Source organism: Cupressus sempervirens, chromosome 10, assembly GCF_028749045.1.
Source record: "Cupressus sempervirens isolate cs-2001-9-10 chromosome 10, ASM2874904v1, whole genome shotgun sequence".
Lineage (NCBI taxonomy): Eukaryota > Viridiplantae > Streptophyta > Pinopsida > Cupressales > Cupressaceae > Cupressus > Cupressus sempervirens.
Genome location: NC_143127.1, coordinates 699,279,755 through 699,423,933, shown reverse-complemented (window position 1 = coordinate 699,423,933; position 144,179 = coordinate 699,279,755). Strand labels below are relative to the sequence as shown.

Here is a 144,179-nt window from a genome sequence, read left to right as displayed (position 1 = left end):
CAGTGATATCGAGATTGCCATTCATCTTGCAAAGAATTATTTTTTTATTCAAGGACAAAGCACATATAGATTAGGTACCATTTTATAAGGTTTGCTTTGGAGGATAAAAAATTATGACATAAAAAGATTCATATAAGTAAAAATCCTATAGACATGTTCACGAAGGAAATCGCCAAGGAGAAGCTAGTTTCTTTCTTAGCTTCTATTGTATTTCTTGATTGATGATCATGGAGGTGATACACAAAAAAGTCTTTTATCTAGTGGGAGTTACACACACTATATTGTCATCTAGTTTAAGTCTCCAAGTGGGAGATTGTTTGGTGTAGAGCCTGATTAGTTTCTAAGTGGGAGATTGTTGATATTATCATGACTGATCATGTAGGGGTTGTTGATGTTGTAGTCAAAACATTATAAAACCTGCTTTAAAATGTTGTTATAAGCGGCTGAGATGCATGATGCATTGTAATGTTGGTGTACATTTTTGCTGGATAATATAGAGGTTGGAGGCTATGTAGGTGGATGTGGCCTAGGTTTAGGGTAAACCACATTAAATCTATCTTCATTGTGTTTTCATCTTTATTTTTTTGCATATAACTATTTATTCTTTTCATCTTCATTCTTTGCATATAACTGTTTATTCTTTTTCATCTTCATTTTTTGCATATATTTATTTATTCTTATATTGTTCTGGATTTGTCAAACCCTAACACTAGCAAACATGTAGTTTTAGTGAAGTTTAGGTAAAAAAATTACTACTTGTCTGAATGTCATTTCCAACTAGGTTTCCTTTACCATTTAGAAGCCTAGCCTTCCTATTCATGAATTCTACCTTGAATTCAATGTTTCTCAGTTGTACCACACATAGAAGATTGAGTGTCACTCCTTCAACACAGTAGGCATTATCACATTTGATTACATTAGTTAATACAATGCAACCTTTTCCCTTCGCATAACATGATTCAATATTTCCAAATTTAACACTTCCACCATCATAGTGCTCCAAGTGTTCACATTTAGTTTCATCACCAGTTATGTGATGAGAAAAAACACTATCTATTATCCATGTGTCATTCTTGCTAACATGAGAAATAAGTTCCATCTTTTCATTATCCCCGTCATCTAATTCATCTTTAATAGCAATATATACCATTTCATTATCACTATAAGAATCTTTAGAAATATAAAAAGATTTGTTACTTGTTGGACTTTCTGTCATCTTTACTTTCCTTGTCTTGACACCTTGCAAAAATGTGAACAACTTCTTCACAAGAAAAATAAATCAATGAAATTTTTCCTTTATATTTACTTTTCCTTTTTGTAACCTCTTTGCAAGTAGGGCTTCAATGGCTTCAAGATCATCATCATATATTTCTTCTTCACTGTCAAACTATTTTCCTTTCGAGTTTCCTCCCATTTTACAAAGGGTTAACTTTTCTTTCAATGTTAATTGTACATTGCAAGATCTAGAAAGATAGTTATCCAACTTATCAAACTCAAAAGTTGTTAACCTTTCCACTAGTGCATCCAAATTTATATCACTTTTGGGATCGCATCTCATTTCTCAAATAGATAAAACTCTAATTGCATAAATAGAAAGAAGAGTTCTTAATAGCTTGCTAACTATCATTTCATCTTCTATTTTTCCTTTTGAGGCTCTAATTGCACCCACATTTTCTTTGATTCTCTTACTATATTTTGCAGTGTTTACATCTTCTCTCATCTTCATGTGATGAAATTGACCTCTTCAACTTTTTGCTTTGGCTCTCCTCAAATTTTCATCTCCTCCATAGTTTTTTTTACAACTTATTCCACATTTCATGAGTAGTAGAAAAATATTTGACTTCATCAAATTCAACATAATTGATAATAAAAGAAATGTCAATCATCATTGTGTTGTGATTATTTTTATCTACCATATGATCCATAGTCAAAGGATTGAAAGGTGACACATATTGGTTCTCTATGAATTTTAGGCATGTAACTCCAATGGTTCCCAAATGTAGCCTCGTGAGTTCCTCCCATGCTTTAAGGTTTTCTCTGTTCAACTTGGGAATGGTTTTTTCCACAAGACATCTTGATATTTAGTATACATACTTGAAACCTTTTCTACAAGCACCAACAACTCTGATACTAATTTTTAGAAATATAAGAGGAGTAACTGAGAAGGGAGGGGTGAATCAGTTAAAACTAAAACAATTCCAAATCCCTTAAATGTTCATATAAACTTCCTTTAAACTCACAGCTTGGTTAGAACTAGATATTCACTATAACTTAGTTAACAAAGAAATATAATATATATTAATGTGCATTAACCTTTAGTAACTTAGTTGCAAAAAGATAAAGAAGTATGAAAATAATATGAACACATGAGACACCATGACTTAACATGGAAACCCAATTTGGGAAAACCAAACCACCAATGCAACTTGTTACAAAATTTTCACTATTTTGAAGTGAGCCATGTTAGGAGAAAACCTTGTTAAAGGTTACAAAACACACTATTAGGTGTGACCCTATTAAATGATTAACATCACCCTATTAAGAGTGACCTTGTTAGAGGTCTTAAGAAACTTTAGTCTAGAACTACCACCTTCTTAGAGGATTTACAAAATGACTATTAACTGAACTCTATTAAGATATTTATTCACTACTATAATTGTTAGAGTGACAATGATTGACCTAGTTAATGAAGAAATTAGATTGCATGTTTAAATCACTATTATGGCCTATCCTCTAAATCCTCCCTAATTAGAAAAATCTTTGTAGCTCCTTGGATACTCTTCTCTAAATTAGATATCCTTCTCCATTCACATCTTAGATTCTTCACCACCTTCTCATTATTCAATCTACAACTTGACCTTTTATATATATGAAACATAATGTCATGTTGGCTTGAATCCCCTTTCAAATAAACAAGTAGCATCCACTAAGTTAGCTTTCACAAACTAACTAATAGATAAAACTAATATGGTAAAGGTTGACTAAAATTGGGTCACTCTATTACCACTGAGTTCCTTGGTAACCAACCTAACTTATTTTACATAGGAATTCAAAAACTTGCTTGGCATATATTGGAGTCTTTTGAACTCAGTTTCAACTAGCAATGCTCAGTTAGAGTATAAAATTTGTGTGACATCAATGACAAAATACATTTGAATAATTTTTATCAACAAATTTGACATCCATTTGATAAACTATAAAAAAGTTATTAGCTTCCTATGCCAAAAATATTTCCAATGCTACTACTTTAGCAATAGATGTAAAGGTTTCATGAAAATGAATTCGTTCCTATTGTGAGTAACCTTCACATACAAATCTTTGTTTTTTTCTTACAACTTCAACTTGATCATTCATTGTGTTTCTGAATACCCATTTAGTTCCAATAAAATTTGTATCCATAGGTCTAGGAACCGTCCCATGTATTTTGTTTTTCAATATGATCTAGTTCTTATTTCATAGCATCAATCCAAAAATCATCTTTACTAGCTTCATCAACATTTTTAGGTTAAAATTGAAAAATTAAACATAGTTCTTCCTGTACCTTGTTTCTTTTCATCACTCATTTCCTTACTTCAAATGATTTATTCACTATAGTGATTCTTTATCAATTTTTTGTTAGGTGTCACAATTTCAACTCTAATTTTAGTTCTAGATTCAAATTTTGGTTATTCTCTTATTTCTTCTATATGTAATTCTCTCTGTATTTCATTCTACAAATCAGTGTTGGTCCCATAAAATATTTCCGATCAAACATTTTCTCTATTGGGATTTAGATTAGTCTCTTCATCATAATTATAATTGAGTATCCTTTCCTAAATTATAAATTTCTCACCAACTCTCACATTTACACTCTCAACAATAGTCTTAGGTCTCTAATTAAAAAATCTATATGCCTTACTTTTCAATGAATATCCAAGAAACATACCTTCATCACTTCTTGAATCAAGCTTTCCAATATCACCTTCTCTCTTAATGTAAAAAATACTTCAAGAGATTCTAAAATATTATAATGAGGGTGTATGTCCAAACCAAAGTTCATAAGGTGTCTTACCATTACCTTGCCTAATTTGTACTCTCTTCATAGTGTACACTATTTTATGCACCACTTTTCTCCAAAATATCTTGGATACATTGTTCTGAAACATCATTTTTCTTGTTTCTTATGTCACTATTATGTTTCTTCTTTCAACTATCCCATTTTGTTCAGATGTCTTAGGGGCTGAAAAATATCTCTTTATACCATTAACTTCAAAAGAAAAAGCATTTGAGGTGAACTCTCCTTTTCTATTAGATCTCATACATCTAATCTTAAAACCATATTCATTCTCCACTCTACTCTTAAATATCTTGAGTTTCTAAAAAGCTTTAGATTTATCTCTAAGAAATTATACCCACATCTATTGAAATATGATTGAAAAGATCACTATTAAAGAGGAAGATTGTCAAAAAAGAATATTTTTAATCATTGTTTTTTCATTGATGTCAAACTTGTTATTTGCTAGAATGACAATTGCTTATAAGATCCAAGTACTATCACTTAGTTGATTGATGAAGAGGATTTAATCAATAAGATGTAACAAAAGCACCTAAGGGAAAGGTTGAGTTATGGTTTTGTAATGAAGTACAAGTATTAGTTAAGACAATGGTAAAATGATGTATTGATAATACACTTGAAGATACAGAGGTTGGCTTCACTTAGAAACTTTAGAAGAATAAGTTGTAACAAAGCTGTTGAGTGAATCCATAGTAGGTGCCAAGCATTAGAAAAACACAGTTAATGCCAACTAACATAGTATGTGCCAAGCATCAGAAATTTAATAGTGTTGAGCTACCACATTATTTGAAAAGTCAAAGATTCTTTGGATCTGAGTCAACAAGTTTGTTACCTTGAATTTAGTGAACCAGATGGAAGATAAGAATGTTGACCTAGTGGCACAAAATTTTAGGTAAACCATTTTTGGGTGAATATAGGTGGATTCTATATGATGTTTCTAGAAGAAAAAAGATAAGGGTAGATTCAATTAATCTTACCTAATCCATTCAAAGTGAAAATAAGAGTGGGAGACTTGAGCAAGAAAAGTATTCCAAACTTCTATTTAAGGAGTTATAGGTCAAGAAGCAAGTGTGGTTAGAGAGAGTGTGTGGTGTGAGAGAGAAGGCATTGAGAGGGAGGAACAAAGCGCATAGACTTTACTTTGATAGGTGACCACAAAGGTGATTGCATTGGCACAATGAGAAAGGAGACTCAAGGAGATGAAGCTTGAAAGGAGGACAAGTTGTAAGAGCTACAAAGATTGAAAGCAAAGAAAATTTTGTGAGCTGAATTGAGATCTAAAATCTATAAGTTAAGTTGTGAGTTGGATCAGGTCAAAATCCCTTATGTTTACTCTCTAACAATTGTATTAGTTTAGGGTAAAATCCTATGGACTTAGGTTGGTTTAAAAACCCTTTGTAAATCCTTTAACAGGGTCACATTTAACAGTGTGTTTTGTAGCCTTTAAAAGGGTAGGCCTTTCACAGGGCATCACTTCTGAAGAGTGAGAATTGAGTATCATGTCACTGGTGGTTTTTCCCAAATTGTGTTTCCACGTAAATCACTATGTTATGTGTTGGTTCTTCATGTGTTTTTCTTGCATGTTAATTTGTCAGTAACCTACTAAGATGAATGTTTATCTTGGATGTATGATTAGTTTAAAGGGCTCACTATTATTAGTGAAAAAGTTTTATTAGGACATTTGGACCTTGAATAACTGATTCACCTCCACTCTCAGTTATTCTAAAGAATTTTTAACAAAATAATTCTAGTGAAATCATCAACAAGAATCATAAAATATCTTTCACCATAGGATGTTCTTTTCTTTGTAGGACCACTCAAGTCTGTGTGCATAATCTCTAGGTTTTCTAATTTAGTAAATTTCTTACTTGGAAATGATCTTTTCTCTATTTTTCCATTACAACTTCCTTACACATCATGTTAGTAGGTTTCATGACCTTAGTAAAATCTCTAATTAAAAATGTAGTGTTGATATTCACAATATTATAAAAGTTGATGTGAAAAAATCTCTTAGGCCACAACCAACTATCATCCACATTTACAAATAAGCATGTCATCTTAGTAGAACTCAACTAAAATACATTATCTCTTGTCCTTGCACTAGTACCAATTAGTGAACCATCTTTTTCATTGATAATACAAGTCTTCTCTATAAATTACAACTGATATCCATTCTCTACTAGCTATCAAACATTCAAAAGATTATGTTTCAAACCATACACAAAGTAAACATCATCATTGTTAGTCTTTCCATCAAGTGTAATATATCCTTTTAATTTTATATAAAAGGTTATATTATTTCCAACTCTAAAAATTTCTTCATCATAGCTATTGAAATCAACAAACTTATTCATATCTCCATTCATGTGATGGGAACAAGAACTATTAATAATCCAATTAGATTTCTTCTTTTAAAATTTTGACACTAATGCTTTTACTTCTCTAACTTCTTCCCTTTTTGGGGCTTTCTTCCTTAGTAAAAAAAATCCTATCTCATCATTCTCATCATCACTTTAACTCAATATTTCCTCTAGTCTAGCATTAGATTCCTCAATTTTTGAAAAGACAACCCTAAGGAATTCTTGATTTATATGGATTGTTATACTTCATTACTTTGTTAGGATATTTAGGACAATATTGACTTAGTTCATTACAAGTAAAACATTTAGAATATTTGATACCTTTAGTATTTCTCTTCATAAGATGGGCAAGGCCTTCATAAATCTTCTCATCTTATTCATCTTTTTTTCTAGTGCTAATGGAATAATGATGTAGGAGCATCTTGGGTCTTAGAGAAATCTTGCATCAACCAAAAACATATCTCTGTTTGTAAAGTAGCATTTCCGCTAGAACTATATTTTTCTATATTCTATGTGCTTATTGTGGGAGTTGTAGCTAATTTTGTACAATTATTCAAAAGCTTAAAATTGTATGGATTGAATAGGGCCTAGATTAATATCCATGGTTAAATGTACAAGTCCTAAATCATCATTTTTTGGGAGATATGGCCATTTTTCTAACACAACAATTTTATGCTACTTTCATGACAGGTTTATATACTTGACTTTCAGGATGGATGTGCAATTCTCCTTAATGAATCAAAATTTATGCACTTAAGGGATTGTAGTGTACCTAAATTGATACTTTTCTTTTTAAGAACAATTTCTAATTCAATTGGAGCTAGGATATATCACCATTTTCCTCAGACATCTATTTTCAAATAGTTTTCATGGAAACATGTGGAATTTTTGTCTTGTGCAGTTTCATATGAGGAAATGGGATACTTTTAAGATTGTGCCATGTTCTTGGATCATGTGTGGACCAAAATATGGCTTGGTGTTAATTCTCATTCATATTTTCTATAATTTTGGTTTACTCTTCCAAGGAGGGCCTATAATGTAATTAAATGTCTGACTAGCTAACTTGTGGCTTAGCTGGCTATATAAAGACCTTAGATTGATGTAAAATAGTATTAGGATGACACGAGGTATAAGATAGGTCATGAGAAGATCCTAGAGAAGAAGACTAGATGTAATTTTGGATTTTATTTCATAACTCTTTGTATATGATCATAACCCAAAAGGTCTCATAGCTAGGCATGTTGGGATTTATTCTCTAATTATATCATATATTTGCACAGAATATGGTCTCTATTTATTTTTTGATTATTTAATTTTTATGTTGCTTCCATGTGTAACTCTAAGTAGGGGATTTTTTTTGGTTTGAGTTGTATTAATTCCTCTAGAATCTTCTTGTCCCTGTGCTAGGTGCTATTAGCATAGTGTTCTTTCTTATCGATTGGATCATGGAGAACCTTATTTAATTGGTTATAGGGTGGCATATCTAAAATATGACCTATAACTTGTAGAAGGTTAGAAGGAAAGAAAAATGTAGTTAGAGTACAAATCAATAAACCCTATATTCTTCCTATTAAATTTGTAAGCCTCACCATCTCTAAGCTTGACCTAGATCTAGAAAAGGCTAAGAAGGAAATGAAAGATCTGGCAAAGGAACTTGAAAAATTATGAAATGAAGCTCATGTGGATGAAACTAAGAGAAAGATATAAATTATCAAAGCTAACTCCTCTTTAGCATCTTCTCTTGGCCCATCTTCACAATTTATCCCATCTATTCCCATTTTTGAAACTGCTATAACTAACCAAAATTTATCTCAGTCAGCCCCTACAATTTTTGCTACCACTAGCCAAATCCTAGTCATTCAACAAGCCCAAGAACCATAGATCTCTATATAAAGTTAGGCTACTAGAGAAAGCATGTCTAATTCTGCCATTTCTTAGAGAAGGCCCAACTATTTAAAACAATATAAGAAAATTTCCTTGGTGGGTATTCCCAACTTTCCTCATCCTATCTCTAATGATTTGAAGATAAGGTTCTCAAATTCTGAGGAAACAATACTATAACTGGTGAAGAGCACTTGAGAAAATTAATTGATATGCTCAATGACTATGAGGTGGAGCATGAAGATGTAGTAATGAAGTTGTTTGTTCATTCACTAATAGAGAATGTAAGAGATTGGTTTAGAAGGCTACCTGATAACAATATTAGCTCATGGAATGACTTGGAAATACCATTCAAGGAATAATATAGTGACAAGACCAATACCAATTTCATGTTGAATGAATTCAACAATATCAAGAAAAACCCTAATGACTCCACATTTGACTTTAATGTGAGATTTTAGAAAAGGATGTATAAATTTTTCCATGTCATGAGACTGGGTGAGGACTTATGTCTCACAAATTATCTCAATGCCTTTTACAGTAAGATCGCATATAACCTAATGGATAAAGATCCTAGAACTTTGAGGAAGACTTATACAATCATTATCAATATTGAGAATAATAGAAGGGCTTCTAGTAAGTTGGGAATAAGGGATGACCCAAAACTATTCAAAGAAAAAGCAAACAAGAAGGATGGTGAAAAACTTGTAATAGCTAAGAAGCCTAAAGAAGATATAATGGGGCAAGTTATAAGTTTATCAAAGAAAATGAATTAACCAACCTACCAAGAAAACAAGCCAAATACTACTGAGAAGGCACCTAGGATGTAAAACTCCCCTTATACTACATAGTGGAAGGATGATAAGCCCATCCCATACCCTGCTCAAAATAGAAAGGACAAAGGAACACTAGATCCATTACAAAGAAACACTATGAACATGTCTAATAATATGCCATCGTGTACTATATGTCAATCCTCTCACTCCTCTAAATATTGTGTAGTTGCTCAATCATTTGTAGCAAATCAGTAGGCCAAAAATGGAGAGGAAGAGGAAGAACGAAATCATGAGGATGTGACATGTAATATGGTGAACCTTTGTGACAACATGGAGGAATTTGAGATTAATGTTGTAAACTAGAGAACTGTATATCGGGTGCATCATCAGTAGGTATTTTTAGATGATGAAGATCATGATGAAAACACTATTTGTAGTGTCTTGCTAGTGGTGGACTACATAAATTTGAGAAACCCATCTAAGGAGGAGGTTTATAAAATTACTATAGAGATGGTGGCTCAAATTGATTGTAGTTACAACCTAAGGAATCAGACTATTAACAATGCTCTAGCTAAGCCAACTAGTATTTTAATTAAAGACACTACTGTTAGATAGTAAATGAAAATTAGAAGGACACTCTTGAGACTTCCAAGCACAAGGATAAAAAAAGAAAGAAGTCAGAACCAAAGAAAAAGGTCTAGTTTCAGTGAGTTAAAACTATCAAGACAAGTGCTCAAGAAAAGAAACTAGACTCTGACACCATCAAGAAAAAGGAGGTTCTTGTTGTTCAAATTCCTATATCCACATGTATTTATATAAATCCTACAAGTTATGATCATGTTGACATGATTTGAATGCTATCACAAATTAATATGAAAGTTCCTTTATAAAAAATGTTTAGGATAGAGGAGCATAAAAATAAAGCTTTATCTTGATTGGAAGGAATAGGAAAAAATAGGGTTGTCACACAAGAACCACTAGTCTTATCATTTGACACATTAGTTATAGTGGAGGATAGAGAGGTGATGTCTCTAGTACCCCAAATGTATTTGGATAACTCCTCTATAGAATATTTGCAAGACATTGACCCCTTTTTCCTCAGTTCAATTATAAGTGGTAGAACCTTTAGGAACTATATGATTGACTATAGTGCATCTGATAAGATTATTCCTTTGAAGGTCATCAAAGCCCTTAGTTTAAAGGTAGATACCAAATAGGGTAGATCTAGAGCAATGAATGCTAGAGAAGTACCGATCATACATACTATCAATGTGTTACCTTTTAAACTTTCTACTTACCTTGATGTAGAGTTGTTTATGGCTATTCTTATGGTTGATATTCCCCCCCACAATGGAATGTTGCTCTCTAAGAAGTGGAGTTTTGTGATGGGAGGTAACTTGTAGTGTGACTTATCATATACTACTTTCCATATAGGGGAAAAGGCTATCATGGTTGACACAAAACCCAGGCTCACTTATATCTTTGAAGATAGTATTGATAAGGATGCTACATGTTTTCTTGACATCAAGTTCAATGCATTCAGGTCTGAACTTATCATCCAAAAAATTGAAGAACCACCCACATGATTACACAAGAGGTGGCTAAATTTTTGGACTCATAGAAGATATGGACCATGTATTTTGACAAGAAAAGTTCTAGAGAAGACTTAGGAGCTAGGATAGTATTTATATCCCTAGGGAAAAACACTTTTAGATACTCATTTACCTTGGACTTTGCATGTACCAATAATGTTGTAGAATATGGGGCACTACTACTACAATTAAAAGTTGTAGCTAGTCATGGAATTAAGAAGTTGCATGTTATTGGGGATTCTAAATTAGTGGAATCTCAAATTGAGGAAATATATGCCTCCAAGAACAAAATATTGAAATAGTACAAGAATGTTTTTTGGGACCAAATATAATTATTTGATGCCTTTGGCATTTCTTGGAAGGATAGGAGTAATAATAAGATGGCTAATCTTCTAGCTAATGTGGCAATCAAGCCTGATGATATTTCATTTGCTGGTGTGTCCACAATTGAAATATAAAGTAGGCCATCTATTTCTAATAATGTTGAATTGCAAGACGATAAGGACATATTTAAGTTTCTCCTAAATGAAAATAAATATCATGGCTAGGAAATATATTCCAATGCTTGGATAAAAACAATAGATGGAAAGCAGAAAATATTTGGTCAAGAGATCTTATAGTTAAAATCCAACAAGGTATCTAAGGGACTAGTTTTCTTGGAGAATGTCTTTGATAATCAAGATAGAGTGTAGTCAGAGGTCAAAAACTTGAAACCACTAGAACTTGAAGAAATCAACCTAGGAAGTGTTGAAACTTCAAAGAAGGTATACATTGGAAAAAAACTTATCCCCTAAAATTAGAAAGAATTTGATAAAAATTTTAAGGAGGTTTAGACATGTTTATGCATGGTCATATGATGACCTTAAAGCTTATAGGAAAGATTTGTTTTAGCAAGTGATAACTCTCAAGGATGATGTTAAACCTTTCAGAGAAAAGAAGAGACTCGTGAATCCTACTTTAGCCCCTAAGATGTAAGAAGAACTTATGAAACTTAGGGATGGTGGGATAATAGGACCAATTAGGCATTCCTTATGGGTATCTAATTTGGTACTAATCAGGAAGAAGAATGGTGACATCAAGCTTTGTGTTGACTTCATAAATCTCAACATTGCCTCATTAAAAGATAATTATGGGTTGCTTAACATGGAAGCCATGTTGCAGCAAATCATTGGCTCAGAGCTAATGTCAATGATGGATGGTTTCTTAGGGTACAATCAAGTCCTTGTTGATGAGAAGAAATAGTTCAAGATAGTCTTTACTACTCCTTAGGAGATCTATGTGCATGTAAGAATGCCCATTGGTCTAATCAATGCAGGGGCAACATTTCAAAGGGCCATGGATGTAGACTTTAATGAATATATTGAAAATTTTATGGTTATCTATTAGGATGATCTAACTACATATTCAATAAAAGCTGAAGATCATTGCAAACATTTGGATCTATTTTTTTTATCAAAGCTTTAGAATATGGTGTTTCTTTAAACCCAAAGAAGTGTAACTTTGGAGTTACAAAAGGGAAATTGTTGGGTCATATAGTGTCCAAAGATGGGTAAAGATTGACCCTAAGAGAGTAACAACAATTGAAAAGGTACCAAAGCCTAACAATTTCAAGCATATACAATCTTTCTTTGGACAAGTTAACTTCTTAAGGAGATTTATGACAAACTTTTTATGAAATCAATAGACCAATTTTGAAGATGCTTAAAAACGGAGCAACTATCGATTGGGAAGGTGAGTCTACTATTGCCTTCCAAGAAATAAAATTTTCTATCAAGAATGCACTAGTCCTTAGAACCCCTGACTGTAGAAATCCCATGCATATTTTCTCCTTTGCATCATTCCATACTATTGTTGCCATCCTATTATAGAAAAGTAAAGATGGAGATGAACAACCTATACCTTTTTTAGCAAGTCTCTTCAGCCAGTAGAACTAAAGTATGAAATCAATGAGAAACAATCATATCCTCTTGTTAAATCTATCAAGGCTTTTAAGTGTTACCTTGTGGGTGTTGTTGTTGTTGCCTTTGTACCCAGTACAGTAGTAAAGGATTTTTTTTCTCAACAAGAGGTGTTTGGTAGAAGGTGTAGATGGATCAATAGAATCCAATAATTCAATAGAGACATCTAGATTACCAAATTGGTAAGAGGTCAAGGATTAGCTAAATTAATGGCCCAATCAAATCTAGATGCTAATCAAATAAATACTTTAGATGAGGATTTCATTTCTAATACATGTAACATGGATCAATGTTTGTGGTATAAGGAACACATGCAGGCTCCACCTCACTTGATAGATAATAAAGAAAGGATTGTAAAGTTCCATTCAATTTGATATGTTATTGTAAATGGTAATCTATGGTGAAGAAACTTTCAAGGTATAATTTTGAAGTGCATTGATAAAATAGAACCTAAAATATTACTAAATGAGATGCATCTAGAGTATGTGAGGGCCATTATATGGCAAAGACTATTTCCCACAAGATTATGAAAGCAAGCTTTTGGTGGCCTATCTTGTTTAAAGATGTCCAGATCCTAGTTAGAAAATGTGACCCCTACCAAAGATTTGTAGGAAAATTAAAGTTTTCTTGGAACACTCCAGTGAAATCAGTTTAAGTCCAACCACCCTTTGAATAATAGGGGATGGATTTTATAGTTGAAATCTCAACCAAGTCCATTACAAGCTACTTTTGGATCCTAGTGGTAATTGATTATTTTACAAAGTGGGTAGAGGTCATTCCCACAAGAAATTCCACTAGTAAAGTGGTAAATAGTTTCATACTAAATAACATTATTACAAGGTTTGGATCTCCTAAAAGGATTGTAACTAACAATGCCATGTGCTTTAGATTTGAAGAATTTATTAAATTTTGTGCTAAATATGTCATTACTAGGTCAACTTCATCACCTTAACATGCATAAGTTAATAGGCAAGCTAAGTACATAAACAAGAGCTTATTAAAGGCCATAAAGAGGACTTTGGAAGAAAACAAGAAAGAATGGGATTCAAAATTGTATAACAGTCTAGGTTGATAGAGTGACAGTGAAGAACGCAATAGGTGTTTCATCTTTTGACCTTGTGTATAGAATCCTAGAAAAAAGGCATCAAAAAACTTTATAGCTCTATATAATTACATTCAAATGTATGATGAAGATATCATTGATGATATGCAATAAAGGATTGATGAATTGGTTGGGCTGACTAAAACAAGAAAGGAAGCCTCTGCAAGAAATAAAAAATTGCAATTATAGATAAAGAATCTTTATGACAAAAAGGTAATGAAAATAAATTTTGGGCCATATGATCTTGTCCTAATGTGGAATGCAAGGATGGAGGACAAAGGAAAACATGGACACTTTGATCATATATGGCTTGGTCCATATCTTGTTGATTCTACTTGGGGTGATGACTCATACTTCATTAATGAATTATCAAGGAACTTTCTTAAATTGGCAGTTCATGGACAGTTCTTGGAGAAATACTTTTTCTAAAGGTATTATTTTTCCATGAAAAATAGTTATGCTTTAATATCCTTGTACAATTTTGAATTTTCCTATGCATATGTCGATAGCCTTTATATATACGTTCATTTTTTTATAGTCTTGAAAGTTTTATTTTAGGTTGTTGTGTGTGTGTGGTCTACTTTTGCTAGAAATTTTGGATCCTTGCATGGATACAAGTTATCCATCATACCCAGACAAAGACATTATTGGTCTAATTTTCCACTTGCCAAAGATTTTGAAAATTATAAGTGAAAATCATGAAAGAATTGTAGTTACCTTTCTTAAGGTTTCTAAATTTTTGTTTATCCTTATAAAACCCTAGGTCAAAGTATTCCATCGTTGTGATCAATAGAAACCCCTTTTCTCAAAATTGATTTTAAAAGGTCCAAAATAAGGATATACCAAAATTCTTGATATATCTTATATTCTTATGTTTTACGACAAGCTTTCAAATCATTAGTTCATGCCTTAAAATATGCTTAAGTTGCAATGTTGTGAAGTTTTTAGTTTTTGCAATATTGCACATCCTTGCTCACTAACCATTCCTAAGGTAGTGAGAAAGTGAAATGACTTGTGTTGGGTACTACGTAATTTTGCAGCAGTCAATGGAAACTTTTGTTTTCAAGTTGAAAATGAGTGAAAAGAGTATAAGCACAAGGTCATAGATCTTCCTGAAATCACATGATCACATGTGAAATCCAACTAGATTTTTCTAAGGTTTTGAAGTAGCAAAGGGAAGACATGTGAAAGCCAAATCATAGACAAGTGCATTGGTTTATGACACATGGTAGAGAAATTTGACATAGGTGCATGATCGCACAATTAAGTGGCCAAGATAATCTTCAAACTGGAAGGTCATGAAGGATGTATGGAAGTCAAAATAAATGTTCATTGTTGGTTCACAAAGGTTTAACTATAGTTGAAGTTCTAAAGTTGGGATGAAGCAATCAAGGTGATCATGTAGTCAAAATTTATACCTTCATATCAAATTTTGTTAGATTTAGTGTTTAACTCATGAAGAAGGTAGAAAAGTAGTGAATGTAGTACATTGCACTATTACAAGTTCTAACCCCAGCTAGTAAGTTGATGTTGTGAATGGGTGAAAGAAAGATCAAATGGTTAAGGTTGCAAGGCATCACATGTTCGCAAGGATTATTATAGTAGATAAAATTTAAGTCATGATGCTGCAATGAAGGAATAATGGCTAGATAAAACAATGAGCACAACATTGCATGGTTATAATAGATATCTTGCTAAACCATTGGGAAGTACCAGAAGGTGAAGCCCTAGTTGCACAGTCATGGGTGTAAATATTAAGGCATAAAATAGATTATTCAATGAAAAAGGAGCCTTCCTTTATAGATGTACTAGGGTGGGAGATTTTGAGATTGGCAAGAATGACATTCAGGGAACAAATGATTTTTTGAGAAAATATAAATTGCCAACTAGGCTAACTAGGACTTATGATCCTTTCAATGTGATTAGAAATGCCCTAAAGAATATGAGAAGATATACCCTACCTCCTACAAAACCCATGTGGGAAGAGGATGGCATTGCTAACAAGTTGAATGAAGATGTGTGTAGAGAGAGAATGGTTAAGTATAGAGATATTTCTCGTTTTGATTATCTGATGAGAAAGGTAGATACAAGTTTCAAAGGTTTTTATCTTAATGAGGATCATTGGTCAAAATTGGAAAATGTGTGACAAATTTTGATGAATTAGTAGCCCAAGTTCTAGAGGCAATAAGAAAAAGGATTGACCCTGAGTACTCAAATGATGAGATTGTTGTTGAAGTCTCTAATGAGGAGGACCAAGGTAAAGATTAAGAGGCTAAGGAAGATATTCCTAAGAGTTTTGCATGGGTAGAACAAAGTCACTAGAATTTCTATATGGGTCAGAACATGACTAGGCATATTCCACTCGTTAAGAAGAATGTGGGAAACATTCCAAAGAAGAAGGATCTTGATGAACATATGCCTTTGGAATTCTTCCAAAGATATTTTCAAAACATTGTGTTTGGAATCAAGAAATCCCTAGGCTAAGATGGAACTATAGAAGTACTAGAAGGACATTATATTATGCCCTTGAATATCCAAGACCCAAATCATAATATTGGGTATGAATATGTGGATTACATCATTAAGAGTATTCATAAGGAGATCACTACTACTCAACAAGGAGACTTGAAAATTTTCAAATTCCTTCATTATACTCAACAAGGAGACTTGGCAAATTTTCAATACAAAGGTGGACAAGGGTATGGAAAATGCTTTACCCTTATTTCAATGTAATTTCTTTTTATAATGATTTTTTTTTTACAGTCTTAAGAAAGATAGAACTGATAATTGACAGAATCCCCAAGACTGTAAGAAAGGTTGTTAAAACTAGAATGTGCTTTGATGTTGGGAAGCAATTAACTCATGATTGGGGTAGTGTCTTTTCATTTGAAGAATATACTATAATTGGGGTTTATGGATGTCCTTAGCTACCCCATAGTTTACCTAAATATGTAACTAAAAGATTAGGGTTTATGGAGGTATTTTGGAAGCTAATTTCTTTAAACAAGGAATATGTAGCAAAAGATGTTAAGAAAGGAACCTTCCTTTGTAGATGTACTAGGGTGGGAGATTTTGAGATTGGAAAGAATACCATTGAGGGAAGAAATTAATTTTTGAGAAAATATAAGCTACCAACAAGACCATCTAGGACTTATGATCCTTTTAATGTGATTAGACATGCCCTAAAGAATATAAGAGGATACACTTTGCCTCCTACAATACCCATGTCAGAAGAGGATGTCATTGTTGACAAGATGAATGAATATCTGTGTAGAGAGAGAATGGTTAAGTATAGAGATATTGTTAGCTTTGAGTATAAGATGAAAAAGGTAGATAATTTTTTAAAAGGTTTTTATCCTGGTGAGGATTATTGGTCAAAATTGGGAAAATGTGTGAAATTTTTTAATGAATTAGTAGCCCAAGATCTAGAGGTAATCAAAAAAATGATTGACCTTGACTACTCAGATAATATCTAAGTCAATGGCATACAAAAGTTGTATCTAATTTATAGACAGTAGTTGAAAGAGAGTATTGGGAAAGAAGTTTGTGATGATTATTGACTATCTTACATCCTAGATGTAATGAACTAATGCATAGTTAGGTAGTGATAGAGGATAGTTAGATGATGATGTCAGGGAGTGTGTAGGCCTTAATATTTCATGTGTGATGTTTTTTATAGACTACAAGTTGAGAATGCTATTGTAATTATAATTTAATTAATTATCTTATTTTAATTAATTCAGAAGCCCTTAAGGCTGACTCAAGGAATTATTATGAAGATATAGTATAAAGGAAAGATGTTTTCCTTTATTGTAAAGTGTATGAAGTTTATGTTCAAGTATTGTGATCATTGTTCAAGTGCAAAGTGTGAAAAGGAGAAGAGTGCTTACTAAATTCATGTAAGCAATCCATGGAATTATTGGATGCAAGATTCAAGATCTAGTTACAAGATTTGAAGGAGCAAAATTTTGGTTGATAGGATAGACACAAAAGAAGAAAGTGCATTTTAGTTCTATTATTCTCCAAGGAATAATACAAAGATCATTTGGATAGTAGTTTCATTGGTTTTTCCCTTGAATTTTTTTGGGCAGTGGTCTAGCTATCTTCCAAAAATCCTAACAAGGTTGGCACAACTCCTAATAGGGTTGGAATCTCCTAATAGGGATACAAAGTCTCCTAATAGGGACTCATATGTACTGAATGTTATAATAGTCTCCTAATAGGGTCTATCCTCTAATAAGGAATATTTATCTCAGAACATCATATTGTGGGTACTATCCCCACTAGGGTTTTACCTCTGATCAAGGTTTCTTTTGTTAACATATCTAGTGTTATTGTGTACGAGTATCTTGTTGTGGTTTTAGTTTACATTACTCATAGGGTAAAGATTTTTTAAGATTTTTAATTGTGTTATTATTTGGATTATTTAATTCACCCACTAGCTATATTAGTGGACTACATATTCTAACATATATTTTAGCTATAATAAGCACATAATATGGGCAAACAATTGCATGACACAATTAGATAATTCAAGGATGTTTTATTGGTCGAATTACATGCATGTGAAAAATGGAGCTCACAATGGTGTTGGAGAACATGTTAAAATACAACTTACCAAAGAATAATTAAAGTATGAAGTGGCACCATGATAGAGATGCAAAATTAATAGTGCAATAGTGTAAATCTACTATGGGTCTAGGTAATGAATGTAATTCTTTGGTTGATATTTGAAGATAATAGTGAAAATTGGTATGATTGATTTACTCTTAAAGGATCTGTTAGTTTGTGGTGACTGATCATAGAAGTATTGTAAATACTTTATCTCCTATTCTATTCTGCCTTATTTAGATAGGCATACTATAACCCTAAAGTAGGAATATATTATATAAGATAGCTTAGGGTTAGGGATTGTAGTAATGTGATGTATAATGAGATAGGTTTTTCTTGTGATGGTATTGGGCTATAAGGGTTTGTACTGTAATTACTAGATAATAAGAAAGGTTGCACGACTGTGTAGGTGGACATAGCCAAGGTTTTGGGTGAACCACATTAAATCTATGTGTTATCTATATTCTCATGGTTTTCTTCTTTTGTTTATGCATTTAACTATTTATTTTTATATTGTTCTAGATCTATCAATTCCTAACAATTGGTATCAGATCAAGCTTTTTTGTTGTAGATTGACAGGACTTTTAGATTTCAGTGGAAGCAATGGAGGATTCCAAATTCAAGATTGAAAAATTTGTTGGCCAAAATTTTTAATTATGAAAAATGCAAATGGAAGATTATCTGTATCAGAAGGATCTATGGAAGCCATTAGAAGTGAAAGCTAGGAGACAAGGAATGATCATAGATGAAAATTGGGAAATCTTGGATAGGAAGGCACTAGGATCGATTCAATTGTGCCTTATGTCATCTATAACATTCAATATATCAAAGGAAAAAATGATTGTAGTGTTGATGGAGACATTGGGTAAGTTATACAAGAAACTCGTAGCTTTAAATAAGGTATTTCTTTTGAAGAATTTATTTAGTATCAAAATGGGTGAGGGGGGATCTATAGTGAATTATTTAAATGATTTTAACATAGCCACCAGTCAATTGTCATTCATACAAATTTTATTTGATGAAGAGGTTAGGGCTCTCTTAATTTTATGTTCTTTGCCAGAAAGATGGAATAGCTTGCTTATGGATGTAAGTAAGTCTATCTCTAGTTCAAATACTTTGAAATTTGATGAAGTCATTGGCATTATCCTAAGTGAGGAAATGTGATGGAAAAGCACAAGTAATACTTCAACCTCATCAGGTTCCACATTTGATGGGGACACAACCCAAGAACAAAATGGACATAACAGAAAAGGCAAATTGTATTAACTAAAAAATAAGCTAGTACATTCAGTACAGAGAAAATAAACTTCCAAACATGCCCTAAGGGCTTACAATAGCATAAATGTGGAGATAATTTCTCCTTTCAGTACCTCCTCTCAAACTCCACTCCGAACTACCTTTTACAATGCCAGAAATCTCCTCAAATAGACCTCGAAGGGTTGAGGACTAGGAGTACGTTCTAGAAAGTGCTAGTAGGCATCCACTGACCAAATAGAAGGTTCCAGAAGCTGCGTTAGAAGTCAACGCAAATCTAGAAGAATCCAAAAATGACAATCGAACTTCCAAGAGGCATAAGTTTTGAACCGTAGCTCTGATTGACAAACCGTTTACATTTTCGGAAAGCTCTCGAAGTGCTCTATAGCCCTCTAGACAAGGTTCGCTCATCCCCCATTTTTGACCCTTTTCAAGGTCATTTAATGCCCCTAACCTGACTTTGAAGCATTCTTAGGAGGTCTCCACAACCCAAAAAATTGTAATAACTTTCAAACTGTGGGGCCTTTTGACCTGATTCTTTTTTTGGAATGCTCTAAATTACAATTACATTCATCTAGCCAATTTACACCTCCTAGTTCACCAAAATGATGGCTCAATTACATACTCCTATTTTTTTCAAGATTTACACGAACACTGATAGTGGAACTATGAGAGTTGGAACCTTTATTTGACCCAAATGGGTATCCAAAAATGAAAACACATGAAATAGAAACTAAGTCTAAGTATATATTTTTTGGGTGACACAGGATTGCCCTTATACCTTAGGATGCTCCTACTACAACATTTAATGTCGAGAACAAAGGAAGAACAAGTCAAAGAGAAAAAGTCCCTTCACATGAAAAGTCATAAGGGAAGTCAAAGAAAGGACATTCTTAGTCTAAAGGAAAGAAATATTGTTGGTACTATAGAAAACTTGGTCACTGAAGAAAGATTGATGGTCTTGGAAAAATAAACAAAGAGAGAAAAATGAAGATGACAGTAAGGAAGCTAAAGTTGCAAGTAATGATTTACAAGATGCTTTAATATTATTTTTAGATAATGCTAATGATTCTTGGGTAATATATTATGAGGCCTCATTCCATGCTACACTTCATAGGAAATATTTTCAAAATTACGTTTAAGGTGATTTTGGACAGGCATATTTGGGTGATGACGAGCCTTGTCTTATTGTTGGAAAATGAAAAATAAAGATCAAGTCGCCAAGTGGAAATGATTGGATGCTATAGGAGGTAAGGCATGTCCCTCATTTAAGAATAAATTTAATTTTTGTAGGAAAACTAGGTAGTGAAGGTTGTGTAGTCATGTTTACAAATAAAGTTTGCAAGGTAACTAAAGGTTCATTAGTAGTAGCTGAAGGTACAAAGGTTGATACACTTTGACTTCATGAACTATTTTGTTGATAATATTTCATCTAATACTTTGTGTTTTTTATGCTTCTCTCTCTTTGCTTGTTCTTCCCCATTCTCTTTTTTCATTCTCATTCTCCCCCTTTTTTCTTATTCTCTCTAAAAAATATGTCTCTCCCTTTATCTTATTCTCCCCTTGGTTTTTTTTTTTTCTCTCCCCCTTTTTGACACTTATGTCAAATGGGCCATAGACTTATTGTGTGTTTCTCCAAAAAGGATTTATGGACATCCAATATCTTCTTAAGAGCTACATCCTAGTTCTCACAGGCTACATCCAATGAATTGATTTGGATTGCTAGCTCAGCAACAAGGTGAACTAGACCATATAAGGTAGAAAGATTGGGGTCTTTCTTCATTAAGGTTTCAGCATAGTCTAGTTCCTTAAGCAATATTTCTATATGGGGTGTGAGAGATGCTTGGATGCTAGAAAGTTTCACCCTTATGTCAGCCTCATCTACTATCAATACCACTAAATGACTCTGTGTTTGAAGTAATTTCCTAAAATTCTTCTCACTCTGAGCTAGATTAATTGGTAATGTTGCACCTGATGCAAAAATTTGGCTTTTGAGACTCATAATATGACTTTTGTTCTCTTGGGTGAAGAGTATTGGATTGCATAATTTAGTGTACAATGAGAACATGTTCTCAAGTACCTTCTTTTTCTTTATATACTCAACCTTAGTTTCCAATGCAACTTGTGTTAGTGCTATGTCACTAGATATCTTTTCATTTACCTTGTTTGGGAACTTCTTTTATGAGCATTCTAATAACTTAGCATTTGTATCTTGGTCTTCATTACTAACCTTCTCCACTATATCTATCAATTGGTCCATTAGTGGCTTGGTCTCAATAGGAGTTGGCAGGCTAAATACATCTTAAAAGATGTCTTTAATATCTTGCAGTGCCTAGTTCTTGCTCTACTCCCTTCTAAGCTTTTCATGATGCTTTTTCCTTACTAGGGCTTGTTGCAATATGCCCATCCATTCCATACTCATGGTATCATAATCCAACTTGGGTAGAAAAATTTCTTCATTGAGGCTCACATCTCCATATTGAATGACTTCCTTAGCCTTTGATGAACTTGAGCTCAACACTAAGATTTGCAATCGAGTGGCATCTTTGCCTAGCTTTTGAAGAGTATGACTTGATGGAGTACCAGATACTAGTAAGGTTACCAAGGCTTGGGTGGTATTTTTCTCCTTTAGTTGTGGTGTCATCTCACTCTTTAGGCTTTCCCTATTCTACCACAATAACTTGACTTACACCTTTTCCTTGTGCTATAGATATAGATAAGTCTATTAGACCTATTTCTATAATAACAACTTCTACTCCTACTATGCTCTTCTCTATAGTATCAATCTTGGTAGTTGTATCAACATCTTTAGATGCATCTTTTGAAATTTGAATCAAAGGTTGTACATTAGTGACTAGAGGGATGACAAAAGGTGGTTCTTGTGGATTTAGCTTATTCCTTGCAACATCAATCACTGAATTTTGTAGCTCATCCATACTAATCAAAACAACATTATCACAAAGTTTGGCCTATAGTGTAGACTGATCTAAGATCTTATTTAACTCATCTTTAGTAAGGGGATTGATGTTCTAATATGATGAATTAGAAACATCCTTGATATTTATTATATTAGTAGTCTCACTTGTGACATGTGGAGGACTAACATTCATCAATTGTGTGTCTTGTAGACTCTATTCTTCTGGCTGGCTTAGTTGTTGCCTTGTCCTCTACTTGCATCTTTGTTCCTCCTCCAACTCTATTATCTTTGTCATCATCTTCTTCATCATCCTCTACTTCAATGGGTTCTTTTTCTCCTTCCTTAACTATAGTCAACCCATAAGTAAGTTTCCACATCTGTGTGCACTTCTTGATAACATCGTCAATGTTATTTTGCAAAATATTGAAGGCCAAATATTTAGGTGTGAACCTAACTACATATTTCTTTACATCCTTAGAAATTTCTTCCTTTTTTAATTTAGGCATCACTTGGGCTAGAGATGTTTCTCTAATTTGTTTCTCCAAGTCTAGAAAATAGTGCCATTTCTGCTCAACTCTGTGATATAGACTCTTAGGCATAGAGTTGGCAATCTCTAGTGGAGTTGTCTTGAATTTTTCCATCATGGCATATATGGCCTCCTCCACTTGGTTTTTCTCTACTTTACCCAAATTATCAAAATCAACATGACCAAATCCTGATAGGTCTGCACTATTTCTAACATTTGCACATAAATTATCAAGATCTGAAATAGGACTGTGACTAACCACCTTAAATTGGTTTTTTTCATCTAGCTTTGTTTTCTCCTCATCAAAATTTTCTTGTGCAACATACTTCCTTCTTGGTATCTTCTACCCTTGAACTCCTAGTTCTATTTGTTTAGTCTTTTCCTTGGCCTTTTCTATAGTTGCACATGTGTTGGCTCTTGTGGTAGGTGCAGTGGGCTTATGCTAACTTGGCTTAACAATTTCTTAGTCCTTGCCACATGTTGTTGCTTGGTCTTATTCTTCTTTGGCTCAATAGGAGTTGGTGCTTCCTCAACCTCTTCTCCCATAGCACCTTTAGTCTCCTCCTCTTCTTGGCATTCTCCCATACCTTGTGTCAAAGCTAGAGGTGCTTGTGCTTTGGTTTCTTCTTCCTATTCATCCTCTTCTTCTTCTTCTTCTTCCTTCTTGACACCCTCTCCAAACTTAGCTTTCAACTTCTTTACTATCTTCTCCTTTTTATTCAAAGCTGATTCAGTCTTCAATTCCATGGTGATCTAGGACTTTACCATCTCATAATTTCCAAATACCTTTACATTTTTATCTACCTATTCTACGAGTAAAGTTTTTATAGCTGCAGAGGCTTCATCCACATTGATTTCATAACCTAAAGGTTTCAACCATGTCACCCTTGGTGTACCAATTTATACAAATGTATAATTAGCATCCACAAGAAAAAGTACATCATCATAGTGTTTCTCAACAAAGGATATAGGAATTCTCAATCTTTCCTTCATTAACTTCTTGAAATCTTCAAAGTAACTTGTTATCAAAGATTCAAAATTCTCTCCTGGCTGCTCAATGTACTCACCAGTCTATACTGCTATTGATCTGTTGGTTTTCCTTCCCACATTACCAAATGAGGGGAATGTGTTTTTTACATAAAAGAACATAAAAATTAATATTGAACCAAATTTACATTATGCACTCTTAGTTTTTCTAATTACTCCAAGGTTCTCCATCAATTTTTGTAATTGTAGCTCTGCCAGATCATATATATGATCTTACTTAACAATCTTGTATCTCACATCCATAGCTATATAGGGCACACTATTTAATCTACTAGATTGATAGAACTTGTGTGATATTACCCTTATAGCAAAGTCTATCAAAGAATCAATTATTGTATCTATTGTCATGCCTCTCTTGTTATAGACAGCTCCAGTATTCTTCTCAATCACTTCCTTAGAATCACTTCTCAGTGTCTTAGACCAATCTAGGGTTGGATAAGTAGTAACCCTATGGATTATTCTCTTAGTAATTTTGATAGGTCCATTTTCTAGCCATAATGAACCATAATGGATTTGACTAAGCACTATCCTAATCCACTTTGTCTTAAATACACTTGAAAAATCTAGGGCTCAAGTAAATCCCTTTCTCTCAATGATTTTGAATTATTCCTTCAAAACGCCATTATCAAATAACCTATTGTATGCATCCCTAATCTCCATGTCACCAATGCTACCAATTTTATAGTTATAGATTTTTCTTACATCTTGCACTATTATCACCTTCAATGGAATCATCAACAATGCACTAGAAGGGTCTTTCTTGCATCCAGTATTAGGAATAGCCTTGAAAATAGGTTTCTTGATCTCATTACTCACTAATTGAAAATTCAAAACTTCTTGTCCTTCTACATTCCTTGAACTAAACACCATAATGAGAAACTTGGGTTTACAAAATTTAAACTGTGTAGCTCAGCTCTTGATAAATACCTTGTGAGATCTGTCCAGATGGTGTATAATTGTTGCTAAAATATTTTGCAACTACTTGGAATGGCTTTCCAAATTTCCTTCTTCTCTGCTCGCTCTTTCTCAAATTTTAAATGATGTGAAATGAGCTCAAATTGATCAAATACCCTTTGAAAACCCTATAGTAAATGGTAATTTCTTACGTAGTTGTAAGCTTGACATTAACCAATTTTAGGCTCACCCGAAATCCATTGATATTTCCATCACTCAGCAACCACTATGAGCTTGACATCAACAAGCCAAAATATTAGCTCAACATCTTCTAGCATTCCACCTTGACACACATAGGAAATACTTCATGCTTGGCAAAAACATGAAAAAATCAAAGATTTATCTTTGATTCCTAACAACATCTTGCATCTTTATTCATGCTAATGTAGTATTTTTAATACTAGATTGCTTTGGAATTGATGTATGATATAGCCTTTAAATATGAGTCCCACATACCTTTTAATTGCTTAATTTGATGAGGTTTAATCACCTACCCCATTGGGTGAAGTGATTTCTTCTTCATTTGATGTGCTACAACCTACCTTCTTTTGCCATGTCTTATTCATCTCATCTTTGATGTGTTCAACATCTTCCTTACCTTTACCTTTATCAAATTTGAAACTTGATGTGTTTGACCTAGTTGGACAATATCTATTGATGTGACTAGTCTTCAAATAGCTATAATATGTGGTTTGACTTAACCACCTTTTGTAGTTACCACTGAAGTGTGTCCTAATACAATTCTCAAGAACATGTCCATATTCTTGAAAATAATGAAAGCTATATTTTGTCTTATAATCCCAGTTTAAAAATAAGACTTGGGTCTTAGTCCATTTACCTAAAGGAAAATGTCCTTTTTCTAACAAATGCGTTTATAGGCTAAAGGAGGAAGATGGAGGAAGGAAAAAGGTATAAGGCTAGACTTGTGGTAAAAGGTTTTGTATGGGAAAAGGGTATAGATTTTGATGAAATATTCTCCCCTATTATAAAAATGAATTCACTTTAAAATGTACTAAGTCTTGTTATTATAGATGACTTGCATCTTGAACAACTAGATGTGAAAATAGTCTTTCTCCATGGCGATTTGGAGGAGGAAATTTACATGCAACAACTAGAGGGATATGAGGTCAAGGTTAAGGAGATTTTGTTGTGTAGGTTAAGGAAGAGTTTGTATGGCCTAAAGAAAGTACCCCGAAAATGGTATTTAAAATTTTATAGTTTCATGGCTGAACAAGGTTACCATACATGTCATTTTGATCACTGTGTATATTTTAAGAGATTGGATAATGGGAAATTACATTATTTTGTTAATCTATATTCATGACATGCTTGTTTCTAGGTCTAATATGCAACAAATAAATGAAATTAAATAGAAATTAGCAAGGTCATTTTGTATGAAGGATTTAGAAAATCCTTGGTATGAGGATCACAAGGGATAGGAAAAATAGAACCTTGAATTTTTCCCAAAGTGAGTATATAAAGTGGGTGTTGAAAAGATTTAATATATAGGATGCAAAAGCAATTAGTACACCTTTGGCAAGTCATTTTAGATTAACTAAGGAAATGTGCCCAAAGGCATATGAAGAGGTAGATAAAATTTCTAACATCCCATATTCATCAGTAGTTGGTAGTCTAATGTATGCAATGGTATGCACATGGCCATATATTGTTCATGCAGTGGAAGTTGTCAATAGGTATATGAGTAATCAAAGTATGGAACATTGGAGTGCTGTCAAATGGATACTTTGATATTTTAGAGGTACTACTAGAAAGGCATTATGTTTCATAGGATCCGATTCTACTATGAGTGGATTTGTTGACTTTGATCTAGCAGGAGATGTTGATATAAGGAGGAGTACTATAAGGTATGTTTTAACTATAGGGGGTACTACAATTACTTGAATTTCTAGATTACAAAAGGTTAATGCACTTTCAACCACCAAAGTTGAGCATTTAGTTGCTATGGAAGCTACTAAGGAGATGATTTGGTTACAACATTTTCTAGAGGAATTGGGTCAAAAGTAGGAAGATCACCCATTGTATAGTAATAGCTAGAGTTCCATTCATCTTGTAAAGAATTCTTCTTTTCATTCAAGGAAAAAGCACATATAGCTTAGGTACCATTTTATATGGTTTGTTTTGAAGGATGACCAATTACCGCTTGAAAAGATTCACACAAGTGATAAACCTATAGACATGTTCATGAAAAAAAATCCCCAAGGATAAGTTGGTTTCTTGACCATCTTCTATTTAGCTACTTCACTAATGATCATGCAGTTAATACACAACAAATGCCTTTATCTAGTGGGAGCCCCATGTGGTAGTGGTATTGCTATAGGACCAGTCTCCAAGTGGGAGATTGTTGTCTAGGGTGGAGTTCAATCTGTCCCCAAGAGGGAGATTGTTAGTTTTTGGTGATTGATTAGAGAAGTATTGTAAATTCTACTCCTATTTTATCGTACCTTATTTAGATAGGCATATTGTAACCCTAAAGCAAGAATATATTATATAAGATAGCTTAGTGTTAGGGATTGGTGTAATGTGATGTATAATGAGATAGGTTGTTCTTGCAGCAATATTGAGCTATAAGTGTTTGTACTATAATCACTAGATAATAAGAAAGGTTGGACAACTGTGTAGGTGGACATAGCCCAAGTTTTTTGCAAACCACATTAAATCTGTGTGTTATATGTGTTCTTATAGTTTTCTTCTTTTGTTTCTACATTTAACTATTTATTCATATATTTTTCTAGATCTATTGAATCCTAATAGGATCAATTTAAATGCATTCTTTTAGAAGTTCAAATATGGTATCATTAGCAATTTATACTAGACACCTCATATACTTTTTCTCTGCATGAATGCATTTTTTATGGGATGAATGTGAATAAAGACAATGAGTTAAGAATTGGTCTTATAGACCTTGGAAACCTCTTGATTCATATGAAATCACTAGAGAACTACAATTGAGCTAGACTAAAGTATTAGCTTATTTTGACAACATATTTAACTTAGCTGATACTAGTAATCTTGCAATTTAATACTTCTTTAAAATTACACTCTCCACTATTTTTGATACTAATATATGGACATGTACATTAAAAATGGGTCATGTACATGTGAAATTATTATAGATGAGAATAATGAAGAAGGGAAAGATTTATTTTTATATTGTTATATTGAAGCCATAAAGAAATGATAACTACAACCACTAATGGTGAGTGTACTGATTAACCAATAGGATCCACTGTCATCCCAGACACTCAGCTTAGAAGGTTCTTAATAATTTTTCTAGTTTCATTAACACTAAGAAAAAAGTGATGTTATGATACTAGTTGTATTAATATTGGCATTAACTTATATGGTTTAATCAAATGTAGGTACCCTATTAGTAATTATAATGCTTGATTGTTTCACGATTTTAAGACACATAGACATATTCTTCATTTCTATAACCTTAATATTACATAAAATATTTAGTTGATAAAATACCATGGTAGACCTCTTAACAAGAATTTGTGGAAAGTTCTTATATCAGATCCTAAGGCAATACTTGACACACTAAGAGTTAGTGTTGATCCAGAAGGTTGTCATGATTGATTTTGCATCATCCAAAAGAATGATTCTACAATATCCAGTAGAATAATTATCTAAATTTTGTATATACATTATGTGAAATTTTGTAACTAATTTTCTATCATCTACATACTTACATGCGAAAATTTGTATATATAAACTAAGAAGAAATGTAACACGTGTAAATTAAGATGCCAAATTTTGTATAGAAAAGTTATAAATATGTAATTTGTTCATATTCATATGCCAAATTTTATATAGAAAAGTTGTAAAAATGTAACATGTTCATATTTAGATGCCAAATTTTTTGGAATTACAATAGGAATGGTAAACTTCTAAGAGGTTGGGGGTGTGAATCAATAGTTTACACTTGGACCCATAAAAATTTCACCACACATCCATCTCATACATTCAATGAGTAAACTAAAATAAAATGTAAATCATATACATCTAAATCATCTAAACATATAATCAATCATACACGTATGACACCAAATATTATTAGCCATAAACCTTGCAATGAGAAGGTAAAATTGGGGTGGGGATGATACCCACAAATTTTCACTACTATAGTAATAAAGTGTATCCAATGAGGGCTACAATGTTTTGATCATGAGTCATCATCTACCCTATGAGAGGTCTACCCTATTAAAGGCTTAAAAAGACTATTAGGTGTCACCTTGTTAGAGGATTTCAATACCCTATTAGAAGTGTGCCTTGATAAAGGACTTTAACTCACAACTAAGTAAGCACCCTATTAAAGGATTTCATACAGTCTATTAGGACTACTCTGTTAAGAGATTTTGATTGAAATCACCTATTAGAATGTCTTAGCTTTGATCCTATGGTGATAACTTGCTTCCTTGATAATAGATCACCTATAAATACTTGTCTTCTTGATGATTTTGTATTAGATGTCCCTTTGTTCTATCCTTTTTTCTATCCTGTACTTTGCATTAATTGATTTTGCAATGTAGTTTCACTTTATGACTTCTAAGCCACCATGAATACTCTATTTGTGCATGGAAACTTCTCTCTTCACTCCTTTAATTCCTTACATGCTCATTTATCTACTAAAAAGTTTAAGGTGTTTCCTCAAGAAGACTTAGTGATTGAGAGTTAGGTATGAATCTATGGCTAAGATTCATTCATTTTACTGATTAATCCTTCCCATTTTCTAATTGGCTACATGTAATTGCATAGGGAATCCAACTAGAGATTTGTTCTTATCTCCAAACTATTTTAATTCAATCTTAATTTGGCTCAAAAATGGTTTATATATTTGTTTGTGCCATTACAAACAAACATGTCAAAACTATTTCACTTAGCATCTAAAGTCTAAGATGCTCAACATACACTAATCCTTTTCCTATGACTTGGCACCTGTATTTCTTAGCATCCATTGTTTACTTGGCTCCTATGTCACTCGGTATATACTGTCTACTCAACACTTGAGTGACTTGGCACATGAGTGGATCGACACTCACTATGACTCGACATGGTTTAATATATACATGTTGTGCTTGGCATGTACTACTAGCTTGGTATGAACTAAGTGAATAAATTAAGTGTGTTGACACTCACTTGTCAAAACCAATTTGAGATCAATGATCTCCCCCTTTAAAATGAGTGTCAAAAACACGTGAGTATGCATTATCATCATTAATCTTAGGAGCATAACATATCTCAACTTGGCTTATATACAAAACTTCAAAATTTCAAAATTTTGTAATCATTTAGATACCTTAAAAATTGATAACTCCCCCTAAGATGATATGTTTGTTCTGTATCAATAATTTGGTACTCCTACTAAGTAAATGTGTCTTTGTTGATACACTTTGACTCCATACACTGTCTCCCTAATACTCTTCCATCTGGTACTTCATGTTTTTTATGCTTCTCTCTCTTTGATTATTCTTCCCCATTCTCTTATTTCATTCTCATTCTCCCCCTTTGTTCTTATTCTCTCTAAAAAATATGTCTCTCCCTTTATTTTATTCTCCCCTTGTTTTTTTGTTTTCTCTCCCCCTTTTTGACACTTATGTCAAATGGGCTATACACCTATTGTGTGTTTGTCTAGAAAGGATTTATCAACATCCAATATCATCTTAAGAGCTAAATCCTAGTTCTCACATGCTACATCCAATGAATTGATTTAGATTTCTAGCTTGGAAGCAAGGTGAACTAGACCATCTAAGGTAGAAAGATTGGGATCTTTCTTCATTAAGGTTTCAGCATAGTCTAGCTCCTTATGCAATATTTCTATATGGGGTGTGAGAGATTCTTGGAGGCTAGTTATTTTGGCCCTTATGTCAACCTCATCTACTATCAATACTACTTACTAACTCTATGTTTGAAGCAATGACTTAAAATTCTTCTCACTCTGAGCTGGATTCATTGGTAGTGTTGCACCTGATGCAAAAATTTGGCTTTCTAGACTCAGAATATGACTTCTATTCTCTTAGGTGAAGAGTGTTGGATTTCATAATTTAGTGTACAATGAGAACATGTTCTCAAGTACCTTCTTCATATCCTCAACCTTACTTTCTAATGCAACTTGTGTTAGTGCTATGTCACCAAATATCTTTTCATTTACCTTGTTTTGAAATTTCTTTTTTGACCATTCTAATAACTTAGCATTTGTATCTTGGTCTTCATTACTAACATTCTCCACTATATCTGTTAGTTGGTCCATTAGTGGCTTTGTCTCAATAGGAGTTTCTAGGCTAGGTACATCTTAAAATATGTCTTTAATATCTTTCATTGCCTCCTTCTACCTGTGCTCCCTTCTAAGAATTTATTGATGCTTTTTCCTTGCTAGGGGTTGTTGCAATATGTCCATATGTTCTATAGTCATGGTATCATAATCCAACTTGGGTAGAAAAAATTATTTATTGAGGCTCACATCTCCATATTTAATCACTTCCTTAGCCTTTGATGAACTTGAGCCTGGCATTGAGATCAGCAATGGAGTTGCATATGTGCTCAGCTTCTGAAGAGTATGACTTGATGGACTGCTAGATACTAGTAAGGTTACTAGGGCTTGGATGGTAGTTTTCTGCTTTATTTGTGGTGTCATTTCACTCTCTTTAGGCTTTTCCTATTCTACCACAATAACCTAACATACACCTTGTGCTATAGGTACAAATAAGTCTATCTAAGCTACTTCTATAATAGCAACTTGTGCTCCCATTGTGCTCTTCTCTATAGTATCAATCTTGGCAGTTGTATCAACCTTGTTAGATTCATCTTTTTGCATTTGAATAAAAGGTTTACATTAGTGACTAAAGGGATGATAAAAGGTGGTTCTTGTGGATTTAGCTTATTCCTTGCAACATCAGTCACTGAATTCTATAGCTCATCCATACTGACCAAAACATCATTGTCACAAAGTTTTCCCTATAGTGTAGACTAATCTAAGATCTTCTTTAAATCATCTTCAAAAAGGGGATTGATGTTTTGATATGATGAATTAGAAACATCCTTGATATTTATTATCTTAGTAGTCTGACTTGTGACATGTGGAGGACTAACATTCATCAATTGTGTGTCTTGCACACTCTATTCTTCTAGCTGGCTTAGTTGTTTCCTTGTCCTTTACTTGCATTTTTTTTCCTCCACCAACTTTGTTATCTTTTTCATCATCTTCTTCATCATCCTTCGTTAACTATAGTCAAACCATAAGTAAGTTTCCACATCTATGTGGACTTCTTGATAGCATCCTCAATGTTATTTTGCAAAATATTGAAGGCTCTATATTTAGGTGTGAACCTAATTTCATATTTCTTTATAGCCTTAACAATTTGTTCCTTTTTCAATTTAGGCATCACTTGCACTAGAGATTCTTTTCTAGTTTGTTTCTCCAAGTCTAGAAAATAATGCCATTTTTGCTCAACTCTTTCATATAGACTCTTAGGCATAGAGTTGGCAATCTCTAGTGGAGTTGTCTTGAATTTTTCTATCATGGCATATATGGCCTCCTTCACTTGGTTTTTCTCTACTTTACCCAAATTATCAAAATCAACATGACCAAATCTTGATAGATCTACACTATTTCTAACATTTTCACATTATTATCAAGATATGAAAGAGGGGTGTGACTCGCCACCTTAAATTGGTTGTTGTCATCTAGCTTTGTTTTCTCCTCTTCAAAATTTTCTTGTGCAACATACTTCCTTCTTGGTCTCCTCTACTCTTGAACTCCTTGTTCTATTTAATCTTTTCCCTAGCCTTTTGTGTAGTTGCATGTGTGTTGGATCTTGCGGTAGGTAAAGTGGGCTTAGGCTAACTTGGCTTAACAATTTTCGTAGCCCTTGCCACATGTTGTTTCTTGACCTTCCTCTTCTTTGTCTCAATAGGAGTTGGTACTTCCTTTGCTTCTTCTCCCTTAGCACCTTTAGTCTCCTCCTCTTCTTGGTCTTCTTCCACACCTTGTGTTTCTTCTTCCTCTTCATCCTCTTCTTCTTCTTCTTCTTCCTTATTGACACCCTCTCCAAACTTAGCTTTCAACTTCTTTAGTATCCTCTCATTTTTTTCAAAGATGAATTAATCTTCAATTCCATTTTAATCTTGGAATTTACCATCTCATAACTTCCAAAAACCCTTGAAATTTTATCTACCTCTTCTACCAGTAAAGATTTTATAGTTGTTGAGGCTTCGTCTACATTGATTTCATAACCTAAGGGTCTGAACCATCTCACCCTTGGAGTAAAAGCTTATACAAATGTATAATTAGCATCCACAAGAAAAAATACATCATCATAGTGTTTCTTAACTAAGGATACTAGAATTCTCAATATTTCCTTCATTGACTTCTTGAAGTCTTCAAAGTAACTTGTCATCAAAGATTCAAAATTCTCTCCTAGCTACTCAATGTACTGACCAATCTATACTACTACTGATTTGTTGGTTTTCCATCCCATATTTCCAAGTGAGGGTAATTTGTTTTGTACAAAAAAAAATATAAAAATTAATATGGAACCAAATTTACATTTTTCACTCTTAGTTTTTCTGATTGCTCCAAGGTTCTCCATGAATTGTTGTAATTGTAGCTTTGCTAGATCATATATATGATCTTACTTAACAATATTGTATCTCACATCCACAACTATATAGGGCACACTATTTAATCTACTACATTGATATAACTTGTGTGATATTACCCTTAAAACAAATTCTATTAGAGGATTATTGATTGTATCTATTGGCATGCCTTTCTTGTTCAAGATAGCTCTAGTATTCTTCTCAATCACTTCCTTAGAATCACTTCTAAGTGTCTTAGGCTAGTCTAGGGTTGGATAACCAGTAACCCTATGGATTATTCTCTTAGTAATTTTGATATTTCCATTATCAAACAACCTATTGTATGCATCCCTAATCCCCATGTCACCAATGCTACCAATTTTATAATTATGGCATTTTCTTACATCTTGCACTATTATCACCTTCGGTGGAATCATCAACAATGCACTAGAAGGGTCTTGCTCCTATGAAATATTAATAGCCTTGAAAATGGGTTGCTTGATCTAATTACTCACTAACTAAAGATTCAAAACTTCCTTTCCTTCTACATTCTTTGAGCTAGACACCATAATGAGAAACTTGGATTTACAAAATTTAAACTGTGTATCTCAGCTCTTGATAAATACCTTGCGAGATTTGTCAAGATGGTGTAGAATTGCTACTAAAATATTTTACAACTACTTGGAATGGATTTCCAAATCACCTTCTTCTTTTCTCACTATTTCTCAAATTTTAAATTATGTGAAATGAGCTAAAATTGATCAAATACCCTTTGAAAACCCTACAATAAATGGTAAGTGCTTACATAGTTGTAAGCTTGGCATCAACCAATTTCAAGCTCACTTGACATCTATTGACATTTCCATCACTCAAAAACCACTACGAGCTCAACATCAACAAACCAAACTACTAGCTTGACATCTTCTAGCATTCCACTTGACACACATAGGAAATACTTCATGTTCTACGAAAACATGGAAAACTCAAAAATTTATCTTGGATTCCTATCAACATCTTGGATCTTTATTCATGGTAATGTAGTCTTTTTAGTAGTAGATTCCTTTGGAACTGATGTATGATATAGCCTTTAAATATCAGTCCCACATACCTTTTAATTGCCTATTTTGATGAGGTTTGATCCCTTGACCCATTGGGTGAAGTGATCCTTTCTCCATTTAATGTGCTACAACCATTCTTCTTTTTCCATGTCTTATTCATCTCATCTCTGATGTGTTTAACATTTGCCTTACCTTTACCTTTATCAAATTCACAACTTGGTGGCTTTGACCTAGTTGGACAGTATCTACTAAAGTGACCAATCTTCAAATAGCTAAAACATGTGGTTTGACTTAATCACCTTTTGTAGTTACTGCTGAAGTGTGTCCAAATACAATTCTTAGGAACATGTCCATATTCTTGACAATAATGATATCTCTATTTTGTCTTATAATCCAAGTTGTAAGAGTTACCATTGTTCCTTGCCTTTTCTTGCCTATTTGATGATGACATGGGTTTTGATCTACATTAAAAAGCTCTATGTCCATAATTTTGATAGTTTTAGTAATAATATTCAAATCTTTGTGTGTGCATGGTCCTAGTTCTACATTCATGTGTCTGATGACCTTGCTTGTTACACTTATGGTAGTGAACCATGCTCTTAGGCTTGATATTCTAATTTGTAGTCTTGATCCTGTACATATTAATAGTACATCCTTTGTTACCACAATTATGACAAGTAGGTTTGGAGTTCTTACCTTTTCTTATTCCTTTCTTTTTCACTCTTGGATGACTCTTCTTCTTCAATACTTGTTTATCCCTATCCAAATGTATCATTATTAGATCCAAGGGATCTCAATAATTCTCAAAGTATTTGATGGCTTCATTTGGCTTGTTGAAACTTTAAAAAAATTCCTTTTCTTTCTTTAGGTCACTTTGTTGTTGTTCATTTTTCAACTTCAATGTAGTTATCTCAAAGTTATTGACATTCAACTAATAGTTGGCATTCATCATTTGACTTAAAGTATCCAATTGCATTTTAGAAATCTTGTTTAATTTTGATAATTTTTCTTTGAGTCTATTGGCCAAAATTATTTTGTCTTCTTCAATTATGGCTTTGTATTTTATGGATTTCTTCTTTTTTTCAACCACTTCACATAGTAGTATAGCTTGTGATTCTTTCTGTAACTTGAGATTTCTAATTTCCTTAGCTTGGGCTCCATTCTTTTCCATTAGATCTACAACTGCTACATCAAATTCATTAGAGTCTCCATGTACAAATAGCTTTGTAATGTCTATCTCTTTGTATTGTGTGTCATTATCTGCAATAGAAATTTCCTTCCTTCTCTTCAAGGAGTTCTTTGAATCTAGTCTTGGTTGATTTAGTTGATGTAGAATGGAATGTATTTCAATCTCCTAATTCTCAATACTCTTTCCCAACTTGTAGACTTCCATTCTAAGATCTTTCCTTAAAGCTACAAAGCTTCTCTTTCAGAGAACAAGGCTCCAATACCAATTGTTGGAATTATGATAGGGAAAGTAAACTTCTAGGGGAGAAGGTGGGGGGTGAATCAATAGTTTAAACTTGGATGCATAAAAATTTCACCACACATCCTTCTCATATATTCAATGATTAAACTAGAATAACATGTAAAGAATATACATCTAAATCATGTAAACACATAAGCCATCATAGAAATATGACACCAGATATGATTACCCAAAAACCCTCGAATGAGAAGGTAAAACTGGGGTGGGGATGACACCCACAAATCTTCAATACTATAGTAATAAAGTGTATCCAATGAAGGCTACAATGTTTTGATCATGAGTCATGATCTACCCTATGAGAGGTCTGCCCTGTTAAATTCGTACAAAGACTATTAGGTCTCACCTTGTTGGAGGATTTCAACACCCTATTAGAAGTGTGCCTTGGTAAAGGAATTTAACTCACAACTAATTAAGCACCCTATTAAAGGATTTCATATAGCCTGTTAGGACTACTATGTTAAGAGATTTTGACTAAAATCACCTGTTAGAATGTCTCAACTTTGATCCTATAGTTAGCACTTACTTTCCTGATAATAGATCACCTCTAAACACTTGTCTTCTTGATCCTTCTAAATCAAATGTCTCTTTCTTGGATCCTTTTCTATATCCTCTATTATTCTCTAACTAATTTTGCAATGTAGTTTCACTTCATAACTTCTAAGCCACCATGAATGCTTTGTTTGTGCATGCAAACTTCTCTCTTCACTCCTTCAATTCCTTACACACACTCATTTATCTAGTAGAGAGTTTAGGGATTTTCCTCCTTAAGAAGACTTAGTGACTTAGGGTTAGGTATGAATCTACAGCTAAGATTCATCCATTTTTCCACTTAATCCTTCCCATTTTCTGATTAGCTACATGTAATTGCATAGGGAATCCAACTAGAGATTCGTCATTATTTCCAAAATATTGTAATACAATCTTAAGTTGGCTCAAAAAAGGTTTACATAATTGTTTGTGCCATTACAAATAAATATTTCAAAATTGTGTCACTCAGCATCTGAAGTCTTTATGCTAATCTTTATGCTATGACTCGACACCTATATTGTTCGGCATCCACTATTTACTTGAATCATATGTCACTTGGCATTTACCATCTTCTCGACACTTGAGTGACTCGGTACATGAGTGGCTCAACAATCACTATGGCTTGGCATGTACTACTAGTTTGGTATGAACTAAGTAAATAACTTAAGTTTGTTGACACTCACTTGTCAAAACCAATATGAGATCAACAAAATTTTGTATAGAAAATTTGTAAAAATACATGTGCATATTCTTATGCCAAATTTTGTAGATAAATTTTGTCACTTGAATATGATCTTATTCCCATGGTAACAAATATATGTATAAGTATTTGGTTTTAAGTATGTAGTTATGTATGATTCCATTAAACTTTCTGTGACAACTGTTGGAAACTAAGTATTTGATGGGGTGTGTAGTTCTATCAGTAGTGTTTTTTTTTTTGTTAATATAGTTGTATGGTGTACCATTCTTTCATTGAAATCTCATATCCACATGTATGGTCTACCACTGTATGGTCTACCATTCACTAAGTAACTCTATAACTTTTGGCATCAAGTGAGAATGTTGTTCCAAATCAAATTCCTTTGGAATATCTTAGAAATGAGATAGGTTAAATTATAAGGTTTTTCAACATGTTCCTCTACCATCTAATAGTTTGTTGATATCCCTCATGAACTCCAAGTTATGAAACTTAGAAGATGGAAGCTAAAACATCATTTGTGCACCTTCAGAACACTTTGATGCATGGTGGTTGCAATTATTCTAAAGACCTTGTGGAAGAAAATATCATGTCACTAGGGTTCACCCATCCATCCAAAGCTAATAGAATATTTGAATTGATGACATGATGAATGGTTGAAAAGTGATGTAGTATTACACCAATTTGCTAAGTAAAGTTAAAATTTTTTGCATCAAGCGAGAATGGTATGCAAAATAAATTTCATTTGGAAAATCATAGAAACAAGATAGGTTATTTTTAGGTTTTTGAAGATGGACCTTTACCATTTGATAATTTGTCAATAGTCCTAATGAGCTCTAAGTTATGACCCTTAGAAGATGACAACTGAAACATTCTCAGTGGACCATTAGGAAAGTTTAGTGCATGGTGATCACAATTGTTCTAGAGATTCTATGACCAAGAAAAGGGTGTTACTAGGGTTCACCCACCCATATGGAGCTGATGAAATCGAAAATTGATGTCACACTTAATAGTTGGAAAGATATGCAATGTTACTCTAATTCACTCAGTGATACTGTAACTTTCAACATAAAGTGAGAATTTTGTGCCAAATCAAATCCATTTTGAATTTCTCACAATAGACATAGGTTACCATAGGGTTCATCAAGGAGGTCCTCAACCATATAATAGTTTTTTGATAGCCCTCACTAGATCTAAGTTATGACCTTTATAAGATAGAAGTTGAAATGTGCTTAGTGCACCTTGGGGATACTTTGGTGTACGGTGGTCATGATTATTCAAGAGACTTCATGGCTAAGACAAGGGTGTCACTAGGGGTTGACCCACAAATCAAGAGCTAATAGAAAAGTCAGCTTGAGTCCACAATGAATAATTAGAAATATATGCAATGTTACACCAATTCACTGTATAACATTACAAGTTTTGGCATCAAGAAATGTTGTGCCAAATCAAATCCATTTGGAATCTTTCAAAATTCAGATAAGATATTGTAAGTTTTGTTAGATTATGGTGACTGATCAAGAAAGTACTGTACATATTATTCATAGATTCACCATTTGTAGATTTGCCACTAAAGTTATGGCTAATTTATGGCCGACATGTTATAACCCCAAAGCAGTTTAATACTTGTATAAAAGGGTTTAGGGTTGGGTATTTTCATCATGTTGTGATGCAAAATTACTTCTTGTAGTAGCATTAAGCTGTAAGGGATTACAAACTATAATCAAGTTGTAATTACTGGATTGTAATAAGATCAAACTTTCTGTTTGGTGGACGTAGCCCAAGGATTGGGTGAACCATGTTAAATCTTGGTGCCTTTTGTTCATTTTTGTGTGATCTATTATTTTATGTTATTGGCTATATTTGCATGTAGTTTTTTAATTTCTATCCATGGTTTATCCTAACAAGTTTTTTCAACATGATCCTCTACCATATGAAATTTTTCCAATAGCCATCATGAGATCCAAGTTAAAACTCTTAGAAGATGCTAGGTATAATGTTCCTAGTGCATTTTGGGGACACTTCGGTGCATGGTGGTGCCAATTGATCTAGAGACTATATCATAAAAGCTATTGAAAAAAATAGAAAAATAGAGAAGGAAAGAACTTTTAGCTTAATTTTATTAAATAATTGATAAAACTTTTATATAATATATTGATTCATCAACATTACTAAATGACTTCTAATTAGATTGACAACAAATAAATTCATGATTGACAACACACACCTAAACTTGATAGCTAACTAAAACTTATGGACACCTAAATCGAACTCATCTACAATTAGATATTAATTCAAATTAAAACTCTTTGACTCACACCTAAAATAAAGTTATGTTTCCAATAACTCAAACAAGGTTTCCCACATGTAATATTTATTTATTTACTATTGATGGATCATTTTATTCCAAAACCCACCACTTAATGTGACAACTAAAGGAAATATTTTATAGAAATTATACTTTAAAAATAGGTCATAAAGGATCAAGACTTCCTCAAATTGTCTCCAACTATTGGTACAGTCATGTAGCTATCATCTAGCTTTGAAACACCATTGGACACATCATATCCACATGAAATGTCTCATAACCCTTGAAAAGGTATGATTCCAAGCTTCCAAATTTTAAGATCTTCCTAAACTATTCAACACCAATCCATACATGTGTATCTCATAACCCCAATGATGTATAATTTCTTTGATCAGTTAGCACCTCAAAGTATTGAGCATCTATCTAACCTCTACTAAATCCTTTCCTATTTTTAGAGTATAGGTGTCTTTGAAACAAATTAATTTCTTTATTTTCAATGATGTCATCATCACAAACAACATTAGATGATTCAATATGAACAAATATATTTGTTGATTCTTTAATTTTACCTTTGAGAAGGTCATTTGCATAAATTTTACAATTGATTTCCATATGTCAAACCTTTTACAATAGAAACATTCAATTTCATTCTTACCATACATTCTCTTTCCCATATTCTTATTTTAGTATAATGCATGAATAATTTGAGTATTTTCTCTTGAATCCCCTACCACTATTCTCTTTTCTTCAACCAAGAGTTTTGAAATCACATCTTCTAAATTTTGTGAAGACATGTGACTGAGAGAAAAAACAACATTGATATATTTTGAAGGAAAACTATTAATCAGGACAGATTTAGCATCATCTTTATATATTACAACACCAACTTTAGCTAGTTGTTTTTATACATAGTAATTTCATCTAACTTTTTAAAACTAAATAGATGGGTATGTGGAAGATCATGGTGTGCCAAAAAGTGGCAATCTGAAAAATATATAGTTGTGAAATATCTCATATCATTTCAAAATCTATTCCAACTTTTTTTCTACCCACCATGATACTAAATGAAAAAAATTAATATCTTTATAAGGTCTGTTATATCTTTTGATACCAAACCTATATGGTCAACTTTAAAAACATCCTAAAAATGTGCTTTTGGGCTATTTTTATGTGATTTTTACTTGAAACATGTAGCTGATGACCTTTTTTTCACCAAAATTTGATGAAATGAAAAGGGTTTCTTAAGAATATACTTATCTTTCCATAAATGTAAGGTTTTTCAAATTATGAGTTTAGCAAGTAATTATTACTTATTTTCTAATGGAGTTACATATGAAGTGCTAACTGACAACTACTTGAAAAACAACTATAACTTTCAAATGGTACAACATTTTTTAAATCCAAAAGATGCATCACATTCTATGTTTCTTCTACTATAAGGATAAAAAATGAAAATTTGAATTTTGTAGAGTTTTGAATTAGTTAAGGTGGTCAAACATAAGAGAATTTTTATTCCAAAAATACTAAAGTCAAAAATTAATTATTAATTTTTTATTTAGAATAAAAATACCCAAAAATATGTGTCACATCTAGGCATGAATCGACTACTTATAGCTAGAATATTATTAAAAAATGTTATAATTTTATTTTGACTAAGGTGGTCAAACATACATCGACTTCTTTTTTTTTTTTCTAAATTTTTTGTAATATTGCATTAAAATTCAAAATTTTGACCAATCAATTTTTATTTTTTAGAGATAAGTCCTAGTAGTTTAGAAACTAGATTCAATTCGGTAGAAATTCTTTTCTCTCAAATTTTTGATATGAATTTAATAACAAGTAGAAAATTGCATGGTCAAGTTGACATAACCTTGATTTTCTAATATTTTATTGCCACTTAAGAGCATAGTTTGGTTGACCATAATCCTGCACATACCCAAATCCAACTTTAAGGGAAATTTTGCATATGTTTCTTTGGCTCCAAAAAGCTTAGTTAGTCTATCCCAAATTTATTTAGATGATTTCTCTAAATCAACATGGTGTAATTCCAAATCTAAAAGTGCAAGATCAATAATACACTTATCTTTCTCATCTATTCTTTGCCAAATAATCCTTTTCTACCATTTTTAGGTATTATTTCATTGGGATTAACTATGCCCCAAAAACTGTTATTCATTAGTTACATTTTCATTTTTACTTTCCATGTATGAAAATTTTGACCATTATATTTTTTATAGAGGCATATCCATTTTCAAAATTACTAAAATAAAAATAGGAAGATATCTTTCAATGTTGCACAACAAAAAAAATTATAGTAGCACCATACTTACATCCTCACAACATCAACTTCTTTTGAGATGAAGATGGCTTCGATACCATATTGAAAACAATAGAACAATGAAAACAAAATAGAGAAAGAAAGAAGTTACACCTTAACTTTATTATATTAATAGATGCAATTTTGTACAATATCTTGACCCATGGTTCCAAAGTAGACTTATGGTTCCAACAACTCAAACAAGTTTCTCCACATGTACACTAATTATTTATTTACTACTAGTGGAACATGAATTCCAATAGAAACAAGGGTGTCACTAGGCTTCACACACCCATCCAAAGCTCATTTGCGATAGTAAAGCCTTCGTACATATCAAGGTCTATGACTTTGATAACCAAATGTATAACCATATGTCTTCAACATAGAGTATAACAATATATAACAATGAAATCAATGAAAAATGCAAAAATCTCATAGCATTTTGTCTTTGATTTTGATTTGTGTTATTAAGATAGTTGTAAGACTAAATGCATCTGCTATATCTTGACATTGGTTCATCAATTCAATATTATCAAGCTCATTTGTGATAGTAAAACCTTCTTATATATCAAGGTATATTTCTTCAATAACTAAATTTATAACCATATGTCTTCAACAGTGAGAAAAACAATAAATAACCATGAAATCAATGGAAAATGCAAAATTATTGCAATATTTGGTCTTTGATTTTGATTTGTGTCATCAAGATCAGTAGTAAGACTATTTGTATCTAGTATATCCTAGTATTGGTTCATCAATTCAACATTATCTAGATTATTTTTTATATAGAATCCTTCTTGAATATTGAGTTCTATGTGTTCAACAACCCAATTTATAACCATATATGTTCAACATTGAGCATAAAAATATATATCCATTAAATCAATAAAAAAGGGCAAATCTCTGACAATATTTATTTTCTTTGATTTTAATTTCTATAATCAAGATCATTTGTAAGACTAAATCCATCTAGCATATCCTGACATTGGTACATCTATTCAACATTATCAATCTTATCTTGTCATTTTTAAAGTTTTCCTTCTTTTTTATGCTTATAAACATTTAGTATTTTTTTTTTATTACAAACATATTACAAATCTAAAATTAAAAATACTACATGGCATCCATAAACTTGACCACTACTCTTGTTCCAAAAATGAATATTTAAAATACATATCATAATGAATAAATAGGATAAAATATCAAGTTTCATGTCCAACAAAACATAATCAAACATCGCTAGTACATGTCAAAATATAACATTTATGCCAAATCAAAAGTATAGTTAAAAAATGTGGCATCACCTATGTAAAGGTAAATATGCACACTACAAATATTGAAAATGTACAAAAATTGCCCATTAAATGACCACAATTATATATCTACATAATATGCATATATGAAAATCTGTGATGAAGCGGGATCATAAAAATGAATCTTCCTTGCACCATGACATGGCTCACTCTACAACTGCATAAGAATGATTCAAATGCAAAGTTAGATATCTTATCCAAAAATAATATGAAATTAACTTAAAATATGGTTTTAATTTACATTGATTATTTAGTTTTTCATCACTTCATCTCATTCTTCTATGCTAGGGTTGAATGATGAGGGTAATGGGTTCTAAATTGAACAAGTAGAACTCCTAAAAAAGGGGATAGGTAGAGAATCCACCAATCATAATGGGGTCTATTATGGGGGAGGATGACTCACAAATTAATAAAATTAATGCAAAATCAATTATAATTAACACATACTAAAAAAACACAAGAGGCATGGAATAAAGAACAAATGCATACCAAAGATGGAACTAGTACTCCTATTCCAGTAGGAGATACATCAGTTGATGAACCTATTGTGATGTTTATCTATATGAAAAAATATAATATATGTTGTATACTTGAACAAAATAGTAAAACACAATAAATTACTTTCATGTAAACAACAATCAGTTTGAAACTGCAAATGCATGTAAACATATTTAAATTCATGTGTTGAAATTGTGTATATAGAACTAATACATACCAATGATGGTCATCCCACTATATTAGAAGGAATCATTGATGATGTGAAACTTTGATTATTTCCTGTGTAAAAATCCATGATATGACATCCACTCAAAAAGGAACCTAGTTTCTAATATTTTTGGACAAACAAGAATGCAAATGAAATAAATTATGAGAATGCTACCTCTTCCCCTTCTTGAATATTAGCGACATCTAGTGCATTCATCGCTTCTTTGTTTCTACATAGATTTACAATAAATAGGTCAGGTGAACTCATTAATATAGACTAGAAATTTAATCATCTTCTTTCATAATCTATTTTAATAAATATAAAGGAATTGAACATATTTACCTTTCTTCATTTGGGTGTCCTCGATGATTTCATCCAAGTCCTTCCAAATGATCTTTTGGTAGGTGTAGCATCCCAAAAAAATCATAAGTAGCATAGGATTATTAATATGATACTATATAAGTTATATCTCAAAGGTATTTTTTCTAGATGCTTCATTTTCTCTAGATAGGTGAATATACATGTGTCAGGCCTATCCTATGTAGATCCCCTCCCTCTACCCTGGAGCTAGCAGAAGTCAAAGTAATTTGACTTGTTAGAAATGATAAACTCGTGATATAATTTTCTCAAAAAATATAAGGGCACCTCATTATCATTACAATGTGGTTGGTCAAATATCATATAACACCTATCCTAAAAATCTTATTTGATGCCCCTATCATCATACCAATTAATAAGAAATGAAGGGGACATTCCTCTAGGTTGAGGCTATCATTAGGATCAATGAGAATATCACACATGTCACCTTTTCTTATGTTTTTATCTTTAACTTTATCATAGGATAACCCATCTTCATAATATGTATGACATCCATCCATCTATTTACCCCATTTGTTCACCTCCTTAGTCACGTCATTAGCACTAGTGGCTATTTTTTTCTAATGTTTTGACTATGGTGGAGTGGTGGCCAAGATTAGAAGATCGCAACCTACCAACCAAATTAGTGATTCTAGCACTATTTTCTATGAGATCTTTAAAAAGGTCTTCTTGACTAGAGTTTAAAGGATATAATGGGATGTGAAGGCACTAGATATGGTGCTAGTTGTTGAGGGGAAACCATTTGAGGTTTTTTTGTGTTTTAGGCTACTCATTGAAGGTTTTATGATTCATTTTGAGGTCTTTCTTCTAGGTTAATGTTTGCATCTTCAAAAGGATGTGGCTGATGAGGCCAATTTAAGGCCTATTTGGTCCATGTTTTTATGGTTAAGGACCTGTAAACTTTATAAATTTTTGTTGGACTTGTTCAAACTACCTATGTTTATACTGCTATATGGGCGTGCACTTTAATATTTCTAAGATTGAATGAATATTTTGTAAACATATGTTATATAGTTATATGGAATGAAATATTATATATTTCTATCTTGCATTGATTGTGTAATTCTTCCTATGGCAGTGTGATAAGAGAAAAACTAACTTAATAAAAACTCATTATGAATTGTATCTTGGATATATATTACAATTTTTACATGTGTAGACTAATCTTTTACAGAGAAATAATGAGTCAATAAGGGAAGAACAAGCCAACATAAACAAAATGAGTGGTGATAAGAAGTTGGTTGACCATTTTGAGATCATTATGATTCCATTACTTCTAGTTATCAGTAGTTACGTTTGTGGGATAAGTCAAAGTGATTATCATCCATTATGGAGTAAATCTAGAAGTCATGAACTCCTAAATTCATGTCCAATTGAATGCAACTTACTCTTATATTAAATGATGTTATTTTGTATCTTCAATATTGTCATATCCTAGACATTAGAGGGTCCTAGATTTATGAAGTTTTGTTTTATGCTGATGTTATAAATAAGGTAGAGTTTAGATTCCTATGCTAGCTAGGTTTTGTGTGGAATTGTCTTGTAATCCAATAGTAGTGATAAATGCAATTTTTTTGCTATAGTATTTACTTTTGTTTCACTCATGAATAAAATTATATTTATAGTTCTTAATCTCTAAGTTTTTATTCATTCACTCTTTCATGCGGGGGCATGTAGGAGGTGAGCTTAGTTCATAGCTAATTAGGAATCAGTTTATAGTTTCATAGAAGTGTTTAGAACTCTGTTACTCCTATAGCCATATGGTAAGATAATCTCATCCAATCTTGGAGTCATTATCTTAGTTTAGTTTGTGTATTTTTCCATTTTGTATGCCTAGAAGAAGAAGAGATCATCTTGGGATATTCCTTCCTAAAAATATCCTAATTGAACTAGAAGATATCTTTAATCCTAATCCTGAGGAACCCCAAATTGAGATTGAAGAAGAAGAACTATTAGAAAAGCCATTCACTCATGCACAATAACAACTACCCTCACAATCTAAAGAATTACTACACTTGATTGATCTTTTCTCTAAACCTATGTATTAGGACAATCCATTAGCTCTTGTCATTTATCAACCACAACAACAACTAGTTCCACCATCAAGAATGGCTTAACCTACCTTTCCTTTTCCCATCCCTAATTTTCATCAAAACAATAATCTAAAAAACATACCCACTTCTCAACTTCCCAATTTTTATAGCATTATCACTAAAGATCATGAAACCTTCTTTTTTTAACTTGATATCCTTTGTGGGAATTATAATTATACATCTAAGTTCCATAAGTTAAAATTATTTCCATCTACTCTTAAAGAAGCTATGCTAAGATGCTTCATGGGATTAGGTGCCAATGTTGTAAGGGATTGGGATGCAATAGAGAATATATTTCTTGCTAAATATAAGGAGTAATATAGGGGTCATTATATGAAGGGAGATAACATCTTCAAAATGTCACAAAAAGAGGATGAGAACTTTGAAGATTATGTCTCAAGATTTATGTTTAACTTGTAGCACAATACCCAACATTAGTTGAATGAGGAGTCACAAAAAAATATTTTTCTAAAAGCTATAAATGATGCAATTATTGAGCCTTTAGACCTTATTGAAGGAGGATACATTACTAAGAGGAACTAGGATGATATAAAGAGTATATATCTAAATTACTCAAGACCCATTGTGAAGAAAGGTAGAGGACTTAGGACCATGCTTAGTAAATATAATGGTTCAAGAGTGTCTAAGTTGGATTTGTTCAATATTCTATCTAATTTCAATAAGGACATCATTAATGATGTTTCCACTTAGTTAGAGAACATGCAAGTAAGTAGGAAGATGGAGGAAGATGAAACTATGTTAGCTAAATATTGTCCACATTGTATAGCAAGGAAGAGGAACTGTAAATACAAGACTGTTGCAAGTTTGAAGCCCTAGTCAATGCCTACTAACTTCAAAGCTATTGATGAAAATGGAGAGGTGTTCTATGATTCTCAATGCAGGCCATGGGTCCAAAGACTAGGTATGCCAAATGACCCTCTACAAAATTATAGTAACAATAGTCAATGGAAACTTACCAAAATATAGGTCCCCAAGGTTTTATTGGGAATAGAAATTGGCTAAATCAACCTCAACAAGGTTGGTAGCAACCTAATTAGTGGTCTAACCAGCCCAATCAATAAGCCTCAATGACACCACCTTAGTAGCATGCTATGATGACCCATCCTGCAACTAATACCAATACACCTAAGAAAACCAAGTTTCCAACACATCCTAATCCTAAATCTAGTAATAGAAAATAGCCAACATAGCAAAAAAGTTATGCTATCTCTTTTAGTGATATCAACTTAGGTTAGGAACTACTCTTGCTCCACCTCAAGGATAGTAATCATAAAGGGTGAAGATCCTCCCACAGAAAAGGTAGATGTGCCCACCCCATAAGCTACTCTTACAAGAAAAGACTCCCCATTTCCTCAAAGACTAGTAGATCTAGTTGTGCCCATAGAAAACCAAGCTATAATATATTTGCTGAACTAGTTGAAGCATGTGACTATGAAAATATGGTTACTAGATACTATAAAAGAAGTTCATGTTTACACTAAGGCCATTAAGCAAGCTTGCATAAAAAAACTAGGGAGGAAATGGAAAGATTAGAAAAATATTCATGTCATAGGATAATTGTCTAACCTTGTGATAGTGAAGCTAATAGTACGTAATTATTCTAACCCTCTGAGTTCTTTAGTTATAGGCACCATTCATAGAATTAAAGTAAAAAATTCCTTAGTTGATTTAGGAGAATCTATTGTTGGAAGCATGAATTCTAATGATATTCCTATGGGGGAGTATTATATATTTGTTACTATGATGATATGTTACATTCATGACTAAGTTTGTCATTGATGTCAACATAACAGTTTTGTATCGTATATGACAAAAGAATAACTAAATGATCAAGTTGGTACACACAACTAGTTGAGTATTCTAACTATCCAAGGGTATGGGAGATACTTCTAAGTATCTAGTATATGTAGTTAATATCAGATGAAGAAATGATAAGTGTGGAAGAAGTTATGTAAGTTTTGGTGATGTCTATTCTGAGATAGATTTTATAGAGACATATTGTAGTAAATTTGTTATATCTCTTAGCAGAATTGTTATTCTAAGAATTAAGGTTGAGGATATGAAGAAGATATGTTGTGATTATGTGGCTAATTTTTCTTGGCATAGTATTACATATATGGAAAGATATTCAAGTTGTAAGGTGGAAGATTAATGTTATCGCTAAGTGTAATGTGTTCTTAATATAGTCCTATAATCATTAATTGAGAAGGTATAATAGCCAACTGAAGGAATTTTTTCATTAACCTAGTATAAAGGAAGTAAATTTTCCTTTATCATGAAAGGTGTGTGGATGGTATTAGTATGAAACACAAGAATGAAATGCGAAGTTGAGTAGAGCAGAGTAGAAGCAAAGGAAACTTCATTGCTAAGGTTTTGTTTAGTGATTTGAGGTTTGATATTTGGATCTGAGGTTTATGACCTAGCCTACAAGTTCTAGTAGTGTTTGGTTCAATTGATAGAACAAAGAAAAGAAGAACATAAGTATAAATTGCATGTTTGAGTAGTGAGCTCTTCATGTAGTTGAAATTGCATGTTTGGGCAATGGGCTCTTCTTGCATACAATAAACTAAAACTCCTAACAAGGTTGGCACAACTAGCAGAGATTCAAAGTCTCCTAACAGAGATTCAAAGTCTCCTAATAGGGATTCATATGTATTGAATGTTGTAATGGACTCCTAATAGGGTTCATCCTCTAAGAAGGAATATTTATATTAGTACATCATCTTGTGAGCATCATTCCCACTAGGGTTTTCCCTCAAATGAAGGGTTTCCCTAGTTAATATATATGGTGTAATTGTCTATGTTCATCTTATTATGGTTGCTACTTACTTTTCTTGAATGGTTAATTTTTTTCAAAGAAGATAAATGTTTTAATTATTGGATAATTGATTCATACCCCCACCCCCTGCCCCCCACACCCCTCTTAGTTATCTTGGTGGACTATTGTTTCTAACAATTGGTATCTGAGTGTGATGTCCATGAATATAAAGTTTAAAAACTTTGAGAGATCCATGGTGAGCATGTTAAGAAAAGATAATTTGAAGTTTAATGGAACAAATTATGTTAGTTGGAAAGAAAATATGAAGACACATCTATTGTGTATGGGTCTAGGATATTGGATCTTGAAAAAATTAATAAAGACAATCATTGATGAAAAGGATTTGGAAACTTGTATCAAGGAAAAAAGAGATACTTTTATGTATAACATGAGAGCTAGAGAAACCCTATTGACTACACTTCCTAAAATTGAATACAATTAGGTAAAGTCACTTGCTACTTCATGTTTCATTTGGAAAGCTTTGGAAACTAGTTTTGAAGGTGGAGAACATTCTCAGAAATTGAGATTACAAAGTTGTATTTGTGCATTTCAAGATGCTAAAATGATGGAAGATGAATCTGTAAGAACATTTTTAGGTAGTATATCAAATTTTTTTTCATGTATTAGATCTCAAGGAGGAACAAAAGAAGATGATGAGGTTATATGGATGACATTGAAGAGCTTTAAACTACCATTTAAGCTAGCAATTCAAATGATACAATTGTTGATATCTTGTACCAAAGATTTCACAAAGGAGACATTGCTTGGAAGATTTGAACCAGTTGAGAATGAGCTTAGATAGTCTAGAGAATTAACCAAAATAAAGATACCTTTTAGCACCTTGAATATTTGACCTAGTTTATCAAGGAGCACACAAGCTAGAGGATATTTTTCTAGTAGCAATAGATTCGAGGAAAACGAGGTAAGAGAATATTTAAATGTTGGAGTTGTGATGAATATGGTCATTATGTATCTAAGTGTCTTAAAAGAGAGAAAAATTGTAAAGGAAATTACAAACCTAGAAAAGATAGAGAGTGTTTGAAAGAAAATGAAGAAAATGGTTCTAATGAACAAGGAATAAGTACTAGTGATGACAAAATTGGATTTGTGGCAATTAAAGAAGAAATTCCAGAGAAAGTAGCTTTGGTGTCATAGGTTGAAAAGAAATCCGATTAGATAATTGACAATGGTTGTTCACATCATATGACTCTTGATATAAAGAAGTTTGTTGACTTCAAAAGTCAAGATGGAGGCATTGTTAGAGTTGGAAACAATGCAACATTCCAAGTTAAAGGTATTAGATCTATAACTCTTGATGGTAAAACTAATACTGAGGATGTATATTTTTTTGATGGTCTAAATCACAATATTTTCAGTGTTGGACAACTAGTGGAAAAAGCTTATCAGTTGTAGTTCACAAAGAAGACATGCATTGTTAGAGACAAAGATGGAGAGCTAATTGGAATAGGAAGCAGATCTAGAGGTAATGTATTTTAGTTGAATCCTACTAAAATGACATGTTTTTTTGCAAAGGTAGGTGACAGTTGGTTATGGCATAAGAGATTATGGTAGTTGGGGATTTGCCAAAGATTGTAAAACCTACTAACACAATGTGCAAGGAGTGCATTTTAGCAAAACATAATAGAACTTATTTTACCAGTAAGAAGTTTACTACTACAAAAAAATTGGAGATTGTACACATAGATCTCACCAGTCCTATGAAGACTAAAGGATTCTATGGTGAAAGGTACTTTATGATTGTAGTTGATGACTTTTCTAGAATGATGTGTCTGGCATTTCTTAAAGAGAAATTTGAAGCATTTGATAAGTTCAAGATATTCAAGAATAGAGTTGACAATGAATCTAGTATGATGATTAAATGTTTAAGATTAGATAGAGGAGGAGAATTTATTTCAAATGAGTTTAACATGTTTTGTGAAGAAAATGGAATCAAAAAATAGTTATTAGCTCCAAGAACCCCTGAACAGAATGGCATTGCAAAGAGAAGGAATAGGTTAGTTAAAAAACAAACAAGAGCTATGTTAGTAGAGAATGATGAATCCAAGATGTTTTGGAGAGAAGTTGTGAATAAAAAATTATACACTATGAGTAGAGTACAAGTCAAGAAAGACACAAACAAGACCCTTAATGAACTATGGTTTGGTCACTCACCTATAGTTAAGTATTTCAGAACTTTTGAGAGTAAGTGTTGTATCAAAAGAGATGTTGGTATTTGGTAAATTTGATGCTAGAAGTAATGAAGGAATGTTTCTTGGTTATTCATTGAAAGGAAAGGCTTATAGATGTTATAATCTAAGAACAAAGACTATTATGGAAAGTGTAAATGTGAGAATTGATGAGAAATTCAAGATACAAGAGAAAATAATTGATTACAATTTAGATGATGGTGTTGTTGCTAAACTAAGGAATGGTGAGGCATTTCTTGAGACTAACAATGATTTTCAAAATGGAGAGCTCAAGTAAGAACAAAGCTTAGATCCTTTAGTAGAGCCAAGAGTTAAGAAAGAATCAATCATCTAAGTAGATTATTAGAAGAAAGGATAAAGATGTGATGACAAGAAGCAAAGCCAATGAAGAACCATGTTCGATATCTTAAGTTGAAGATAAGAATGTAGGTGAAGCATGTAAAGATGATTATTCGAAATAAGTTATGAAAGAGGAATTGGATTAGATAGTAAAGAATGAGACATGTGAATTGTTCCCCAGATCACCAAACAAAAATGTGATAGGAACTAAATGGGTATTCAAGAACAAGATGAATGAGCAAGGTGAAGTTGTAAGGAACAATGTAAGGTTGATATGTAAAGGTTACTCATAGCAAGAAGGAATAGACTATGATGAGACCTATGCTCCTATGGCTAGAATAGAAGTAGTAAGATTATTCTTAGCCTATGTAGCACAATAGAAATTCAAAGTGTATTAGATGGATGTCAAGTCACTATTTATAAATGGAGAACGTGAAGAAGTGTACATTGAGTAGCCTAAAGATTGTCCTTTGATAAATGATAAGGATGTAGTATGAAAACTAAAGAAAGCATTGTATGGTAGATAGTAATCTCTATTGGAAAGAAATTGATGACAGTTTGATGATTTTGGCAATATTTCTTGAGGATATCATATTTGAAGGAAATGATGATGAAAGTGACAAGTTTGTAGAAGAGATGAATAAATAATTTGAGATGAGTATGATAGGAGAAATGATATATTTTATACGATTGTAGATTGTATAGAATAAAGAAGGAATCTTTATTTCTTAGACTAAGTATTTGAAGGATTTACTAAAAAAATTTGGTTTAGAAACATGTAAACCCATTGGAACATCTATTTTAATCAGACACAAGTTATCTACAAAGGATGAGACACCTACTATTGAGCAAAAGAAGTACAAATCTATGATTGGAGGATTGCAATATCTGACTCACACATGACTAGATATAGTAAATGCAGTTAGAATTATTGCAAGATTTCAAGCTGATCCTAGAGAAGCACATTATGTAGTAGTCAAAAGGATATTTAGATATTTGAAATGAACATCACAGTTTAGATTGTGGTATGACAAATTTAATGATTTCACTTTATGTGCCTATACTAATGATGATTGGGAAGACAATATCAATGATAGAAAGTGCACCAGTGGTGGAGCCTTCTTTCTTGGAGGAAGATTGGTTTCTTGGCTAAGAAAGAAACATGATTGTACATCACAAAGTACAATGGAAGCAAAATATATTACAAAAACAAATAATTGCAATCAAGTTATTTGGATGAAGTAGATGTTGAAGGATATACGGATAGAAATTAGTGAACCTATTGTCATAAATTGTGACAACACAAGCATGGTAAGTATATCTAAGAATCTAGTGTTTCATTCAAAGACCAAACATATTTCTATTAAGTATCAAATGTTGAGATAGAAAGTTAAAGAAAAGGAAATTATATTGGAGTATGTAAGCACTAAAGAGAAGATTGCAGATATATTTGCTAAGCCTCTTCCCAAAGAGACTTTTGAGTATTTACAAGGTATGCTAGGGTTATGCCTCTTCCTACATCAGAGTAGATGATGCAAGAGTGCATCAGTCCAATGTAATAGAAGGGACTATCTATGATGGATAGAGTCATCTAGGACTCTTATTGAATGTTGTTGTGAATAGTGTCTTTAGATGCTTGAGCTAGTAAGAATTAGTTGTTGCAGAGTTTGATGCTTGTTGAAGCCTTTGACATTAATATCAATGGGGGAGAAGTTTGGCATGAAAAATATCATGAGAAGAGCATGAGGAGAAGAAAAGAAATAATAAGTATAACATGTTTAGAAGTAGTACAACATGAAATGATAGTTTGACAGAAAACACATTGAGGTATATCAATGGGGAGAATGATTGATAAAGAGGATTTGAAAAGAAAGATGAACAATATTTTGTTGGCATTCTTGGAACTAGATGTTTTTCATCTACATTTTCATCAATGCCAAAGGGGGAGTTTATTGGAAGCATGAATGTTGATGATATTTCCTATGGGGGAGTATTATAGATATGTTACTATAATGTTATGTTACATTCATGACTGAGTTTGTCACTGATGTCAACATAGTAGTTTTCTATGGTATTTGACAAAAGAACAATGGAAAGATCAAGTTGGTACAAATAGCTAGTTGAGTATTCTCACTATCTAATGTAATGGGAGATACTTCTAAGTATCTAGTATATGTAGTTAACATTGGATGATGAAATGATAAGTTTGGAAGAAGTTATGAAAGTTTTGGTGATGTTTGTCTTGAGAAAGAGTTTATAGAGGCATGTTCTAGTAAACTTGTTATATCTCTTAGTAGAATTCTTATTTCTAGAATTGAGTTTGTAGATATGAAGAAGACACATTGATGATTATGTGGCTAAGTTTTCTCATCATGATATTACATGTACAAAATGATATTGAAGTTGCAAGGTGGGAGATTAGTATTATCACTAAGTTTAACATGTTCTTAATGTGCTCCTATAGTGATTAATTCAGAAGGTCTAATAGCCAACTCAGGGAATTGTTTTATGGACTTGTATAAAGGAAGGAGATTTTCCTTTATTATAAAAATGTCTATGGATGATACTTTTAAGTAACACAAGAACAAAATGTGAAGTTGAGAGCAAAATGGAAGTGAAGGAAACTTCATTGCCAAGGTTTTGCTATGTGATCCAAGGTTTGATATTTGGATCCAAGGTATGTGACCTACTCTAAAAGGTCTGAAAATGTTTGGTTAAGTTGACAAAACAAAGAAAAGAAGAACATAATAGTAAATTTCATGTTTGAGTAGTGAGTTCTTCATGTAGTTGACATTGTATGTTTGGGTAGTGGGATCTTCTTGCATACATTATACTACAACTCCTAACAGGGTTTAAATCTCCTAAAAGGGATTCAAGGTCTCCTAATAGGGACTTATATGTACTAAATGTTTTAATAGACTCCTAATAGGGTCCATCCTCTAAAAGGGAATATTTATATTAGTACATCATCTTGTAGGCATCATTCCCATTGGGGTTTTCCATTTGATTAAGGGTTTCCCTAATAACATGTTTGGTGTAATTTCCTATGTCCATCTTATTATAGTTGTGGTTTACTTTGGTTGAATGGTTAAGTTTGTTTAGAGAAGATAATGTTATAATTTTTGGATAACTGATTCACCCCCCTGCCTCTCACTTATCTTGGTGGAATATTTTTTCTAACATCTATAAATGTAATGAAAGGAAATCTTGGCTTACTTGCATATTATTAGCCTTGGAGAAATTCCTACTATTCTTCATCTTGTTGGTAGTTCTACTATTAAATCAGATGGGATGGTAGAGGATGTTATAGTTATGCTAAACTCTTGGGAATACCTTATAGACTTTGTTTTCCTTTCCCCAAAAGCCAAGATGGGTGGGTATCCACTTATCCTAGGGAAACCATGGTTAGGTACTATAGATTCTTACATAGCTTTTAGGTCTAGAAAGATGACAATATCTAATGGGATGCATACTAATAGCTTGACCCTATACTCTCCTGTTGAGTCTATATTACATGATAATCAAGTAGTTTGGCCTAATTTAGGAGATGATGAATTAGAACTAAAATCAATCCATCATCTTATGGTGATAAGTATAAATCCATATATAGTTCCTCAAGAAGATGATGATGGTATCTCATCCATTAATGAGTATGGAGTATATTCTTAGTTGTGTTCACAATAGGACTATACCTTGGAAACCATTTTTTCACCTCGAAATGAATCTCAATACTCAGCATCTTACCAATTACTTCATTCATTTCTACCTCATGAGATGAATTCTCCCCCACTTTCTCAAATATCCATGATGAAAAAAGTAATTATATTTGAGGTTAGCTTAGAGAAGGAACTGAATGTTAGTAGTGTTTTGTCACCACAACATCAGAAAGGTATATTGAAGCTACTACAAGAGAATCAATAGCCATTTTCTTGGGCTTATATAGATATGAAGGGATTGGACCCTAATATTTTTACTCATAGAATTTATATCAGCCTAGAATATAAGCTCGTGAGGTAGCCTTAAAGGAGATTTAATCATGTCTTAAGAGACATAGTTAAGACTAAATTGCAAAAATTGTTAAATGTTGGTTTTATCTACCCATTCTCTGATAGCCAATTGGTTTCACCTTTAGCTATAGTGTAAAAGAAAGGAGGAAAATGGAGAATTTGTGTAGATTATAGAGAACAAAATTTAGCCACTAAGAAAAACCATTTTTCATTATTATTCATAAATCAAGTTATTCATAATTTAGATAGCAAGAACTATTTCTCTTTTGTACATGCTCTTAGTGGTTATAATCAAATCCAAATAGCTCTAGAGGGCCAAGAGAAAACCACCTTTCCATGCCCATGGGGTGTTGAAATAATTGATTAATTGTGAATTGTCTTTGATGTTATAGAAAATGTCATATCATTACTAGTCAGTGTATGCCAAGTTCACTCAGGCATTGAAGACATTTTTCTATGGCTACTAAGCCTTCTAGAGTTTGCCTAGTTCAAAAGATAGTATCTATGGAGTTCACTCAGGTCCCAAAGGAAATTTTGAGGAAGATCAATATTAACTAATATAACTAGGTTAATGAAGGAAATGTTGGGTGGAGCTAGTGTTAACCAAGCTCACTCAGTTACCAAAGGAACTTTCCAAGTATATAGTGTTGACTGAGTTCACTCAGTTAAAAAGGGAAAATAATTTTTGAGTTAGTGTCTACTGAGTAGGGGTGGCTAATAAAGGATTTTCTTGTTTGGAATATTAAGTTCAATTGACTTATGTGTTGGTTCTAGCCAACTGTGGAAAGAAATATTAATTATTCTTAGATGTCTTTTAGCCAACTTGACTATAGGAAAGATATAAATATAAGGTCAAGTTGAGACTTAGAGTGTGTCTGAAATGCATGGAAGATAATTGAAAATTTGATGATGCTAAGAGAAAGAGAATCAAAAGGATAAGAAGAATATCCTAAAAGAGCTGAAAGGACATGTTCGATCAAGAAGAATAAAGTATACAAGCCAAAATTAGGTCATGTTATTGTTACTCTTTGTTAGAAGTTGTAATCTTTCCTTGGTGTGTTTATAAACCAAGGTTAGAACTCCTTTCTTTATTGTTGTAATATATTAGGATATAAGCCAAGGTATCCTAATATATTTCTTTTTTGTCCTTTTTCCACTACATCTTATTTTGTCATCTAGTGGAATATGTGAGGACAAATATTTATTGTAATTTCTAATTTAGATTATTCCTCCTTAAGAGGAATCTCACACTTGGCCTCACACACTTATGAATGGTGGCATTCATAGACATGGGAGTTACATTCTAACTCCTCTCTCTCATCTCTATTTAAGAGATGACCCTCTTCTCTCATTTCACAATGAGGTTTCTTCCTCTTCTCAATTATTGTATGAGCATTGCTCTCTATCTCTCTCTCTCTCTCTTCATTCTTAGGATTTTCATGCCTCATTCATAATGTCACAAGGGGTTTTCTTTGCTTTCCCCTTTCCAAATATCTTGTCTCATGGTGTTGGAGCTTGAAGCTTTCTCTCTCCTATTTTATGGTAATATCTTTTCATGCATTTACTCACTTAGATTCTTTCCTCGTATTGCTTATTTACAGATTTCTTTTTCCATTTCTAACATGGTATCAGTGTAGTTTAATCTTTGTTTTGAGTGTTTGCATGAAGGTATGATTCAAAGGAAACTCTTGAGAGAGATTTCACTAATTCCTTTTTAATCTTCTTAAGTTGGAAGAAATTGAATTTTTTTTTGGTTTGGCTGGTTTACTGCCAAACTAGATTAACTCCTATTTGCTCTAATTTGTGTAGGTTTGGGAGATTGCATGTTATTGTAGTGTTTTTCATTATAAATTTGTGTATTTTAGAGCACTAGGGCTTATAGTTGCTGTTGATTTAAATATATTTGATTTAAAGTGATACTTTGCTTATTCATCTTTCCTTCTTGGAATTCATGTGCTTTATCAGAAGTAGTTGTCTGCATGTTATGAACAATAGTGCACATTAGTTTTCTTTTTCTAGCCATTGTGCTTGCCAATATTTCAGATTTTTTCTCTCTAAAGTTTGCTTATCCTCCCCTGAAAGAGGTGAAGAGTTCTGTATTTCTCTCCAAAATCCATTGTATTTGTCCTCAAGAGTCGAACTCAAGATCAGTACTTGTAGCTCTGAGCTGAGATAAATACTTTGATCTGCAATATGGCACCCCATTTGAGCTCTGATGGAGAGCCGGTCCTGCAACTTTTCAGACCCGTAGAGCAGCCCATAACTCTGGTAGATTGAGAAGGCATGAAATCAAAATTGCTCTCATCTTGTCATTAATCTTCAAATGAGAAGGCATGTAATCTGGCAGACAGCTCATTCCCTCAATTTTATGATAGATCTTGTAGATATCCTCCACATATTCCACAACTGCTAACTGATTATCAAGATCACCAATATCAATATTGGGCAATAGGTCCTCTGCCTCAGCCATTTCAGCAGCAAACCGTCCACAGTAAGCTTCACTTCTGGCTGTAAGAGTCGCAGTTAGTGTTTGGGATTTCACTTTTCTTGTTGCAGCGTGAGTAGTGCGGTTACGAATCCCTTTTGCCTTGGGTACTGGTTCAACAATTGCAACGTCCTCCTCATCCGTATCATCCTTAACTTCCACAATTGCTGGAGGAATGTCCTTGGGCTTACTGTTCCTCCTTTGTTTGTTCGCAGCCCCTGCTTTCTTTTTCGTGCCAGACATCCCATTGCTTGCAGTAACCTTTTCATTGGCAAGTAATTGGGCTCCAAAACTTTTGGTTACAGGTCGAGTCACATGAATAGGTTTCCCACTAATTCCATCCTTGAAATTGCATTTTCCATTAATTTCAACCATAATATTACCAACATCTCCCATTGCGATTGACACTCCTCTGGCCAAATTTGGTCGAGATTGGAGAAAATATGTGCACTTCAAGATTTTGATAGAGATTTGGTAGCGATTCGAAGGATGTCATTAATAGATTCTTGGCCAAAGATTTTTTGATGGGCTTGGGAAGATCAAAGGTTCATTTCAGAGGGAAGTGGATGGTAAGTTGGCGTGTCCTCAGCTGGGATTGGACACAAAGCATTTGTTTGTGTTGTATGATCATGAAGACTGCAATGCACTTTTTACCGCCTCCGCTGACCTCAGTAACCAGTTTCAGCTTAAATTTCTCGGCAACGCTAAGGCTCAACACAGGGAATTCATATTCTTCGTCCCAATGCTACTTGCAATGCAATTCTCTACTTTTGCGGCATTGATTTAACTATTTTGGAGTCGACCATGTAGAAGGCGAGCTCTGCTGTTACAGCTTCATATATTTTTTTTTCCTCTATCTGCAGTTGCTGGTCTTTCATTTTCAGGTTTCTTTTTTTAGATGATTGCTTGTTCTGGTGAGAATTTTAAAAGCAAAATCAGACTGATTGTTGCTGTCTCACCCTTTGTTAGTCTGCTATAACATATCTCTACTATTCCTAGTAACATTTTCTTGTCTTTTCATGCAAGATTCTTTTTTCTTTTTTTAGCTCTTGACAGAAGCATCATTTTCTTTTATTATTGCCTGTTTTCAACCTATTTTTGGCATGTAATCATTCATTGCTTTTATCATTGCCTCTTGTCAACCTATTTTTGGCATGTAATCATTCATTGTCAAATAGCTCAACACAAGTGCAATATTTTACTTTAAATCTCTCTTACTATTATACATGGTTTTAAGTAAGAAAAGGAAGAAGTTTAAGGATAATTTTTTTTGAGAAATAAATATCCTCATTTATAATAATTTAGGAGGATTCTTGTCTTTATTGGTGGGCCCATCCTTTATATCTTCTCACTTGTGTTCACCTTGCATGGAGATTTTAACTAATACCTAATAATTTATGCTTATTGCTCTTCCAAATACTTCTTTTATTTCAATTTATTCAGGTTTATGAGTATCTTACACTATTGCCTTCATTATTTAATGATTTGAGTTAATTGATCTATCTGCACATGGTTGCAGTTTTATGCTTTTATATCATCGTTCCATGCCCATGTTGGCACTTTATGGTTTTATACCATTGATTTATATGATATTTTTTGTAAGTTCCATCGGGAGCCAATTTATCAAGGTTAACTATGGTGGACCCGACAGTTTTAAATTGACTCGTAGTTGCCTTATCTGGCCCATGGAGTATCCCTCCAACCTATAATTGGTGTGCACTTACTTCAATGGAGTTTCCCTCCATTTTTTCCACTTTGTTCCTCAATGCAAGGATGATATTTTATGGGGATTTCCCATTTCAATCTCTTTATCTCCTTAGTCTTTGCTCCTAGTTTTGATTTAATCATGGTATGACTTCCTACACTTTGCTCATTTTTGAGTGTATAGGTGACGAGGCTACCATATCTTGGAGCACTCCTATATTGGAGACTTTATTTGAGAAAGTTGTTTTGACCCATGTTGATCTTTTTCCTCATGGCAATGATGTTGCTTGTCCATGATGGATTTCTTATTTGAAGGCAATATGTTGTTACTCCTCATAAACCCTTCCTTTGGTCCACTTCAGCTATAATTCTCGGCAAAACTGTAACTTGAATTATTTAGTGCTTGAGGCACATGTTCTACTTATTTATTATTGTCTCTCTTATATTTCTTTGATAAATATACAATGTGATAATGTTCTGCATACTTTATTGCCTAGATCGTGGGTCATGTAGGTGATGGATTCATGACCCATTCACCTGTAGTGGGATGACTCATTAGTGGACTATCTATATCCATGGGATTGACGCAATATTGATGTAGGTTTCATTAGTTGCCCTTGTCTGTGGTCATTTGTGCATTAGTATATTTCTTTCATGAGAGATTTATTACATAAAGAATGGTCATTTTGACCCATATTATGATCATTTTGAGCTTATGACTTATTTTAGATATCATGTTTACTCCATTGCATGTTGGTGAACACATTCATTTATTCTCATCTCTCTTAGTTCCTCCTTGATTAAATTATTATAACTTAATTTTTTTTACTAACTAGACCATTCAATGTAATTCTACTTGTGGATAGTTGTCTTGTTTTTTGTTCTTTGTTTTTTTTTTCAGGTGATCCATCAAGGAACCTTCTTGATTTTTTCAAATATGAAGATCTGTCTATGCTTCCACTTGATCACATTCAAAGGACTCATGTACTTCTCTTGGATCTGCAACTGTACCATATGGCTTGAAGACAATCAAATTACTTCATATTGAAGATTAAGTTGTAGATTTTTGTAAATTATGGGTTTAATACCCTTTGATGTAATTACCCCAAGTAAAGATTAAAGAGGGGTGTTAGAATTTGTAATCTCTCCTTGGTGTGTTTATAAACCAAGGGTAGAACTCCTTTCTTTATTGTTGTAATATATTAGGATATAAGCCAAGGTATCCTAATATATTTCTTTTTTGTCCTTTTTCCACTACATCTTATTTTGTCATCTAGTGGAATATGTGAGCACAAATATTTATTGTAATTTCTAATTTAGATTATTCCTCCTTAAGAGGAATCTCACACTTGGCCTCACACACTTATGAATGGTGGCATTCATAGACATGGCAGTTACATTCTAACTCCTCTCTCTCATATCTATTTAAGAGATGACCCTCTTCTCTCATTTCACAATAAGGTTTCTTCCTCTTCTCAATTATTGTATGAGCATTTCTCTCTATCTCTCTCTCTCTTTTCCTTCTTAGGCTTTTCATGCCTCATTCATAATGTCACAAGGGGTTTTCTTTGCTTTCCCCTTTCCAAATATCTTGTCTCATGGTCTTGGAGCTTAAAGCTTTCTCTCTCCTATTTTATGGTAATATATTTTCATGCATTTACTCACTTAGATTCTTTCTTGGTATTACTTATTTACAGATTTCTTTTTCCATTTCTAACACTCTCTAACCATTGTAGCAGTGGTCTAATTCTCTTATCAGAGTTGGCTTAATAGCTATTTGTAAATCCTCTAACAAGGTTGCATTTCTATTAAAGTTTCTAAAGATGTCTAACAACACCACTACTAATAGGGTCACACCTATTTTTGTTTTTTGTAACCATTAACAAGGTTGGCTCCTAATAGGGCTCATTTCAGAAGAATGAAAGTTAGTAACTAGTTGAAATTGGTGGTTTTTACTAAATTGGGTTTCCACATTAAATTTTGGTGTCATATGTGTTCATGCTATTTATTTTATATGTTTTCAACTAAATTAAAGTAATGGTAATCATAGATAACATATTAAGATTTTTATGTTAAGTATATATCAAGCTATTTTCATGTTTTCTAAGTTACAACATTTTTGTGTGTTTGCCAAACATCAATAGAGTTTAGTTTTAAGAGTTTATTTTATATTGACATCTAAGGGATTTTGGATTTATTTTTGTGGTAATTGATTCACCCCTCCCCTCTTAGTTACTCCTCTTATATTTCCAAAAAATGGTATAAGAGATTTTGGTGCTTGCAGAGAAGGTTTCAAGGACCTAAGCTAAAAATCATGATGTCTTATAGAAGAGAGATTCCTAGGTTGAACCAAGACAATTTTGCATCATGACAAGTATTTATGAGATTACATTTGGCAACTATCAATGACTCAGGTTGTAAGTATCTTGATACTAAATACAAGACTCACATTGGAACATTATCAATTGAAGACATTGCTGAAAGGAAAACTCATAACATCATGATAAGTGATATTGCATCTACTCTTAGTTATGTTGAATTTGATGAAGTAAAAGACTGCACTACAAGTCATGAAATGTGGATCAAACTAAAAGACATTTATGGAGGAGATGACAATGTAAGAAGAGCTAAAATATAAAGTCTTAAAGGTCAATTTGATTAAATGAAAATGAGAGAAGATGAAAACATTGTAGAATATTTAGAAAGAATCAAAGCAAGTGTGAGGACAATCAAAGCATCTAGAGGAGACATTGTTGACAAGACAATTGTAAGCAAGGTACTTAGAACCATTATTCCTATTTATGAAATTAAAGTGTTTGTTATTCAAGCTATGAGATGTGATCCAAATAGAAAAATAAATTTGGATGCTCTAGTTGGAAGATTGACAGGTTTTGAGTTGGATAAATATGACAACTATGTTCCTAGTTCCAAAGGTATTGAGTCTACATTTGAAACCAAACTCTCGCTTAAGAAAAAGAGTAAGAAATCAAAGGCTAATCAATTGAGAAGTGAAGAAGAAGAAGAAGAAAGTTCTAACAGTGATCTTGAAGTTTTGAAAGCCCTACTTACAAGCAAATATTCTAAAGGTAGAGGAAAATACAAAGGCAAAATTCCTCTAATTTTCTTTTCTTATAAGGGAGTTGGTCACATTGTTGCAAGATGCCCAAATAGAGAAAAAAAGGATCAGAAGAAAAGAAATAAGTACAAAGAAAAGAAGGAATTCAAAAATTTAATAGACTACAAGGATAAAGGTAAGAAATCTTATTTTATAGCTAAAGATTCTAATAACGGTGGAGATGAAATGGTATATATTGTTGTGAAAGATGAATCTGATAATGAAGATGATAAGATGGCACTTATCTCTCATATTAGACAAAATAATACATGGATTATTGATAGTGGCTACTCACTTCATATCGGTAGAGACAAAACAAAATTTGAGCACATGGAATATTATGGTGGTGGTAGTGTGAGATTTGGAAACAATGAACATTGTTACATAAAATGAAAAAGATGTATCTATTTGACCAAAGAACTTATATGAGATAATGCTTATTGGGTTGAAGGACTAAATCATAATCTACTTAGTGTGGCATAGTTGAATAACATTGGATTCAAGGTAGAATTTATGGATGGAAAGGCCAAACTAGTAGATGGAAAAGGAAATCTAGTTAGATCTGGAAAATAAACAAAAGGTAACCTATTCTATCTAGATCTTAGTGAAAGTTCATATTTTATTGCTCGAGTAGATGATAGTTGGTTATGGCAAAAAAGATTATATCATGTAAAATTTGATAACCTAGTTTAGATAAGAAAATACAAAAGAGTAAGAGGTATTCCTAGCTTAAGCAAACCTAGTATGGGTCTATGCAGAAATTGTCAAATTGGTAAGATGGGAAAGACTAGTTTCAAAAGAAAGAACTATCATTTTGAAGAAGTCTTAGAGTTTGTGTATATGGACTTATATGGACCTATTCTAATAGGGAGTTACAATGGAGAAAAGTTTTTCATTCTTTTTTGTTGATGACTATTCTAGAATGATGATTGTAATGTATCTAAAAGAAAAATTAGAAGCTTTTCATAAATTCAATTGGTATCTAGCAAGAGTAGAAAAATAAACTAGAAAGAAGTTCAAATGTCTAATATTAGATAGAGGTAGTGAATTTATCTCCAATGAATTTAATGAATTATGCATAGAAAAGGAAATTAAAAGACAAGTATCAACCCCTGATACACCTCGGCAAAATGGTATAGCTAAAAGAAGGAATAGATCCATCATGGATTGTGAAAGAACATTGATGATAGAAAAGAATGTTGCAATCAAATACTAGAAGGAAGCAATTAGGACTGCAGTTCATACCCTAAATAGAGTATAGCTAAAGAAATACTCAAATCAAACTCCCCATGAACTATGGTATGACTATAAACCTTATGTAAGTTACTTGAAAGTATTTGGTAGAAAATGTTATATCTTGAAAGAATCTATGAAAGGTAAATTTGATGTCAAAGGTAATGAAGGCATATTCCTAGGACACTCCTACAAAAGTAAAGCATACAAGTGTTTGAATTTGTCTACTTATAAAATTATAGAAAGTGCACATGTGAGAATTGATGAGTTTTCAAAAAAGAGTGAAGAAGAAAGTAACAAAGAGCTTGAGAATTACAAAAGATTTGTTTACTATGAACCTGATACCATGCCAAATCTATTTGGTAGATAGGAGGCTTCACCTCCCAAGTCCCCAAAACCTAGGCTAGTACAAATTGAGTCTGAAGGACCTGAGCCATAGACAAAGGAACCTGAGATTGATACTAAAGTTCATGATAAAATCAATGAAACCCATTCCAAATCCAAACAACCTATGTTAGTAAGATATGGTAGATGGCATCATACACCTGATTAGATCATTGGAGATAAATCAAATGGAACAATGACAAGAACAAAGTTAAATGGTACATGTTTACTTGCTAAATTTGAACCTAGAAATGTTAAAGATGCATTGGAAAATAAAAGTTAGATTCAAGCAATGAATGAAGAAATTGAACAAATAGAGAAAAAAAAAAGTTGGACTCTTGTTGCTAGACCCAAGGATAAAAATGTAATTGGCACAAAGTGAGTATTCAAAAATAAGCTAGATGAAGATGGAAATGTTTTCAAAAACAAAGCAAGGTTAGTATGTAAAGGCTATTCTCAATAAGAAGGTATTGATTATGGTGAAACTTTTTCTCCTATTGCAAGATTAGAAGGTGTTAGAACTTTACTAGCATATACAAGAAATAGAGGATTTAAAGTTTATCAAATGGATGTAAAATTTGCATTCTTGAATGAAATTCTTGGTGAGGAAGTCTAAATTGAACAACCTAAAGTTTTTAGAGATCCTAGAAAAAAGGACATGGTTTGCAAATTACACAATAAATTATATGGTCTCAAGAAATCTCCCAAAGCTTGGTATGAAAGACTTCATAACTATCTAATATAGATTGGTTTTCAAAGAATAGATGATAATAGTAGTCTATATATCAAAGAAGGACTAGACAAGAAGATTGTGTTGATAGAAATATTTGTTGATGATACTTTATTCATAGGAAATGATGACTTGTTCATGGAATTTTCAAAAGAAATGAGTAAATAATTTGAGATGTCTATGTTTGGTGAGATAAAAATCTTTGTTGGGTTGCATCTTGAATAGAAGAAAGATGGTATCTACATTACTCAATCTAAAAATATCAGGAAGATACTAAAGAATTTGAAATAGAAGACTCAAGATGAATTGGAACCCTTATATCTAATGGACATAAACTCCCCAAGAATGATGATTTCAAAGAGGTAAATTAGACCACATATAGATCAATGATTGAAAAATTGTAGTATGTAGTGCATACAAGGCCTGATATTGCATTAGCAATCAATATGGTGGCAAGATTGTGCAAAAATCTCAAAGAAAATCACATGATGGTAGGAAAAGAATCATGAGCTATCTAAAATGTACTAAAGAATATGGTTTATGGTACAGAATAAGATGCATTTTAGAATTACAAGTATTCACAAATGTTGACTAGGCAAGAAGTATTGATGATAGAAAAAGTACTAGTGGTGGATCATTCTTTCTTGGTAAAAAACTAGTGTCTTGGACATGCAAGAAACAAAATTGTATCTCTTAGTCCATAGCGGAGGCATAATATGTGGTAGTAGAAGTCAATTGTTTTAATATTGTTTAGTTCAAACAATTGTTGGTAGGTATGAAGACAAAGCTCAAGGATCGAGTAGTCATATACTATGATAACACTAGTGCAATAAATATATCAAAGAATCTAGTGGTGCATACCAAAATAAAACACATTGCTATAAAATATCATTTCTTCAGAGAATTAGTTCGAGATAAAGAAGTCAAATTGGAATATGTAAATATAAAAGATCAAATTACAGACATATTCACCAAGTCATTACCTAAGGATGCATTTTTGTATCTAAGAAGTAAGCTAGGGGAAATTCCCTTATCTGAAGCTCACTAAATGAAGTTTAGTGATGCATCAATCAAAGCATTATTGAATATCAATTAGTTGGTGCAATATTGATAAGGGCATATTACAAATGAATTTGTACTTGCGGCACATTGATATTCACTTTGGCATAAAATGTCAAAGAGGGAGAATTTTTCTATCATATCTCATAAGAAATTTTGTGGAGAAGTTTTTTGTCATAGAAATTTTGTAAGCAAAAAGAGAAAGAGATGTCAAAGAGGGAGAATGAACTTGGTAGAGTTTTCTATCAGAAGAAGTTATAGCAGCCAGAAGTTTTCTGATAGAGGTAGAAATTGAAGCTAGAAAGAGTTAACACTAATAGAGGGAGTTCTCATGGATGGAAACTAGAATGAAACTAAAGATATGTTCCTTACTTTATTCTTGCTCTAAAATTTCATTATGCTATGACATGTGTTGCCATCAATACCAAAGAGAGAGATTGTTGAAACAATTGATTAATTGTGAATTATCTTTGATGTTACAAAAAATGTCATATCATTACTATTCAGTGTATGCCAAGCTCAATTAGGCATTGAAGATAGATTTCTATGCCTACCGAGCATTTCAAACTTTTCCTTGTTTAGAAGGTCTAGTATCTACTGAGTTCACTCAGGCACCAAAGGAAAGTTTATGGAAGATGAGTGTTAACTGAGCTCACTCAATTAATGAAGGAAATGTTGGGTGCAACAAGTGTTAACAGAGCTGACTTAGTTGCCAAAGGAACTTTTTGAGTATGCAGTGTTGATTGAGTTCACTTGGTTAACAAGGGAAAATCATTTCTGAGTTAGTGTCTACTGAGCAAGGTCGATAAACAAATGATTTTCTTGTTTGGCATATTAAATTAAAATGACTTGTGTGTTGGTTCTAGCCAACTATGGAAATAAATATTATTTATTCTAAGATGTATTCTAGCTGACTTGACTATAGGAAAGATATAATATAAGGTCAAGTTGAGACTTAGAGTGTGTGTGAAATGCAATGATGATAATTGAAGATTTGATTATGCTAAGAGAAAGAAAATTAGAAGGATAAGTAGAATATACTCAAGGAGCTGAAAGGACATATTAGATCAAGAAGGATCAAGTATACAAGCCAAATTGAGATCTATACTCAATAGTTTAGTTGCATCCAAATGAAGTCATGCCATTATTACTCTCTAACCATTGTAGCAGTGATATAAATCTCTTAACAAAGTTGGCTTAACAACTATTTGTAAATATTTTTACAAGGTGGCATTTCTATTGAAGTGTCTAAAGACCTCTAACAAGGCCATTTATAATAGGGTGATTAAATCCTCTAATAAGTCACACCTACTAGTGTGTTTTTTAACCTTTAATAGGGTAGGCTCCTAATAGGACTCACTTCAGAAGAGTGAAAATCAGTAACTACTTGCAATTGGTGGTTTTTTCCAAGTTGGGTTTCTACATTAACTCATGGTGACATATGTGTTCATACTATTTATTTTATGTGTTTGCAACTAAATTAAAGTAATGGTAATCATAGATAACATCTTAAGATTTTCATGTTAAGTATTTACCAAGTTATTTCTATGTTTTTTGATTTACAAAATTTTAGTGTGTTTTTCAAGCATCAACAAATTTTATTTTTTAGAATTTGTTTTGTACTAACATCCAAGGGATATGAGATTTATTTTTGTGGTAACTGATTCCTCCCTTTCCTCTCAGTTACACCTATTATATTTCCAACATGGGAAACCATTGCATACCCAATCTTTCCTTTTGGCTTGTGTAAAGCACTAGCTACATTCCAAAGAGTAGTTATCAATATTTTTATTGACATATCTATTGAATGTATGGAAATATATATGGATGATATTACTGCCTATGGGACCACATTTCAAGAAGGTAAAACCAATTTGAATAAGGTTCTCAAAAGATTCCAAGACTACAATCATTCTTTAAATAGTGAGAAATGCTTCATGATGATGGAGGAAGGTGTTTTATTGGGTCATTCCATTTCATCACAAGGTATTTAGGTAGATCCAGCAAAAAATGAGGTAATCAACACTTTGCCTATGCTTAAAAATAATAAGTATGAGAGAAGATTTCTTGGACATAGTTATTGTAGAAGATTTATCAAGGATTTTAGTCAAATTGTAACACCTCTCTACAACTTGTTGAAAAAAAAATTGAATTCTCTTGGGATTTTAAGTGTGAAAAGTCTTTCCTGTAGCTTAAAGAGGTTCTAACAAAAGTACCAGTATTAAGAGGCCCCAATTGGGGATTTCCATTTCATATTCACACAAATGCCTTGGACTATTCCATAGGAGCAGTACTAGGACAAAAAAGAGTAGTAGAGAATGCCATTTATTTCATAAGTAATAATCTACAAGGAGAAGAATTCAATTATACCATTATAGAAAAGGAATTTCTTGCAGTTTTTTATGCATTGAATAAGTTCAGATAGTATATTAATGGTTATGGTATATTTATCCACATTGATCATTCAACTATTAAATACATAATGAATAAAACTTCCATATCAAAAAAATGTCTAGATAGTTGTCACTTATGCAAAAAATTGATATCACCATTATGGAAAAACTTGGAAAATCCAATCCTAACTTTCTATCCCTTTTACATGTTCTTGATGATCCTATAGTCATTGATGAAAGTTCTCGAGACGAATATCTTTTTTTGTTATCAGGACAAAATCTATGGTATGTTGACATTGTAAATTACCTCAACACAATTGGGACACCATCTTACTTCCCTTTGAAGGAAAGAAAAATATTATCAAAGAAAAGTTCTAACTTTTCTTAGATTGTTGGATTTATATTTTACACTTACCTTGATCAAGTGATGTATAGATGTGTCAGAGAGGATGAAAATTATGATACCCTTTGGGCATGCCATGATGAGCTATGTGGAGGTCATTTTACCACCATATACTATTGGCCAACTTTTTGCAAGAATGCAGATAAATACACTAAGAAATGTCACAGATGCCAAAGACTAGGGAGGCCTACTAAATTAGATGAGATGCCCCTATAGCCATAGGTTGTTGTAACACCTTTTGATAAATGAGGAATTGATTTTGTTGGGCCTATTGAACCTACTTCACAAGGTAAATATTATATTTTGGTTTGTACTGATTATGTCACCAACTGGGGAAAAACCAAGCCTATGAAACATCCTAGGCATAATAATGTTGCTAAATTTTTATATGAATCCATTTTCACAAGATTTGGTGTTCCTAGAGAATTAGTCTCTGACCAAGGTGCTCAATTACCTTTGAACCTGATAACTTTTTCCATGGACAAATATACAATTAGCAATGGAAAATCTTATCCCCATCATCCACAAGCCAATGGCTAGGTAGAGGTAACTAATATGGAGCTTGAAGGAATCCTTACCAAGATAATGTTATTTGATAAGAAGGGTTGGACAAAAAAACTTCCTAAAGCACTATGGGCTTATAGGACTACTATTGGAAGCATGAATGTTGATAATATTCCTATGGGGGAGTATTGTAGATATGTTACTATGATGATATGTTACATTCATGGCTGAGTTTTTCATTGATGTCAACATGGCAATTTTCTATAGTATTTTCCATAGTAGTTGAGTGGTCTAACTATCCAAGGTTATGGGACATACTTCTAAGTATTTTTTATATGCAGTTAACATCAGAAGAAGAAAGGATAAGTCTAAAGAAGTTATGTAAGTTTTGGTGATGTATGTTATGAAATAGAGTTTATAGAGGCATGTTCTAGTAAACTTATTATATCTCTTAACAGAGTTGATATTTTGAGAATCAAGGTTGAGGACATGAGGAAGACATGTTGATGATTATGTGGTTAAGTTTTCTAGTCATAATATTGTGTGTATAGAAATTTATTTGATTGGAAAGGTGAAAAATTTGTGTTATTGTTGAGTGTAACATGTTCTTAATGTGGTCCTATAATAATTAATTGAGAAGGTCTAATAGCTGACTTAGGGAATTTACTTGAGGACTTGGTATAAAGGAAGGAAAATTTCTTTTATCATGGTATGAAATGATATGGTTTTATGATTGATGATAAGAAACAATAAGAGAAAAATGTGAAGTTGAGCAGAGCAGTGTAGAAGTGAAGGAGACTTCATTGCCAAGGTTTTGCTGAGTGATTCAAGGTTTGATATTTGTATCCAAGGTTAATGACTTGGTATACAAGGTCTAATAGTGATTAGTTCAATTGATAGAACAAAGGAAAGAAGAACATAACAATAAATTGAATGGTTGAGCTGTGAGCTCTTCTTGTAGTTGAAATTGCATGTTTGGGTAGTCGGCTCTTCTTGCATATATTGTATGACAACTCCTAACATGGATTCCAGGTCTTCTAACAAGGAATTTATGTACTAAATGATGTAATAGACTACTAACAATGTCTGTCCTCTAACGAGGAATATTTATATTAGTACATCATCTTGTGGGCATCATTGCCACTGAGGTTTTCCCTGTGATCAAGGGTTTCCCTAGTCAACATATCTAGTGCAATTGTCTATGTGTGTTTTATTATGGTTGAATTGTTAAGTTTGTTTAAAGAAGATAAATTTTTTAATTCTCAGATAATTGATTCACCCCACCCCCCCCCCCCCCCCCCCTCTTTGTTATCTTGGTGGATTATTGTTTATAACAATTGGTATAAGAGCATCATGTCCTTAAAGGTAAAGTTTAACAACTTTGGGAGATCCATGGAAAACATGTTCAAGACAAATAGTTAGAAGTTCAATAGAAAAAACTATGATAGCTAGAAATAAAAGATTAAGACACATTTTTTGTGTATGGGTTTGGGATATTGGATCTTGAAAAAATTAGAGAAGCCAATCATTGCTGAAAAGGATTTGGAAATTTTCACTGAGGTAGAAAGAGATTTTTTCATGTGCAACATGAGAGCTAGAGAAGCACTATGGACTGTACTTCCCAAAATTGAGTACAATTAGGTAAAATCACTTGCTACTTCACCTTTGATTTGGAAAGAATTGGAAAATAGTTTTGAAGGGGATGCACATTCTAAGAAGTTGAGACTAAAAAATTGGATTTGTGCATTTCTAGATGCTGAAATGATGGAAGATGAATCTGTAAGAACATATACAGGCAGGATATCAAAAATTACTTTAGGTATCAAAGCTCAAGGAGGAACCAAAGAAGATGATGAGGTTATATGGAAGATATTGAAGACTCTAACATGACCATTTAAGTCAGTATTTTAGATGATATAGTTGTTGATATCTTATATGAAAGATTTCGCAAAGGAGTCATTGCTTGGAAAACTTGAAGCAATTGAGAATGAGCTCAGACAATCTAGAGAATTGACTAGAAAAAAATCAACTTTTAGTGCCTTGAATATTCAATCTAGTCTATACGGAAGCACAAGTGCTAGAGGAGATTTCACTAGCACTAGTAGATTAGAAGAAGACAAAAAGGTTGAAGGTGTATCTGTTCTAGTATAAAGAGGAAAAGGAGGTAAGAAAATCTTAAAATGTTGTACTTGTGATGAATATGGTCATTATGCATCCAATTATCCTGAAAGAGAGAAAAAGTATAAGGGAAATTACAAACCCCAAAAAGGTAGAGAGTGTTTGTATGCAAATGAAGATAATGATTTTGATAAATAAGCATTAAGTGCTAGTGATGATGAAATTAGATTTGTGGCAATTAAAGAAGAAAGTCTAGAAAATGTAGCTTTGATGTCATAAGTTGAGAAGAAATTTGATTAGATAATTGAAAGTGGTTGTTCATATCATCTGATTGGTGATATGGACAAGTTTGTTGATTTCAAAAGTCAGGTTGGAGGAATTGTTAGAGTTGAAAACAATGTAGCATGCCAAGTTAAAGGTATTAGATTTATAACTCTTGATGATAAAACTAACACTGAGGATGTATACTTTTTTGATGGTTTAAAACAAAATCTTTTGAGTGTTGCACAATTAGTAGACAAAGGTTATCAGTTGCAGTTCACAGAAAAAACATGCATGATCAAAGAAAAAAATGGAAAGGTAATTAGAATAGGAACCAGATTTAGAGGTAATCTATTTTAGTTGAATCCTACTGAAATGACATGTTTGGTTGCAAAGGTAGATGATAGTTGGTTATGCTATAAAATATTTGGTCATATAAACATTGATAGTATTGTGAAAAATAGTAGAATGTTTGCTGTTAGAGATTTTCCAAAGATTATAAAGTCTACTAACATAATTTCCAAGGAGTGAGCTTTGGCTAAGCATAATAGAACTTCTTTTACCAATAAGAAGTTTACGACTACAGAAAAATTGGAGAAATGCTAAAGGATTCTATGGTGAAAGGTATTTTATGATTCTAGTCAATGATTTTTCTAGAATGATGTGGGTTGCATTTCTTAAAGAGAAATCTCAGGCATTTGATAAGTTTAAGATATTCAAAAATAGGGTTGAGAATGAATCTGGTATGAAGATTAAATGTTTAAGATCAAATAGAGGATGAGAATTTACTTTAAATGATTATAACATGTTTTGTAAAGAAAATAGAATTATAAGACAATTATTTGCTCTAAGAACACTTGAATAGAATGGTGTTGTAGAGAGAAGGAAAAAGTCACTCACATAAGCTACAAGAGCTATGTTAGCAAAGAATGATGTGTCCAAAACATTTTGGAGAGAAGCTATGAACAGAATAGTCTACACTATGAACTGTGGTTTGGTCACTCGCCTACAGTTAAGTATTTCAGAGTTTTTGGGAGTAAGTGTTAGATCAAAAGAGATGATGATATTGGTAAGTTTGATGCTAGAAGTGATGAAGGTATATTTCTTGGTTATTCATTGAAAATAAAGGTTTATAGATGTTATAATTAGAGAACTAAGAATATTATGGAAAGTGAAAATGTGAGAATTGTTGAGAAATTTAGAATACATGAAAGAATAGTTGATTATAATTTAGATGATGATGTTGTTACTAAGACAAGGAATCATGAGGTATTTATTGAGACTAACAATTAGTTCCAAAATGAAGTATAGCCAAAATAGGAACAAAGCTTAGAACCTTTAGTAGAACCAAGAGTTGAGATAGCAACAACTACTTCAGGAAAGAATATGATAAAGAACCACCCATCTGAGAAGATCATCAGAAACAAAGAAAAAGGTGTGATGATAAGAAGTAGAGTAAATGAAGAATTATGATTGATATCTCAAGTTAAGCCTAAGAATACAGATGAAGCATGTAAAGGTGATTATTGGGAAAAAGCCATGAAAGAGGAATTGGATTGGATAATAAAGAATGAGACATGGGAATTGGTTCCCAGACCAACATACAAGAATGTGATAGGAACTAAATGGTTATTTAGGAACAAAATGAATGAATGAGGTGAAGTTGTAAGAAACAAAGAAACATTGGTATGTAAAGGTTACTCATAGCAAGAAGGGATAGATTACGAGGATACTTATGCTCTAGTGGCCAGAATAGAAGCATTAAAATTATTCTTAGCCTATGCAGTACACAAGAAATTCAAAATATATCTGATGGATGTCAAGTCAATATTTATGAATGGAGAAGTTGAAGAAATATAGATTCAGTAGCTTGAAGGATTTCCTTTGACAAATGACAAGGACATAGTTTGAAAACTAAGGAAAGCACTGTATGGATTGAAGCAAGCACCCAGAACATGGTATTCAGGGTTGGACAAGCATTTGACAAAAGTTGGATATAGCAAAGGTATGGTAGACATTAATCTATATTGGAAAGAAATTAATAATGGTTTCATTATTTTGGTAATATTTTTTGATGATATCATATTTGGAAGAAATGAGGAAGAAAGTATAGAATAAAGAAGGAATCTTTATTTCTCAAACTAAGTACTTGAAGGATTTATTGAAAAGGTTTGGTTTGGAAACATGAAAAATCATTGGAGAACCTATGGTAACTAGACATAAGTTATCTACAAAAGATGAGATGCTAGCTATTGAGCAAAAAAAGCACAAATCTATGATCGAAGGATTGCAATAAATGACTCACATAAGGCTGGATATAGAAAATGCAGTTGGAATTGTTGTGAAATTCCAAACTAATCCCAAATAATCACATTATGTAGTAGTCAAAAGGATATTTAGATATTTAAAAGGAATGTCTGAGTTTGGATTGTGGTATGATAGATATTGATTTCACTCTAAGTGCTTATATTGATGCAGATTGGGCAGGCAGTATGGATGATAGAAAAAGTACCAGTGGTGGAGCCTTCTTTCTTGGAGGAAGATTGGTTTTTTGCCTAAGCAAGAAGTAGGATTGTGCATCACAAAGTATAGTAGAAGCAAAGTATGTTGTCGTAGAAAATGATTTCAATGAATTTATTTGGATGAAGTGGATGCTAAAGGATATAAGTATAGAAATCAATGAACTTTTTGTCATACATTGTGACAACACAAGCATGGTAAATATGTCTAAGAATCTAGTGTTGCATTCTAAGACCAAAAAAATTTCTATTAAGTATCATATGTTGAGAGAGAAAGCTGGAAAAAAAGAAATAAGATTAGAGGATGTAAGCACTAAATAGAAGATTTTAGATATATTCACTAAGCCTTTTCCCTAAGAGACTTTTGAGTATTTGCAAGGTATTCTTGGGGTTATGCCCCTTCCTAAATCAGAGTAGAAGATGCAAGAGTGCATTTGCATACTATAATAGAGCACCATTGGTTATCTAGACTAAATTTTGATGCTTCCTATATGGGGGAGTATCTATGATGGATAGAGTCATCTAGGACTCATCTTCTATGTTCTTTCGAATAGTGTCTTTTGACACTCAAGTTAAGTAAGAATCAGTTGTTGCAAAGTTTGATACAGTAAAGATGGTTGTTGATTCCTTTGACATTGATGTCAATGGGAGAGATGTTTGGCATGAAATACAACATGGTAAAGTAGTATGCATGACACTTTTTCAGAAAGCACATTGAGGTATATCAATGGGGGAGAATGATTGATGAAGAGGATTTGAGGATGAACAATCTTTCGTTGGTATTCTTGGAACTAGATGCTTTTCATCTATGTTTTCATTAATGCCAAAGGGGAATATTGTTGGAAGCATGAATGTTGATGATATTCCTATGATGGATATTGTAGATATGTTAATATGATGATATGTTATATTCATGATTGAGTTTGTCATTGATGTCAACATAGTATTTTTCTATAGTACTTGACAAAAGAATAGTGGAAAGATCAAGTTGGTATGGATGGCTAGTTGAGTATTCTAACTATCTAAGATTATGAGAGATACTTTTGAGTATCTAGTATATGCAGTTAATTTTGAAAGAAGAAAGGACAAGTCTAGAAGAAGTTATGTAAGTTTTGGTAATATCTATTCTGAGATAAAGTTAATAGAGGCATGTGTTGGTAAACTTGTTATATCTCTTAGCAGAGTTGATATTTTAAGAATTGAGGTTGAGGACATGAAGAAGACATATTGATGATGACATGGCTAAGTTCACTAGTCATAATATTGCATGTACAAAAATTTATTCACGCTGAAAGGTGAAAGATTTATAATATTCCTAAGTGTAACATGTTCTTAATGTGGTCCTATAATAATTAATTGAGAAGCTCTAGTAGCCAACTCAAAAAAACATTTTGTGGACTTGGTATAAAGGAAGGACATTTTCCTTTATTATGGTATGAAATGATATAGTTTTATGATTGATGATAAGCAATAGTAAGAGCAGAATGTGAAGTTGACCAGAGAAGTGTGGAAGTGAAAGAAACTTCATTGTCGAGGTTTTGCTGAGTGATCTAAGATTTGATATTTGGATTTGAGGTTTGTGACCTACTCTACAAGGTCAAATAGTGATAGCTTTAGTTGACAAAATAAAGGAAAGAAGAACATAATAGTAAATTTCATGGTTGACAAATGATCTTTTCTTGTAGTTAGAATTGCATGTTTGGGCAGTGGGCTTTCCTTGCATACATTGTACCACAACTCCTAATAGGGTTGGAATCTCCTATCAGGGATTCAAAGTCTTGTAATAGGGACTCTATGTACTAAATGATGTAATAGACTCCTTACAAGGTCCATCCTCTAACAAGGAATATTTATATTAGTAAATCATCTTGTGGGCATCATTTCCACCAGGGTTTTCCTTGTATCAAGGGTTTCCGTAGTCAACATATCTGGCATAATTGTCTATGTGCATTTTATTATGGTTCCTATTTACTTTGGTTGAATGTTTAAGTTTTTTTAAAGAAGATAAATGTTTTAATTCTCAGATAACTGATTCATCTGCCCTCCCTCTCAATTACCTTAGTGGTCTAGACACCTAAATTTTATTACACTACTAGGTAATCATATTTAGTCATCTTCTAGGGTATTATTGATTATAAAATCATTAATTAATTAATTAATTACCTTCCCTAGTTAATTGATTTATTTAATTAACTATAGTCCAAATTATAAAATTAAATGATAACCCAAAATCAATTTATCAATTAAATCCCTATTCCTCTATTAAATTAAATAAATACATCTAATTTAATCTCACATCCCCCATTTATTAAATAAATCATTCTAAATACCCAATCCAACCCATTCACCCATACTAACCTCACTTAGCCACCTAACTAACCCATCCCATCAAAGCTAAGCCACTTGCCCCCTAACCCCCTTCCTAAGCTAAGTTTAATCCCCTCCTAACTATGTGCACAACTTTAAGAAAGGGTTAAGATTTGCTAACCCAAGCCAAAGTCAACAATCTCATCCTCACCCTCACCCTCAAGCATTAAAAGCTCTTAAAAAGCATTTATGAACATTTATGAAGCCTTTATCTCTTGAGCCTCTTTAGTTGACTATTCATCTTGCTATTCCGTCCATCTAATCACCCCATGACATGTGTCACCTCCTAATTAGCTCCAAACTAGCACAATCCATGTTCTTCCTTTTAGGACATCCTAGCCCTCCATAAGCTTTTCACAATCCTTTCATCTTGTCCATTCATCTCTCTACCCTTTAGCCTATAAATGAAAACCTCTCCCTTCAAAAACATCATCCACTTTTCAAGAAAACTTATAATGTTATTTTGAGAACCTAAAAACTACAAAATACCATCATAATGTTGAAACTCCTCCATATCTCCATTATTGAATCATCCATCCACCCCCCTACTTGATAATCACCCATCCATTAGAAGCATGAGCACACCGTGAGCACACATCTCCATCCATTAGGGACATATCCACATCATCATGGGTTATACCATAAGGAGCCTACCATTCTTGGTTTGCCTTCTTTCTTGGTGATAAGCTTGGTCCTATCACAAGAGTTAGCTCATTTAGTACTATTAATGCTTTCATTATTAGTTAGTATTAAATTTGGACTACTAGATTAGGTGATACATTTTGGCATGTCTAGTGGGACCCACATTTGGGTCACTACAAAATCACTTTTTCTTGTTAATGTTTGAACTAAGAAACTGATGTTTTGTGTTTATTTGTGTATGCAGGTGGTTTCCTAATATTTTTTATAGGTACCAAAGTCTCTCATCAAGAATTGTGCTCCTAGGCATAGAAGAAAATTCCAACTTTGGCAACCTTTTCACACCTTTTGTTCGCAATCCCACAAATGCAAAATTGTAAACCCATAGCCTCAAGATCACAAACTAAACCCATAGGAACATGTCCCCACAATGGTGAGATCACTCTCTACTAGAAACCCCATCACCATGTGTAATTAAAAAACACCCCACTCATTCCCACTAACCCTATTCCTATAAGAACGCTAGTGTTTACTAGTAGGATTATTTAAAAGATCTACAGAATGCTTGAGCTATTTAGTCAACCATTATATCCCACTTTTCTCCCTCTCTATTGAACTTGTAGATAATAATTTGGTAGGAATGCTCCCTTAGAAACATTCGGGATCACATTTTTTCTAGGATTGCTCTACGATTTTTTACCCATAGCCATTTTTCCATGGTTTCACTAGTTCTTTATACTACAATCCTGCTACTTCTCATCTACATTCCCATGCCATGGGATCAATATTTATACCTATGACATTGTTTCTTATATCCCCAGGATCACTGGATTGACCTTGTATTTTGTAGGTATCTATTGGAGTGCAATGGTAACATGTGTTTGCAAATTTCGTCAAGTGTTTGACAGAAAATCCACCTTTAAATGCTCTAAAAAGAACAATTTTCTCTTTTCTATTGAATGTATGCTTAAATTTTAGATCACTTTTCATTGGAATGTTTGAGTATCTTAATTTAAAAAATCCACTCTTGAATGTCAAGTATCTAAAATTTAACCAATGCGATGAGCACTTCATTTCAAGGCACAAATGAACATTATGTGTGAACACCTCAATTTTAGTACTTAAAATGAACACATAAAATCTTGAATTCCTTAATGATAAACTCATTCTAATTCCATCCTTTTCAAAGCTTTCACATGTGATGCACCTTTTTTGGACCATCACTGTAATGTTGGAATGAACAATTGAATGCTAAGCTCACGTGTCTTAAAAAACTAGCTTGATTAGGATACACTAAAGCGTCCAAATAGAAATGAATTAAGTATCTTACATGTTTTGAGATTGTGCACTCTAGCACATCTTTTTCTTCTCTCTTTTTTTCATCTTAAGACCTTAAAATATATGACAAGTGTACCAAAAGTTGTTAGCAAGATCATCTACAACAACTTAGGAGTGCTTCTAGCTCAAACTGGTAAAAATTTTGGCCGGTATATGAATGAGGAGAAAGGTAAACATTCTCACTCTACCTCCCAAGTTTGGGCATCATGTTTTTGGGGGTAGTCTAAGATGGGAAAACTTCCTCATGATTTTAGCATGTTTGGAATAGATCCTTAAGTGGATCACATACATAACAACCATTTGGCAAGACTCCAAAAATCTAATTATGAACTAACTTAGTAACCACCCTTTTATCCTTGGTATGTTATTCATAGTGCAAGGGAAATAACATCCCTCAAGATTAATCACCATTATGCTCCCCTAGCAGAGGCATAAGGCTACTTGGGTTTCATCTCCAACGGTCGTTGTTCTCGCAAAAGAGGAACTTCTATTTGTCATGCCTTGAAGATTCTTTAATGTGTATCATTTGTCGATCAACTCTTGTATTGACTCGCCTTTTCAATTAGAGGGACATACTACATTAGAATCAAGAGACATCAAATTGTGGGCCGTTGAATAGCATATTGCAACTAAAATTTGACCTTAGGGATAAATAGTATATTTGAATTTTCTTACTTATGCTCAAGACCCATGAAAAATATTTGTAAGAACATACACAATTTCTATGGTTACTATCAAATCCTTTTGCTAAAGAGATCACTTGTTTGTCTTTCTCAAATTTGAGCTTTGTCCTTTGAGAAACTATTTTCTCATAATCTGAATGCATCTAAAAAGTCCTATCCTTGCTATTTCAACAATAGTTGTTAGCAAGTCCATTCACAACAACTGCTTGCCTCATTAGTTCAACTTTACCTTTTTCAAAACTATCCTTGTTATCTCGAAAGTAACTATTAGCAAAAATCTAGTTACAAACTAATATTTTTCGCCTTGGTCCAAATTTTTCTCCAAAATATCCTTGTTACCAATCCTACTTAACCAAAAATAACACATTTTATCTTCAAAATAATTCCTCCTTACCTTTGTTCAAAATGATTTTTAGCAAGTTTATTCACAACAAATCATAACCCTAGTTTTCCCTACTCTATTACTTTACCATTGCTGGAAACTTAGCTATCCCTCAACTAATTTATGTGTCCAACTTGAGGTTAAAAGGTATACTTAGTGTAGTCAGTACCTAAAAATAAAAAATAGAAAAACATAGTTGTGATCAAATCTCTTAGATTTATCTCATGTCATGCCAAACCAAGACCAAATTCAAGAAGGCCAAACTTCCAAAAATACTAGTTCACAAGGAGATAGAAGCATAACACAAGAAGTAAGTCCCCAACCCAAGGATTACCAAACTAGAACAAGTTGAGAAAGACAGTGCAGACATTGCACTATAGACTGAGTGGGACTACAAAATTCAGAACCTAACTCTCCGACCAGTTGTCAACCATAGCCTTATCAATAACTCTAGTATTATTTACTCTGATTAGGTCCTTCATTTTCCACACACACTTATAAAATTGTCCCCACCTAGGTTTAGTCTTTCATTTAGCTCTTCATGCCGTCTGAATATTTGGTAGAATCATCTCCTCCCTTTTTTGTTATCAACCTCAGGGATTCATAAATCCTCCAAATCAAGCATCATTAAGCCCTGTGTCCTCCATTAGTTTCTCCACATTTAGAAACATTTAGCATCACCATTTTGAGCTTTTCCTCCCCTAAAGAAATCTCCATCCATCCCACTATAATAGGTGTCCTCAAACTAAACATTGTTTAGGATAAACTGTCACTTGTGTCCCACATTACCTTAGGAAAAAAGGTTGGGCTACACACTTGATCCCCATTTATCCTCCAAAAAATTTCACAAGGCTACCTTAGGTTTTGATATCACCCCCACATTCTCAAGTTCACACTCAAGGGAAAAAAAATATCCTTCACTTAATATCATATCATCTATGCTTCCTAGATATCATTAAGGACATCCTCACACATCCTCCTTTGCATATTAGATAACTCCTCCATTTTAGTCACCCCTAGATAAATCATGTTTTCATATATACTTTTCAACACCCTTTTTACATTCCACCCTTAGGAAATTTGGCATTTCATGCCACCTACCACATGTTTTGGTAAGAATAAATAGAAAGAGAAAGAAATGTATCCTAGTCTTAGAAATAACATAGTTTAGGCTCAGCCATACCCCATAGTTTACATGACACCACCACATCCACCACCAAAAACTCTAAAAGAAATAGGTTCTTCCATAGATACTGATGCTTTCATGAACCAACCTAGACACATGACTATAGTTAATGCCATCTTAGATAGAAATAGGGAGACCATCATGGGAAACTTCATAATAGACAATGTTGGTGCCTTTGATTTTGGATGACCACCACCTCTGAACATTACAAATCTTGCACATCCTCTATTTGGATGGCAACCACCATCCGCAGGGTCATCTATCCCTCACGATCCTTTCTTTTCACCAAACTATAGGTACCGAGCAACACATAGAGACCCAACAGACCTAAATATCCCCTCAACATAGGTCACTATTCTGATTCCACAAAATACTCAACCCATCCTCACTCAACCCTTAGTTCATACCACATTCGAACCAACCACAAGTGTATCATCTACATCTACTTCCACCATCCCTATCCTTGGTTCACAATGCCCTCCCTTTTTACTTAGTAACACTGCATTTTTCCTTCCATCCCAAAACACATCCAATCCATTTACTAGTACCATTAACATCAAACCTACACCTGAGTACACTACAAGAATGCCTCCATTAGGGTCAAATACTTCATCCTCCATTACCCCTAACATCACTATCAACATATATGTCACTAGCCAAAGTACTTCGGCCTCATTTCCTTTAGGACCTTGGAGTTTTGGTGCAGCACAAGAGCCTACCACTAGTATCCCCTTCAGCACTACATCCATGCCCATATCTCAGTCACATTCATCCCTTCCTCCTCAAGTCTATTCACTACCACCCATTACCAACTATTTTTCTATGTTACCCTTAGGAAATAGCCAAATCACTGCTCCACCACAATACACAATTGTGAACACCCTTCCTCACATTAATTAGGTAGCACCTATTAATACTCAGTTGCTTTCACAAGTAGGATCACAACCAACCTATATTGGGAAAGGTATACATTCCCAAAGCATGGCCTAGGTATTGCCTACACAACCATCTTTTCAACCACAATCTTCACACCAATCGAATGCCTAGGCATGCCCATAGAATTATCTAGTAGGGAAACATCATCACACCTATGTTCCTCAACAACAATATACCCAATAGATGCAACAGTATGCTCAAACTACATTCCAACAACCCACAACATCCATCCCAATAGTAGTACAACCTCTTTTTCAGCCACCACCATATGGAAGTCATGGTTTGCTATATCAGCCTTCAACATCTGCTACATATCCTATACTAGGGGTACTTGGACCAGGGGCACCCGTTAACCCATTTGTAAATTCGAAATGGTAAGAAATGAAAAATCCTCTTAAATCTCTCAAAGATGAGACATACTCGAAAACTTTCAAATTTTATAATGACTATCCATATCCTTTTGACAAAACCATCACAGTGACACCTTTTCCTAAACACTTTGAGATCCCCAAGTTTGATAAATTTAGAGGGAAAAGTGACCCAATCACACACGTCAAGGAATTCTACATGAATTGCAAAGAACTGGCTTATAATGATGTATTCCTCATGAGACTTTTTCCAAAAAGCATATGGGGCCCTACCCTCAAATGGTTCTGTCGCATACCCTAGGGTACCATTAAGACCTATGCTGATCTTTTTGAAGCCTTTGTGGCTCAATATGCTCATCTCATTGAGATTGAGTTATCTATAGTAGACCTAGTTCATACCAAGCAAAAGGGAGGGGAAAACCTTGCAGAATACTTACAACATTGGCAAACCCTCACAACTAGAATTTCATGCACCATCCCAAAATGTCGCCTTGTCAAAATTTTCATTAACAATGCACATCCTAATCTTTCCCATCACATGGTTATGAACCATTTACAAACATACAAAGACATTAAGGAAAAAAGTATGGGACTCAAGCAAGGGCTCATCAAAGATGGTGTCATCAAAATTTACAAAGAAAAAACTTAGGATCGATGTTCAAGCAATGACAAACCACTCTATTGGAATAAAAATAAGAACATAGTTACTAATGGAATCACTAACACTCAACATGTTCATGTCATTAGAGAAGAATCTAACATTCCCACCATGTTTTTTCAACAACAACCTTACCGGCAACAACCACCATTCTATCAGTAGTCACCTATTCAAAACAATCAACACAATGCCCAAATACCTAGCAATGAAAATTAGACTAATGCTATCACACTTTTTGCTAGACCTAAACCACATGCTCAAAGATAGCCTCATGTGTATACCCTATTGGGGTAACCCATTGATGTAATATTTGAAAAAAAAGTCAAGGATAATCTTATTTGATATCCAAAAACACAACCCTTAGAACCTAATTAGTCTAGGGCATCCTAGTATAAGGATAATGAGTTTTGCAAATTCCATTGCATCAAAGGGCATACCACCCTCAAGTGCATGCAACTCAAAGACTATGTCCAAGACCTTATTGATCAGAGGGAGATCGTAGTGGGAGTACAAGGCTCACCAACACTAGATTATTGATATACCAAAAAACTTTTCCTCCCCATAACACAAATGTGGGTTAAGCACCTACAAACACTCCTGCCAAAAAACCCAATACCACTCAAAAAAAATAAGGAGATAACCAAGACAAGTCTCAAAACTATATTTTAGCATCCTTGGACTATGGAAGTCTCATTGGATGCATATCACAAGTTGAGCCTTCTATCAATGTTATAAACATCAAAGGCCCAGACACCCAATGTGCAGTTACTACTCGATGATCCTAACTCAATATAGTTGGCCCATCTGTATCTACACCATCAAGACCACCTTCATTGAGACCATCTTCATTACGACCACCCCAATTAGGGCCATAGTATAATATCTTGGAACACCTTACAAATATTCCAGCTCAGGTTTCCATTCTAGATCTCTTATGAAAAAGCCCACTTTATCAAGAGATCCTTGGCAGTACTCTCCATGAGTCATGCATCCCTGCTGACATAAATGCCACTGAGTTCCACAAATTGTTTGACCACCTTTCTACATCATGTTCTCTATCCTTCAAAACCTCTGATATCCTAATGGTTGAACTTGATCATATACTCCCACTTCACATTGTTTTCATGGTTTCTAACTTCTCAGTCAAGTAGGTCATGATAGATAATGGATCAACTTTAAATCTATGTACTTTAGAATTCATCAAACATGTAGGATACATTGAGGTAGATATAATTAATGAGCTCAATACCATCAAATAATATGACAACTTGGAGCACACCACTAAAGGAACCATCTTGACCTACCTCTTAGAGTTGGCCTAGCCACTCAAGAAATAGTTTGTCAGATAGTTGATCTTAACTTTCCATACAACATCCTCCTTGGCTGACCATGGATTCATGCCATGAAATTTGTCCCATCCACATATTACTAGTGCATCAAGTTTGCACATAATAGCACTAAGGTAACCATCCACATAGATCTTGAACCCTTTGCTTACTGCAATCAATCAAAGCACTATACACAAACCATTGTCTGGGAATCAAAATTGACCATACTATGGCTAGTTCTTTTGGCACTTTCCACAATTTGGATACCATTTTAGCCTCCACCCATTCCATGGTTAAGATCAACTACCAAGGTTGCAGAGAATACAATCTCACAGATGCTTTTTCTATCAGCACTTTGCCCCTCGATCCACATACTCAAGGGTGCCCAAAATATTAGGGGCCAAGGCTGGATACAACCCCTTAGCTAAGCCAATTTGGCCCTACCACATTCATTACCAAATATATCCTTGATGGAGAGGAAACCACTCTAGATATTATTACATGGTTATACAAAGAGTCACCTCCAAAAGGTGAAGCACTTCTTGAGCACCTTAAACAAAAATATCCATGGTAACATTGCCTTGCTATAGAACAATGGGATTATCAAGGAGGTGGTCTAGACTTTTTGGAGTCAGGCATTAAGTAGCCTATGGAAGCATACAAAGTAAAGAAAAAGAAAGGCTTAGGCTATGGACTCCCTATCACTAGGGGCACCATGAGAGAAGTTCATGCCTTCACAAATATCCAAAATAGTCCCATTGAGGTTGAAGACATTCCTAAGGAAGTAGAAAAGAAATCCTACAATGATATCTTCCTTGAAAAAATTATCCTCAGAGCTTCTATGCTCTATCAATTATCACTAAACCTCATAGACTTACCACTTGCTCACCCTAAACTCATTGATTGGGACCAACCAAGTGCTATCCATGTTGATGAATTCTCTATAGAGCACGTACTCCTTAGATTCATGTGGGAAAAAATGCCACATAAACTACCACCACCACCTTTAGAATATGTCTACAAACTAGATCTAGTAGGTTACTTTGGGGAGGAGGAAATATCCAGTCTCAAAATTAAACTAAAATATGAAACAAAAAAGAAAAAAATCAAAGAAAAGCCATCTTTTGGTAAAAAATCCCTTAGAGCACCATTAGATGACTCAAAAAATGAAAAGAAAATAAATGACATATCCAATCGTGAAAACCTTTTAGAGGCACTTCAGGATGGAGATTTCATCCTTCCCCCATAGGATCACAAGCTTGCCATATCCTTACTCTTGACAGAGGAAAATAGACTGGTTAATATTAATCTAACCGAAGAACCAAAGATCATAGACATTACAACATCTCTACCACATAAGTAGGTAGAACTTCTCATTGAAGTTCTCCATGAGAATGTTGGTCACTTTTCATGGTCCTATCAATACATGCTTGGGTTGGACCCCAAGCTAGTAGTACACCATTTGGCTATAGATCCAAAGGCTAAGCTTGTCAAGTAGAAACTTTGAAAGATGCACCCCAAAGATGCTTTACTAGTTAAAGAGGAGTTAGAAAAATTTCTAGAGGAAAAAATCATTCACCTAATTCACTATTTAGAATGGATCTCCAACATGGTACCTATCACAAAGCTTTTTGGTAATATTAGGATTTGCATAGACTTCAGAGATCTCAACAAGGCTTGCCCAAAGGATGATTTCCCATTACCAAACATAGATATGATTATTGATCTCACTGTAGACCATGAGCTCTTATCACTCATGGATGGTTTCTCTAGATAAAATTAGATACAAATAGCAAAGGTAGATTAGCACCGGACAACATTTACCACCCCTTGAGGGACATTTTGTTATAACATGATGCCATTTGAATTAAAGAACATGATCACACACAGTAGTCACAGGGAATTTGGCTAAATGGATCATGCTTCTTAGTGAATTAAAAATCCAATACGTTGACAAAAAGGCCATCAAAGGCCAAGTTATAGAAGATCACTTGACAAATGCACCTTTGGTTGCAGATCACCCTCTCATTATGGAATTCCCCAATGAACACCTCTATTTACTAGTAGTACAACCATCTTGGAAGTTATACTTTGATGGATCTTACACATTCCATGGCTCTAGAGTTGGCATACTCTTGGTCACACCTTAGGCATATTACATTCCTAAATATTTTAAACTATAGTTTCAATGTACCAACAAAATCTCAGAGTATGAGGCCCTTATTGTAGGACTCAAAATAATAGCCGAATGGAACATCACTGAGCTATAGGTCTTTGGAGATTCACAACTCATCATCAAATATGTTCTAGATGAATATCAGACCAAAGATGACAAGTTGCAACCTTACAAAGAGTTGGTAGATCAATTGATGAAACATTTTACTCAAATATAGTTCATACAGATACCCCGATTGCAAAACAAAGTTGCAGATGCCATGGCCACTATTAGTTCACTTTTGGAGATCTCACAGGAGGCTACACAATATGAATTCTTAGTTGAGTAGCTACACAAGCCTACATACAAGAATGATGAATCAACATGGGTTTGCATCTTTGTTGGTACCCAATCCCCACGGTACCATGAAATTCACACTTACCTACAAAATGGTATCATATCTCCCCATCTCACACAAACCCAACACCAAAACCTTATTCATAGAGCATCCCATTATACTATTATAGCTCAAACCCTATATCATTGTGGCTATCATGATACTCTCTCTTGATGTTTAGACCAAAATGAGAATGTGATTGCTCTTAAAGAGGTACATGTTAGAGTTTGTGGTGCTTGCATGAGCGAGATAGTTCTAGCTAAGCAAATCCTATGGGCAGGATATTATTGGCCCACTCTAGAGCATGATGCATGAATTTTTTAAAAAAGGTGTTTACCCTATCAACAACATGCTAATTTAATCTGAGCCCCAACTCAAGATCTACAACCTATTCTGCCACCATGGCCATTTGCATGTTGGGGGTTTGACCTTATTGGTATTATAGTACCTCTCTCTTCATAAGGACATAAGTGGATAATCACCACCATTGACTATTTCACTAAATGGGTAGAGATAGTCCCCCTTGTCACTACCATAGGAGTTCAAGTGTCCATGTTTATTCTCTATCATATCATATGTTGCTTTGGCATCTCAACTACCATTTTTACTGATCAAAGAAATAATTTTGAAAATATTGATATGGAGGAGTTGTGCACTTCCCTTCATATCCATCACCATTTTTCTAACCCATAATTCCCACAAGGTAATGGTTAGGTGGAGGAAACTAATAAAACCATACTGAAAATCTTAAAGAAATTTGACAATAATTTTGGCTACAATTGGCACTTAAAAATCAACCCTACCTTATGGGCCTACTGCACCTCATTCCATACATCCATGGACACAACCCCATACTCCTTGGTTTATGGTGCTAAAGTAGTATTACCTTTTAAGGTTTAACTCCCATCCCTATGCATTTCTTTGAGGGGCTAGATATCAGATAAAGACTATAGAGTGGCTCAAATTACCCAACTAAATTTACATGATGAAAAGAGGCAATAGACCTATGACCACCTCATGGTCTACCAAAATAACCTCAAGGAAACTTCAATAGAAAGGTCCATCCACACTAATTTCAAGAAGGAGACATCATCCTTAAAGAAAACATGAAGGTCCGAGCTGATCAAGAAAGAAAGGCAAGTTCGAGCCCACATGGCTTGGTCCTTATGTGGTCACAGCCTCTTTTGGTTCAGGGCATATCAACTATCCATGCTTGAGGGTGAAGTCCTAAATGATCCCACCAAAATCATTCATGTTAAGAAATTATATGCCTAAACATTCTCAGTGTATCTTTATCCCTTAAAAGAAAAAAGTAAAAAGAAAATAGTAAAGAAAAAGAAGCATGCAATGGTGAAAACTTGGCAATTCAAGTGCCTTGGATAGGTACCCTGTTGAAAACCTAGCAATTAGGATCTAGGTGTACTTAACCTATTCATTATCTATCAATGATCCACATCTCCCCCATCACCCCTTCACATCTCATCACCCATCTTCCCATTTTCCAAAATGTTCCAAGAGTTCCATCCTCCCACTCCAACAACTCCCAACATTTCTTTTTACCATCCATTGGCTTGGAAAGCCTACCTGGATCATGTATTCTATCATAGTTAGCATATCTATCCCATCCTTGTACCTTACCATATGTATCATTTTTGGTGTATCATATCCTTGTAACAATAATAGCATTATATGTATCATATCCTTGTAACAATAGTAGTATTATATGTAACAACAAAAGTCTTATATGTATCATATCCTTGTAACAACAAAAATATTATATGTATCATACTAGTATAACATTAACTATATTGCATCAATACTATCTCCTCATCCTAAGCCTTTCCCCATCATAGACATATCCACTACTATATTCTATCATAAGTCCCTATACCATCCACCTGTTGAAAAGTCATGCTTGTACATTTTTCAAAGTCCTATAGTGAAACCCTGCATCAATAGCCATTTGTCTATAGAAAGCTCTAGTAGCCAATTTATCATTATCTTAACAATACTCTCACTACATTTCTCTAGGATGCATCCTTCCTCCTATCTAAACATTCACTTGTTAGTATCTAGTTATCCTGATCCCTTTGGAAAAATGTTACTTTATCATGGATTTTCATTTTTGATATTGGGTTTTCATGTATTTTTTTAATTTTTTGAAAGGGTCATCCCAAGTGATTTAGTTGATCCTTCCTCAAAATCACCATGATATTTTATATCATGGTGTACTTTGACTAGGGCAACTTGAGAGCATGGTTTTGACCAAGATCTTTTTCTTCTTATGAGTTAGTTAGATATCACCGTTGCATATCCAAACATATTTTCATTCATGATCACATGATGTAGTTGGGCACTATCATTTTCTTGTGGATTACCCATCACCATTTCCACATTGATTTCTATGGGACTCATGTGTGATGTTGGGGCAATCCTTGTGTGCTTGTTTGAGTCAATCCTATGTAATATTTGAAAAAGCCTTGACGTTCCTAGTAACCTTGGCGTGCTCCTAATTTTCCTATATCAAATAAAATGCTCACACTACATAGTAGCACTTCTTTATGAAGTACCCCACCCTCAAGCTTCTAGTATTTCCCTTCACTCTCACCTTTTTGTCCCATATGAAAAATGTGTTGTTCCTATCACCCTCACACACATCACACTAGTCTCATCCTACAACCACACCTCCCCTCTCTACCCTCACTCCCTCAATGGCTCTTATCTCATTTTCCCCTTTCCTATCTTTCCAAATCTCCTACCCAATCCCATCCCCCAAAGCCTCCTACACTCATTCTATTTTAAAGTTGCGCATTCCATTCCTCACCCCCCCCCCCCCCCCCCCCCCCACTCCAAACCAAGGTCATGTCCTATCAGTGATATGTTGCATCATTCCCAACAAATGACATCACTAATAAGAATCTCTCGATTCAATTTCCTTATCCTCACACATTTTGTTCATCTTCATTATAATACTAGTACCAAACCCTCATCCCCCAGCTAAGGTTTCACCATCATTAAATGGTATTCTTTATCATAGTTCACTATCCTAAACCTAGGTGCATTTACTTTCTCTCATCATGGCTAGAGTTCTTTTTTTAAGTTTTCCATCATCATACATTAAGTTTGTTTATCATATTCCTAGATCGTAGTTTTTAAATTCCTTTATCATTTTTTATCATCATGGCTTATGTTTATTTATCCCATCCACCATCATAGCGTTAAATGTATCTACCATGTCATATCATTCTAGTTTGTGTTCATTTATCATCTTTTTTATCATAGTTTGGATTTATCTTATCATGTCTCCCCATCATCAATTAAATTCATTTATTACATACTAGGTATATTTATTTTGGTTGACCATCCTAAACCTTTAGTTCATTTATCCTATGTTCTTACCATAGCTTTGAGTTCATTTCTTAGATTTTATCATCACAATTGGCATTCATTTTTATTATGTTTCATTATCTTAAATCTCATGTTCAAATTATCATAAATTTGCATTCATTTTATCCTTATTCCTTATCATAACTTATGTTCTTTTTGTCATTTTTTATTATAGTTTTACATCTCGTGTTTAAAACCATAAACCATCATCCTAAGTTTGCATACACTTTTATTAAATTTCTCATTCTAACTTCATGTTTCATCTCTTAGGTCATGATTTTTTATTCTTTTCTAAAAACATTCATTTCCAATTATCTTTTATCATAGTTAACACATATTAAATCCATTTCTTAGGTTTGTTTGTTGTAATTATTTTCTATGGTTATCATAAAAACTATCATAAATACAACATGTCAAAGTCTCATCATAAAGCCCATCACATCCTACATCATACACATATCAAACACTATCCATCACAAATTGCATCTTTTAAAACCTATCCTTCATCATAAACAATCAGTAACATCAAATCACATCATCAAAGATCATATCCCACATCATAGCATACAACCACTATCCACACAAATACACATCATAATGCCCATCGCATCTTGCATCATAAACTATCAGTAAAATCAAATCACATCATCAAATATCATATCCTACATCACAACATAATCAATGGTATCCATACAAATCACATCATAAGTAACATCATGTGTCTCTCATAACCATCACATCCTACATCAAAACACATCAGTCTGTTGTATACATCTAAAACGATCGACATCATACACATAAGCATGACATCATACATCGATACATCAATATCCCACCTCAAAGAATGATCCACTCTATATGTATCCCATCCAAAAAGAATAAAAATTAAATCACCCATTCTTGAAATAATACCAATGTCCATCATAGTCTAGTATTCCAGTATCCATATCATACGAATGAATCATATCAATAAATCTACTGGTAGATCCACAAATACATCCATAGGTAGATCAAAAAATAATATATCAAAAACTAGCATATCACTGATCTCCCTACTCTGTTGCCTCCTCATCATGGGACTCATAGGTGCCCCTCTCTACCTCTGGTATCATTGGTGGTGGAGGTGGTGGCCTCATCTTTCCTCCTCCTGTACCCTATCTCTCTACCTCATCCCTCTTCCCACTCATCCCTATGTCTCACCTTTGGCTCTACCCTATCCCATGGCTCTACCCTATGTGTTGAGACCCGCCTATCCTCTGTGTGTCCCCAGTGCTCCATTCACTTTCTCTCACTCCTTCCAACATGCCTATGTGGATCCTGGCTATCCCTAACCATGTTAGTCATCTATAATTCTCTATATGGTCTACTAGAATTGTTGCATGGTATCTCCCTTGATAAAACCCTGCACTCTCTCTCAACCCATCTACCTCTCTTTGCAACCTCCTTAGCTCCTCCATCCCTCCTCCAACTACAACCTCCACTCTAAGGGTTGCCACCTTCACCACTAGTCTATCTCCCTCTTGCTAGATTACATCCATCCTTTCTTGTACCATGTTGCCCCACTTTTCATCCTATACCCATTATGCAAAGTGGTAAATGACCTTGTGTCTTAATTAGCTTTAAGTATGTTTGAGTCTATTTATTTTATCCAAGTGAAAAGTCTCTCTATTAATTTTTCATCTTCCTTCTTCTTCCACATTACATAACTGGGTAGGTTTCCCTTATTGTGGTGAGATTTGTGGGTAGTCTAGGATCTTTTTTGATGTAGATTCTTGGGTCATTTCATGATCTTCACAAAGTCATTTTCAAGAATGAATTTTGTCATGAATCATTATAGTTTGAACATAAAGAAAATGGAGTTTGTGAAAAACCTAGCATTGGCTTCTCCTTGGTGGAGTTTCGAACTGTGAAGGTGATTTTTCATAGAGGTCAACAAATGAGGTCTACAAGCTAAAGTAGGGAAGAAATGAGTTATTTTATGGATAGATTGTTCCTACATTGCAGTATTCTACCTTGGGAATCACTCAAAATTCATCATAATGATTAGAATAACATCTGGTGGAAAACTCTAAAGTAGCTTCTCCATGAAAAGGTTTTGACCCGGGAAGTTAGTTTTCCAACAAAGACATTTGTGAGAGGGAAAAATAAGTAAGTGGGTTCCTTTTCACTTTCATAGCCCTTTTTAGATTTTTTGAAGCTTAGAAGTATGCTTACTTAAAAGATAAAGTGAAAATAAATGCAAAGGAGAAAAAATAGAAGTTACCTTCTCCTTAGTAGGTTTTCAACCCTGCAAAGTGATTTTTCACATCTATTGAAAAATCACTTCTGCAAGCATGATTGGGCTCATAGATCAATTGCAAGATGCTTAAATATGATAATGGAAGCTAGTTAATCACATTTGGGAAGGTATCTTGAACAAAATTTGGCTGAGCAGATTTTTCCCCATAGAGTACCCCATTCTTAATTTTCTATACCTTGGTGAAAAATAGGAAACTAAGTTTGTAATAAATGAAAGTTACCATTGGGCCAATAGAAACAATGAAAAGACATGGAAAAATCTATTAGAGAAACCCCCACATTTACTAATCTAACATATTTATCCTTTAATTCGCCAATGTGGCGTGGATCTTGAAGATTAATGGTTGGATTGGGATTTCTATATAGAGATGAACATAATAGATTTTCAAACTACCGCTTTCTTATTTAAACTATTATGTTGTTGAATTGAATAGTGATTTTAGAATTCTCATAGTTGACTAGCTCTACCCTCTATCCTATTTTCAGCTTAAGATTTTCAATTCATCTATATCTTAGTTAAGATGGCAACAAGATTTCCTAGATTTGATGGATTGAATGGAATTAAGTTAACATTGCAAAATGGTATAGATACCTCAATCTATTTCTTCGACATGCAAGATTTCCAAAGAAGGTTGAGGATGGAGCCAATCCACCCAATAACAGAGAAACTCTAAGAAGTAGGCTAGTGGAAGTAGCTAGGTTTCCAGTGGTAATTCAAACCCTCAAGCTGATTGTTGGATGTATTAACCATTAGAATCTAGATACTAAAAAAAAAATTGTTGGATCATACAATTTTGATCTCAATTGATTAGCAAACTATAGTCAATTGCCTCTAGATTCCAAAGCAGGAAGAATTATCCGAATTGACCATAGGAGGAGCCATGTGTGAGTTCTCCTTGAAGAATATGGGGTGGAGGAAGGAAATCATGAGGTCCTAGTTCCAAAAGCCACAAGGAGCTAAGAGTAAGGTTCCTATGACCCTTTTTGGAACTGATATCAAGCCCAAAATTGTGGACGTTGTAGCTCTTTTGCATCAGTTGAAAGGTGAGGTAGAAGTACTCAATTTAATAGAACAATAATTCTTTTTAGTGAAAATCATCTATTCAAATACACATTATGTTGATTGGGCATATGAGGTAAGTGAACATATCTTCAGAGCTCTCAGTGCTACAAAGTTCTACAATACCTTCTACATGTCTTCTTTCCTAATTTATATGTTGGCTTCTTTACAATTATGGCTGGGACTTTCTAGAATAGATGATTTTCCTAATAATGTAAAAAGTTATGAATTTTATCCATGCTTTCAATTATAAAATAGCTATGTAGAGTATGTCAAAGTTAATGACTCATTTACAATGAGGATTTTTAGGGAACTACAAGGATTCCTAGAGAGGAGGTTTAGCCCAGAAGTGATTGTAGCCATCAGTTAGTTTGGTAGCTACGTTATTCAATTGTCATCCTTCTTGTATTTGCATCTTGCAGCCTTTGATGAATTTCCTCTGAAGCTTCCCAGATACCCAAGAAACATGATCATGCTCATAGAGATCATGAGAAAAGTTATCCAAGTGAATGTGGTGAGTGTCAGTTTAAGGAAGAAGGGGTATGAGTTCCCCATGAAGGTCGGGGCTTATAGTTGTGATTCTCAGTCTAATGTGAAAAACATGCTTGAAAGGAATTCAAGAATAACTAAAAATTGGAAGAATATGAGGTTGTGAGGCCCATGTTCAACCCAAATGGATATGCAATAGAGGTGCTTAAAATTAGGAGTGTGATCAAGTATGTCACCACCCTAGAGGATTATTGGGCAGATTGCAAGGATGAGTTGGAGAGCCTAGATTGTGCTTTCTCTAGGATCACAATGGAAGAAATAAAGACATATGGCATTGATCTCAATGTAGAAGGATTAGGGGATGATGGTCAAAATATGTATAACAATACATATTTGACTAAATTAAGGGGAATTCCTATTAGTTCTGAGCTATATGTGGATGTGGAAGAGAATATTGATATCATGATGGCTAGGATAAACAAGAGAACTAGGAAATGGGTTGAGTGGACAACCGGAAAGAGCTGGAGTAAGGGTGTAGCCACTCAAACTCCTCCAACAACTATAATTCCTACTTCATCTAAGTGTGCTACATTGGGTGTGACCATAGCTTCCACCCAAGGACCAACTCAACCTATGGGTGGAGGTGATCAACCCCAATACAAGAATGTTCCTATAGCCCAAACATGTCATGATGCTACCTTCCTAGTTGTAGGAACCCAAACTGGCACTAAAGAGAAGAAAGTGGAAGAACCAAAGGATAGTGCTCCTACTCCAACACCTTCCCCACATACTACTTCTGTTCCATCTCCTCACACTACCCCTATTCCTTCTCTGCATAAAACTCCAATCCCATCCCCTCATCATAGCCCCATGCCATTAGCAAGTGCTTCACTTTTAAAGCCATGTGGTTCCCCTATACAGATAGTAGACCTAGGGAATGGAAAAACTAGTAGCAACAAGTCTACTGAATTAGATGAAGAGACAAAGAAGAATTCAGAGATGGAGAAGGGCCAAGCTTCTTTCAAAATCATCTCTAAGGACTCAAAGAATCCTTTCTCTTCAATTGTTGTAACCATGACTCTAGTGAAGAAGAAAATTTACAGCATTAAATCACTCCAAATAGCTTCGAAAGTGATAGGAACTGATTCTTGCTAACAAGATACTTTGGTAAGGAAAAGAAAGAGAAAGGATGAAAGTGTTTCTATATAAGACATAAAATCCCTCATGGTTCATTCTAGGACTACATTGGCAAAGGTCAAGAAGTAAAAGACTTTATTAATACTTGGGCAAGATCTAGAAACAGGGCACTTGATAATGGAAATAGCCAAGCCAAACAAAGGAGGGAGAATTGAAGATATGATGCCTAATGATTTTACTCTACATTCAATTGATCTTGGGGAAGCTAGATATGATACAAATGTTGGCTTGTGGAGATCAAGTAATGAGGTGATAGAAGGACAATTGGAAACTCTCAAATTGTCAAAAATCAAGATGAAAGTAGAGATAGAAGAATTGAACTAATTTATTAGGTAGTTAGTCACTCCACCAGAAAATATTTCTAGTATGTCTATGACTTAGACTCCTAGTGTAGCTGAAGTGCAAGCTCTAATTTTTGAGCTTTAGGAAGATAGACATTATGGCCAGATTAGTAGAGAATGGATTGAGAAACTTAAATCAAAAGAAGTTTCACTCATAGATCAAATTGGAAATGCTATCCTTAGATTGGAGATAGAAAGGGATAATATATTAACTAATAGTAATACTCCAGCTAGAGAAAGGGTTAGATGTGATGAATGCATCTCCCTTTTAAAGATGACCACCCAAATGAAACCAAAGGAGGTGATTGAAGCAAATATTATGAAGAAAGGGAATGAATCTTTGTTGGAATGGCTCCAAAGTATGCAGTTCAAGTTAGAAATGATCCAGGTTGCTAAGAAGGGACTCAAGGAAATATAAAGTAAAGTGAAGAAGACTCAAGATAGGGGATTTGAGCTTATGAGAGGGCTACACAATTATTCTCAAACTAGTGGTCAAGGAAAGGATCTCATTAGAGTGGAAGTAATGAAAAGTAACTTCTCTACTTTTTTGGATAATCTATCTGCAATGGCTCCTAGTAGGTAGAATAGAATTGCAAAACTCTACATGCCCAGTGGATGGATACATGTGGCCATAGAGGAGTTGTTGGATTAGTTGAATGTCATAAAGGAGTTCGCAAGTGAACACTCAAAATGGCTTTTGAGATTCACTAATATACATATGCCCAACCATGAAGAGCTAATCCCAATAATGGTTATTGCTAAGGCATATAGGATAAAAACTGAGAAGGAAAAGAAATCTAAGTGATTCATATTATGCCCCCTTTTTTGTTTTCTTTTGTAATTTTTTAATATGACAAACTGGCACATTTCCATTTGTCATCCTTAAAAGATGATCCAATTAAACTTCCATTATAACAATCATCTAAAAAACTCTATATGTATGAATTGAAAATATTAATGAAAGGTTGGCAAATTTTTGGTGTGAAGTACTCTTTTTTGTAGAGACAATCAAATGGTATTTTATGTCGATCATTTTTTATTCTAGTTAGTATTGTATTTAGTTCATGTTTTCTCTTTTGTTTCAATTGGAACAAGGGAAGAATAGAGTTCTACCTTCCCTATTCTGAGGCAATAGATGAATGTGATAAGTATTATTATAGTTCATTTAAAGAGGAAATCCTTCCAAAATTTCCAGTTTATTAGTCATAATTCAGATTTGAATTAGCTTAGTTTGGCATTAGTTAACTATGTGGATGAAATTTATGGATTCATAAGATGTGTGGATGCATAAATCTATTTTGGTGATGAGAAAATTCTATCTGCCCAAGTTGGATTTTATTTAGGTCTAGCTCAGTTATCCCTCTACTATTCTTGCATTAAGAACATACCCAAAAGTAGTTTAGGAAGAAAATAGAATTCATTGCAAATCTATTTTAGGGAGCTATACCTACCAATATAGAGGAAAGCTAAAACATTCATAAGGAGCTTTCCAAATATTTTTGATCAGATAATGTTATGAATTGGATATTAAAGAGTAATAATCTGAAAGAAAAAATCTATTTACCAATAGATTTTTGGAAACTCTACTAGGGAGATGAACAATCACTTGACTAAAAGCTTATGTCATGAGGGAAGATGGTTGCACCTCATGAAAACATTATTCGAGTGCTCCAACCTAATCGTGGGTTCCAAGATGATCAAGAAGACATAATTTCATCTCTTAACACATTCGTTTGGACACATAAAAGCAACACTAAACATTATAGGAACAATAGGTAGGTGTTAGAAGAAGAAGAAAGAAGAGCTAAAGCCTTAGAGAGAGTTGTTCAAAGGAGAGATATCCAGAGAGAAAAAAGACAATTGAGACAAGAAGCTTAACGATAAACTAGACCCAACATCCTAGAACAATTTAGGTTCCTTAGAATTAGCAAGGAATAGGGTGGGCAAGACCCTATCTTTGATAAGCTTATAGAGCTCAGTTTTCCTATATTAGACATTCCAAAGTGAAAAAATGAAAATAAAAGCTAGAGTAGGCTACCTTCCCCTATTAGAAATTAGGACACCAACACTTCACATTCCACTTGTTAGGTCTTAGCACTCCATAGAGTTACTACCCCTCTAGTTGTTAATTTCCTACCATATATTGCCAGGACAATCATGGCTACCCATGGCCTATAACAACAAGACCATTAGCATTAAATGCTTATCATCCACTCCCATCTCGTTCAAGGAAGAAATTCCCTTCATTCTCAAGCAATGGGAAAGTCACTATAGATGAACACATTAAAGCTTTCTTTGCAGCCACTCATATCTTAGGAGTGGGACATGAAGATGTTGCCATGAGATTGTTCATAGAAACCCTCATAGCTAATACAAAAAACTAGTTTTATCATCTAGCTAATAGCTCGATAACTGATTGGGACACATTAAGAATAGCCTTTGAGACAAGGTTCAAAATTACAAAAGATGAACATGCCCTGCTAACATAGTTGACTTCAATTAAGAAGCAACCCACTATGAGTATGAGAGATTTTATCACCAAGTTTAATAATATTATCAATAGAATTCCAACCACTGATAGACCCAGACCTAGTAATTTGAAAGCTTTCTTTATTAGTGTGATTCCTCTAGATGTCAATTATGATTTAAGGAAAGCACATCCCACAAATCTAGCTGACACATAAAAGAAAGTGAATGAGTTTGAAGATGATTTTATTTCTATGAGAAAATGAAAATGAGAACTTCAAACTAAGGGAAGTTTCATTAATACCATATCGTTTGAGGAGATGATTTAGAAATTATCAAATAAGTTGGTAGTAATGAAGAAGTAGTTACCCAGATTCAATAGTCCCTATGAGAAGAATTATCAAAATTCACCAAGAAGAAACAACAAAAGTAGACTTCTACAGCTTATAGGATCACAACCTAGGTTGCAAATTGAGGTGGCACCAAAAAAAGGAAATATGTGTGTCTTTAATTTGACCATAGATCATGACAGCAAGAGTTGTCCATAGACTACCCACATGATGTAGTTGTTATCTACTAATGAGTTGAACACTACAAATCCTTGTTCAAAGCTCCATTCCTATCCAAATGGTGACTTTGGAAATTTATTTTTAGTATATGAGTCAGATTTAATATCAAAAGGAAAATATTATGCAACCATCGATGGAACATCATACATAGTGCTTACCAGGGGCAGAGGTTGAAGAATAAATCCCATAGTCACACTCACAAAAATGACTCAAGTCCTTCAATGAGTAATGTACATACTAACCAAGGAGCATCTACTTCACAAATGGGTAAGGACAAGACATCTTTTGATTTCATTCAATTTTGTGAAGAATACAAAATTCAAATTTCCACTATTGATTATTTAAAGTCACACCCTTCTGAGTTAAAAAGACTAGTAGACCGACGTAAAGAAAATACATTAGATGGGAAATGTAATGTAATGGTTGAGAAATAAGATGAAACCTTGTCATCTAGTTTATTTAACCAAGAAGATTATATAGTCTTTGCAACATCTCCCAAATAAAAGCTAGAGCCTTTCTATATCTCATTGTATATTAATGGATGTAAACTCAGTAATTGTATAATAGATTTAGGTGCATCAGATAATGTTATGCCTTATTCCATAGCCAAAGCCTTGGATCTCAATCTCACTAAAGTACATGGAAGATTCTACTTGATGGATGCTAAACAAGCTCCCTTACTTGGGTAGATTAAAGACACTCAGGTAGCCTTAGCTTTACATCCAAAAAAGAAGCTCCTATTGACTATTTTGGTAGCTAACATTCTAGCAAGCCATGGACTTCTTTTAAGTAGAAGTTTTTATCGAGAGTTAGGAGGAGAAATAAAGCTAGATTGGTCCCAAGCAATGATAGTTGTTGGCAATAATAAATTCAAATTAGAACCTAAAGAAAAGGAAAAGTTCATAGTCTTGAAGTCAGATGATCCTAAAGCCTAGATTTTATACCAAGAGCTAGAGTTCGGCAACTATATGTTGTTTTTCGAACAAATCTTGGATGAACAGATAGATGAGAATCAAAGCAAGAAAGTTTCTAATGAAAAAAAGGATGCATTAGACATATGGACACTTGGATTTGATAGAAGTTGTGCCTCTTCAGGATCTATAGTAGGTGTAGGATTGATATCCTCAAAAGGAGAAATTGAACCTATATGGCTTTCAAATTGGAATTTGGGAATACAAATAACATTGTGGAATATGAGGCCTTACTACTAGGGATAATAATAGCAAAAGAAAGAGGGATAAAGATCATAAAAGCTCAAACTAACATAGAGCTTATTGTGAAATAGGTAAAAGGGCAATATTTTGTTAAAAATCACAAACTAAGGAATTATAGAAACAAAGTTTGGGATGAAATAGAAGGCCTAGATGCCTTCTCTATTCAAGCAATTTTGAGAGATATGAATACCAAGGCTGATTCCCTTGTAGTCTCTACTTCCCTATTACTTCCTCATCCAAATTTCAAAGACCAAAAGTATCAAATCAAAGTTGTGTATTGATATGATGTTCTAGATAATAGAGAATCATGCCAAATATTCAATGATGATAAGAGTTTGTAGATGTTCCTTGAAAATGACAAGTCTAGTTTTGAGCATGAATCCAGTGGAAGTGATCATTAAAGCTCTGGTGAAAATGAGAAATGGAATCAAAATGGAGAAGCTCAGCTAAAAGGTAAAGTTATTCCTCCATATTTTGTGGCTTTGGAAAAACCATTCAATAGACATGATGCTTACATAAAGCAAAAGAGTGCAGAAAAGGGACCCACTATGGGTGAGTATCAGGGAATAAACATTGGAGATATCCATAATCCTAGAATGATTAATATTGGGAAGTGTTGTTCACCTAAAGAAAAAGAAGCTGCAAGAAATCTATTCATGGAATATAGAGATGTTTATTCTTGGAGTTATGAAGACCTAAAAAGTTATAGAGATGGGAAGGTAAAACACCAAATTCCACATAAGCCTAATGCCGTACCTTTTACTGCAAAAATAGAGGAACCAGAATCCTAAATTCATAGATACTATCTTTCAAGAGGTAGATAAGATGTTAAAAGTGAGAATCATTTATCCCATTCATCATTCCACCTAGATAGCCAATATAGTACTTGTTAGAAAGAAGAACGGAGAAATGAGAATTTGTGTCAATTTTTGTGACCTGAACCAAGTGTCTCTTAAAGATAACTTTTCTCTTCCTAAGATGGATTACCTATTGCAAACTATGGTGGGATCTAAAATGATGTCTATGGTTGATAGTTTCTCAAGTTATAATCAATTTGAAGTAGAGGAGAAAGATCAACATAAGATGACATTCACCACTCCTTAGGGTACATTTGCATATCACAAAATGCCCTTTAGACTTATCATCACTGGTGCTACATTCCAAAGATGTATGAGTAAGACATTTTCAAATCTGAAGGATCGAATCATAGTCATATCCTTGGATAACCTCACCATGTTCTCAAGAAAAAGAAAAGATCATATGGAGGATTTGAGAAAGGTTTTACAGAGATTCCAAGAGCATGGGATCTCTCTCAATCCCAAGAAGTCAAATTTCTATGTAACAGAAGGGAAACTCGTAGTTCATATAGTGTCCCAAGAGGGCATTAGAATTGACCCTGAATAGGTAGAAGCCATTCAAAGATTGAGCTTTCCTTCAAATAAAACAAGAGTTAAATCTTTCTTTGGGAAAGTGAATTCTCTTAGAAGATTTGCTGTTGATTTTGCAAAAACAACTAAGCATATAGTCGATATGATGAAAGGAAATTCAAATTTCAAATGGAATGAGGTGAGAAAGCAAGCCCTTCAAGATATAAATACTGCTATTGCTAATGCCCTAGTTTTATGTCATCCAAATTATAAATGAGATATTTTTATTTATTGTTATGCTTCTGAACATACTCTCTTGACGATACTTATGCAAGAAAGTGACAAAGGGGTACAAGCCCCAATAGCTTTCATGAGAATACCTTTGAAGAATCATGAACTAAAACATTCATAGATTGAAAAGCATGCTTTTATGGTGGTTAAAGCCCTAAATTTTTTTTGACTTTATATGTTTCTTTCACATTCTATAGTCTTTGTCCCTGATGTGGCTAAAAAGAGTGTATTAACACAACATAATGTGGCTAAAAAGAGTGTATTGACACAAATGAATGTGATAAATATTGTTATAGTTCATTTGAATAGGAAATCCTTCTAGCATTTCTAGTTTATTAATCATAGTTGATATTTGAATTAGTTTAGTTATGCATTAGTTAATTATGTGGATGAAATTTATGGATTCATAAGAAGTGTAGATGCATAAATCTATTTTAGTGTTGAGGAACTTCTATCTACCTGAGTTGGATTTTATTTAGGTCTAGCTTTGTTATCCCTCTGCTATTCTTGGGTTAAGAACATACCCCAAATTAGTTTTGGAAGAAAATAGAATTCATTTCAAATATATTTTAGGGAATTGTACCTACCAATTTAGAGGAAAGCTAAGACATTCATAAGGATCTTTCCAACAATTTGTGATCTGATATTGTTCTGAATTGGGCATTAAAGAGTAATAATCTGAAAGAACAAATCTATTTACCAACATACTACTTGCCTCTCTAGGCTCACCACCTCTAACCTTCCCTCCACCTACCCAACCTCCACCAGCAGTGCCCCCACCTGTATCCCTGCTCTGTCTGTCTAACCTTGTGCCATATCACACTCCTATCACAACTAATCCTACTCTATCCTGACCTAATCTCTCTCCTATTGCATGTCTCATAGCAATTGGCTAGTAGCATTTTATAGCTACTACAGGGATGTGTATCAAACTACCCATCCATCATCCCTTCCCCCTATCAAAGAGCCATCCACATTTCCTCCACCTACTGGCCTTTGCTCCTCCTCCCCCTATGATCTTCTCTCCACCACTAGCCTCTCCTCTCTCCTCTCTAGCTATGCCCCTCTCTCCTCCTATCTCTCTCCCCTCCACTACTACCACACTAGCCCCTCCTCCTATACTAACACCTTTTCCTATTTTCATAGCCCTCTTGCTACACATCTACCCTATATGGCTACTCAAGCTATCTTCCCTGCCAACACTATTTCCCTAGTCACTTGTGCTCAGCCTACTGGCCTTAGTTTCTAGAATCAATCTTAGTACTCCTATGTGGGGACCGTATCTTCCACTCTAATAAATCAATCCCACTATTGTGGCACTAACTCCCATTAGGCTTGAAGTAACCCTTTTCTTTGTAGCACTGACCCATAAATTGACACTAGCTCTTGTGTCACCCATTCATACTAGTTTGGCTCCTTTGGAGAAACTTGAACCCATCCAAGCTAGCACAAGGCATTATCTGGCTGGTACTACTTAGCTATGTACTCTCACCACCCAAAAATGAAGCATGGTGATATGATGTAGGGTAGATACTATGCCTCCTCCACCCATGGCCCTAGCCCCATATACAATTTCTATACCATTGCCCTAATCTCATCTATCTAGACTCGCCAGTAGTCCACATCCTCTATATGATGATAGGTCAAGGGCTCTCCCTAGCCATAAGCCATTGGCTCCTCTACCTACCTATCCCTCCATCTAATTGGCCTAAATTTTGTGATGTGCTCCTATGCTCGAACCTGTAATAATGTAGGGAATCCTATGCTCCTCCCCTACCATCCTGCTCCTTGATATACAATTTGATGCAAATCTCAATATGACTTTGCCGGCATCAAAAAACCCTTGGCCATCAGGACTCTTGCATCCACTATCTGCATAATCACTAGTATCAATGCCAAGGTGACTCCTATCCTACCTATATCTGGGGGAATGTATGAAAATACTAACCCACATACATAAAAATAGATTCGCCTCTATGTGGGTACCCAATCTAGGTGCTCATCTAGTGCAAACTAACCCATCCAAATGTGATATGCAACACCCAACCCCACCATCCCCTACACTGCTACCTCTGTAGTCATCTCTCTCATCACCATTAATAGAATCCTTCACATTAGTAATTTGAATATCCTATACACATCCTCTAGTGTCATAGTCATCTCCCTTGTCAATAGGTGGAATGTGTCTATCTCATTCTGTCATCGCTCACACAATGTTGTCACTATTTCCATATAGATGTGTATATAAGGAAATCTTGCTAGATATCCTAAGCTAATGCCCTCAATCCTCACCCAATCTGTCAGCATGTAGTACAACTATCCATCACTCACATGACACTAGAGCATCCAAAGACCACTCCATGCCAAACCAATCACACATAAATACTCCTTTTCATATTTACATCCCCTCACTTAAAACCCATCTCCCTACCAAATCTTGTGTTGTCTACATACCTTTCCCTTTTTCCCCTTTCCCCATGTTCCCACCACCATGCTCTCTTGAATGCTCTCTAAATAGTGATTCCATTGACCAATGTTCTTGCAGGATCATGCTTTGAGCATTTGACCCATCAACAAACCTCACCCACATCCCTGGCAGCACATTCCTACACAAGCTAAAACCAGTGATCCTATGGACTAATGTTTTTGTGGCATCTGCTTGAACTTCCTCTCCCGATCAAATCTCTATCATGTTCCTACATTAACCTCATCCAATGTTGTGAAATCACACTCTCGCAGCTAGACACATGTTTTTTTTGGCAAGATCTCATTCCCACTACCATAATCATAACCCTGCAAAGACTCCCTACCCAAATTCATGATCTTGCAAAACCTATTTTTTAAGCCTATTTCTACACTTACTACTAGCCATTTTTGTAAGATCGTAATCTTGCCGATCTAGCTAGAGATCCTGCTGGACCTGTGTCTATAGGATCATGTTTTCTAGTTCATAGGAATGCTATAATATCTCACACATAAAAAATGAAAGCATGGTTTTTGACCCTACTGAAAAATCTAGTGTTTTTTGTAGTCATACTTGTCATACCACATCTACCTATTGCTCTAGTCATCCCTCTACAACCATCATCTTGTCCTGATCAGAGCTCCTAGCAGCAATATCTCCTCATTCATATGAAAGAAAATTACCCTGTCTAGCCTATTTCTTGCCCCTTATAGGCCCCCCAAGATGCCTTGTCTTCCTCTATGAATCCTCCATTGACCTTTTTTTTTCCCCCTACCTTATTTCTTTTTTCAATTTACTATCCTTTTCACCTTTTTTTTGTCCTTCTATGTCTTCTTGTAGCCACTGGTTTACTACAACTTTTCACAAAGTCATTGTTCCTTGTTTTCATTCCCCACTGCCTTCTTGAGGGAGCATCATATAGTCCATTCTCTCCTTCTATACTCAAAATTGGGGCAAATGTGTTGCTTTAAAAAGTCTTCTTTGCATTGTTTATATTCAAACTTCATTGAAATAGTGTTGTTCCAACACTATGTCAAAGAGGGACAAATTGTAGACACCTAAATTTGATTACACTATTAGGTAATTGTATTTAGTCATCTTCTAGGACATTATTGATTAAAAAATTATTGTTTAATTAATTAATTGTCATCCTCTACTTAATTGATTTATTTAATTAACTATAGTCCAATTGATAAAATCAAATGATAACCCAAAATCAATTTACCAATTAAATCCCTTTTCCTCTATTAAATTAAATAAATCCTCATATTTATTTAATTTAATCTCACATCTCTCATTTATTAAATAAATCATTCTAAACCCCTAATCCAACCCATTCACCCACACTAACCTCACTTAGCCACCTAACTAACCCATCCCATCAAAGCTAAGTCACTTGCCCCATAACCCCTTTCTTGAGCTAAGTCTAATTACCCTCCTAAACATGTGCACAACTTTAAGCAAGAGTTAAGACTTGCTAACCAAGCCATAGTTAAAAATCTCATCCTCACCCTCACCCTTAAGCATTAAAAGCTCTTACAAAGCATTTATGAAGCCCTTATCTCTTGAACCTCCTTTGTTGACTATTCATCTTGCGCTTCTCTCCATCCAATCACCCGGTGACATGTGTCACCTCCTAATTGGCTCCAAACTAGCACAATCCATGTGCTTCCTTTTAGGACATCCTAGCCCTCCATAAGCTTTTCCCAATCCTTGCATCTTGACCATTCATTCCTCTACCCCTTAGTCTATAAATGAACCCCTCTCCCTTCACAAACATCATCCACTTTTCAAGAAAACTTATAATGCTATTTTGAGAGCCTACAAACTACCAAAATACCATCATAATGTTGAAACTCCTCTACATGTCCATTATTGAATCATCCATCCACCCCTATACTTGATAATCACCCATCCATTGGAAGCTTGAGCATGTGGTGAGCACACATCTCCATCCATTAGGGACATATCCATGTCATTGTGGGTTATACGATAAGGAGTCTACCATTCTTGGTTTGCCTTCTTTCTTGGTGATAACCTTGGTCATATCACAAGTGTTAACTCATTTAATACTATTAATGCTTTCATTATTAGTTAATATTTAATTTGCACTACTATATTGGGTGATAGAGGTGGACTATTGTTTCTCATAACTACATGGAAACCCATCACTAGATTCACATCTTTTCAGCTTTTATATGGAAAGTCAGCTATGATTCTTGTGGAGTTTGAGCACAAGACTTTAAGGATAGCATTGGAAATAGACTTGGATCTTACTATTTTCCTAAGGGAGTGGATTGTGACTCTAAATAGACTAGATGAATGGAGGAAATTTTCCTTGCATAACATAGAAATGGTGTAGCAACAAAGGAAATAGTGGCATGATAAATTTATTAAGGATAAGTTATAAATTTTAGACTAGGCTCTCCTTTACAATACTAGATATCAACATACCCCTAGGAAATTTCAAACTAGCTGTTGGGACCTTATGAGATTTTTTTTGTTTTTCCAAATGGTGTCATCCAATTGTCAACTGTTGATCTTGTGCATTTCAAGTTGTTGGTAAATGGAAAAAGTCATAAGTTGTATCATAAACCTCCAAGAAAAGAGGAGTTCCTATAATAGTTTAAATAGTTTCTACAAAAAAAATTCTTCTCTTTACACTACTACATTTGGTCTTGAATTACGATGGCAGGAGGTCATAATTATGATGGCCTACCATTGCTCAAGTGATAGTACCAAGAATTGGCTCCTGTCAATTGGGAATTAGAATTTTGGCATCACAAATTGTGATGACAACCTCATCCATCACAATTATTATGCCAAAATATGTTGCAATTTGGTAGAAGACAAGGCCAAGAGGTCACTATGATATTGGCATAATTGTGATATGCCACCATTACGATTATGACATCCAATAGTTTCACTTTGTCATATGAATAGAAATTTTTACACTATATAGCTGATATTCAAGTGTTAAAATGTCTATCACAACCGCAATGGCATGCAACACTAGTGCCATGGGTGTAAAAACTCTCTCTCATTTTTATTCATCATAGGTTCAACATATATGCAATGACAATGCTCTTGTTCCAATGATGTTCCTTCAAATCTTGCCATCACAATTACGATGGCCTACTAATATATTAAAACAAACATTTTTTCTTCTTTTTTAGAAATACATTTTACTATGTTGATCACATGTGTACACTTTTTAGTGTAGGTCATGCAGTTTCCTCTTTGGCCCCTCTCATGGAGATTGTGTTTGACATTCTTCTAAGTTGTATGATTAATACTACTTATGCTCAAGTATTTCATAGATGGTGTTGAATGTAACACCCCACCAAGGGATCCAAAGAATAAACCTAAAGTTTTACTAAGTTTCGTAGCATTTAAAAAAAAAATACATGAAAGTAAAACAATTTACATCATACATATGACAATGGAAGCAATAGTAAAAGTACAACTGAAAGTAAACATAGCATACATAATAGATTACATTCTTCATGGATCCCTTAACATTGACTTACATCTAAATTAACTAATCATCTAACATCACATCCTCATGAAATAATAATGATAAGTCCAATGTTTATACATTACATTTCTAAATGCTCCATCATCCACTATACATGTCACAGGGTATGAAAAGCTTTAAAGAATATAGATATGTGAAATAAGGTACATCATCCTATTCTAATCCATGATGCAACAAAGTAAAGATAATCATATGTCATACATGATACATCATCATAGAGGATATAGACATCCATCATAAAGATCAAACATAATAAACTAAGTGCACGTTTCCTCCCAACCATTAATAGCATCATTAGACCATCATGAGTCCTAGTCATCCTTCCATGCGTAACATTCCAAATCACCAAGGAGATCATCAGTATTAACATAGTATGAATGTCACTCCTAACATATACTACATCATATGCAAAAAGTAATCTAACATGAAAATATAAGCATAAGATAACATCATCTAACATATGCTAATCATCAGTGAAAGGATACATATCCACCATCATAAAGGATGCATCAACCACGATGTCTCAAACGGATCTCAAATGATAAGAGCAGAAAAACACCACCACCTGACTACATGGAACCTAAGTGGTCCACTCCCATCATGCTTAGGAGATAATCTCAAGTCTCAAACAAGTTATCGAAATCACATAGCATAAGAATACTCTCTAAGTCTCAGAATCCTAGAATTATACTAACTCAAAGGTTCCAATCACAACTCGACATCTAATTCCCAGAGGCACACAAAGACATGTAGGAAACCTACTATGCAAGTGGGAAAGTATCATCGCATATATCATGTAGAAGTTACCCTGGTAGTTAGCTATACTCCATGGGTCCCTATTGATCCTCATGCGGCCACTAGTATCCTCTCATACTAACAAGGCATACTATGGAATGCAAGGTCGCAACCATGCATTCTCTCTACTCCCATCCTAGTTTGTACAAGAACTTGAGGCATGGGCAAGAACAAAACAATTATCTTTTTAGGTTCATTAAGTCAGTGTTAGGTGTGAATGTTTTCACTTATTAAAACAACTTACAATGAGTTACCTTGGCAACCTCTTAGGGCCATGGCCCCCATTGCAAGCTACTTCCCAACACTACAAGCAAATAACCTACCCTAAGCTCATTGAATCATAAATCACCATAGTCCTATACAAGCAATTGGAAAGAAAAAATCAAAAGATAATCCAAAATAAGAACATCAAATATCCACAATAATAGCATCAAATCTCCATGAGCAACTAAAAAGTATCCATAGAAAATCATGACCACAATAGCTCTCTATTGGCAACTGAAGCATCACTGATAATCAAAAGTATCCATTGGTTCTCAATAACCAAAATATATCTCAAATCATACTGATCGAAGACTCCAAAATGGTTGAGTCAAAACATTTCACAACATGACATCATAAATCAACATTTCAGTCCCATCATGGCGACTGGAAAATATCCCAAAGATAACTGATCGATGACTCAAAAATAATTAAGTGAAGTGTCTCATACATATGAATCTAAGCTATAACAATTAGTAATTACAAACATTACATAGAGAATTCCATCACATAACCATGGTTGGGTTGATAAAGATAAAAAATAAGACATCATCACGACATCACAATCATAACCCCCAAGCCTCTAGTAGACATCCTATAACTGGTCAACACTAGTCAACCTAAAACCCAAAATAGAAACATAAAAAAATACACAATGCAAGCACATGTTTTGGTTTTGCTTAAAATTACATACTTGAATTAAATGTGGAGGTTTTCAATTTCCGTTTCTAATTTTGGATAATGAATGGAGGAACATTTTGTACATTTTCCCAACCTATGTATTTGTTTGATAGACAAAAGCTTCTCTCCCAAAACCATTAGACTCAATTTTCTAATTGTTCTATTGTTTAAGAAAAAGACCCCTATTGAGTTCCAATAATCAATTAACAATTCTAATGAACCCAATAATTACATAATTCAAAACTTTGATTTATAACACATTCTAATAATTAACCTTAATTAAACTAAGTTTAATTAAGTTAATTATTAATATATTATTAATACTTTAGATCATTTATCTTTTAAATATAATGATTATTTATAACTAATAATATATATATACATATATACTTATACACACACACACACACACACACACACACACACATATATACATACATAAATATATATAGTTTGACAATAAAATGAAATATAAAAATTGAATCACAAATCGCATCATAAATTTTACCCACATTATTAATAATGAGAGTTGATACAAATGTATAACAAAAAATGTCACCGTGAGGAGGGGTACCATGGGGGCTCAATGGTTTGACCCCTGAGGGTCAACTCCTGTTGCTCCAAATATGAATTGACTCCAAAGCTAGCTACCCATCCTCTACTTGCAATGCATTCCAATCAAGAACATGTACAATATTAGGGATATACTACCTAAATAATGAAACATGGAAAACATCATGAATGTGAGCTAGGTTGGGCGATAGAGCAAGGCGGTAAGAAATCGGGCCAGTCCTCTCTAGAATCTCAAATGGTCCCACAAAGTGTGGTACTAGCTCAGAACCCTTTCCGTATTGGATCAGACTCTTTCACAGACACACTCTCAAGAAAACCTTATCTCCCATAGCTAACTGCTTATCTATCCTATGTGCATCAGCATACTTTTTCTACCTATCCTGTGCCATAGTCAAGTGCTCATGGATACGCACTAATTGTTGCTCCACATCACCAAGTATCTTAGGACCCAATAGGATGCGATCCTCAAGATTGTCCCAACTCAAGGGTGTACAAAAAGGACATCCATATAATGCCTGAAATGGTGCCATGCGAATAGAATTATGATACCCATTATTGTAAGCAAACTCCACTAGGTAGAGATAGTCCTTCCAATGAGTCTACCTATCCATCACATACATCCATAACATCACTACCAAAACTTGATTCACCCTCTTTGTTTGACCATCTATCTCTGGATGATATGTCAAACTGAAATTTAATTGTGCTCCAAGCTCATGTTGCAACACTGTCTAGAATGCAAATGTGAATATAGGATCCCTGTTAGAAATGATCTTTCTAAGAATGCCATGTAATCTCACAATGTCACTCATGAAGACATTAGCTATAGAAGCTGCTATGTAGGAAGACCTAATTGGTGAAAAATGTCCCACCTTAGTCAACTGATCAATGATGACCATGATAGCATCATGACGACAAACAATCATAGGTAATCCTATTATGAAATATATGGAGATGATATCCCACTTCCATGAAGGAATGAGATTTGGTTGCAAAATTTGTGCCAAGTGCTGGTGTTCTGCCTTGACTCTCTAACACTCAAGACACCTAGCCACATAATTAGCAATGTCTTGCTTCATCCTAGACCAAAAGAACAAATTCCTAAAATCAGCATGCATCTTCTTAACACCTGGATGTGCTGAGTAAGGTGTACGATGAGCTTCTGCTAGGATCACGGTGTGGAGCTCATCCATAAAGGCACATAAATCCTCCCCAAATGTCTCAAAAGACCATCTGACTCTCGAACATAGCTTGCAAACTTACCTTCCAAAGGTCTACCTAAATCTATCTCCTTACACACTTCCTAACACCAAAAATTTGTAGGAAGTTCCTGAAGAATCTGACTCCTCAAATCCACACTAAGAGTCATAGATGATATCAAATGTCTCCTATGTCTCAAAGCATCTTCCACCACATTCTCCTTTCCCTTAATGTACTTTACCTCAAAATCATACTCGCATAGAAATTCCATCCATCGCCTCTGGCAAGCATTCAAATTAGGCTAAGTGAAAATGTACTGAAGACTACGATGATCACTATGTAGCTTGAATCTATGCCCCAACAAGAAATGTCTCCACCTTGTCAAAGCATGAACTATTGTTTCTAACTCAAGATCATGTGTAGGATAATTTAGCTCATGATCCTTGAGCTTGCGTGATTCATATGCAATCACCCATCCATTCTTCATCAAAACTACTCCAATCCCTTCAAGAGAAGCATCTGTACACACCATGAAATCACCTTCTGGATCAGGTATGGCTAAAATTGGTGCACTATTAGAAATCTCCTTGAGCTTCTAAAATTCCTCCTCACATTTCTCCATCCACACAAACTTCTTTCCTTTCCTCTGAAGAGAAGTGATAGGATGTGCTATCCTAGAGAAGTTTTGGACAAATCTGCAATAATAACTAGCTAGGCCAATGAAACTATGAATCTCTGACACATTAGTCAGTGTAGGCTAATCTATTATCACCTAAATCTTTGTAGGGTCTACTAAAATACCATCACCTGAAATGACATGCCCTAAATACTGAATCTCAGATTTGAAGAATTCACACTTAGCTACATTGGCATAAAGCTAATAAATACTGCTAAACCAATCGCAAGTGTTCCTCATGCTCCTTCTGAGACTTAGAATATATCAATATGTCATCAAGAAACACATGTACAAACCTTCCAAGATAAGATCAAAACACTCCATTCATCAAACTCATGAAAACTAATGGAGCATTGGTCAACCCAAAAGGTACCACTATGAACTCATAATACCCATAGCAAGTTTGAAAAGTGGTCTTGCAAATGTCAACCTCCTTAATGTGAAGCTGATGGTATCCTGACTTAAGGTCAATCTTGGAGAATACTGTAGCTCCCTTGATCTGATCAAATAAGTCATTAGTCCTAGGTAGAGGATACTTGTTCTTAATAGTCACCTTATTCAACTGTCTATAGTCAATACAAAGGTGCAAATAACTATCTTTCTTCTTCACAAAGAGCACTAGAACTCCCCATGGTGATACACTAGGTCGAGTGCTCCCTTTGGCCAGAAGTTCCTCTAGCTGAACACATAGCTCACCCAATTCTTGTGTAGTCATATGATAAGGAGCTTTAGAGATGGGCTCTGCTCTAGGAATTAGATCAATACTAAAATTGATGTCCCTCTTCGGAGGCATGCATGCCTGTAATCTCACTTGGAAAAACATATGTGTACTCCTGTAAAATTGAGTGACCTAAAGTCTTCATCAAAGAATCTTCCTCATCAAGATTATTTACCATAATAGCAAATATCTGACATCCCTTATGGAAACTCCACTTCAATTGTATAGCAAAAATCATCCACAGAGATATAGGCCTTGGTATCCCAACTATCATCACATCATTCCTTGGTCATCTTGGCACATAATAATCTTCTTCTTGCAATCTATACTGGCTCTATGAGATCCAAGCTAGTCCATGCCCAAAACCACATTGTAAGAACCAAGGGGTATGAATCAAAGGTCAACTACAGTATCAAATCCTCCTAAACTAAGCCCACACTTATGAACTATAGAATCTATGGAGACCTTAATGCTTGAGGCTAGTTCCACTTGCCAACCATAATCTTGCTTCACCGCATCCAGCTTACACTTAGAAACTATAGATGGTGAAATAAATGAATCTGTAGCTCATGAATCAAACGATACTAAAAGAGATATACCTCAAATAGCACCTATGGTCTCAACCACTGTTCCCTGATGATCCGCTTGATAGTGGTCTACTATTGCAAACACTCTATGAGCTCTACCTGCATCTCCAACTATAGGCTCTGAAGCTGTAGGGCTAGGTCCTAAAAACTTAGGTTCTTGTTGTGGACATTGAGCTACATAATATCCAATCTAACCACATGAAAAACATTCTGTATTTCTACCAGATCCTTTACCCATAGGTGGTGCATTTGATTGCTGACAGCTATTCTTGCTAACAAAAGACTGACTGCTCTAAGCTGGCTGATTGGGCTGATTTTGTTTATTATTGAGTATTATGGTTGTTCTTGGAGTTAGAACCTCTACCACCACCTTGAGCCTAAGAATTTGATCCCTTCTGCAACTATGTCTGCTGAGACTACTACTAATATTATTTCCCTTTAGAAAAAGAAGCCTTCCTATTTCCACCTGAGTTGTAGTTGCCTTTAGATCCTGATGTTGTTGACACTCCTACAATATAATGATCATCATCCATACATGAAATGTAAAGTCTAAATTATCTCATCATATATCAACTGAGTCCATACCATAATATCCGATAGTCTCAAAACAATACCACTAATCCATCAACATAAAGCTAGTCTAACATAGTCTAATAATAATAGCAACAATTTGTCCAGAAAGATGTGAACAAGGGTAGGCACTACATTGAATTTCCAATTCCTTTTTATATTACTATAGTTAAGAATTCCAATGTCATGATTATTTCTCCATGTAGGAAGTTATGGATTCAACATAGATTTATTGTGTAACATTAGTTTATTGACGACTTGACATGAAAAATAGGCTGACCACTGCCAAATGTTTCCAACTAGCATTTTCATAGTGGTTTGCCTATTTTCATGTCAATTTCTCTATAAACTAATGCTACACACAAAATGTATGTTGAATCCATAGCTTCCTACGTGGAGAAATAATCATGACGCTAGGCTTCTTATCTATAGTAATATAAAAAGGAAATGGAAATGCAACACTGTCTATGAAATGCTTGAGCAGAAGTAGTATCAATTAGACAACTTCATAGAATGTCAAACATAATCTCCTTGAGAGAGGCCAAAGAGAAAACTACATGACCTATGCTAAACAATGTATGGGTGGGATCAACATAGTAAAATGTATTTCTAAAAAAGAACATTTTTTTTACATGTTCTTCAGGTGTTTTCCTTGTGGCATCATTCAATGTTTGTTATATCTCATGTCTTGAAACATGATGAGATATTTTTTTGCATTTACTTATCTACACATCTCCCTAGGGATTTACAACACCTTTTTATTACTTAACATTTCTTTTATAAGGTCCTTACAATGTGGTGCAACTTCATTCATGTAGAACAAATTTCCTCCTTCTAAAGCACACTCTATTTTCTCTCCTATAGGTCTACCTAATACTGCAAATGTGCTTAATTTCACAAGATCTACTTTAACTATTTTCTAATAAATCTATCTATCTTTTATTATCTTTTTATAATATATAATTTCAATAGAAAATATTTAATACATATCATTATGTAAGTATCCCTCAAAATCAATGAGCAATGAATGTGATTATGTAGAGTGTTTTCCAAGAAGCACTTGCCTCTAAATAATGTATACTAACATATTGTGAGTATGATCTTAAAATCATGTTTTATACCTCACAACATTATGTTGAAGATCATGTGATTCAAGAACCCATTGTGATGGTTCTAGTTACTTCTATCATAGTTCGAGTTCCTTTTATTGTTGATGGTGTCACAAAAGCTCCTTTTCTTTTGTTGATCTACTTTACCTATTGGTGTTTCAATGGGGGTTGTGTGTCTTCCTTTCTCATCTCTTGCTTGGAGGCTCCTCTTTCTCATATGGTTTTGGTTGCAGCTTCTATTGGTGTGCCTATCCCTATGGTTGCTCAGATTTGAACTCTTCAAGCATGTATATTATATCTCTGAATTAGTATGTTGTGACAAGGCTCATTGAATAGAACATAGTCAAACTAATATTCAATAGAGGTTAAATGAAATTAGATCACAAAAAATTAATCAAAATGTAGTACTGTTATTTGAGTACTTAACCAATGGAGAAAGTAGTATCCCAAGGATGGAAAATTTCTAAATTATCATATGGAAAGGTCACAAGCACAATATTGCGCATCTCTTTTTTAAGCTTATACATATATGTTCTACTAAAGTTAAATATTTTTTAGATATATTTATTTTGTATTTGTTCATTGCTAGTTGTAACTAACTAATATAGACACGCATGTGGTTAAGAAAATTACTTAGAACTCCACAAAAATTGCTACAAAATGAATAAGTGTTAAAGCACTTTCCTTTGGAAAGTATATTAGTGGAAATTGAAAAATTCAACAACCCTATTTAGAAAATATTTAATGTTTTTATATGAGGTGGAAGATAGATTTCAAATGCTGTGGATTAATTTTATTTCCTATCCATCCATTATGTGAGAAGCCCACCCATGCCAAATTTGATTGAATATTTCCTCTCCTCTATAAATTGTTGTTACCATATATCTCCATGTGATTAGTTCTACTTCACCAATATTCATCAATATTTCAGCATGATTCTTGTTTCTTTGATAAGTTTTTGTTTCCAAATACATCAAGAACTTCTTTCCTGGATGAATTCTTCCACTCTAGAGTCAGAGATTAGAAATGGAAAAATTAATGTGCACTTATGAGAAATTGGTTACATGGAAAATATATTGACCTTAACGTCCCCCAACATAAAAAACAATTGAGGACAATACAAAGAAATATACAATGGGGTATGGATATGTTCTTTGTTTAACAACAAATACAAATTACATATAGCATGTCTAATAAGATCTGTGCAATAAAATATTCATCCAGAAAAATGACATGTTTCATGTGAACATGAAATAGAGTGATCAACCATGTACTCCATAACTATCTAGATTAGAGGCTTCTCCATAAAAGTCTAAATCTTCTTTAGGTCAAATCCCCAAAGTTATCCAATTACATTTTTCTGTTGGAATAATTATCCTTATTTGATACCATGTGAAGCATTACACAAAATTATGGAAGCATGCAAAGATTTTACACAAATAATATTGTGCTCTGATTCTTCATCTCTGTTTAATAAGAATAAACATAATTCTTTTCTTTTTTAGATAATATATTATAAGAACCAACCTAAAAGGACTCCCTACATTGACCTAGGCTATACAAGTCCACACAATTCAATCTCTTCAACTTGGTTTATGAGGTAGTCTTCTTGTGTATTGAAAAAAGTTGAAGGTAAACACTTTTACATTTCACACATTAGTAGAGGAATTCTTTTCTTCCAATATTTTATATCTTCTTTATGGATTTCTTTAGATGAAAACCACCGATAAAGGATTCAAGACATAAAAACATATAAATACAAGACTTTACAATATATTACTTGTTTAATATATTGAACATCACTGCTTACTTCATGTATTTTCCAAGATCATATATCACTTGTTTGATATTATTGTCAAAGTTATTTGGGACCTATAGGGGTATCACATATTGCAATAATTTTCAACTAATAAATTCATTCTTTTATAATGTAATACAATGAAAATTGAATTTAGTTTTACAAATATATGTTAAATACAAAAGACTACGACTTACCTCAATGAAGGTATGCAAATCATGCATTTTCAGCCAAATCCACTTTTCTTTGATATGAGATTGTTTACATTCATAGTAAATCCTATCATAAATCTGATTTTTCCTATCATTTATTTTATGGCATTACTTTTCTACTCTTTTAATAACCAAGAAAGGGCACTTACATTATCTACAAAAATATTGGACATGTTGTACTTAATTTTTATCTCTACACATAAGGTTTTGAAAGAAACATTTGGTGTAATTAATATGTATATCTGTAAAAATATTGGACATGTTGTGCTTAATGTTTATATCTACACATATGATTTTATAAGAAACATTTAGCATAATTAATGTTTATATCTACACGTATGGTTTTGAAAGAAACATTTGGTGTAATTCATGTGTATATTTGTAAAAAAAATTAGACATGTTGTACTTAATGTTTATATTAGAACACATGGTTTTGAAAGAAACATTTGGTGTTGAAATAGTACAAAAAGTTTTACAAAATTAATATTTTACAAGAAAATGCACCTGAAGAATTGTTAGCTTAGAAGAAAGAACATGGTGTTGAAATAGTATAGAAAGTGCTTGTCATGAGAGGTCCTTAAGTGAGGGTGTTCACCAATCTTAAAAACTTGAATGTTGAAATGAAAGCTATTGAGGATCAAACACCTATGCCCCTTGTCCTCTATCATCTTCCTCTTCATTCCTCTTGTTTCTAACTCCTTGTCACTCCCTCCATTCTTCTTCTTGCTTTGGCCTTCTTGTTTTCTTGAACATTCAGGGAGTTGTTCACATGATTCCTCATTAGTTCATATTTCTATCAAATTATTTTTCCCTTCAACATAGAAATCTATTGGTTTATTCATGTGCAAGTGAATGGTGTTAAACATGAGTCATTATTGTGTCAAAAATTCATCTTTGTTCAACCAAACTATAGCAGGAATAAGATTCTTTCTTTTTCTATCATGATCACCTTAGAAATAGAATCTACATTTTCTTAAACCAACATATCCTAATATCTTAAATATTGGTTTCTCATATTTTTTTGTTTGAAACATTTTGCTAGTTTTGTGTACGTTCCTTATTTTCTTTCCCTGTTCAAAGTTTGCATGATGGGATCTTTAAAGAAAACAAACTTCACACAAGATTTTTACCATCTAATTTATTGTATTTAAGATATTAAGTTACTAGGAATTGTCAAGATCACCTTGGAATTTTTCATGTATTGCGTCAAAATTTTCTTTATCATTCCTTATTAGAGTGTTTCAAGGTTGGTGACCACTTTAACATCCTTTGGATGGTTTAGAGGTAATGTCATTGTGGTAGAGGCTACTGCAAGGGAATGAGCCTCATGGTTATGGCATTTACAAAGAAGTAGAACTTTCTTCTTCAACTCTTCACTGAAGTTATTCTTCCAGTGGTGAGAATAGCTACTACAAATTTCTAGGAGCCAAGGGACTCTAAACCTATGCTATATTTTATAGAGAGATGGGATAATTTACTACTAGATTTAGTACTTCATACTATTTTGGATCATATAGGGATGAACAAATTAACAACACAAATAGGGTATGTGCAAGATCATGGTGTACCAAAAAGTGGTGATCCCTATAGTTCTATAATATCTCAAACCATTTCAAAATCTATTTCAACTTTTTTTGACCCACCCTTATACTAAATGAAAACAATTAATATATTTATAAGCCCTATTATATTTTTTGATACCAAACCTATATAGTCAACTTCGAAACATCCTAAAAATGTGCTTTTGGCCTATTTTTATGTGATTTTTACTTCAAACATGTAGCTAATGACTTTTTTGTCACCAAAATTTGATGAAATGGAAATGGTTTCTTAAGAATGTTTTTATCTTTCCATAAATGTAAGGTTTATCACATTATGAGTTTAGTAAGTAATTATTACTTATTTTCTAATGGAGTTACATATAAAGTGATGGCTGACATACTACTTGAAAAAAATTATAACTTTCAAATGGTACAACATTTTTTAAATTCAAAAGATGCATCACATTCTATGTTTCTTCTGCTATAAGGAAAAAAAATGAGAAAATGAATTTTGTAGAGTTTTGAATTAGTTAAGTGGTCAGACATGAGAATTTTTTTATTCCAAAAATACTAAAGTCAAAAATTAATAATTAATTATTTATTCAGAATAAAAATATACAAAATATGTGTCACATCTAGGCATGAGTCTACTACTTATATCTAGAATATTATTAAAAAAAATTATCATTTGAATTTGATTAAGGTGGTTAGACCTATGTCTACTTGTTATTTTTGTTCTAAAATTTTTGTAATATTGCATTAAAATCCAAAATTTTGACCAGTCAATTTTTTATTTATTTTTGAGATAAGTCCTAGTAGTTTAGGAACTAGATTCACTTTATTAGATATTCTTTTCTCTCAACTTTTTGATACAAAGTTAATAAAAAGTAAAAAATTGCATGTCAAGTTGACATAACCCTGATTTTTTAATTGTTTATTGCCACTTAAGAGCATAGTTTTGTTGCCCATGATCCTGCACATACCCAATAGATACTTGGGATCCTTGTAGGGAGACTATGTTAATACATGCATGGTTACATACTTGGCTTCCATTGATGGGCCATCATGTGGAGCCTTTATATCCAACCATTTGTTATAAGTTTGGGAATACACTTCATGCCTAGCATGCAAGTGATGCATCTACATGCATATGCAATTTTATCACCTTGAAAATTTGTATTTGATCCTACTAGCTAGGAACAATTGCTTATTTAAATTATTTTCAATTAAAAATTAATTTCTCCATCTTCAAGTAACCTAAATCCTTGCTTCTCACAATTTTATTGTTTCTTTATTGTTATATATTCTATAATAGATTTTTAATTTCTTTCTCCATGTTTTTATGATGCATAGGAAATCCCATATCATCTTAGGATAACACTAAGGAAAGTGGTTGTAAATATATGAATAAAGAACTCAAAAGGGAATTCAATTAAATACTAAACCAACTAATCATCATATACTTATAATGATCAAAGTATACACAAAGTAAGATCTTGGTACATAAAATTTCATAAAAAAATAGATTGAACAAAATTCAAATAGGGAGTCATAGAGTATCTAACTATAATTATGAATTAAACATAATATCAAATACAACCCTATTTACAATCTAATATCATTCTGTGTATTTTGTTAGTCCACACCAAAATCAATAACCTTTTTTTTTACTATAAAAACTTTTTGTTAGTCAATAACATTTTTCTTTCTTTCTTTTTCTAATTTGGAAAGTAATCCCCTTTAATTAGGCATACCATTTTTCTATCCATGTAGTATTAGGACATGCACAAACAAGTCCTAGAATTTTTTTTCATAAACCCAGTGGATATCCATGCAAACTCAATTCAAAGTTGCTACCATTAGATCTCTCTGTTTTAGATAACCATATAAGAATTTGGGTTATGGTACTAAACCCATGAGCACTCTAAGCCTCATCTTATCCCAGATGTCAACTAGGTACATTCTATTTCTCCTTTGATTAAATCAGAAAATAGACTTAATCCCCAAATGCCTTTCAAAAATCAATTACATTCAGCATTGAGATCATTGCAATTCTTTTTATTAATGGTGGAATTTAGTTTTTATGATTACAAAGGAAACTATTGGAGTAAATATGTTTCTTGATCAACATCAATAAGCTAGAGATTAAAAACTCATGCATACTACAAAATTACCAAGCAAATCAAAGGTTTAAGAAAAATAAAAATGGGGTATATCTTAGAAGTATAATATCACCTAGCATTTGGTGGAGCTAAGAAAAGAGTCTAGGGTTGATAAAATTGAAGTAATATTGCATAGCTCAAGCTTTCAACTATATTTATTTTTCTATTCAACAAAATAGGAAGAGTTTGTATAGTAAAAACATTATTTAGTGTATTATGTGTATTTTGTAATATTTGAGCTATCATATGTGTTTGTAAATTTTTTTGCAAACTTTGTCCATTTTTTTTTGTCTTCATTATTTTTATGTAGGATTTAGATTTTAGAATACATATGTAGTTGGATCATTTTTCTATTGTGTAGATAATATGTAATAAGCACCTTAAAAAAGATCTCTTTGAATATATAAAGAGATACATTTTTAGAAGGAAATAGAAAGACATACATGTTTAGAACAAAAGGAAAAGAAAATTTACATATGTAACCTATTCTTACCCTAGAAGAAAATCAGAGAAAGGGCATGACATAACAATGAAATCACCAAGAAAGGGCATGGTATGATAATGAAATCATAGATCAAGGGCATGGCATAACAATGAAATAATAGAGAAATGAAAGGACAATGAAATGTAGAGATCACAAGTGCACATCAACCAAATGCATTGATCACAAGGGCAATGATAGTGTTCACAACACCACACCTCTTTCGCATGCAACTATCCACAATAAAAATAAAATGGAAAATTATTGTCATGTTTTTTTTTTTTAATGCTTGCAAGAAAATCGCAATTATGATGCCAACGTTGATATTGCAATGGTGTTGGAGACAATTGCAAAAAAATAAAAAAATAAAAAAAATTACACTGCCATCACAAATTGTCATCCCGATTTGACCCCAAATGTTGTAATGTTAACATTCAAATTATTTTATAATAAATACTTTCTTTATTAAAGTATTTTCTGTTGGCATTATGATACACTTTTGTCATTAGTTACAACACTTATTGGATTCTGAATGCTTACCGAGCTCTCACCGGAAGCCAAGCTTTACCTAGTTCTCAGTGTTTACCGAGTAATCAAGGTGAACAAAGAAGTCAGTGTTTACCGAGTAATCAAGGTGAACAAAGAAGTCAGTGTTTACCGAGTAATCAAGGTGAACAAAGAAGTCAGTGTTTACCAAGTGATCAAGGTGAACAAAGCAACCTATGTTTACCGAGTGTTCAAGGTAAAGAAAGGAATCAGTTTTGATTGAGTAAAGATGTACTAAGATGTAATCGAGAACTTCATGATAACCGAGCTCCTGAGGTTATCAAGGAAATTAATTTTTACCGAGCTCAGACGGATATCAAGGAATCTAACTATCACCGAGTCACAAGGTTCTATCAAGTGTTTCCTTTGATCACCGAGCAACAGTTCAGATAGAAGTATTCACCGAGTGACATCTCTTCTACCGAGTCTCCAGTGGTTACCGAGTTCAGAACTACTTGAAGTGTTTAGTATGAACCATGCCTTCACTTCTACCGAGTGCATGACGATGCCGAGTAACGCAGTGAACGCCGAGTATCAGAAGGACACCGAGTCTGTTCAGTGAACCCAAGTTTTTACCTTGGGCCGACTTTGTATAGAGATTTGCACTTGTTGTTTTAGCCGACCTTGCATGTATTGTTTAGCCGACCTTGCATGTATTGTTTATATGGATGGTATATATATGCAATGTATTGTATCATTCAAACAACAGTTGTTATGGCAATGGTAATGAATGGAAATGTGAAAGTGTGAAAGTGCGAAAGAAATACATGCGTGCGAAAGTATGTGGGCTGAATTGTGAAGATATTCAGTAGGTCTAGTTTTGAAGCAGAAAAGTTTTATCTATCACATCAAGGTGAATCAGAGCATAGCGGATCTTATCAGCAATCAGTTGTAATCAGATCCACTGTTTCATTCTAACAGGTGAATCAGTTTTGGTAAATCCTTTAACAAGGTAGACTTAACAGTCTTTTGTAAATCTCCTAACAGAGTCCATACTTTATTATATGTTTGGAAATCCTCTAACAAGGTGGATCTAGCAATCCTTTATGCTCCTAACAGGGCAGATCACCAGAAGTGGTCATTGTAAGCCTTAACCGGCCAACTTCATACTGCAGTAACGAAGCTTGTGGGTTTCATCCCCACCCCAGTTTTACTTTCTATTTGGAAGGTTTCTGGGTCACCAAATCTGTGTGTTCAAGTGTTGCAAATGATTTTGTTTCATGCTTACAATAGGTTACTTGGATGAATGGTGAATATATCAGTATACAGTTTTATTGTTTGAAATTTTAGAAGTTACTGATTCACCCCTCCCCTCTTAGTAACTTGTCATATCTTGAATATTTCCAACAATTGGTATCAGAGCTATAAGGTTCTCAAGATAAAAGCTTCATAGCTTGAGCAAAGATCAAGGACAATGGAGATATTCAGACTTGACAAAACTATTGAGAATGAAAAGCTAGATTTGAAAATGGCCATGGCTCAACTCAATGAAGCAAAAGAGCATCTTTCACAATCCTTGAAAAGAAGAAAAGAACTTGCAAAGCAAATGAATGACCATCAGTATGTTGAAGAAAAGATTGAAGATCTCTCACCATCAAATAGTTCAGATGAAGCTAACAAAGCAATCAAAGAACTCTTAGAAAAGAATGGATCTCTGTAGGAAGAAGTAAGAAAGCTCAAAAGGGAACAAGGAATCCAGTCCATCAGGCTATGCGAAATCTTGGAGCAAAGGAACAAGGTAGATGAAGACTTAGAGGTAAGGAATAATCAATCCTCTCAGCTTGAAAATCTTGTAACTCAATTATCTAATGCAAATGAAGAAATTATGAATCTGAGATCTGAGAATGAGATTTTGAGAAATGACTTAATTATTGAAAGAAAAATCAATGCAAGATTACAAAGTGATCTAATCTCTAAAAAACAAGTCAATGAGAGAATGGTAAAATCTCAAAAAGACATGGATCAATTGAATCTGCAAAATGAAGAAAACTTTCATAAACAAAATGGTAAAGCAGGCCTTGGATACAAGGAAGAAGGTGAATCCTCCAAACAGGGTACTCAAAAGAATCAAAAACCTACTTGCAGCCACTGTGGTAAGTTAGGTCATACATCTAACGGATGTTGGAGCAATGGAAAAGGCAAATTTAATGGAAAGTGCTACAATTGCAATCAGCATGGACACAAAGCCAATGAATGCAAAAGGAAACCTAAATTTGAAGGTAAATATCACAAATGCCAAAAGCAAGGTCATAAGGCATCACAATGCAAATTCAAATCTTTTAATCCAGCTAAACAACTTGTCAAAGCAATATTTGGTTGGGACTACAACACTTGGTGCAGATGTCATTATTGTGGAGAATATGGTCATACTGGCATAAACTGTGCAAGGCATCACCTAAGAAAAAGGGATACCACTGTAAGATGTTATACATGTACAGAACTTGGTCATATATCTAAAAACTGCATGAACATAAAGAAAGTCGAGGATGAGAAGAAAATCAAAGTAGACAATATTCGGAAACAAATGAAGAAGCAATGGATTCCAAAGTCTACCGAGCCAGATAATTCAAGTGATGGAATGGTCACTCAAGAAGTGAGTGACTCTCCCATTTCCAATTAAGACTCATCAGGATAAGACCAGGACTGTATCTACAAGCAATATCCTAAGCAGTCCTAGAATGAAAATATGATCAAATCAGTATTTCAGATACATCAGGATCATGGTCGGTACATGACCTTACCGAGCTCAGTCGGGTGCAATAAGGCTTCTTTCACCAAGTTGCACTTACCAACCATGGTTGGTTCTTCTCTTACCGAGTTAAGGGTGGATTAACCTATTTTCTTTTGGTCACCGAGTTGTGAAGTTTAAGCCGAGCTAGTGGATGACAGCCTGTCGATCGCAGCTACCTCCGTGCTGAACATTAATGACAAATTTTTCATCAAAAGGGCAGATTTCAACCTCATTTTTCACCGCGAATTCGAGATTTACAAAAAGAGGGCTTTCAAGCGAATTCAAGTGAGTTGAAGAAATTTTCCAGCAAAGTATTCTTACGAAATCTTCTTACTCACCGAGCAGCAATGGCTTCCACAAGCACCAGCAGCAGCAAGGCGAAGAAAGGATCCGAAATGCTTGTAAAGGGAATGGAATGGAAGGCACCGATGTTCAAGCTTGTTCCTGCCATCGCTGAATCACTCGACCCGCATGGAGCTCAATCATAGATTCCTCCAAAGATTCAGAATACCTCCAAAAATTGTTGAAGAATATAAGGATGATGTCTGTTTCATGGTTGACTATGACAAGGTATACATACAGGCAGTTAGACCCCGAGTTGCATGGGTGAAACCTCTTCCATATGAGGTAAATATTGATGAAACCAGGGATATCATTGAAGCACTGGTAAATGAGCCAGTAGACCCAAGGCAACGAATTTTTGGTACTTATGATGAAGCAAAGGCCAGAATTAAAATAGAAATCAAAATTCCACAGGCCATCAGCAAAGGTAAAAGGAAAATGGCCAAACTAAAAACTAAAATGAGTTCTCTTATGGTCACCAAGGGAAAAGGTGAAGATAAAGAAAGTGAAGAAGAAAAAGAAGGAGAAAAAGAATCAGAAAAAGAGCAACCGCCAAAGAAGAAAGGCAAGGTAATCATTACCAAGCCCAAGAAGCAGCCTACTACAGTATTCACTCGGAGAACGAGAAAAGGTATTCAGGAACCTGTATTGGTCAAACCTGCACCTACATTCGAGCAAAGGCTCAAAACATTGGAAGAAGGAGCTGGCATTGCAAATTTCAAGGCATTGAGATTTGAGACAAGGGCTGATGCAGAGAAAATGCAAATTGAGGAACTGGTACTTAACAAAATGGGAAAATGGAAATACTCCCCGGACCAGATTGCTCCTCATATCTCTAAAGAACTACTGGAGAGAGTACAGCCAAGATGGGAGTTAGCCACCAAGACGGTAAAAGATATATATGAGCAATCCCTGAAGAATCTTTGGCCTAGTCTCACTGGAGCAGAGGTAAAATCTGAATTGAAGACCTATGAAGGTAAAATGATGATCAGATTCCACACTTGTTTGGTTTTGATCAAAGATATAGAGCATGTTGTAAATGATGCTACAAACATGTGGAAAAACATCTATCATCTACATAAGCCCAGTGTAGACCCAGTAGAAATAAAGGATGATGATAGCAGCAGCAGCAGTGATGAATCAGATAGCACTCCATCCATCACAGTTACACCAGGAGAGTTGCATGCAATGATGGAAGAAAAAGAGGAAGAAGACAAAGAGGAAGAAGCTGAAGAGGAAGATAAGGAGGATGATATGGTAAAAATTGCAGCAGCAGCCATTGCATCCCTTCCTCACTCCCCAGACAAACCTGTGACATCATCAAGGTTGGAGTTAGCTTCAGCAGGTTCATCTACACCAGATTTACCATCTACACCTACCATATCTCAGCTCCAGGTATCATCAGTAGAAGTGACTACCACTTCATCTACCAAGCTGCATCCCTCTTCGACTACTGAGCTGCACTCCTTTTCATCTACCAAGTTAGCCTCCTCGACTCCATCATCATCAGTTGATATTGCTGTAAGTTCTCAAATTTTGACAACTCAAATTTGTTCTACAATTTTGTCAAGAAAATTCTTTGTATTTTCTCCTTTTCAAGAGTCATCATGCCTTGTATGTGCAAGTCAATCTTGTGATGTCCCTTTGTAAATTTTTCTCTTGAACCACTTTGAACCTCTTTGAACCTTAGTTCAAAGTAGTACAAAGTAGTCCAACCAAAGCTTTTTGACACTAATATTTTTGTACATGTGGGACCTATGAAGTGTAGAAGAGACATTTACTTGAACCACTTCAAACCTCTTTGAACCTTGGTTCAAAGTAGTTCTATTACTAAGGATTTTTTCATATAGATATTAATGATTCCTAAAAGGATAGTGATTCTTGGGAAATTAAATAAGGTGTTAGAGTAATGTTTAAAAAGTCTTATTTGATTTATCATTCCTTAAGGTGAAAGCTGAGTTGTCATCATGATTAAAAGGAATTGAAATCTTTCTTTTGGGAGTTAGATTAGATGTCAAGAGTTTATAATTATTGCAAGGACATTCATGCAAGGTGATCATTTATTGAAGGAATCATGTCATAGTTTCAAGTGTGTAAGTTAAGCCTCAATAATCTTGCCATAAATACCTCATTATGAGGTAGTACTTTTTCCAGTTTGATTCCTTACCTTGAAAACACTAGTTTCCCATTTAATTGTTTTATCATGTGCAAAGGGAAATTAGAAGCAGAGCAATAGTGAAGGAAGGGAAGTGGTCTCGCTTTTTGTCAACTGATCATGGCAGAGAATAAAAGAAATTCCCTTGCCATTTTTGCCTATGATTATTTCTTTCAAGATCAAGAGAAGTGTTGGGTTTTTATTTCCTTTGTTTAGAATGAGGTTTGTTCTACATTTCTTTGGGAATATTTCCAATCTTGAATGTAAGAGACCCATAATTTCAAACACTAATTTAGAAGGAGTCAGGGTTGAGAAGTTACATGAAAATTTTCTTGAACAAGCTGGTGAGCTTAATGGTTGCTAAGAAATCTTAACAAGTGGTTTAATCGAAGCTGTTTCTTTTCCTCCCACCCTTTTAAGTACTAAATTGCTTTAGTTGTGCATTGATCACTACGATGTGAGAACCAAGATTATTTTGAACAAATATGGGGAACCAGCATTGTCCATCTCTAGGGAAACTATCTTTTTAGTATTGCATCTACCTAAGTGCACATTTACTGCCTTTAGCCCTACCGAATCTCTAGTTGAATACCAAGAGAAGCCAGATAAGTACCGTAACATGATGGCTCAAAAATGGACAAAGACTAACTATAAAGTTTGTTTAGGGCTACCCAAAATAATCACTAAAGATCAGATGAAGCCTCATATCCATGATCTCATGGTTTTTCTACACTAGGTTAAAGGGTCTGCTAATGTTTTCCTCTTTGAAGACTAGATGTACCATTACATAGACATTGTCTTGAAAGGAAAATAACTTCTAGATTGGGCATTATTCATAGCTACTTCACTAAGGAATTAGCTCAAACTTTCTAAGATATCGAGAGAAGATTTCCATATGTCTTCATACCTATCCTATTGAATTGTGTGTGTCATCAATATTAATTCCCTTCCCCATGAACCTTGGAATGAAGATGTAAGTATTTACCAATATTGCCCCTTGCTATAAAAGGATAAAGTGCTGGAGGAATTCAAGAAAATGCATGACATTTTGATAGAAAATGTTCATTTGAACCTTAGAAAAGAGCCAATTCCAAGGATATCCTCAAAGGCCCAAAGGTTAGTTAAAACATATAGAAGTTGTTTCATTTACTTTCCTAGGTTTACATACCTATGAGTAGGAGGATTTGAAGATGAACCTATGAAGCTACCTCAATATGCATTAGATTATTTTACAATAGCTAAGATTTGCAGGCAATTATTTTCTATGATTAAAGATAACCTACCTCAAAAGAAGTGGGAGTCTATTTTTCCCATCAAACTCAGTCATTTAGCTTGCTATAATATGATCAATGCCTCTATGATTTGAAGAAAATTACCCAGCCTTAAACTTGGATTCTACTAGTGAAGGAGAGATTTTGAAAGAAAAGGTTTCACAACAAAGGTGCTCAATCTTCAAATTAGTTTCTTGTTATTAAAGTTCAAATTAGAGGGAATAATTGAAGATGATTCAGATTTTGTTGAACCAGGATGGGAAGAGGCAAGTGAGAAAAAGAAACTCAAAGTGGACTAGAACCAAGATAAAGAAGATAATATAAATCTTAAAACCAAATCCAATTTAACTTGCATAGATAACTGGTTAAGGAGAAGGAGCATTAAATTAGTTAATGAGAAAAAAAATTGCAAAATCCAAAAAACACTAACATTAACTTCTAACATCCAAATTCCATCTCATGTTGTAGTTGATATTTTGACTCCCAAGAAGCACAAAAGAGAAATATCTCCTAAATAAATCATGGCTCCTAGAATTAGGTCCAAGACCAAATCTAAGACACTTGCATAGAAGAAGGTTCAGAAAGAAGAAATCATGTCTAAGGAAGACGATAAAAGAGAAGGATTATCTCTCTTAGATAACCAAGATAGTGATGTGGAACTAATAGAGGGCTTAGTAGTAGATAAACCTAGTTTCATTACCCCTCCCAAAAGTAGCTAAGGGATGACAACCATTTCTTCTATTCCAACCTAACAATAGAACTAGGTAAGCAAGAAGCACAACCTTCAACTAGTATCCATATATGTCAAAGACATCATCACTAAGTATGCAACCTGTAGTTCAAAAAGAAAGAAAATAAAAAGTGACACATGGTTGATGAATGATCCTATGATAGGCAATGTGACAAAAAAGATAGCTACCTACAAATAGAAGGAATACTCTAGGGAGATTGATGCAGACAATTTAAAAGTAACTACTATTGAGGAGGGAGCTATCACTAGAGATACAAGGAATTACTTCTTGAAATTCTTAGCAAATCATGTGTTGACTTGATCTAAAAGGGACAAAAAAGTAAAGAAATAATTAAAAAGGATGGTAATCACTATTCTTGAGTACATAGACTCTCTAATGAATTTGGGTGCTCTTCCATTAATTTAGACTTTACAAGTTTTTGATCCCAATTCATTAGATAGCTAACAATTGGTCAAACAAATGAAAAGGGGAAAGTTACTCTCCAAAAAAAATGTACGAGTGGGTAAGTTCCATAATAAAGGAGGGTAGTAAATGTATTCTAGATTTCAATACCACATATGCAGAAGGAGAAATATTGTTGAGTGAGGTTCAAACCCTTGTTCTAATGTGGGAGGTTGATCAAAGCCAATGCCAAGCCATTGTGTTTAATGTCCATGAAGTTGAAAAATATGGTGTGTTGAAGTTTTTGAACAAAAATCCCATGAAAATTGTAGATTCATGCATGATGTTTATCCTAAAAAATAATATGGTTTGGAAGGATTTTATTTACAAGGGAACCATCAAAGAGATGCAAGTAGTGGAGCTCAAAGTTGTTGGGATGCATAAAGAGCTCCTAAAGGATATGCAAATCATCAACCCTACAGGTATTCTATAGTTTGAGGATGACAACATGAACTCTGAGGTTTTAACTAAGAGCTTAAATAACACTATGTCTAGGATAAAAAACCTTGAAATGCAGTCTACTTATAAAGACTTCACCACCCTAACCAACATTGAATCAATGTTATATTTAAAAAGGGACCTTATGCCAAGACAAATTCATAGGATTAGGGAGCTCTAGTGGGAAAATGATGCCTATAGATCAAAACTACTTAGCCTAAAGAATTCTCACTCCCATGCAATGGAAGAATTTATGAGCACCTTCAGAATATGGAAATTATTCAAGAAAACCATGGTAGATGGAGGAAATCTTGGCAAGGGTGTTTAGTTACAAATGGTTACCTTTGATGTTTGAATTTTCAAAACTATTTTAAATATATTTCTTTTCTCATATCTATTTTTTTCTACCAAAAGGATGGGTTTTTATGGAGGCATTTTTAGGTTTGTAAAAGACTATAAATGTTGGAGCATTTGGCTAGAATAGGGTTATATTTTAGTAGCTCAAAAATAGTCTGATAAGGTTTCATAGTATTAAAGTTGGTTGGTTGGAAATAATGATAGATAGGTAGTAATATATGTGAAAGTTCTCTCTTAATGACTTTGTTCTTGGGAAGTCTTTTAAAATATATATCTATCATATTTTAATGTGCTTTGCAACTTAGTGTTTGAGCTGAACCAATTATGGTTACTTTGTGAGCCATGATGGTTAATATTGTATGCCATCTACTACTATTTCTCTTAATATTTGTATTTGTCTTTCATTTGTGAAAATTGGTTTAAGTTGTTGTAGAATTTAAGTTCAATTTTGAGTTTTACTTACTTATGGAAAGACTATGAGGTTTTCTATTAAATGTTAAATTTCTAAAGTTGTAAACCAATACCTTGGTACTTGAGAGTATGTGAGTGTCCCTTAAACACTTTTTAGCAAAAGTGTGTAATTTTTTAATTTTTATCTTTCAAATTCATTGATAAATCATTTGTAAAGGGATATGTACCTATAAAAATTAGAGTGAAATGATTAACCTAACATTTAACTAACTATTGTGAACTTTTTTGGATTTTTGGTCTTGGGCATAGATTGGATTACTAAATTGTGTAGGAAAGACAATCTATTCACCAATAGCTTTTTGGTGACTCTACTGGGGAAATTCCCTGGAAGGAAGAGGACTAAGCCCTTTTTGAAGAAATAATGATTTACAATGGTCCTACCACATGATAACATTTTACCTTTTTTTTAGCATAATTTAAGGTTCAAAGACACATAGGAGGAAATTGGTTTTTATTTAACTTTGGTTTCCTAGATGCTATGCTAAAATAGTCAACAATTTCAGGAAGTTTTGAATGTTCTTGAAAGAGAGGAAGAATGGGTTGATCTCCTAAGAGGTGTGCTAGAAGTTCAAGAAGAGGCAATGGTTAATAGACTTGCTCAAGCCCTTGCAAGACCTTAAGTAGAGGAAAAATAAAACAGATCTAGCTAATAGAAGGTACAAAAGAGGAGATAGATAAAAGGGCATTCTAGATGAAAATTTTGAACCTTTAAAGAATTTGATTTTTCTTCCTAGCTTTAATACTTCAAGCAAGTGGAAAACTAAATCTTGTAGTAGACCTAGCTCTCCTCCCAAACATTCTCCTATCTCACCTCTAGTGTAGTCCCTGCTTCCATTAAAAACTTTAGTTCCTTCTCTTTTGAATATCCAACCTCAAATATTTATATTACCAAACATGTTTGTCATCCAATCCTAGTGACAAAATATAGGTCCATTGAACTTTGGAGTTAACCTCGCTATGTTGCCTAAGGGTACAACTGAAGATTTTCCTAAGTTTAGTAGCAATAAAAAAATATCTACTAAAGATCACTTAAATTCCTTTCATACAGCATGTGGAATTATAAGTATCCCTACTCAAGAAATAGTTGTGAGGCTATTTGTTCAAATGTTGACCGATGCTACCACTAATTGGTTCAAACACCTATCCCATAGTTCCATAGCTAGTTGGAATAACATAAACACAACATTGGAAATAGATTCAAGACCCCTAATAATGAGTGCTTGTTTTTCCTTTAGCTAAGCCAATTGTTTTTCCTTTAGCTAAGCCAAGGAAATACATGAATCCATGAGGGAATCCGTAGCTAAGTTCAATAGGTTGATCCAAAGGATTCGTGCTACCTCTACACCAAATGGTGAAAATCAAAAGATATTCTTTGTAAATGTAGTCCTACCTGATGTAAGTTTCCATCTTATAAAGGATGTAGTCATTGATCTGTTTGCTACTCAAAGGTTGTCAATTCAATTAGAAGATTCACTCATCACTATTGATAAGTGGAGAAGAGAGGTTTAATCTTCTAGACATGCTTCTACATTTTCTCCCACTGATACTTTCATGCAAAGATTAATGAATAATATGGCTATGTTGAAGAGATAATAGAATAGAACTAGTGGCCCTTACCAATGCCCATATCAGGATGTTAATAGATGATGACAAAACCAAGGTCATGGTAAAACTCCTTTCTAATAGCCCCTCAGCCAAGATTGCAAATTGAAGAAATACATAAAGAGACCATGTAACACTACTACTATCCACAAAACCAATAAAAAGGAATTCCAAAAACAAGTATAAAGTACACAATATTTTTTTTTATATAACTCCTCTTATTACAAGTACAAGTACAAGTACACAGATTGAGCCATTCTCAAACTGAAAACCTCAAAATACAAGAAAACATCATCCAAATATGATTCCATAAAGATTCTAAAACATATTGAGTTCAGTACAATAATGAAGTACAATCTCATCCTTAAATGTCTACATCCAAATATGGACCCTCAAAGCAAATGAATAATGATTCAGGAAGAACTTCATTAAGCATCTTTAGCTACTTGTAAACTTGAAGCACCTGGAAACACAAAGGAAGCAACACAAAACAAAAGAGGGCTCAGTACACACTAAATTGTATAGTGTAATCCACCTACATGCATGTTAGACCAAACATATACATAACCATAATGCAGATATCCATTTTATTACAACATAGTGCAGTTCCAAAATTAATATGCAAGAAGTAAACCTTTACTTATTATTGCAAAATTAAACTCATACTAAGAATAACACGTAAATGAAACATATATATACTGAGGTGTCATCGTTATGGCACTAAGATACTACATCCCTGTATGGTATGCTCATAGTCAACACATAACGAGTTTCTCTATTATACTTGTTAATGATAGAATAGAAATATGCCTTGTTCTGCATGCTTAACCATAAAGGTCTAAGTCATAGGTAAGGCCAACTATCTTTTATATATGTAACTAACCCACCCAATTCATTTTATAGTTATCACTGAATTAATTAACTAAATAAGATAAACCAAATTCAGCCACCTCGATATACGTTCATTATAGCTATACTTAAAATACACATCAAACATATATTCTAAGAATGCACAAGCAACGAATAACCAAAACAATTTACTCATGATATTACATTCTTCATCTTAGAAATCTCATCTTATACTGCCAAATTCAAAAGTAAACTTAGATTATTTTAACAACAGAAATAAGTTCTATAATATTATGCTCTCGTAACTATAACTAAACTAATACATCTGTTTAATGATAATTACCAGTTGTAAAACTATACTACTTACTCCTACTGTCAAAATAAACTAAAATTATCCTTTGAAAAAACTAAGATAATAAAACAATGCTCATATGATATTCTTGTTTAAATTGACAAACTTATATCATAACTCTGCCTTACACACAAACAACTGTCCATTTCAATTATGAACTAAAATACATCTGATTAACTTAAAAAGAATTTTATTTCATCATAATATCTCAACAATTCCATAATTTCTATAAAGATCAATTTCCATATATAAAAATTAATCTATACTATCGCATGAAACTTCTTCTTCATGTTTCAAACTAAATCCCAACAGTTTCAACGATTGCTATGACTATTTTTGAAGAAAAGCTTTTAAACTTAAGATACTAACTATCATAAAATTCCCATGAAATCAATAGTTAACAACATAATAAAACTAATGACTTATACTGATAATGGATAGTTTAATATTCTTTTTAGTTTTACATTAACCATTTGACTAAATGACTGTTGCAGTCCCATATAATCGCTCAATATCATGACTATACTCAACACGACCCACTACTCATAGCTTCAACGAATTAACAATAGTTTTAAAAAAAAAAATAACTACAACCAACTAAGAATACCTAAAACCCTATACCATATTCTTCATCTCAATAATAATCGAGTAAGACCGATCTGCTAGTTGTTTTCCTAAAGACATTTTCATGAAATAAGATCGAGCTATAAATTTCAAACACATTGAATTATATTATCACTACACTTGGTTGCAATTTACTATCCATGAAACAGAGTGACTGTGCCCTTATTCAGTCATGAGACTGCAACCAATTACGAGCTCACGACTGAGGTCAAACCTCATTTAACAATGAACTCAAGATACGGGTGCTCTCAAGCTCAGCTCTATCAAAACCAAATACCCTAAGTATAACATAAACAATTCAACTAACCGTTGCATGATATTTCCAAATCAAGTTTGGGTTTCATGTTAAGACTTTTGCACATAGTTACTCGCAAATTGATTGACATAATACTCGAGTCGTAGTTTCCACAATATGTATATATATAAAACACAGTGACTAATCTTTTAAACTTTGAACACAACTAATCATATCAATCATTACTAATTCCCACCTGATATGTATGATATAACACCCTGCCCAACTCATATAAAACATAACGGATTTATGTTTATCCGCAAATTTCATGCAATTTTGTTGAAAGAATAGCTTACAAAAATTTATACAGAGATAAGGTCCACACTAAACTCTTCTCCATGGTAACAACATGGTGATACACGTTTCCACTTTATATAAAAAAACCCAAATGCAACTTTTCTATTAAAGCCACAAATCCACACTCACACCTCAATATGGAAATATACAAAATTCAACCATAAAAATATCAAACTTTGCATACTTCCAGACTCAGATGTCAATATGAGCTGTATATAACTGAACAACCATATTATTCCTAATTTCCAAAATCAAATGTAGTATGAACAGAAAAAATAGAAGGGTTAGAAAAATGCCCCTACGTGAGATTCAGCAGATAGAAATTTCTCAACACAGAGCCCTGCTATGAAGTTTGATGCGAAAGACCCAAATGCCAAATCCAACCAAACTTCAAAATTGCAGAGATTGAAGAACTTGCTAAACAAACTAGTTTTGAGCAACACCTCGATGCTCAGCCTCATATGCATGCAAATACATTCAACAAACTCTTCCATGTTTTCGAAACCACAACAACTAGGCTCACAAGTGTAAACCATACAAAGGAAGGTGGCCATTTTTTTGGCCTGATCTCAATAGGAAACCCACTTGCAAAATGAAATGATCAACAATACCTTGAGTGCCATAATACCTCTTAAATTTTGCATTTAATGCTTCAGTGACACATAGTGATGCCAGGTACATAAGACAGACCCATTACCACTACCATTTTGGCTTTTTGAAACAATGCAAAATTTACCTCTTTTTAAGCATTCAAAACCCAATTAACAAAACAAAATAATGTGTATGTTCTATCAACTGTGGTAAATAGGACCCTTAATAAAACAAGTGAACTAATTTCATGAAACAAAACCAATTTAGGGTACAATGAAATTAGATATATATAACCCCATTTACATCATTTGCAAACATGCTATGTCAAATTCACTTCTAAGGAACATAATTAATCTTTTTAACAATTTATATGCATATACAATGTAAAGTTCAACCTCATGAAACACTTGATACCCTAACATTATAAGTTCTTATAATCATGTTTTCAAACCTTAAAACTCAAATTTAAATTAAGAACTTTAAACGTTTAATCCTTCCAAGCAATCTAATTTATGCAACCAGAAATGTTAGGTATATAAAACCTCTTAATATAACATATTAAAATCATAAGTCATCTATCAAATCTAAATAGAGTAATTTTGATACTAAATACAAACTCAACAAAATTTTTATGTTCTGCTAAACAAAATGTAACCAAGTTCTGACTAAATAATCAACGTATCAAACTGAAAGAAACTAGATCATAGCTAAGTTCTAAAAAGTAGAATAACCAGTAGAAGTGGTCAGGCATGACAAACCATGTGTTCTTTCCATCTAACTATGGATCATGATAGAAAAACTTGAATTAATCAGTTATGATGTGTTCAAATGGTGAAAGATACTCTTAGCATTGAACAACTAGGTGAGTGTGAAAAGGGTGAAACTAAAAATTTAGGTACCTATTTTCTTGACTTTGAATCTAACACAGAAAGGGGAGGAGATGCCTTTTTGACACTACAAGATCTTTCTTTCACTATCTTGACTAGGAACCAAAGAAGTCAAAAGTCTACATAGGAATCAATGTAGTTTCCACAAGCTTTGAAGGAAAAGAACACACACATGTAATGACCTAACTCAAAGTACATATTTTAAAATATTATCTAGAGAAAAATTAATAGCTAGCACTTTCGACTTTGAAATTGTAGAATTATGTAAATCTTCTTCCATCTCTATCTCATTGGAAAAATACTTGAGAATGAATTCTAAAGAGTTAGATAAATTAGTCCACTATGTAAAAAGGGAACCTCTAGAAAATGCCCAATTAACTCATAATGTTGCTAAAAACAAGAAATATCATGAAAAGCCCATTTTTGTATCAGAAGGTACTAGACAAATCCCTAATATAGAAGCTAGTATTAATGTTGTTGAAGGGGAAGTTGAAGAGAGGAAGCCCAACCCATTCTATGTGTCTCTATTGTTAAATGGAAAAAAACTCAGCTATTGCATTATATATTTAGGGGCTTATGATAACATCATGCCAGCTCTAGTAGCTAAAGCCCTTGGTTTGAACCTCATTAAAAAAATTTGACACTTCTATTCCATGGATGGGAAGCAAGTCCTCTTCATTGGTCAAGTAAAATATGTACAAGTGGTCCTTTACACTTGCCCAAAAAAGAGGACGAGATTAACCATCCTGGTGGTTGACATTCCCACCAGTAATGGAATGTTGGTGAGAAGAACATTTTGTAAAGACATGGAAGGTGAGATCAAAATGGATAGGTCTGAAGCCTCAATCCTAGTAAGTAAAAGGAAGATCAAGCTAGAGTCAGAACCAAAAAATAAGTACACAATCATACCTTTAGACAATCCTAAAGCCCAGATACTATACGAAGAATGTCAATTTGGAAACTATGTTATTTCACCAGATGTTGGACCTAGAAAAGCTAAGGAGAAAGGTGATGTGGATGTCATATGGATATTGGAGTTTGATGGAAGCTACTCTAACTCAAGATCAAGAGCTAGAGCAGTCCTAATTTCTCCCTCATGAGACTTGTTCCCATTCTCTTTTAAATTGGAGTTTCACAATACAAATAATATAGTAGAATATGAAGCCTTACTCTTAGGGTTGCAAGAAACCAATGTGAAAAAGATAAAGCAATTAAGGGTAAAAGGTGATGTAGAACTCATCCTAAAATAAGTAAGAAATCAGTTCTCTGTAAAAAGAATGATAAGTTGAAACACTATAGCAACCTATTTTGGGATGAGATTGAATCCTTTATGCTTTCTCCATAGAGTTTATACCTCGCTGTCAAAATTCTAAAGTTGATTCCTTAGTTGTTTTTACTTCTTTACTATTGCCACATCTAGATTTTAAGAGTGATACATATAGGATCAAAATAATCTATAGACCTAGTGTCCTAAATAATGTAAACCATTAGAAAGTTTTTGACAATGATTCATAATTAAAATATTTTATTGGATGTATGGGAAAATTTTATGACATTTTCTTTGAAGGGTTAGAAAAGGATGGTAAATTAGTTGGTGAAGAATTAATTGATTCTAGAGAGGTGATTCAATTAAAAGGAAATAAAATTCCTAGGAGATTAGTTTCCTTAGGACATTTGTTTAGATCGAAAGATGAAAGTTCCATCAGAAAGGAAAGTGATCACAATGAAGGCTTGAAGGAACATGAAAAAATAAACATCGAAGATGAGGGAGCTCCTATGTGTATTTCTATTGGTTGAACATGCTTAGAAAGAGAAAAGGGTTGCTTGCTCAAACTTTTTTTTCAAGTATAGAGATGTCTTTTCTTGGGGGTATGAAGACTTGAAGAATTTTAGGAATGGAGAGTTTAAGCATCATATACCCATAAAATCTAAGGCAACCACTTTCTGACAAAACAATTGAAATTATAACCCAATGGTGTATAAAGCAATATTTAAAGAAGTGGAGAAAATGTTGAAAGTGTGTATAATATATCCAATCCACCATTAAACTTGTATAGAAAAAAATGTTCCTATGCGAAAGAAAAATTGCATGATAAGATCTACGTTAACTTTAGGAACTTAAACGAAGCCATCCTTAAGGAGAATTATGCACTCTCGACTATGGATCATGTTTTGTAATTAGTCATTAGGTTTGAAGTTATGTCAATGCTCGATGGTTACTTAGGGTATAATAAAATAAGTGTTGCACTAGAAGATCAACATAAGACAACTTTTAGAACTCCCTAGGGAACCTATTCTTCTAATATAATGCCTTTCAACTTGATCAATGTAAGAGTGACATTTCAAAGATCAATGAACTCCTCTTTCAAAGACTTGCAAGATAAAATAATTGTAATATATTTGAATGATCTGACTATCTACTCCAAGAGGAGGAAACATCATCTAAGAAACTTAGAAGTAGTATTAGGCTAATGCAGAGAACATGGCATATCTCTCAATCTCAAAAAGTTTATTTTTATTTGTAGAAGAAGGAAAACTTCTAGGACACATTGTTTCAAAGAAAGGTATAAGAATTGACCTAAAAAAAATAGGATAAATTCTACATTTATCTCTTCCTACCAATAGGAGTGATTTAAAATCCTTCTTGAGTCAGATAAATTTCCTAAGGAGCTTCATCCCTAAAAAAGTAAGGCATATGTTGAGCATGATGAGTGAGAAACACCTTTTCAAATGGCAAGAAGAAGGTAAGAAGACTTTTGAATATATTAAGATAGCTATTTCAAATGCCCCTATGTTAGTAAGCCCAAAATTCAAAAGAGATTTTATTATTTACTGTTATGCTTCAAAGCATACTCTGTCTAGCATCTTAACCTAGAGAAATGATCAAGATGAAGAAGCCCTAATCGCCTTCATGAGCATCCCTTTGAAAAACCATGAGATGAATTATACTCAAATGGAGAAACATGCATTTTTTGTGGTGAACAGAGTGAAACAATTTAAGTATTATGTTTTGCACTCTAATTTTATTGTGTATGTGCCTGAAAGAGTAGTTAAGAGCATACTAACTCAAAAAGAGATTGGAATAAATAAGAGGGTAGTGTGCATGGATAAGATTCAAGAATATGACCTTACAATTAAACCTAATAATTTGGTTAGGGGTCAAGGTTTATGCAAATTGATAGTAGAAAATGGAGAGTTGTCATCAGAAAGCACAACTTCTACAACTTCTATTTTGCTAGTTAGTTAAATTAATCCTTGGTTTTCTAATATAGTATACTTCTTCACATATGGTGAATGCCCCATGAATTTGAGTTATAAATAAAAATGTAACCTCGGGTTAAAAGTAGCAATGTATGTAATTTCTTAGGGGATGTTGTATAATAGGGGTATAGATGGGACCTTTCTGAGATGTGTAGATAGTGAATAGGAGAAGAAATTATTAAAACTATGCCATTCAGATGTTTATGGTGGGAATTTTTTCTTTTTTGTAATAGCTTTAAAAATCCTCAAAAATTGCTTCTACTAGCTAGGAATGTTTAAAGATGTGTATTTATTTGTGAAAGACTGTGGGAAGTGCAAACTATTTATAGGTCGCCCTCAGCTAGCAACATTACCACTGAGACCAGTAGTGATTGGTGAACCTTTTCATTATTGGGGTATATATTTCATAGGGCCATTGAATCCTCCATCTAGCACTGGTCATGTATATATTCTGATAGCCATGGATTATTTCACCAAATGGGTGGAAGCTATTCCAACTAAGAAGGATAACTCACAAGTGGTGTGTGATTTCTTGATGGAGTACATATTTGTCAAGTTTGGGGTTCCACAAAAGATAATGGCAGATGATGTAACCTATTTCTCATTTGAGCAGATTTTTGTATTTTTCTATGAACATGACATATCCTTGGTGCATTCTTTGGATTATTTCCCTCAGGGAAATGGGTAGGTAGAATCTAGCAACAAGAATTTGGTCGTCATAATGAAAAAATTGGTAAGTGATAATGCTCAAAATTGGCATAAGAAATTATATGAAGCACTATGGGCTAACAGGATTATGCCTAAGAGAGTTGTTGGTATGTCTCATTTTGAATTGGTGTATAGTGTAGGGGCTCAAGTATCCTTGCCTCTAGAGTTATCCACCACGAAGTTGCAACCAATAATTGAGGAACCATTTTTTGAAGATTTCTTGGAAAAAAGAGTGATGTATTTGAATAAACTAGAGGAAGAAAGAGATAACCTTGTGGATCACAGTACCAAAGACTAGACGAAAGTAAAGTAGATTCTTGACATGAAAGGAAAACTATGCAACTTCACAGAGGGAAATGAAGTTCTCTTATGGGACAAGAGCCCAAAGGAGCAAATAGTAAATTCGGTTCATTATAGAAAGGTCCACTTTTTGTCACAGAAGCTACTGGTCCAAATGATTTCCATCTGAGTCACCTGAATGGTACTATTAGAAATAAGGATTACCTGGAAGGTGGGGGAGGGGGGGGTGTGAATCAGTAATCTACAAACATTAGTTTCCAATTGGATATTATTACTTACTTTAAACCATGCATAACAAAGCAATAAATTAATGCTGAATAGTAATAGTAACAATGCATGAAGATAACTCATAACACCATTTTTTTTAACTAAGGAAACCTCAGCCAAGTAAAAACCTTGGTGGGGATGATACCCACTAGATAATATACTAATATATAAGTTCCTTGTTAGAGGATGGACCCTATTAGGAGTCAATGAGAAAATTCAATATAGCAGTCCCTATTACAAGACTTTGAATCCCTGTTAGGAGATTCCAACCATGTTAGGAGTTGTGCCAACCATGTTAGGAATTGTAGTTTAATGTATACAAGATGAGCCCATTGCCCAAACATGCAATTTCAACTACAAGAAGAGCTCACTGCTCAAACAAGTAATTCACTATTATTTTTCCTTCCTTGACTGATCTATAATCTTTAGCTCAATCTTGGATCACCAGATAGCTCATACAAAACTTCACATATATCACTTTCACAGAAGTTCACTCATTTCAGAATCTTACAAGATAGCACTAATACACCAAGATTACACACCTTGTTATCACAAGAAGTCCTTGACATAAATACCATGCCTTTACGTAAATTACTATTGGATCAGTTAAGACTACAATTTACTTTTCCAAGTTAGAGTAAATATCTAGGATGTCAGCCCTAATTGGACAAGTAATTGTTTTGCAACCAAAACAATTCTTTCCATCAATTCCGTTTTTGTGCTACATCAAAACATGATCAACTCTATTTTGTAATATCTATAAAAACTTCTAAGGTTATAAATTTCATCACCAACATGTATTCTATCTCCATGTAACTTCTCTTCTCATAATATGATGTCTACAACATGTAATAAACAAAACAATACACTGTTGTAAACCAAATTCTATACTTAGACAATTTTTTGATAACCAAACACTAAGTATCTTTATTTTTGAGGTTTCTTGTCAACATGTACATCATGTGTTGCCATTAATGACAAAAATTACAATCACTATTAGCTAATTGTCAATAGGTACTAGTCTACACTTTACATATAATGAGAAAGACCTAAAATTGATGAAATTGTAATCCCTCAAAAAGGTCCTTCTCATGTATATATCCTTTTTGACTTTCTAGTTTTTTTTCATTCTATTTTTTGTTAGCCATGTTTTTGTGCTCTTTTGGTCAATATTGTTTCTAACATTATGAGTTCTCTGTGTACTCCACATATATAGTCCCTAGTCAGAGCCCTTGTTAGCCCTAGTTTTGAGTCACCAATATAACTTTTTAGTTCCTCTTTAAAGTTCAAAAATCTTATGTCAAGCAAGTTCTTCATATTTTCTCCTTTTCAAGAGTCATTGTGCCTTGCACGTGGAACTCAGTCTTGTGATGTCTCTATGTAAGTCTTTCTCTTGAACCACTTTGAACCTTGGTTCAAAGTAGTTCAAAGCAGTTCAACCAAAGCTTTTTGATACTTACCTTTTTTTGCATGTGGGACCTACCAAGTCCAATAGAGAAATTTACTTGAACCACTTCGAACCTCTTTGAACCTTGGTTTAAATCAGTTCAAAGTATTTCTATTGCTAATGATTTTTACACATGGATATTAATGATTCCTAAAAGGATAGTGGTTCCTGGGAAATTAAATAAGGTGTTAGAGTAATGATTAAAAGGTCTTGTCTAATTTATTATTGCTTAAGGAAAAGTTTGAGTCCTCATCATGATTAAAAGGAAGAAATATATTTCATTTGGGGTTCAAAATGGATGTCAAGAGTTAATAAATATTACAAGGACATTCATGTATGGTGATCATTTAATGAAGGAGTCATTTCATAGTTTCAAGCATGCACGTTAAGCTACTGTAACAATCTTGCCATAAATACCTCATTATGAGGTGATACTTTCACCAGTATGTTTTCTTACCTTTAAAACACCAGTTTCCCATTTAATTGTTTTATCATGCGCAAAGGTAGATTACAAGAAATACAACAATGAAGTAAGGGAAGTGGTATGACTTTCTATCAGCTAATCACAAGTGAGAATATAAGAAATCCCTTGCCCTTTTCTCCTATGATTGTTACTTTGAAGATCAAGAGAAGTGTTGGGTTTTTCTTTCCTTTGTTTAGAATGAGGTTTATTCTACATTTCTTTGGGAATATTTCCAATCTTGAATGTAAGAGACCTGTCATTTCAAACACTAATTTAGAAGGAGTTGGGGTTGAGAAGTTAGAAGAAATTTTTATTGAACAAACTAATTAGGTTAATGGTTGCTTATAAATCCTAACAAGTGGTTTAATCAAGGCTGCTACTTTTTCTCCCACCCTTTTAAGTCTTGAATTGCTTTAGTTGTACATTGATCATTATGATGCAAGAACAAAGAGTATTTTGAGAAAATATGGAGAACCAATATTGTCCATCTATAGGAAAACTATCTTGTCAGTATTGCATCTACCTAAGACCACATCGACTATCTTTAGCCCTACCCAGTCTTTGGTTGAATACCAACAAAACCCAGACAAGTACCATAACATGATGGCTAGGAAATACATAGAGAAAAACTATAAACCTTGTTTGAGGCTACTCAAAATAATCATTAAAGATCACATGAAGTCTCATGTCCATGAACTCATGATTTTGCTACACCAGATTAAAGGGCCTGCACATGTTTTCCTCTTTGAAGATTGGATGTACTAGGGTAAAAGTACAAAGTTGTGTCACCTTTTAGGCTAACTTATAAGAATGACTGAATTTGAGTATTTCTATCTAAAATTCATTTTTTTTAAACATATGATCTAGATAAATTCATTCTAGCTAAGTTCTATATGGTCTCACACTTTTCCAATTGGAAATGTCGATTAAATGCATGCCTTATACTAGCTTGTATCCAAGTACTAAAGAAATAAAATTATTTCAGAAAAGTGGCATTTCAAAAACTCTTACTATTTTTTATGATTTTTTTTAATAATGTATAAACATCATTTTATAAAGCTCAGAGTCAAGAATAGTTTCAAATAGAGTTTATAGTGTTTTAATTAGATATAGTATATTGTAATTAAAAAATTCCAGAACCACGTATTTTAACACTTGAAAAGATGTCAATTTTGAGAAAAAAATATATTAAATCATATCAAAAAAATCTAAAAATTATATGACGTTCTAGAGGAGAGAGTCCTCTTCTAGAATGTATAACTTTTCTCCTAGTTAAAATAGTTTTGTTTTGAAAAATGTTGTGGGAGATGAAAACTATCGATTTTAGATGAGTTAAAATTTCAATCCATATAAAAGAGAAAATATAGGTCTAAATTTTATTTTCATTTTTTAGCATGCTACATATATATGTTAGCTATAACATAGTCTATAAC

General features: G+C 33.7%; 1 protein-coding gene across 1 annotated transcript; it reads right to left on the bottom strand.

Annotated features, from left to right (window-relative positions):
- Positions 1-58,148: 58,148 nt before the first annotated feature.
- LOC149535752 (G2/mitotic-specific cyclin-2-like) lies at positions 58,149-58,790 on the bottom strand. Its single transcript, XM_089806169.1, has one exon. It carries the CDS (start codon positions 58,788-58,790, stop codon positions 58,149-58,151), a length of 642 nt encoding a protein of 213 aa, XP_089662295.1.
- Between the last annotated feature and the right edge of the window lie 85,389 nt (positions 58,791-144,179).

Bases quoted from the DNA above. Each gene is read 5' to 3' on its own strand.
- LOC149535752 (XM_089806169.1), bottom strand. From the start codon at position 58,790: ATGGGAGATGTTGGTAATATTATGGTTGAAATTAATGGAAAATGCAAT.